Source organism: Lithobates pipiens, unplaced genomic scaffold (assembly GCF_037356315.1).
Source record: "Lithobates pipiens isolate NorthernLeopardFrog02 unplaced genomic scaffold, aLitPip1_a1.2 Scaffold_1, whole genome shotgun sequence".
Classification (NCBI taxonomy): Eukaryota; Metazoa; Chordata; class Amphibia; order Anura; family Ranidae; genus Lithobates; species Lithobates pipiens.
Window position 1 is genome coordinate 174,730,343 of NW_027507685.1, and position 135,345 is coordinate 174,865,687.

The window sequence follows — 135,345 nt, forward strand, 5'->3', positions numbered from 1 at the left end:
TACTGCCCCCCCCCCCCCTCCCAGAGTGGCCGGAGCAACAATACTCAGAAGAAGATGGAGGCTCTGGACTACAGGGGACAGCGGTGACTTCGCTGGCTCCTGTGTCAGGTAAGTGACACATAATGGGCTACTATGCGATGCATAATAGTCCATTATGCTTTTTTTTTTGCCTTTGCAGGGAGACCAAGGGGAAGTAAACTCATCAGGGTTTACTTCCTCTTTAAATGTACCCAAAAAGCGACGCTACTGAAGTGCTTTTCACTTGCTTCAGCAGCACTGCCCATACATTTCTATGCGGAGGAGTGCTGTATACATCATTCCAAAGACGCTGCTTGCGGGACTTTTTTAACATCCTGCAAGCGCACCCCTCTAGTGTGAAAACACTCGGGCTGCAGGGGAGGCGATATTTTTTAGCCCAAAAGAACCTGAAAAACGCCTCAGTGTGAGAGGGGTCTTACTGATCTGAAACAAATAGCTGGCAGCTTCAAAAAAATAATGTTCAGGTGTGGTGCAAATCCTGTTTGCATATGCATGCCGGACCTACGTGGGCATTTGCATTCCTACATGAGCACAGGGGTGTATTAACTTTTTGCTATCACATGGGATGAACAACATCATCACTTTGACAGCGAGGGGTACTCTTTATGGAGAGGTCAGAGCCCTTCATCTGCCCATCATCTGCCCTTCAAAACATCTGATCAAACAGATCAGTACAACCAGATGCTTCCCTGGTTGGTACGCAGCACTGAACCTGGAAGTGACAAAATCCTCATTGCTTCTGGCTTCATTTGTCACAGAGGAGATGGGGGAACTGATATTTCTTCATCTCCTTTGTGAGCAACCAACCCGACTGCTTGCAGCTGGCCCGGGCTCCCTGGTGGGATGGGAGAGCCTGAGAATGGCAGCAGGAGAGAGGTCCCCTTCTGAGCCCTGTACAAGTGATCGGGTGGTTATGAAGCAGCACAGATCACTTTTACCAGAATGCCAGTCTCTGGCTGTAAAAATTGATACCAAGATCATGGCTACAGTATGATCCCAATATAACAGCTTCCCATCCAGGATGTTTATATACATACACTGTACAGCAGGGCTATGCAATTAGCGGACCTCCAGCTGTTGCAAAACTAAAAAAGTCCCATCATGCCTCTGCCTCTGGGTGTCATGCTTGTGGCTGTCAGAGTCTTGCTATGCCTCATGGGAATTGTAGTTCTGCAACAGCTGGAGGTCCGCTAATTGCATATCCCTGCTGTACGGGAAGTGGGCATTCATGTGATGTGCTGGGTCTTCCTCCTGTACACCTCTATGGCTGATGCAGAGAGTGGCCCTGACAAATCGGCAGCATCGCTCACTGCTTCAATTCACTACGAGAGGCATTCCAGTCAGTTGAATGACAATGTTAGCATCATTTAACCCAAAAGACTATGGATAGCTTGTAGTGAAATTGAGGTACAACTTTGGATAAAGGGGGAGTATTACAGGCTGAGATTATTTACCAACCTAAAGCAGGTAAGGGACCATAAAGCAAGGTGTTAGTAAAATTCCAGGATAAGCCTAACTAATATTAAAGTGGAACTCTAATCAGAAAAGTCCTGATAGCTATACCTGCAAGAGGCCAACCTGAAGTGATCTATACAAAACATTAAAAAGAAGTGCCTATGCTGTTTAATCCAGTAATACACTGTACCACTCTGAAGCTGATCTGCTGACAGCCTAAAGATTTACTGCTGCTCAGGGGATCTGGGCTTCAGCAAAATAGAAGCCTCCAACAAGAAAAAACTAGAGGCAATTTACAGCACACATTAATTTTGGTAGTATAATTATTAATGTGGAATGTATGTTCCTTGCTAAAGAACATTATTTTTTTTTTTTATCAATTTATGGGTAAAGTTCCGCTGTAAACATGTTAGGTGGAGGATGCATTTGAACGATTAGTTGGGTTTATTCTGGAATTCTGCTTCACATGGGCTCTGATAGTCTGCCTTCTGAGTAAAAAATAAAAATGGGACTTTTCTCACAGATGGAATAGCCCTACAATTTTAGAATTTTCTGGAATTTAGGTTAGTTGTTGGTGGCTTCTTCCTGCGCCTGAGTGGGTTTCCTCCGAGTACTCCAAAGATATGCTGGTAGGTTAATTGGCTTCTGTGTAAATTGGCCTTAATACGTCCATATGTGAGTCAGTGACCTTTAGATTGTAAGCTCCTTGAGGGCAGGGACTGCTTTGAATGTACCATATTTATGCGAAGAGCTGCCTAAATTGACAGCACTATATAAATAAGTACCTATAATAAATAATTCTCATTCATGGTAGATCCCTTATATAGGACTGGAGTCAAATCAAGAAATGCATAGTAGATTTTTATTTGCTCTAGATTTAAACTTAATGTAAGACTTAAGTCGAGCAGTGGTAAAACACATCATATTAACATTCTAACAATGTATTTCCTGACAAGAGGCTGCATGAGATTATTCAAAAGAATTCTCTGCTTCTACAGGAGAGGTTTCTTCCCTGATTAGTTAGATTCAGAGAGAAGAGATTCCTGCCATTCTGTATCAAAGTTCACCTTTGGTGACGATTCATTTATTGGAATCGGCTTCTTAGTCACCCTTTATAGTGTCTAAGAAGCCCAATAGGTGAACCTGTTCATTATACTAAAAACAAAACAAAAACATTTGTGTCTGTATTCCTATCGCACACAATCCTGGAAACAAGGCTCATCAATGGTGGGTGCCGTAGCCATTACCAGCTGGATCCTGGAAACATCAAGAAAGCGTACATATTTGCCAGCACACAAAGGATCTTCAATTACTGTCCAAAGGTTTTCATTGGAAAGAGATCACAAAGACAAGTGCAACGTTTCGGAGTCTTGTAGGACTTCATCAGGCATCTAATGAAGGGGTTCTGCGTGACTCCGAAACATTGTTCAGGAGAGGGAGGTTGAATCTCACCTAACCACAGCAGCTTCTAAACTCTGCTAAAAGCCTATGTGTACATGGACATACAAGCTTGTATGGAGTTGAGTTTAGGAGCTGTAGTGTACATGAAGCCTAAGGGCTGCCAAACACAGCCAGATATCTCACAGAACAGTCAGACACATGGCTACCTCAACACTGATGGGGGAATCCTGCTAGCGGCAAATATAGCGGCTAGCAATAATCGCATGTAAAATCCGACAGGCTGGTTGTACATCGATCAACTTGGGTACATTCAGCCTGCCCATAGATGTTTTGAATCTTGGCCAGTCCCTAAAGAACTAGCCGAGATTCGGACCGTCTATGGCCGGCTTAAGGGTTCATTCGTACCAACTAAGGATGAGCTGAACTGCCCTGGGTATTGAACTTTTTTTCTGGGCTAATAGTCAAGGGGTTGTCTAAAAATAGTGTATGAATAGTGTAAAAATACACAAATGTTTGACAAGTGTTTTATTAAAAACATTAAAATCCCCAAAATAATTCCCTCGTCAATCATAATGCCCACTGGGGAAAAAAGAAAAAGGGAGAAAAATTACCACCGTCTCCAACCCTTTACTTATATGGCAGGAATTCCTGGTGATGTCACACCAGTTCCTGGGGACACAGCAGGTGCTATCACTCACTGCTTCCTTAGCAACCAGTGACAGCAGGAAGCTACCATATACAGAAGGAGTAGAAATACCGCTTCTACAGTGCTTACACATAAAATATCTGAAAAATGTGGCGTGCAATTGTATTAAGCCCCCTTTACTCTAATAGCCCTAACTAAAATCTGGTGAAACCAATTGTCTTCAGAAGTCACCTAATTAGTAAATAGAGTCCACCTGTGTGTAATTTAATCTCAGTATAAATACAGCTTGTCTGTGAATCCCTCAGGAGGTTTGTGAGGGAACAAACAGCATCACGAAGGCCAAGGCATACACCAGACAGGTCAGAGATAAAGTTGTGGAGAAGTTTAGAGCAGGGTTATATTATAAAAATATATATATATATATATTAAAAATATATATTATAAAAGAAAAAAAATCCCAAGCTTTGAACATCTCACGGAGCACTGTTCAATCCATCGAAAAATGGAGAGTATGGCACAACTGCAAACGTACTAAGACATGGCCATCCACCTAAACTGAAAGGCCGGGCAAGGAGAGCATTAATCAGAAAAGCAACCAAGCGGCCCACAGTAACTCTGGAGGAGCTGCAGAAATCCACAGCTCAGGTGGGAGAGTCTGTCCACAGACAACTACTAGTCGTGTACTGCACAAATTTGGCCTTTATGGAAGAGTGGCAAGAAGAAAGCCATTGTTGAAAGAAAGCCATAAGTAGTCCTGTATGCAGTTGGCGAGAAGCCATGAGGAGGACACAGCAAACATGGAAGAAGGTGCTCTGGTCAGATGAGACCAAAATTCCTTTTCTTTGGCCTAAAATCAAAACGCTATGTGTGGCGGAAGTCTAACACTGCACATCAACCTAAACACACCGTGAAACATGGTGGTGGCAGCATAATGTTGTGGGGATGCTTTTCTTCAGCAGGGACAGGGAAGCTGGTCAGAGTTGATGGGAAGTATGATGAAGCCAAATACAGGGCAATCTTAAGCCCCGTACACACGAGAGGATTTATGTCCGACAGACTTCCGAAGGAGTTCTGCCGGAGTTCCGACAGAGTTCTGACGGAATTTTCAACTGAGCGGACTTAGCCACACACAATCACACCAAACTCCAACGGATTCGAACGTGATGACGTACGACTTGACTCGAATTCATAGCCAGTAGCCAATAGCTGCCCTAGCGTCGGTTTTAGTCCGTCGGAATAGCATACACACGAGCAAATTTTTCGGAGGGACCGGGTCCGGCGGAGTTCCGGCGGAAAAATTTAGAATGTTCCATTTTCTAAAGTCCGTCAGACTTTTGCGAATCAAAAGTCCAATGCAGCCCACACACGATCGAAAAGTCCGCTCGTGTGTACGCGGCATAAGAAGAAAACCTGTTAGAGTCTTCCAGCAGGACAACGACCCCAAACATGCAGCCAGAGCTACAATGGAATGGTTTATATCAAAGCATATTCATGTGTTAGAATGGCCCAGTCAAATTCTAGACCTAAATCCAATTGAGAATCTGTGGCAAGACTTGAAAATTGCTGTTCACAGACGCTCTCCATCCAATCTGACAGAGCTTGGGCTATTTTGCAAAGAAGAATGAGCAAGAATTTCACTCTCTAGATGTGCAAAGCTGATAGAGATAAACGCAAAAAGTGAAAGGTGGTTCTACAAAAGTATTGACTCGGGGGGATAAATATAAATGCACTCCACCTTTTTCACATATTAATTTGTAAAACATTTTGAAAACCATTTATCATTTTCCTTCCATTCACAATTATGTGCCACTTTGTGTTGGTCTATCACATAAGATCCCAATAAAATACATTTAGGTTTTTGGTTGTAACATGACAAAATGTGGAAAATTTTAAAGGGGTGTGAATACTTTTTTAAGGCTCTGTACCATATACAGGAGGGGTAGAAATACTGCTTCTATATATGATGTTTGTCAGGAAACAGGGAAACAGCAAAAATTCGAACCCAACTGTTGGCTCATCCCTTCTAGCACATTTCCTTGTGAAAATGGAATGACTCCTCCAAGTGTTAAACTTGTACCAGTAATAAGCGCTCTCTAGATATCAAAAATGTAAGCTGAATTCTAGTTAAACAAATGAATACACAATTGAAATCTAAATCCTTTTACCCGTTTTTAACTACCAAATGCTTTGCGATGTTGCTCAGTCAATCCTGTGATCTAAGGATCCCCACCAGACAGCCAGGTTGGTGACCTCCTTTTCTTTTTTTACAAAGTTAATACAGTTTGGTTACCAACCTTTTAGATTATCCTGACTGGATAAATGAGCAGCAGCAAACTGATGCAGTTATCCCTCTGCTCCCTCCGCTTGTAAGTATAATTAAACCGTTGACTTAAAGTGCAGTGCAAAACAATCCTGATTGACCTAGAATGCAGCTCCTCTCTTTTGCAGTCTAAGGGGTTCTTTGTGGGGATTTGCATATTAGCAGATATTCAAGTATAAGTGTTTAGGTTTATCCAATCCTTTTAAAGTGGTTGTAATGCCTCACATATACCCGGTGAAGTGACTGGTCCTCAGGTGATACACAGAGATGAAACTTCTGCGTGAGTTGTACCTGTAGTTGCAGCAATCTCTCCTGTATATTCTTCTAAAACACACAGATCAAAGGATTTTTCTCAGCTGTAGCAGGCAGGGGGTGGGGATTTGATGTCACAATGTGTGTAACCTGATCCCTGAGTGGAAAGAATAGGCACGCCCCCTCCCTGCAGTACCTTAGGAAAACATGCACAGCTGAGGCTGTCAATCATTTGTTGTGTGCTGGATGGAGGCCATCACCTGGGATTGACTGGTGTCAATTACTGCTTTGGATTGGGGCAAGTACACACTATAGTAGGATATGCTCTGTTCATTTTTCCCCTTAGATTTTTACATGAATGTATAAATGGATAATATGGTGTTTTTACATCTCTTATGTAGTGCGCAAAACTGATACATTGCTTGAAAATACAAAGCTCTGGAGGTCCAGTGTTTATCACGAGTGTCACTTAAAGTGAGATACTGCCATCTTGCCCATTCAGGGCAAAGTAACAGTGTCTTTGGAAAGGGCTCCCCACACCCATGATACCCACCCTATATGCAGTGCTCCCTCACCACTCCAACCTTCATTGCAGGCTGCAACAATACCTGGTGCTTTCAGGTATGGGTAAACATATAACCCCTCCTCCCCTGTGACAGTGCTTGGGTCCAGCAGACAAATCAGTTAGTCCAAGCAATGTCACATGACTGAGGGAGTGACATCATCACCACAATGGATTTTAATGCCGTGAAATGGGTTGGAGGGGTGATGGAGTGCTGCTAAGGTGAGTGTCAGGGGTTCAGGAAGGGGGTCCTAAATAGGCAGAGACAATGGGGGTCAATTCACTAAGAGGTAAATAACGGGCAGTAAAATAGCTTGAGGTAAAACAGTTTTATAGCACATAGCTGGTTGCTAAGGAGCGGCCCGCTGCATGCTTAACGGATGATTTATCAGCTGACAGCTGAATGTAAAAAGAACATGCCAGCAATTAAAAATTATGGAAAACAAAACAGCATGGCACCCCCCGCCACCGCCACAGTATACCAGGCCCTTCAGGTCTGGTATGGATTTTAAGGGAAACCCCATGCCAAAATGAAAAAAAAATAAAAAATGGTGTCCCTTCCCAAAATACATACCAGACCCTTATCCAAGCATGCAGACCAGCAGGTCATAGGAAAATGTGGGGGGGAGACAAGCAAGTGCCCCCACCCTCCTAAATACTAGGCCACATGCCCTCAATATGGGGGGGTGCTTTTGGGCAGGAGGAAAGTCACTGACAGCTGACGAGTCATCTCTCCTGGCCCATTCCTTAGCAACCAGCTATGGGGGGGGGGCAGGCTGTTTCTGACAAATACCACATGTGATGCCGCCAGCAAAAAAAAAAGCCTGGTGGTAAATATTGCATGCTTTTTTACTTTCTGCTCTGCTTGTGACTTCGACTTAAAGCGGAGTTCCGCTTAAAAAAAAAAAAAAAAAGAAAAGTCAGCAGCTACAAATACTGCAACTGCTGACTTTTAATAATCAGGTACTTACCTGTCCCAGGGTCCAACGATGCGGGGGAACGAAGCCCCACTCCTCTCCCCCTCCTCTCTGCAGTGCCGGCATTGTCACTGTGGGCGCCCAGACGAACCTTCACAGCCGGGGATGCACTGCGCATGCGTGAGCCGCGTGGCGTGCTGTGACTGGCCAGGCAATCATCTGGGACCTGTGACGTGCCCCAGATGATTGCCGAGAGGGAGGGGGAGAGGTGATCTCCCTTGCGGTGCACCAGGAGGAAGTGGGAGCTGCAACCCTCTAAAAAGTGGGTATCCCCCCCAAAAAAAATTACATGCCAAATGTGGCATGGCAGGGGGTCACCTTTCCTTAAAGAGGAAGTTCCATTTTTGGGAGGAACTCCGCTTTAAGAGCTTACCACGTTTTTTTGACAATATTTACAGACATATTTTCCATTGTGCGGTAAATACTGTATAATGGTTATTTTTGTTTTGTGAATTGGACTTTATTTACAACATGCGTTCATTGATGCAAATTAGTCACGTGACCATGTTATTGCATGTGGTAAACGTTAGTGAATATCTAGATCCCAATGTCTCTTTAACCACTTGCTGACCAAATCGCCATAGGTGTACGTCTGCTCTTGAACTTGCTTTTGTGAGCCCGCGCGTGCTCCCATTGGCCAGCGGGGGGAGCCAATCAGAGGACTCCAGGTCAACCGGCCACCCGCAATTGTTCCTCATAGTGACAGAACGGGTATCTGCTTGTGGAAATAAGGCAAATATCTGTTCTGACAGGGGAAATCACAGAGTTCCTGTCTTTCTTGTGTATAGATATGTGTATAGATATAAAAAATAAATAAATACCTGTTTTTTCCCCTTTCTTATAAGTGATCATGTTCCCTCTGTTCTCAGCTGCAGAAGAGCTGGGGGAGGAGAAGCAACAGCACACTGAGCTTCCCAGTGAGAGGCAGTGCAGAGAAGGTGTCAGGGCAACTCTGATCATTGGAGGAGAACAGGCTGAGTTCCCAGAAAAGCTAGAGAACTGGCCACAGTGTGTTCTCCTGCTTAGTGCTCAGTTTTTAATAGGAAAGCCAAGGGACTGGTAGAAAAAAAAACAGGCATTTCACATAAAGGAAGCGATACGAAGAGAGCAGGATACTTTTTCATACAAGTACATGGTACAGGAGGCAAATATCAGGAATATGAAATGCTGGGGTAACAAACACTTCAACTGCCCCATCTGCACATTATAAAGCATTCCTTTTCTATTTAAGCCTGCCATAGATGGAGTGATTTGGTTGCAAGAAATAAAAAACACTAAAATTCCCCCATCAACACAGTCAGTGTCGATGGGGAAATCCCCCCCATGGATATATTGTGTTCTTCTCTCAGGGGGCATAGGGAGCAGTCCCTGCCAGCAGAAAACGCAGTGCTTATTGCTAGCTGCTATGGCTGCTGGCAGTAAATGTATAAACAAATCCAACATGCTGGTTGTACAATCAGCCCGCCCATACATGGTTTGAATGTCGGCGCGTCCTCGCTGAACCATCCCAGATTCAAACAGTCTATGGCTGCCTTTACTTTCCATTTTGCTTTTTAAGTCTTAATACACCTACAGTATGTGGATAGGTGGTTAAGCAAGAATAACATTTTACACAATTTTAATTTTGACTATAATAATTTTAAATGTAATGAATTTTAGAATTTAGTTTTGGATGTTCCTGATGATTTTTGTGTATTCCAGTTACTCCTGTGATATTCTCCATACAATAAAATAAATATAAAACTCCAACAAGGAACCTATCACAATAACTGCAGCAGGTATGCAGACCTAGGAATTTAAGCCTAGGTAGCTTATCAACACAGTCTCAAACAGATATAAGAGCCGTACACACGGGCCGAATATCGGGCAGCATCGGCTGGTTTCTATTGAACATTCGGCCCATGTGTACACCATTTGGTGTGATAGATTGTAAGCTCTAATGAGCAGGGCCCTTTGATTCTTCTTGCACCAAATTGTAATGTAACCTTAATGTCTGCCCTCATGTTGTAAAGTGCTGAGAAAACTGTTGGCGCTATATGAAACCTGTATAATAATAACAATAATAATAGAAGCTGGCCATTCAGCCGGCTTCTGTCCAAGAGGCATAACCAAAAAAGGTCTGCCAATTGGCACCCGATCAGCGCTCTCAGACAATGGCGGGGGCGTCCCCCCTGTCAGAACACAATAGCTCAGCGGAGAGATCGATGTACGAACATTGGGTGGTTAGTACAGCGGCTTCTCCTGAGCTCTTCAGTTTTTGTTTTGTTTAGCCCTTTAGGTTGAATGAAAAATAAAAAAACTGATAGTGTGTACTAGGCTGTGAGGATCAATGGTTTAAAGAGACTGTCACTGAGGGAGGAAGGTATGAACTGCACACACTTGCAGGAACCTTCTAAACCTTTCCTTCATGGCTGAACCATAGGCAGCTCTGAGAAGAAAATTCCACTAGTGCTAAAGCCAGCTGACCTCTTCCTACATCCTGCACGTTCCTATTGTCAAGTGAAACTGCTAATCATAGTGACTGGTCCATAGGAACATCAGGCAGGAACTTTGCCAACACTACGCAAAAATGTTGGAACTTTGCCCATCAGAACAGCCTGGCATTTGCCCATGGCAGGAAGGTTTGGGAGGACAGTGTTATGTAAAAGTACCTCTAGCATTCCCCTTCCCCATCCACCATGAACTCAAATATACAAATGTTTTTAGCAGACTATTCTTTTAAAAGTGCAAAATGGGCAGGGGACATAGAAAGCAAGTATCAAACAGATTCCAACCCTAGCCCGCTAGGCTGGTTGGGCTCATTGGCATGTACTTTACGCTTGTGCTTAGACAGGGTGGCATTGTCAATAAAGCACCTGTCACACTGAGGACATGGGAAGGGCTTTTCCCCCGTGTGAGCCTTTTGATGCTTCAACATGGTGGCTTTACATGTAAAGGCTTTCTCACAGTACTTGCAGACAAATGGTTTCTCCCCTGAGTGCTGCCGCTGGTGGACAACCAGGCTGGCGTATTGGCAGTAACTCTTGCCACACTCGTTGCACACGAATGGCTTCTGTTCTGCATGCATACCGGAGTGCTTGACCACGCTGGATTGCCGAGTGAAGCCTTTCCCACACACGGGACAGGAGTATGGCTTTTCACCAGTGTGGACTACCTGATGGAGGACGAGGTGCTGGTGATTGATGAACCTCCGGCCACACTGGTTACAGGAAAAGGGTCGCTCTCCAGAATGACTTCTCTTGTGAGTGTTCAAGTGGTTCCTACAGGAGAATCGTTTACCGCACTCATTGCATGGAAATGGCCGCTGTCCAGTATGTATCTGTAGGTGTCTCTCAAGAGAGGACTTGCTGCCAAATACTTTCCCACACACTTGGCAGGGAGGAGACACCTTTCCCGATTTTGACTTGTGTTTCCTGGCCCTTGTATAGTTAGCATTCAGTGGTAAATAGTCGTCGTCTTTGTACATACAACCTGCCGAAAGAAGGACAGTTCAGAATCTCCATAGTAATGTGCATTATATACTCTACATGCTTTAGAAGTCCATTCGGTCATAATTGTTAAAGGTCAACCTCAGAGAAAACAGAGATTTCAGTAATACATGGGCACCAGACAACCACTTAAAATTTATTGAAAACTTCAATGTTACCTTCTGCCTTCCCTTTCAAGGCCTTAAAGAGGAAGTAAACTCTCCCACTCTGATGCTTCTTTTCATTTAGTCCATTATAATAAGTAATTATCAAACTATAGCCACTGTAATCCAGCCCAAATCACATATTACTTACTGTTTAAAGAAACTTTAAAAAACTTGTTTCCAGGGGTAAGGCAGCGCCATCTTAAGTATTGTTTTCTGAGTCCACAGGGGAGTGTATTTCTGCCCTTATATTGAGCACTTCCTGTACTGTTAACCAAGCCTCCTTCTCAATCCAACGTTTCTATGGCAACCCTGCTTCCCTGTTCATAGCTGACTTGTTTTATTTCATAGTATTTACTTGTGCTGATTATATAGTGTTTTCCTGTGTGAGTCCAACAGCTGATAAGTCTGCAGTACTGCTGTTCCATGCCCTGGTTTACACTCCATGTGATGTCACATGGTGTGTAGAAGGAAGCTCTGAATAATTCTGCAGCCTCCTGGGATATCAGTGGTGTGCCGTAGGAAATCTTGATAACAGATAGACAAGCACATAGAGAGTGTGCCATAAATCAGGGGAGATCTGGGCATGCTCAGTGACATCATTCTAAAGAACAAAAAGGATTACAACAATACTAAGCAAGTAAGGAGATATCTACAAGCAGTGTTCATTAGGGTTTCTTATGCTTATTTACATGGGACAAAGTTTTGGGGGAGGGTTTACAACCACTTTAACCCCTTCACGCCAATGTAACGCAAATATGCGTACTTCTGCTTTGAGGGGTTGTACTGGGGTGATGCATGCAGCTACAGGCCTCACCCCAGTACCATTTTTTAGAGCATACAGTCAGCTTTCTTGTAGTAATAACCAATGTGGCTAATCAGCATCGGCCGCCTTCCGCAGCTCGCACGGGCTCTCCTGTCCCACCAAGAGGCTCGAGCCACCAGCCAACACATCTGCCAGCTGGCCGGAGACCCGGACAAAGCCAGAATTGATTTACTCAGCGTAACATCATCTTTCACATTATACAAAAAAAATTGGGCTAACTTTACTGTTTTGTTTCTTTTTTTTAATTCATGAAAGTGTAGTTTTTCCAAAAAAATTGCGTTTGAGAGACCGCTGCACAAATAAGGTGTGACATAAAATATTTCAACAACAGCCATTTTATTCTCTAGGGTCTCTGCTAAAATATATATATATATATATATATATATATATATATATATATATATATATATATATATATGTAGAAGGTTTAGAAGTTCTAAGTAATTTTCTAGCAAAAAATACTGATTTTAACAAAAAAAAGGGCTTAGTCTCCAAGAGGATAAACTGAACCTGTGCCCTGCCCACACAAGACAAAGCAACAGTTTCTCTTTGATGTGTACCTCCACAGAAGCATATACCTACCTAACTGTTGCTCGCCCACTACTCTGTTCATCCACTGGGAGTAAAAGGTAAGCTATATGGTTTGGTGGAGTCAGGGCAGGGATATGGACTCCCCTGTGACAGCACTTCGTTCTTACTCTTTACCACAGGAGTTGTGGGTGTATATTGATAGGCAAATGTACATAACGTCAACCTTCTTTTTCCTCCCATGTAGGACTACCTTTCCCGACAGTCAAAATGAGACTCGGTGGAACTGTAAGTGCTCCACAGAGGTGGGCACTTCCTACATGGTGATATTACCTGAGTACCTACACTGCGGGCAGAGGGTGGGATACTGCTAGAATATGAGCAACAATCTTGCAGAGATGTCAACCCTCTCCAGGAAGGGATGGTGGCAGGATCAACAGGTAAGATCTGCTGCAAAAATATGGAGGTGAGTGTAAAAGCCTATCTAGGCAATTTTGATGCACTACATTGCCCATTCAAATGGGCTGCCAACACATATTCTAACCACTTACTGACCACCCCATAGCAGATTTACTGCTATAGGGTGGCTCTCCTGTGCAGGATCACATATAAATAAGTGATTCTTCACTTCCACCTACAGGGGGCACGCTCGCTGCTTCTGCTGTGAATAAATCACAGCAGAAGCCGATCTGCGGGTTTCGACCACTGAATGTCAGCTAGAACCCACTGATTATTGGGCAGAAACTCAGAATGGAGAGCTGCATATATAAACAAGATCTCTCTGACAGGGGGAAGGGGGTGGATTTTCTGTCCCTGCAAAGCATCTCTTCCCCTAGTAAAAGCATTACATACAGCACACAAACACTGGCTAAGCACACAATTAACCCTGTAAAGGGTTGTAAACCCTTGTTTTTTTAAATAACAAGCATTTCATACTTACCTCCACTATGCAGTTCCTTTTGCACAGAGTGGCCCCGAACCTCCTTCTGGGGTCCCCCGCTGGCGCTGGTGGCTCCTCCTCGCAGCAAGTGTCCACTGGGTGGACAGCCGTGCAGGCGCGCTTCCGAGTCCCCCATCTGCGTCCATTCACACAGAATGCAGGACTCGGCCCCGCCCCCGGCGCCACGTCATTGGATTTGATTGATAGTAGTGGGAGCCAATGGCTGCGCTGCTATCAATCTATCCAATCGGGACACGAGACACCAGCTGGTGTCTCGTGTCCCGGACAGAGGATGACAGCGTTCAGGTAAGTAAAATGGGGGGGGGGGGGGGGGGTCTGCAACACTAAAAAAGGTTTTTCACCTTAACGCATTCTAAACAATGAGGGTTTACAACCTCTTTAACCACCCTAGATGTTTAACCCCTTCCCATTTAGTGTCATTAGTACAGTGACAGTGCATATTTTTAGCACTGTTCACTGTATTATTATACATGATTTATATAGGGCAAACAGTTACAATACAATATACGAGGACTATTTGTGTCACTGATTCCTGCAAAGTGTCAAAAGTGTTAGTGTTCAATTGTCCGCCAGAATTTTGCAGTCCAGTATAAGTAGCTGATGGCCCCCATTACTAGTATAAAAAAAAAAATTGATAGATATATATATATATATATATATATATACACACATACATACATACATACATACATACACACACACACACACACACACACACACACACTCTGTTTTCTGCAAACCAATCACTATACCCTTATTGGGATTTATTTTTACCAAACATAAGTAGAAGAATACATATTGGCCTCAATTTATGAAGAAATTTTATTTTAACTTTTTTTTTTATTGGATATGTTTTTTTAGAGCAGAAAGTAAAAAAATAAAATAAAAGAAAAGTAGTTTTTTTCCCCCCAAATTGTTGGTCTTTTTTTGTTTAAAAAAAAAAAAACTGCAAAAAAATGTAAAAATGCTGAGGTGATCAAATACCTCCAAAAGAAAGCTCTATTTGTGGGGAAAAAAGGACATAAATGTAATTTATTAACTGGGTTGCATGGCCATGCAATTGTCAGTTAAAATAATAGGATCATATCACAAAAAATGGCCTGGTCATGAACGGGGGGGGGGGGGGGGGGGGGCGGGGGGGTGTTAATCTTCCAGAAGCCAAGGGGTTAATGGACATTGCACCACAATATACAGTGCTTTACAAGCGTGCTCTGCTGCCCTCGGTAGGTGTATTGAGGTGCCATTCAAAATAAAATGTCACCACAATGTTTACTGTGTTAATGCAATGTAATGGGGTGAACAGGCTCATAGAAATGACATGAAATAAAAGATTGAGAAATGCATACATTATATTCATTAAAAACACGGTTGCCTGGACATAAAATTTAACAAAAGGTGAACTATGTGCTTACCTGGGCTGCTCCTGTCTCCAGATACTGACGCATATGAATCTTTGCTTTCCTCTGGCTCCTCCTCTATGTATTCAATACTACTGTAAACTTGTTCCCCATTAGAAGAATGAGGGAACTGGGGAGATTCTGAAGTGACATGAAAAAAAATAAAGCTTTTAAATGTATGAAGAAAAGATTTCCTCTCTTTGTAGTAAAACAAACTCAACAAGGTTTATCTGTAGGTGGGCATTTTACAGAGTTCATAAGCCACCATTCCTTCTATAGTCATACCAGTACCGGTATACCCACCTAATATACATACAGGGATTTGATGATTGGTGGAGATTAAAGGTCGACCAATATGGGTTTTTCTCTGGCCAATGCCGATATTTAGAAATCGGGCTGGCCGATATATGATGCCGATTTTTTCGGCCGATATTTTAAGCCCATTTTTATTTTTTTGGCAGGTGCCACTGGTTGCCCCAATTGGCACTGGCAGGTTTCACACTAACAGGATTTGTCAGTTTCAGTTACACTATATGTAACTCAGTGATTCTCAACCAGGGTTCCTCCAAAGGTTGCTAGGGGTTCCTTCAGCATTGCAACATTTCTGCCACTTGGATAAGTTCCTACTGTTACCATTGATCTTTTTAGCTATCTGTAAGGAGGTAATTCTTCCCAATGGCCACAAGTGTAAGGACCATTCTTCTCACTGACCATCACACTAATGTATCATGAGTTGTAGATTTCTAATTTTTAGCAGGGGTTCCCTGAGACCGGAGAACTATTTCAAGAGTTCCTCTGTGTTGAAAAGGTTGAGAAAGGCTGATGTAACTGAATGCAGAGACCAGCTGTCAGAATTCAGCATGATGTCGGGGGTGGGTGGGACCTGGTGTGGGCGGGGCCCTGCAGCTATCAAACACCAGCCAATGATTGGGCTGCTTAAGAAAGTGGGCAGGGTCACATACACATAGCGGCCCGCCCAGATCCCATGCCATTGGCTGGTGCTTGATATCTGGGTCCCGCCTACCGCGGTTCCCGCTGAATTCTGACAGCTCCTCTCTCTGCATTCAGTTGCACACACTGAGCACAGATCCGCTCAGTGGGTGAAACTGCCAGTGGAGTGTGGGGAAGGGAGGTAATCGGCCAATACCGATTTCTTAGAAAAGGCCAAATATCGGCCAGCCTCTAGTGGAGATGGGCTTCTAAGAGAACCCGACACATTTTCCTGCATGGGCAAAGGCAAGATTTACATTAAAGCCCAACTTTGGAGTCCCAGTTCCACCTCCAAATCTTCCTTCTCCCTGTGGAGTCCACCTACTTTATGCTATGTTCTACTCCAGGTTGGTGGCCATCAGTGATACAGAGAGCACTGCTGACTTGATGAGGTCAACCCTGCTCTCTGCACCATTATACAGTAAATGTAGGGTGCTGTAGTGTCAGGGGGTCCTAGATGCCCTGTACTCACAGTATGTATTTAGTCTTTCGCGTGCAGTAGTAGACAAGGACTGTTCTCCATGAATGTTCTGCTCTGTCAGGAACCTGTTCCCAAAGGCAGATTTGACAAAAGGTGAAGATATCCATTTAATATAAGTAACTGCTTACCTGCATCCACACTGTCAATGGTATCATCTGAGGACTCGCCACCAGCTTCAGGTTTAATATCACATGAGGGAATAAAGCCGTATCCAGATACACTTTGGGTTTCCATAAAAGGTAGGTGAACATTTACAGTAGATAGAGGTTTTCTTTCTGGGCTTCTAGAAATAAACTCTGAAGAAGGGCGGGCTGAGGTCCCATCTAAAAAAGAGAAAATGTACAACTCTTATTTTATGTGGAAATGGTTCACCCTTACCATAGTAACTGTATAGATCTATTGGACAAAACTGTTCTGCTCTCAATACAAATCCTAATAGACAAACATTACATGAGCGCAGTATGAGGTGGATATCTTATAAGGCTGCGGATCTGGATCACTAATCATCACCCTCCACCCAATCCAGAAGCCTGAGTGGAGACCTCACAAACAGTAAACCTGCACTCAAAGAGTAACTTTACTCATAACAATAAAGAATAATTTTCTTTAGCAAGGAACATATACACTGTATTGCCAAAAGTATTGGGACACCTGCCTATCCACGCACATGAACTTTAATGGCATCCCAGACTTAGTCCGTAGGGTTCAATAATGGTTTGGCCCATCCTTTGCAGCTATAACAGCTTCAGCTCTAATGGGAAGGATGTCCACAAGGTTTAGGAGTGTGTCTATGGGAATGTTTGACCATTCTTCCAGAAACGCATCTGTGAGGTTAGGCACTGATGTGGACAAGAATTATACTCTTATTGGGACTTTTTTTTTTTTTTTACAAAAAATATGCAGCATAATACATATTGGCCTAAATGTTTGAAGAAATTAGAATGGACCATTTTTTATTAGATATGTTTTATAGCAGAAAGGAAATAATATGGTCTTGCTTTTTTCAAATTATTTTTTTTCTTTTTTCTTTAGAAGTTTAGTTTATAGCGCTAAAAATTTTAAAACCACAGAGGTGATCAAATACCACCAAAAATACATTTCTTTTTGTGGGGAAAAAAAAGGGGCAAATTTTATCTGGGTGCAGAGTTGCAGGACTTTGCAATTGTCAGTTAAAGTAACGCAGTGCAGTATCACACAAAAATGGCCTGGTCATAAAACATCCGGAGGTCAAGTGGATAAGATGGATGTAGACAGTGTGGTTGGTAGAAAATGAAACCAGGACCCCTGTGCTTCAGAGCAAATCCAAGAAGTCACCAAATACAAAGACATGCTACTACTGATCTCTATTCATTGTAATCTACAAATTGAACACTTACCAGTGATATGAGGAGGTTCTTCTTCCGGCTCCTCCTTAATGCAGAGATTGATGGGGTAATTTTTTTCTGTACTGAGCTGCACTGGGGATGTTGGTTGGTCTGAAATGGATTAAAAGAAAACTTCACATTAAACTGTATTTTCCATAAATATCCTCCATCACTCCTGCTTATTTACTAAGCTCTGAAGCAACTACACTTGCAAAGGGCACAGTCTATTTGCCTTTAGTAAATAAACCCCTTAGTGTCTTGCTCTGCATTGTGTCTCTGTTTGGAGGAGGCGATCTTGGAAGAGGCAGGGCTTTGCTTCCTCACGTTAGATGACTAATAAACTAATGACTGGATGGTGAGAAATGGAGGAAACACAGATTCACAGAAGGAGTAAAGCTGAAAAAGGCAGATATTTGCACTGCGGGTCCTCAGGTGCAGCTTTCTCTCCAGCAAGGAGAACAGTGATCAGCACGGTAATTACATTACAAAATCTGACTCCAAATCTGGTGACATTAGCAATCAAATGGCAGCAATGCCTTACACTGCAGATATGCAGTCATGAGACTCAAGGAAGGCACAAGAGTGTCTACGCACAGGAAACACACTGCTATTTTTTCAGAAGGAAATGCCAGGGTGCTGGTTAGGCTCAATTGACATTTCCAGATCCTGGCATTAGACTGAAGATAACATATTTGTTACAGCGGTTGTCACAGTTTTTTCCTAAATTAAAACATTTTATACTTACCTGCTCTGTGCAATAGTATTGCACAGAGAAACCCTAAACGTCCTCTTCTGGGGTCCCCCGCCGGTGCTCTAGGCTCTTTCCCTCCTCCGTGTTCAACCATAGGAAGCTGTTTACTGTAGTGGCACATGTGCAAACTTGATCCCGTGTCAGGCAGTGTGCATCCATTGAGCCACACACTGCGTGGATTGGCCCATTCCCTCCTTAACGGATTTAACTGACAGCAGTAGGAGCCAATGGCTCCCACTGCTCTCAGCTAAACCCGAAAGAGAAGGGGGAGAGCATCTGCAGATGGGCATAGCCCTGGAAGGATACAGGACACAGGTAAGTATTTAGGAGGGGAAAATGGGGAAAAACAGCTGTTAAAAGGTTTTTTTACCCTGATATTAGAGTGATATTATAGTCTCATTTTTTTTGTGTGTTAAAAATAAAAAACATGTTATATTTACCTGCTCTGTTGCAGTGGTTTTGCATAGGGCAGCCCAGATCCTCCTCTTCTTGGGTCCCTCTGTGGCGCTCCTGGCCCCTCCCTCCTGTTGAGTACCCCCACACCAAGCAGCTTGCTATGAGGACACCCGAGTCGAGCCACAACTCTGCGTGTCCATTCAGACATGGAGCCACGGTCCGGCCCTGACCCCTCTCTCCTCATTGGCTAAGTTTGAATGACAGCAGAGGGAGCCAATGGCACGGCTGCTGTGTCTCAGCCAATCAGGAAGGAGAGTCCCGGATGACCGAGGCATTTGTGGACATCGCTGGATCTAGATAGGGCTCAGGTAAGTTTTAGGGGGGCTGCTGCACACAGAAGGCTTTTTATCATAATGCATTAAGATAAAAAGCCTTCGGCCTTTACAATCCTTTTAATCCACTTATGACTTTAGAACCATTTTAAGTCACACTTAGCTCTATATTTTTCTTGAGATTTTTGAAGTTATAGTTATTATTGTCCTCACCAATGGTAGAAGCGTCCTGCCTGTTCTTAGATTGCTCTCCATGTCCTTCTAGGTATTCCCATTCATCCTTAGAGAAAGAGACAGCAACATCCTCACACTTTACAAACGCCTGAAAAAAAAGGGGAGCACCAAAACATTTTATATAAAATAAGTCAACTTTGGAAGAACAAGCAGAAGGAAAAAAATGAAGTAACATCAGGAAACCTGAAGATGCAGTATTTTCCCTCCAACCATAATGCGGCCACCAAGGCATAACACATTAACATGCATGCTTGGCCAACGTAAGCAGAACTGTTTATACAGTAATCATTAACTAGAACAACCATTCAAATGTTTTAGTCTACATGTATTTATTGTAAACCTGGTATACATCTTAATGCCATCTGTAACTATACAGGTAGTAGAATTTATACAATTCACACCCTTGGTCTTTTGGAATTTCAGAGCAAAGACCCAGTAACACGCTAGTTAATTTGTAACCTAGATACATTTTATGACCACTTGTGTTTGCCATGAGATATCTAGACCATCTGTTAGGAGGTCTCAAGGTCACCTCAAAAGCAAGGACTAAACCTTGTTAAGATATAGTTACTAGCCGTTTAGCAGAGTAGTTAGAGAAAATGTTATTGGATCTCCCACCTCCCTAGTCAACAGCCGGATGATTTTGTTGGCCATTTCCACAATCATCCTTTGAGTCTTGTCCTCCATTCCCAAGAGTGTAAAGGAGAGCTCCGGATATCCTGAAGTGGAGTCACACTCATTGCGGTTGATCTCTGTGGCACGAATGCTGAATCGGGCCCCATCAGGTCTCTTCACAACAATAAAATCCTACACAAAGAGAGGAAGAGATCTACTGGGAAAGGAAAATCACCACTCAATAAAATATTCTACTCACATCTGTGCCACAGAAAAAGGTGTCTGAATGTATATTAAAGGCATGGCCAAATGGTAGGTGCAGCCACTGTCCTGGGTCCAAGCAGACTTCTATATTAACCAGAAAGACCTTGGGCATGACCCATTGTGATCACAAAAAGCAATGAATGAAGGAGCCTATTTAATGGCCTTTGCAGCATTAACATGTAAATCCAAAACTTATTTTCTTAGTTTGAAAAGAGTAGGTGTCAGCTTTTTTACTGCCATTCATGCCCTTATTGGACAGATTTGCCCTCACTTCTGACCCTACCTGCAACTTTTACCAGACAAAGTGATAGGAACCCTCCATCAACACAATATACAGAATTAAAAAAAAAAAAAAAAGTATTTTCTTAAAGGAGGAGCTCCAGGCTCCTTCAGAAAAAAAAATAAAAGTCAGCAGCTACAAATATTGTAGCTGCTGACTTTTATTATTAGGATACTTACCTGTCCAGGAATCCAGTATTTTCTTCACCCCAGCTGATTTTTCATTCTGCTCTTGGGTGCCGTCACTGCGATTTTTTATAAGGGAAACACAGCAAGCTATCTACTGCGCATGTGCTAAGTGCGCTGCGGTTTGTGAATGGCCTGGTAGCGGGGAAGGAGGAGGGGAGCCAAACTTAGATGTGACTTCGCTGCAGTGAAGTCACCCAGTAGTGGGAGCGGGTACCTGTCAAAACCAGATACCCATTCTCCCCTCCCTGCCTAAAGGTGCCAAATATGGCAGCGGAGAGGGGAGGAAGCAAACAAGGGGGAGCTTCTCCTTTTGGGTGGAGCTCCGCTTTAAGTAAAGTAGAGTAGACTGGAACTCCTGTCATATTTTATTTATGTCCTATCATACATCCCACACATTCATCTTCTACACTTGATCCCAGGTGCATTGCCCACAGACACACCCCACAAATCCATAAAGCAAAAAAATGGCCAGCATACCAAAAAGAGAATTTCAGATACTGAAATCTCCTTAAAAAACATGCAGTTTTGATGGCACATTTTTATTTCTGTATTGAACACAGTTGCAGATGTTTCCTCACTTCCTGTCTGATAAAACATTGTCAGAAGTGAGCAAATTCTCTAATGGATAGCAGTAAAAACCCAACAGGAGAAGGAAGGAGAAGAACAATAAGGGAAGAGGAAGAAGGGAGGAAGAAGAAGTAAGGAGAAGGAAGAGGAAGAAGGGAAGAGGAAGAAGGGAAGAGGAAGAAGGGAAGAGGAAGAAGGGAAGAGGAAGAAGTGAGGAAGAAGGGAAGAGGAAGAAGTGAGGAAGAAGGGAAAAGAAGGAAGAAGAAAAGGAAGAGGAAGAAGCGAGGAGAAGGAAGGAGGAGGAGACAAAGAAAGAAGGGAAGAGACAAAGAAAGAAGAAGGGAGGGATAATAAGCATCAAGGAAGGAGAGAGAAGAAGGAAGGAAAAAAGGAAGGAAGGAAGGAAGGAAGGAAGGAAGGAAGGAAGGAAGGAAGGAAGGAGAAAGCATAAAGGGGGAGTGGAAGGAAAAGGAGGAAGGAAGGAGGAAACAGAAGGCAGGAGGAAAGAAGGAAGGAAGGAAGGAAGGAAGGAAGGAAGGAAGGAAGGAAGGAGAAAAAAGGAAGGAAAGAGGAAAGAGAAAAGATAAAAAGGAAGGAAAGATAAAAAAGGAAGGAAAGAAGAAGAAAAAGAAGAGAAGAAGGGTGAAGGGAAAAGAAGAAGGGAGAAAAGAAGAAGGAAGTAATTTCAAATCCCTTGGCTGCTACACCAGCTGCATGGGCACGAACAGCTCATTAGCCATGAAGGCAAGTACAGGAGGGTATTGGGGAGGGATAGGCTGTTAGTTCACCTTTTCAGTTTTTCTGAAAAGATGAACTTGCACTTTAAATTGTGCAACAAGGGAATTCCATAGCTCTAAATAAAAGTTTGGACTCCAAGGCCTACTCAAGTGTTAGGTGAGCATATTATTTTTTCAGTATGGCAGGCCCTTTTTATGCTAAATTATAACAGGGCCTGTTGGGGAAAGCACAGATCAGCAGAGACTTTGGGGGAGATTTACTAAAACTGTTACACTTAGAATCTGGTGTAGCTGTATTACATTGCGACCAAACGGCTTCTATCTTTAGCTTGTACAACCAAGCTTTACAAGAAGCCCCATTTACACTGAATCAGACTTTTTTGCAACTTCAAAACCACATGTCAGTGCGACTTCAGGTGTGACTCGGTTGACATCTGTGCAACTTCATGCAAAGATGACTATGCAAGTCGTACCCAAAATCTCCAAAAATAGTGCAGGAACTTCTTTTTCAATTCGATGTGGCAACGCAAATTCGCCATCGCACTGATTTGAACAGTTCCGTTGTCAACAATAGGGTGAAACTTGTCTTGTGATTTGGACCTGTCAAATCACATGTCAAGTTGCACTAGTGTGAACGGGGGCTAAAACCTGGAAACCGATGGATTACTATGCACAGTTGCACCAGTTTTAGTAAATCTCCCCTTTTAAGTACATTTTCATAGGCCCATTCCTGCACAAGAAAATCCTATGTTGGGTTCTATTTGTATCCAATATATTGCACTTAAAGGGGACATCTAGTTCAGGTGCTGCTTTCCCTAAGTTACTTCTTCAGCCGACCCTCCTTACCTCCACCGTCAACAAGCAGATGATCTCCAGGGCATGATTTAATATGGCTTCTGCCAACTGCTCTCTCTCCTTCACCATATTAGTTAAGCTTAGCAAGTTTTCTCTCTGGACAGGTAAGGTGTATTTTGAAAAGCTTCATAGCACCCTAAAAAGAGGCAGAAGATAGTTATCTAGGATGTCTTTCCTTTTTTTGAGGGAGCCCTCTGTGTCCTCCAGTACAATGTAGGATTGCTGGACCTGCATTGTACAGGATGAGATCAGAGAGCTGTGACCATTCAGGCAGTGAAGAGTTTATGAGGAACCAATTGCATAAAGAGGAGGAAGCCTGCGAGAGTGAGGAATAAGGTAAGTACATAACCGCATTCATCATCCGCTAGGCAAAACAAGTAGTTAACCCTCAAGATTGTTGCATAAACCTAGTTTTACTTTTTATGCAAGTAAGAATGTTAAGAAACAAATGGAAGATGAATTACAAAAGTAAAAATATTTTGGAAAACAACAAAAAGAAATCTGTCAGTAGATGATCTGGATCTATGGTTGAAAACCCAATGGAGTGAGTTGGTTCTCCCTGTGTGGGCCTCCTCCAGGTGCATCCCACACACCAGGCACATACTGGTGGGTTAATCAATATCAGAACACCACGTGTATTTATCAAAAGAAAGCTGGCCATACACTGAGTGAATTTTAGCCAGTTCCTAATGAACTGTCCAACATTCAATCAGTGGGTGGCCCAGTCAGCACCAGCTCACCCAACATCCTTCCATTGAAAAATCAAAGAAGCCAAGACAAAAGTATTAAGTTTTGAGGCGGTTAAGAATTGCATGGATGATATAATGGTTAACGAAAAGCTGACTGCTGTCCTTTCTGACACTCGTGATAATTCCTGAAGGTATGGAGGCCATGGGTCGAATATACTAAACCCACCAGGTTTGACACCACCCTTCTTCAGATTTAATGCACTCTTGCTCCCCACTGCAAGGACCCACCCCGCCCCCTTTTCCTCTTCTTTCTCCCCCCCCCCACTTCTTTACTCCTCCCTTCTTAGCTAATCTCAATCCCTATTTCTTCTTTAACCTCCCTCTCAATACTCTTACTTCTCAGTTGCACCTAAGAATCCATCTGGTCACCGGGCATAGCCTTGGATGAGATGGTTACATGGATAGATACTCAGGACTATTTACAGTTAGGCCCTGTTGAGACAAACTCTTCAAGTATTTGTTAAAAATTGGACGTGGTCCTATGGCATTCCTGAAACCTTAGTGTGTCCAACACATTTACTAGCATACTTATTTTATTTATAAGATGCTAAATTTCATGTTATGTTCATTCATGATGCATTCTCTACACCAGCCTCTCTCAACCTTTTCAACACAGAGGAATCTTTGAAATAGTTCTCCGGTCTCGGGGAACCCCTGCTAAAAAATTTAAATCTACAATTTGTGAGGTCATTGGGAAGAATGGTCCGCACACTTGTGGTCATTGGGAAGAATGGTCCTCACACTTGTGGTCATTGGGAAGAATGGTCCGCACACTTGCGGTCATTGGGAAGAATGGTCCGCACACTTGCGGTCATTGGGAAGAATGGTCCGCACACTTGCGGTCATTGGGAAGAATGGTCCGCACACTTGTGGTCATTGGGAAGAATGGTCCTCACACTTGTGATCATTGGGAAGAATGGTCCTCACACTTGTGGTCATTGGGAAGAATGGTCCTCACACTTGCGGTCATTGGGAAGAATGGTCCTCACACTTGCGGTCATTGGGAAGAATGGTCCTCACACTTGCGGTCATTGGGAAGAATGGTCCTCACACTTGCGGTCATTGGGAAGAATGGTCCTCACACTTGCGGTCATTGGGAAGAATGGTCCTCACACTTGCAGTCATTGGGAAGAATGGTCCTCACACTTGCGGTCATTGGGAAGAATGGTCCTCACACTTGCGGTCATTGGGAAGAATGGTCCTCACACTTGCGGTCATTGAGAAGAATTGTCCGCACACTTGTGGTCATTGGGAAGAATGGTCCGCACACTTGTGGTCATTGGGAAGAATGGTCCGAACACTTGTGGTCATTGGGAAGAATGGTCCACACACTTGTGGTCATTGGGAAGAATGGTCTGCACACTTGTGGTCATTGGGAAGAATGGTCTGCACACTTGTGGTCATTGGGAAGAATGGTCTGCACACTTGTGGTCATTGGGAAGAATGGTCCGCACACTTGTGGTCATTGGGAAGGATTATCTCCTTACAGATAGCTAAAAAAAATCAATGGGATCTTGGGAACAGTGGGAACTTATCGGAGAGGCAGAAATGGCCCCATTCTGAAGGAACCCCTAGCAACCTGTGGAGGAACCCTAGGGTTCCACTGAACCCTGCTTGAGAATCACTGCTCTGTACAAACTGTGAAATTGCTATGGTTATCAATAAAACCTTCTGCAAAAGAAAAATCAAAGAAACCTGGCAGATAATTGTCAGCCAAATCGCGCCCAATCTGATTCGGCACCTTAACCATTTGCCAACCGCACTATAGTTGAATGATGGCTACGGTGAGGCTGGTCAGTTCTGGGAGAGCATCATGTGACGTCTGCCCATAATCGCACTCTGTGATTGCTGTATACTTAGGACACAGCTGGTTACAGATCAGGGTGAAAGGGCCAATGACAGTGGCCCTTTACCATGTGATCAGGTGTGTCCAATCACGATGTAAACAAAAGTCGGTTATCAGAAGGGATGGGCTCAGGCGTGCCTGGATCGTAGTCCCAACCCACCTAAGCAATCCTGTCAGGAAGCCGTCACTGCACACCACCAATCATAGGCAGTGAGGCATTTCCCAGGCCGTAGCTGCACAGACACACGCCCTGACTAGGCTGCTCATGATTGGTGGTGTGCAGCGATGGCTTTCTGGTTTAGGTGGGTTGGGACTAGGAACCCGAACACGCCTGAGCACATCCCTAGTTATAACCATTCCTCATGCTGACACCATGATTAGAGGAGAGGAGAGCCGAGCCGATAATGGGCTTGTGTGAAAGGGACATCGATATCAATGTCCTGATTATCAGCGCAGCCAATCAGTGCCTCCTCATCAGCGCAGCCAATCAGTGCCTCCTCATCAGCGCACATCAATGACAGAGAAGAATTACCTGTTTGCTAAATTTTATAACAAACTATGAAAAATATATTATTTTTTTTCAAGATTTTCGGTCTTTAGTTTATTACACAAAAAATAAAAAAAACCCAGTGGTGATTAAATGGCACCCAAAGAAAGCTCCATTTGTGTGAAAAAAAAAAAAATTATAAAAAAAGTCATATGGGTACAGCGACATATGACCACGCAATTGTCAAAGTGCGACAGTGCTGAAAGATGAAAATTGGCCTGGGCAGGAAGGGGGTAAAAGCGCCCTGTAGGCAAGCGGATAAGACCTTGTTTACACAAGCCGTTGTGGGGTGGTAAAACCACGGGGTTGAGCTGAGGGGGGTGTACTTGCGCTGTGGGTGCAATGCTTTGCAACGTGTTGGAGCAAAAATGAATGGAGGTCCACAGGGTTCAAGGGGTTAAGGCAGTCTGCCAACGCAGGCCTAGCAAATGCTCTCTGAAGAGCGATTCAAATTGTAGATCACTCTTCAGAGAGAAACACTAGTGTAAACTAACCCTTAGGATATTCTGACAGCCAGCTATTGTACTGGAGCGATTCATAAATCTGCACTCTTTAGTGAGAATAAAGGAGAGGTGCAGGGTGGGGGAGGGGCTGTGTCCTCCACTGATAGGAGATGAGGATGAGAAAAGTCTACACAAAGTAACACTTCCTATCCCCCCTACCCACCCATCCATCCATCCTTCCATCCAATGATCTGAGAAAGGAGGATCCAGGAAGAAATCTTTTCTCCCTCCATAGAAATGGATCTCCCCTCCCCCAGCACACATGGATGATCCTATACACACCAAACACACAACTTTTACCCCAACAAAGATCTTACCTGCTTCTACCATGTGAGTGGGCGGGGCTGCCGACTCTCACCTCTCATTGGCTCACCTCTGCAGCTCCCCAAAGGCATTGTGGGACTTGTAGTGCTTACAAAGCAGAAATCTCTTACTGGCTACAAGTCCAGACAGCTCAATGCCGAGTCCCAGCTCTGATTGGATGTTTGTCACCGAATGGATTGCAGGGCATGCTGGGATAGCTTGGCTTTGCAGGGAGGAGATCCTGGGACTACAACTCCCATCAGCCCCCAGAGGCTAGGGGGAGGGGCCCATTGTGTGTGCAGCAGCCAATGAGCATGGAGGGGAGGAGGAGTGGAGCAGAGTGTGCTGACACGTAAGGGGAGAGACGTCACATTGTATGTGTTCCTTCAAAAAAAAAAAAAAAAAAATAGATCAAACAATAAACAGTATCGCTGTATTTTGTCTATTTTTTAAAAAAAAAGTGCAAAGTGATCACACTCGATTATCAAGGGGAAACAACACTCAATACAGTATTTATATATAATCAATTCAGCCCCAACTTCACAATGATTAAAGTAGAACTATAGGCAAAACTTTTTTTTCCTCATTTTGGATAGAGAGTCTGTGTCCCATTGCAGAGATTGCCCTTCACTTCCTGTCCCATAACCAAACAGGAAGTGAGGGGAAATCCCTCCAAATTAAGGGAATTCCTTGGGGAATGAAGGAGAGGGGAGAGGCTGTCTCCTCCACTGATAGGCGATGAGGATGAGAAAAGTCTACACAAAGTAACACTTCCTATCCCCTCCATCCTATGATCTGAGAAAGGAGGATCCAGGAAGAAATCTTTTCTCCCCTCCATAGAAATGGATCTCCCCTCCCCGAGCACACATTGATGATCCTATACACACCAACAAACAGCTTTTACCCCCAAAAAAGATTTTACCTGCTTCTGCTGCATTGCATGAATCTATCCGTGGCCGCCACTGCCACCCCTTATTCGGGTTACAGTGGCAGGGGTGTTTTTGAAGCACCCGAATAGGTGTCAAAAAAGGTAAACAGCGAGCGCCATACTTGGCGCTCGCAGTTCACCAAGGTGTGTTAGAAAAGCACTTTCCTAACACTAAACCACCTCTCTGCTAATCAGGTGCTCAGGTCTGTTACCCATCACCTGATTGGCTGAAACAACAGGCACTGTGATTGGACACCTATCAGGCGTTTTTGTACGTTTTTGTATGCTTATATAGTGAAATACAGGATTTGAAATCCGTCTGACTCTTTTGATGTTGAATGTTCAAAGCAGTGATGTTCTGTCAGATCAGCAAACCTGTGAGATCAGCAGGCTCGCCGCTGCTTTTAAAATTCAACATCTAAACAGTCAGACGGATTTCACTATATAAGCTGAGTTTACTGGTAAAAATACGTGTGAATTGCAAAACTCCAATGGATGTAAAAAGATGTCCTCTTCCTGCCTTCTGACTGTAGGCTTACTCCCGACTAGTGCGGGTGTACCAAGATGGCTGTGAGGAAACGTCACTTCCGTTACAAAATCTGACGGGTCACCTAATCTGATGAAACACCGACATCTGAAGTAAGAGAAACAGGAGAATCCTTGTGGCTTTACAGCAGATGTTTCGTCAGACTCGGCGGTAGGGCTGAAACAACTAATCGATTATGAAATTAATCAATTAATCGGCCAGTAACATAATGGGTTAAAAAAAAAAAATTGCCCTTTATAGTACAAAAAGAGCAAATCGTTACTGTAAATATTACTTTCACTGTTCTACAGTAAAAAAAAAAAAAATGAACCCCTTCCAGTAGTGATTATCTGCTTTTTAAATGGCTAATTTTTGTTTTTTTTAACCCCATTATGTTACTAAACGTCTTAGATTTGGTTCATATCTATGCTTTTTATGGTGCTTTTTGCAGAAATGCGCTACAGTTCCTATGGGACACGTTCACATCTGAAAGGGTCAGGGAATTTTAACGCAAAATGGTGCTTTATTGGTTCAATATACTTCAATGGAGAAGCTGCAGAAAAGCATGTAATGCATTTTTGCAGCAATTTGTGTTTTTTAATCTGCCCAAAAAAATGCAAATTGCAGTAAAATCACGTGTGCAAAAATCAAAAACGCACAGCAAAAAGCACTGCAGAAACAGATCAAAAGCAAACTGCATAGGTGTGTACACCGAGCCTTATGCTAGCCACACGGATCAATTTTCAGATGAGAATATTCAGACGAAAAATCTTTGTACATTCGCTGAATGAAAGAAAACCACATACACTGTCTGAAAATTCCTTTTGACTAAGACATTTTCTATTTCCAAATTCTCCTGTGACTGTGGTTGAAAATGAATGTCAATTTGACCCACTTTTTTTTTTTTAAGGTTATTAACCGATTAATCGAAACAATAATCGGCCAACTAATCGATTATGAAAATGATCGTTAGTTGCAGCCCTACTCGGCAGCCGATCAGAATTTGTAATGGAAGTGTCGTTTCAGTGCCGCCATCATGCTACACCCCACACTCCTCCACAGTAAGGATACAGTGAGAAGGTGGCAAGCGGACATCTTATTTCACATTCATTTTAACCACTAAATGGAGCTTTTATAGTAACATCCCACCATCTTCTGGGACCTGTGATGTGTCCCAGAAGACTGGGGGGGGGGGGGGCTAAATTTTCAGCCCAGTTCACCGCTGTGATCTGAGCTGTAAGTGGGACTGGGTACCTCTCAAAACCAGGTACCCCCCCCAAAAAAGTGCCAAATGAGGGGGGAAGGGTGCAAACAGCAGATCTTTCCCTTTTGCTTACCTCCACTGTACAGCTCATTTTGCACAGAGTGGCCCCAATCCTCTTTCTGGGGTCCCCTGGCAGCTCTCGTGGCTCCTCCCCGCATCAAATAACCCCCTAGGAGAAGCGCTCACCCGGGGGAGTTACCTTGCAGGTGCGCTCCCCAGTCAAGCATTTGCATCCGCAGACATTAATGCCCCAACCACCCGGTGTCCGCATCATTGGATTTGATTGACAGCAGCGGGAGCCAATGGCTGCGCTATCAATCTATCCAATCAAGAACCGGAACACCATGGAGAGAGGGTCAGCGCCTCACCTGAAGAGATGAAGGGGCTTAGCTAAGTAAAACGGGTGACTGCCAGGTGTTTTTTCCCCTTAATGCATCCTATGCATTTAAGCTGCAAAGGCACAAATAGGGGTGTTGGCATACCACAGTCACGATGCTTGGCTTCACACTGCTTAAAAACTACTGACCACGTCGCGTTCAGTACTGTCACAGAAGGCCATCCATTCAAGCAGATGGGGAAGCAATGTATGCAGTTGCGGAGCAGCAATTATTGGGTTAAAGCAGGCAGTGAGCCTGTAAAATCCTTTTATTAATTTAGGCAGAAACAACGAATAAAGCTGCCGTGGGCCCCCCTGTTTAACGGATGGGGCCTGGGCCCGGTAAAACAGGACCGGCTGTAATACCTTATCAGCGGCCCTGCTTATGCAGATCACTTCTTAGCCCTTGTACACACGGTCGGACATCCCGACAACAAAATCCGTTGGATTTTGTCTGAAACTGGTGTTGCATACACACGGTCGGTTGTCGGTAAATCCAATCGTTCGTAATGTGATGACGTTATTTCGTTATGACTGGACTACATTCAGGCTAGTAGCCAATAGCTTTGGTCTAGGAATTTGATCTGAGCATGCGTGGCACTTTGTCCGATCGGAATTCTCTACAAATGATCGGACAAAGTCCGATCAGATCATGTTGGCGGAAAATTTTATAGCCCAGCTCTAAAATTTTGTCGGTCGGATATTCCAACAGAAACAGTCCGATAGAGCCCACACACACTCGGATTATCCGACAACATGGTCCCATCGGACATTTTCCGTCGGAATGTCTGACCGTGTGTACAAGGGCTTAGAGGTGCAGCAAACGTGCCGCTCATTGAAATACAACCTTACAGAGTTGGAGGAAGTGCTAATGTGGCAATAACCACACTCATATTCCATTAAGAAATACACATCTGTCAGCCGTGGTGGCAGACAAAACTTGTAGTTCATTCATGCACAGATATATGTGATTGAAAGATGAGGCTGTGCAGGGGCGTGGCCAACCGTTGAGTAAGATGGACGTCTGATCCCTCAGCTCCAGCACCGACCGGCTTACAATAGAAAATTGCTGCTATTCTGACAACATCCACCGCCTACCCAAACACCCACACCTCCCAGCGGAAATCCCCTGTGATATTTTGATGAGGATACAATTTTTTCATGCCTATGCCAACCTCCAACTATATGCGGATATCTCGCAACACATTCACCAACTAAGGAGACAACTGCTAAATAACCAGAAGATTCCATACCGATGGGGTTTCCCTACCAAAAGTATAGTCACCAAAAATGGACTTAAACACAAATATTTCCACAGTAGAAGAGGGCCTAAAAATGTCTATGCAATTGGGGAATCATTCCTGACCAATCTACGTCAGCACAACCAGAACTCCAATGTGAATCCCTATGCTGGTAAGCACTAAACCCTGTCAGAATAGTGGATTCATAACCGGATCCACACACCACATCTCTGGTCGGATGCTTTGTTCGTTGCAAATTGTTCCACGATCTTACATCCTGTAGATACACAGCAGTCTCAGACACAGTCGGCTGCTATCATCTGTTGTCTTGTTCCTTTTTTCTTTTTCCCTTCTCACTACCTGACCATATCTCACATCCAATTTATTGTTCTACTTTTACCCTCATTTTCTTCCCTAGGAGCATTCAAAGAGTATTCGGCGTTCCAGAGATGTTAACTATCTGATCCTACTGAGTAGACGCATTCCTTCATATAACTAAATATCTTACTTAGCACAGTATTTTAATCCACACAACAAGATGCCTAAGTTCTTGTCGCTCAACGCTAAAGGAATGAATCATCCTGCAAGGAGGGCTTCCCTCTGGTGCACAGCTCAAAAATTTAACACGGACATTCTCTTCATACAAGAGACTCACTTCAAAAATACTGCAGAACCCCAATGTACTAACAAACACTTCACCCACATCTATCAGGCATCAGGGCCCCAACAAGAAAAACGGGCTTATGATTGCAATCAAAAACACACTTGCCTTCATGCTTTACCAACAGCATAAAAGACATAGAAGGTAGATATCGGGCACTAGACAATATCAGATACACTATTGTCAATGTGTATGCACCCAATACCAGACAAATTAGACTCCTTTCTAAACAAATGAAAAAAAAAATCAACAAATTCCGTAATGGTTACCTTATGTGCGGTAACTTTAATATCGTACCAGACAATTCTCTGGACACCTTCTCGCAACACCAGACTCACTTCACCTATGGGAACTTTGATACAAAACAATGACTTGTATGATGTATGGAGATGTCACCATACCACAGAGCGTGACTATTCCTTCTTTTCCCACCGGCACAATATCTATACCCGGATTGACTTCTCCTTAATTGACAAATGGACACTAGCCAAAGTCTCCGACTCATCTATGGTCAGACCATGCTCCCGTCTCGATAACTACCAATAATTTGTCATCTCTTCCACCGTTAGAGGAATTATTATTCAACTAAGTGCTAGAGAGAAGAGACGGTGATCACAGCATCTAGACATACTCAATTCTGACCCTAAACTGAAAGAAAAATTATTACTCCTCAGACAAGAATTAAGAAATTTGTTACTAGAATCGTATGCAAAAACCCAAAAACAATTCAAAGGTAAACACTATTCTACAGGAAACAAAGCAAGGAAAGAAATGGCCCTTAGAATCAAAGGTCATTACCTTAAAACCAAAATTGCACACCTGTACCACCCTACCTCAACACAAAAGCTAGTTGATCCACAAGCTATAGCCAATGCATTTAGTCATTACTACAACGCACTATATAATCTAAAAGGTGAATCTACTATTACTCAACTTTCCATAGAAGAAATAGATCTCTTACAAGAAAGCAATCTCCCCAAATTATCCCAAGACCAGCTATCCAAACGAATTGCTCCATTTACACTACCAGAAATTTTAGATGTTATCTCAACCTTACCATCCAACAAATTCCCTGGACCAGACATTCTTCCCGGGGAGTATTACAAACAATTCCAAACAGATCTAGCACCCTTTTTGACGCAATTGTGTAATGGCGCTGCCTCCTCCTCTTCTCACCCACAGGAAATGCTAAAAGCGTTGATAAAAAAATTGACGAAGCCAGGCAAGGAACCTACTTCACCCCAAAACCTCAGACCAATTTCACGCCTCAATATAGACACAAAAATCTATGCCAAACTAATTGAAACCAGGTTAGTAAACATTATGCCCCCACTAATCCACCCAGATCAATCCGGCTTCACAAAATGGAGACAAACATTTGATGCAACCCGCAGACTCAGCAATATAATCCATAGTGCTGGGTCAACACGGACCCCTTCTCTTCTTCTTTCATTGGATGCAGAGAAGGCATTTGATAGGGTCCACTGGTCATATCTGCAAGCGACACACCACAAATTTGGATTCCAAGGTCATATCCTCTCCGCCATGCTGGCTCTTTACTCAACACCATCGGCCCAAGTATACACATCTGAGATGCTCTCTAAGCCTTTCCCAATTACTAATGGCACCCGACAAGGATGCCCTCTATCGCCAATTATCTTCAACCTACTAATGGAACCCTTGGCAGAACACATGAGAACATAAACATTACAGGTTTCAGAATTGGCACTTTAGAACATAAAATCAATTTGTTTGCGGATGATGTGATAATGAGGATTACCAATCCCCTATCTTCCCTGGCTTCATTACAATCTATATTGCAGTGATTTAGTATGATTACCTATTACAAGGTAAAATAAAATAAAACCTATATTCTCGATTTGGGAATAGAAGGTACATCCAGCAACTTACTACGTAACTGTCACGTACCTGGTTGGAGAGCCCAAGCGTGCAGGGAGCGGCGCCTCGTAAGCCTCTGGCTCGAGAGCCCCTGGAGATGGGAACAGGGATTCAGGAGTCCGGAGGACACAAGTGCCAGGCTTGATAGCTGGTAGTAGGCAAGCCGGAACAGGTGGTAGACTGGAACGGCAGGTGCAACCAGCGCTGGGTGCTGGACTGGAACTGCTGGACAGCTGGCACAGGTGAACAGGCAGGAACCGCAGAAGTAGTCAGTGCTGGACTTCAGGTAGATAGGCAGGCGTGGTCAGGGACGAGCTGGGTCGGCAACAATCGGGCAGCAGAGGTACAGAGCAGAAGGCAGAAGCGAGGTCAATCAGGCAAAGGGTCGGAGGCAGGCGGCAAACAGGCAAGGTCCAGGAACAGGCCGGGTACAGGATCAGGAGCACACACACAGGAACGGATAGCAGGAGTCTCGGGAACGCTGTAGACAGGACAGCACTGAGGAGCAGGAGCAGGTCCCTTAAATAGGCAATTGGGCGCCACGAACGGTCGCACGGTACGTTTGCGTACCCCCGCGGGTAGCCGTGCTCCCGTTCGTGACCCCGCGTACCCGCGTACGCCCGTTCGGCTCGTCGCGCACCCGCGTGCGCCCGCTCGTGTCAACGCGCACCCGCGTGCGCCTGTTGGGGACTACGTGCACTCCCTTGCGTTCGTTAGCGCCAACCCGCGTCCGAAGGCACCGACGATCCCCTTGTACGGGGAACCTGCGGGTAAGTCTTCCTTGAACGACCGGGATAGTGGAACGACCGTGACAGTAACCTTTACACATTCCCATGGGCTGACATAGGCATATCCTATCTAGAAATTATACTTACAAAATCCGCAAAAGAGCTATTTAGTAAAAACGACAGTAAACAAATGCTTATTAAGGAAACAGCAAAACTTTCAAAATATGAATTCTCATGGTCTGAAAGGCTAGCAGCCTTTAACCACTTGAGATCCGCGCTATAGTCAATTGACGGCTACAGCGCGGATCTCCTTTTCCGGGACTACGTCTATTGACGTCGTCCCGTGCGCGAGCGGCCTGCGCGCCCCCTGAGGGGAGCGCGCGGCGCGCTCTGTGATCGGCGAGTCTACGAGACTCGCCTGATCACCGATCCGTGCAAGGGGTCGATCCCGACCCCTTATCACGTGATCAGCTGTCAGCCAATGACAGCTGATCATGTGATATAACGGAGACGGTAATCGGCTATTATTCCTCCTCGCGCTGTCAGCGCGAGGAGAAAAAAAAAAAAGCCGATCACCGGCGGCTGTGATTGGGACATCAGTCCCGATCATGGCCAGCACTGCCAGTGCCCACCTGCCCCCTGCCAGTGCAACAATAAAAAAATAAGTGCCCCCGTCAGTGCCACCCAGCAGTGCCCATAGTGCCACCCAGCAGTGCCCACAGTGCCACCCAGCAGTGCCCACAGTGCCACCCAGCAGTGCCCACAATCTGCCTTAACAAAGGTGCTGCACCCGTGCCACATATCCGTGCCCATCAGTGTCATCTACCAGTGCCCAGCAGTGCCACCTATCAGAGCCACCTATCAGTGCCCATCAGTCCCATCTATCAGTGGTACCTATCAGTGCCCATCCGTGCCACCCATCTGTGCCACCCATCCGTGCCATCTTATGTGCCCATCTTTGCCCATCAGTGCCGCCTTATCTGTGCCCATCGGTGCTGCCTTATCTGTGCCTATTTGTGCCGCCTTAACTATGCCTATCAGTGCCCACCAGTGCAGCCTATCAGTGCCCACCAATGCAGCCTATTAGTGCCCACCAATGCAGCCCATCAGTGCCCACCAGTGCAGCCTATCAGTGCCGCCTCATCAGCGCACTTCAATGAAGGAGAAAAATGACCCGTTTGCAAAATTTTATAACAAACTTTTAAACATGATTTTTTTTTGCATTATTTTTTTGTTTGTTTAGCAAAAAATAAAACTCCGAGCTGTAACTAAATACCACCAAAAGAAAGCTCTATTTGTGGGGAAAAAATGATAAAAATTTCATTTGGGTACAGTGTTGTATGCCCGCGCAATTGTCATTCAAAGTGCATCAGCGCTGAAAGCTGAAAATTGCTCTGGGACTGAGGGGGGTTTAAGTGCCCAGTAAGCAAGTGGTTAAAATGCATATACCCCCTAGATTGCTATATATTTTCTGCACACTACCTATACCACTCACGAATTCCTACATCAACTCTCTCCAATCCATCATACACAAGTACATTTGGCAGGACAAAAAACCCAGAAGCAGTCATACAAAACGTTTTAAGCATAGACTATCGGGGGAATGGGTTACATTGACTTAAAAGACTATTACATAGCCACCATACTATCCCAATTGAAAGACTGGGTAACTACACACCCAGCCACACTATGGAGTAACAAACAACATACAATGCACCCAGCAATGATTATATAAATTTATATAGAATTCAACAATGGTCTTACAGCACACCCACACCTAAAAGGGGTTATACCAAACAAAATATGGAATTACTATTTCTTAACAGTACAGACTCCAAAAGGAATCTCACTAATTTAAAGCTAGCATTCCAAAAGTCTAAACCCTTTAAAGACTGAGAAGAAGACAAACACGCTTTTCTGATCAGCAATGGCAAACAGCCTTAAGCCTACACACGATCGTATTTTTCTGCAGACAAAACCGCAGACTTTTGTCCCAAGGGCATTGGCCCCAAACTTGCCTTGCATACAAACGGCACACAATTGTCAGCCAACACGAACGTAGTGACGTACTACATGCTTTTTCAGCTCTTTAGCGCCACCCTTTGAGCTCCTTCTGCTAATTTCATGTTAGTAGAAGTTTGGCGAGTGTTGATTTGTGCTTTTCAGTTTGTTTCTGAACTGCTGTTCATCAACCAGACATGTTGCAGAATCGGAGGAGATAATGTGTTATTTATTATTGGCCTTGGAGTTATTGCTTTGACCCAAGTCCAGTCCAGGAACAGGAGGAGGAGGATTTCTTGGACCAAATTGGCTGCTTTATTAATCGTGACGAATTATGTGATATGCCTTTGCTGCGGGAGCTCCAGCGGAATAATCCAGATGATTTTCGGAATTATCTCTGGATGACGGATCCCTGCTTTCACCAACTCTTGGCATTGTTGAACCCCTCTGATGGGTTTACTTTACCTTTGCAGGGAAACAAAGAGGAAGCATGATGGGCTACTATGCATCGCATAGTAGCCCATTATGTGTCACTTACCTGACACAGGAGCCAGCGATGTCACCGCTGTCCCCTCTTCCACGGAGCTTCCATCTTCTTTCCGGGTATTGTGGCTCCGGCACTGTGATTGGCTGGAGCCGCGATGACGTCACACGCGGCATATCGCCATTAGCAGCGGCATGCACAGTGTGCCTGTGCGCCGCTGTCTACGGTGCATGCGCTGTAGACAGCTGTGCCTGTCTTTTTGCAAATATCTTCTAAACCGTGTAGGTTTAGGAGATATTTCTTGGACCTACAGGTAAGCCTTAATCTAAGCTTACCTGTAGGTCAAAGTTGTCTGTAAGGGTTTACAACCACTTTAAGAAGCAGGACACACATGCATGAGGTTTTTATTGAATTTTTTGGTTGAATAATGATTTGATTTAGTATATTTTCTATATGTTTGGATGTACAGAATGCACTTTTTGGTAAGTTCTATTGGCAGATAGCATGTATAATTTTCATTTTTTAATGCACAATAAAAAAAATTGTGGAGAATAATACTTGTCTGTGTTTTAATTCAAATGACAGTTTGGGAGTAGGCTCACTAGAAAAAAAAAAAAGCCTTTGAAAACTTCTTTGCAATAACTCCATCAGTATCACCAGCAAAGCAGCTTCATTATTATCCCATTAACAACAACTAGCTATCCTAAACATAAAACGGAATTCACTTCCTACACCCTTCAGACTGAAAACCGCACATATACTCCTTGCAACAAGATTATTCATAACTAGATATTGGAAATCGCACACTACCCCAACACTAACAGAAGTAGTCACATTAGTACAATTACATTACACATATGAATCTATACTGTCACATAAAAAACCCTCATTCATATGGCTCCCCTGGGAACAATGGTATGGTAAATGGTAAAAAGACTTACCTGACAACCTTTTGAAAATACTACGGTAAATTTGGTTTGTATTGCTACCACACATGTATTTACAGTGATGCCGCCCCCCCCCCCCCCTCCCCTTTATCCAACCCTTATTCTTTTTAAATCATAATCAGAGCAGAAACTACCCAAATGACCCTGATCAAAAGTTTACATACCTCAGTTCTTAATACTGTGTTTTACCCCCTTTAACATCAATGAGAGCTTGAAGTCTTTTGTGGTATTTATGGATGAGGCTCTTTATCTTCTCAAATGGTAAAGCTGCCCATTCCTCTTGGCAAAAAGCCTCCAGTTCCTGTAAATTCTTGGGCTGTCTTGCATGAACTGCACGTTTGAGATCTCCCCAGAGGGGTTCAATGATATTGAGGTCAGGAGACTGAGATGGCCACTCCAGAACCTTCACTTTATTCTGCTGTAACCAATGACAGGTCCACTTGGCCTTGCGTTTTGGATCAGTCATGTTGGCATGTTCAAGTATGGCTGATGATTGCAAATGTTCCTCCAGTATTTTTTGATAACATACTGTATTCATCTTGCCATATTTTGACCAAATTTCCTGTGCCTTTGTAGCTCACACATCCCCCAAAACATCAGCGATCCACCTCCATGTTTCACAGTAGGAATGGTGTACCTTTCATCATAGGCCTTGTTGACTCCTCTCCAAATGTAGCATTTATGGTTGTGGCCAAAATGCTAAATTTTAGTCTCATCACTCCAAATGACTGTGCAGGAAGGTTTGAGGCTTGTCTCTGTGCTGTTTGGTGTATTGTAAGTGGGATAATTTGTGGCATTTGCGTAGTAATGGCTTTCTTCTGGCGACTGGACCATGCAGCTCATCTTTATTCAAGTGCCTCCTTATTGTGCATCTAGAAACCTCCACACCACATGTTTTCATAGAGTCCTGTATTTCACCTGAAGCTATTTGTGGGTTTTTCTTTGAATCCCGAATAATTTTCCTGGCTGTTTTGGCTGACATTTCAGTTGGTCTACCTGACTGTAGTTTGGTTTCAACAAAACCCCTAATTTTCCACTTCTTGATTAGAGTTTGAACACTGCCAATTGGCATTCTAAATTCCTTGGATATCTTTTTATATCCTTTCCTGTTTTAATGAGACGCCTTTTTATAGGCCATCATTTGCTCTGACAAGGGGCAGGATTGCTTTCTAATTACCGATAGATTTCAGCTGGTGTCTTGGCTTTCCATGTCTTTTTTGTACCTCCCTTTCTTCAAGTGTTCAATACGTTTTCCCTGTGTCATTTAATTTTATTAGTCATCACTTAATTTCTGAACTTATTTGTTTTGGTTTCTTTGCATGTATGTATTGCATAGGTGGTTACCGACATGTAGTGAGCATTTCATGTCAATAGCACCTTTAGAAATATATTTACCAAGAAAAATGGTGATGTGTCCAATACTTATTTTGCCTGCTGTATGTGAACCCTTACTTTGTAAAATAACCCAATAAGTTTAAAATATAATTGAAATGCAAAACATTTGTGTACAGATAAAAAAAGCATTACATACACCTATTTTTCTCAATTTTTGGAAGTAATCACATTCCCTCCATTAACAGCTCCATAAGGAGCTCAGAAAGGTGGAGGAGGAGAAACAGCAGTACGCTGATCTTCCCAGTAAATGGCTGTGTGGAAGGGGGGGGGGGGGGGGGGGGGTTACACGCGTATCAGCACAAATCTGATCATTGGAGGAGAGCAGGTTGAGTTCCCAGCACAGCCAGAACACTGACCACACTGTGCTCTAATGCTTAGTGTGGTCTGTTTTTAATAGGAAAGAAGAGGGACTGGCAGGAACACCAGGGATTTCACACAAAGGAAGCAATACAAGGAAAACAGGATACATTCTCATACAAGTACATGGTACAGCAGGCACATATCAGGAATGTAGTCCTTAATCTTACCTGTCAGGACAGGAGCTTGACGTTTCCTCAATGGTCCTCCATAGCAGTCCTTTGTTTATTGACCCAATTAATGGCAATAAGCATTGTAGGATTCTAAGAAAATGTTTGTGCTGACAGGACACTGCTTACTCATGACCAGCAGGGGTCAGAATTGAATCCAGCACATGCAGGTTCTACAGCAGACCTGGTGCAACATAGTGGCAGAGTAGATAGCACTTTTGCCTTGCAGCACAAGGCTCATCAGTTTGAATCCCAACCCTGACACGACACAACTTGCATGGCATTTGCAGGCTATTAATGTGTTTCCTTCTCTGTCGATTTTTTTTTTCCAGAACGATTAGGGACACCAGCTATAGTCAGCAACACCAATTATTGCATTCTGCTGGGGGGAAGAATACAGAAGCTCAGCAGGAAGGATTCTCCCATCCACATCAAATGTGTTTCATTGGTTGGCTACTTAACACTCATTTTCTGAGTTCATGTAAAGCATTCTCTCATTGGATGAGGTGGAGAGGTTGTGTGACGGTCCCTACTGTGTCTTTTAGACGGCCAGGCGTGGTCACGCCCCAAGTGGCTCTGGGTAGTATTGAACTAATGACTGTTTGTTTAGTGCTCCTGTTACCTTACCTCTGAGCCACACCTCAGTGCCTTTCAGCCTGCTTTCCAGCTTTGCACAGTTCTGAATAAAATACTAGGACCATACTCTGGATCTTGTTGTTTAGTACCTGTCATTCCTGGATCAGCTGAGGCAGGATACCTAATCAGCTGGGTATAAAACACTGCTTCACTCTGAGGGATTGGTCAGTTCATTGTCTCCTGTTTTGCCTAAGGCCCCTTTCACACATGCGGACAGTATGTCCGTATTTCATCCATCCGTTTGCAGATGCAATACGGACATACATGCATCCCTATGGGATAGCGGGTATCTGCGGATGAATATCCGCAGACACCCGCTATTGTCCGCCTCCACTACTGTCCGATTCTGCAGACGGAGGAAAATCCTATTTTTCTATCCGTCTGCAGAGCGGATCGGATGAACACGGTCCGTGCTCGTCCGATCCCCATAGAGGAGAGCTGACAGGGCGGTCCCTGCACAGTGTGCTGAGACCGCCCTGTCCGCCGCCGGCTCAGCGGGGACAACGGAGCGATCCCTGCTGAGCGAGCGGATCATCACGGGGCAGATCATTACTGATCCGCCCCGTGTGAAAGGGGCCTGAGGCTTCAGTATTCCTGTGCTCCAGTTACAGGCTTCCAAGACTCACTCCGGCTTCTGACCCTGACTCTGCTTATCGTTTATTCTGACTTCTGGAATCCCTAACAACGGCTTTACTTAGACTATCCCTTGGCTATTCCTGTCAAGCCCCCGTGCACAGATTCACAGCCCAGGTAGCTTATCTCTTTGTTACTGTGGGCTGTGTGTATTTGCACACTCCAACCTAGGCAAGCCCTCACAAGTTGGGTGATGACATCATACCATTTCATCCAAAAAATGTAAAGCTATGTATGGATGGTGCCTGTGCTGAGCAGCCACCCTCTGGTGCCCAGAATTCAGCAGGGTAGCTACTCACAGGGACCAGGAAGCTAGTAGAGATCACTGGCGTAGCCACACTATTTAAAGCGGGAGTCTGCCATTTTTTTTTTTTTAAAGCCAGCAGCTACAAATACTGCAGCTGCTGACTTTTAAAATAATGACACTTACCCACCCAGCGCGCCCGCGATGTCGGCACCCGAAGCCGATCTCTTGATCGTCTCTCGGGTGCTGCTGTCGCCATCTTGGGTATGGGAATCAGGAAGTGGAGCCTTGCGGCTTCATTTCCCGGTTCCCTACTGCGCATGCGCGAGTCGTGCTGTGCAATAAGGATGGTCCCCGCTGTCTCTGGGATCCGTGTGTTTCCCAGCAGGCAGCGGGGGACCTTCGGAAAGGGGCGTAGATTCTGCGGAAAGGGGCGTAGCTTCTGCAGAATCTACTCCACAAGTGGGTGCAGATACCTGTACTGTACAGGTACCTGCACCCCCTCCCCTCTGAAAGGTGCCAATTGTGGCGCCAGAGGGGGGGGGGGTTCCAATGAGCGGAAGCTCCACTTTAGGGTGGACCTCCGCTTTAAGTACTTTCATATGGCATTCGTCAAGTCACCCAATGTACTGAGAATTTTTGTATGAATATTTGTTTCAACTAGCGTACGGGCATCTTTAAATGTAGGCTTTAATGGAGCATGTTTATCATCCCTCAGAGCATAGAATGCTTCTGCATTTTCCATGAAATTCTTTTTTTAAAACATAAAACTTTCTAACAAATAGCTTTAGCGCTATAAATATGTTTAATTTGTTGATATTTTTAAACTTTTATTCATACTTTTATTGCACCATCTGTTATATTTTGTGTACTTACATTAAAGATACCTTTTCTATTTATTTAGGGTCTCAAGAAGGTCTGCAATGACCACCCATTATTACAGTACAGACTTTTATTTTTTTTTATGGTTTTGTTTGTTAAATTAAAGTGAGCGGTACTAACTGCTTGAAGAAAAAAGCATATATAAAGTTATTAGGATGCATTTCTGGTTTTAAAATGACAGCCGGTAATTTATTTGTTTTACACAGCAGAAGCAGCTGTCAAAATGCAACTGCTCGAGTAAAATGACACTTGCAGATTTATTGCATTTACAATTTTATTCATGTTAATTAAAAGAAAAAGCAAGTTATTCTAGTCTGTAATCCTTATCCCAATGCCTTAGCCCGATATATATATATATATATATATACACACATACATATACACACACACACACACTATATCTCACAAAAGTGAGTACACTCCTCACATTTTTGTAAAAAATTTTATATCTTTTCATGTGACAACACTGAAAAAAAATACACTTTGCTAGAATGTAAAGTAGTGAGTGCACAGCTTGTATAATGGTGTAAATTTGTTGTCCATTCAAAATAACTCAACACACAGCTGTTAATGTCTAAACCGCTGGCAACAAAAGTGAGTACTCCGCAAAGTGAAACTATCCAAATTGGGCCCAAAGTGTCAATATTTTGTGCAGCCACCATTATTTTCTAGCACTGCCTTAACCCTCTTGGGCATGGAACTCACTAGAGTCCTCTTCCACTCCTCCATGACGACATCACGGAGCTGGTGGATGTTCAAGACCTTGCACTCCCCCACCTTCCGTTTAAGAATGCCCCACAGATGCTCAATAGGGTTTAGGTCTGGGGACATGGTTGGCCAGTCCATCACCTTTACCCTCAGCTTATTTAGCAAGGCAGTGGTCAGTTTGGGGTCGTTATGTTAGAATATTGCCCTGCAGGCCAAGTCCCCGAAAGGACATGTTGGCATTCTTGGTTCCCTCAATGAACTGTAGCTCCTCAGTGCCGGCAGCACTCATGCAGCAACAGACCATGACACTCCCACCACCATGCTTGGCTGTAGGCAAGACACACTTGTCTTTGTACTCCTCACCTGGTTGCCACCATACACACTTGACACCATCTGAACCAAATAAGTTTATCTTGGTCTCATCAGACCACAGGACATGGTTCCAGTAATTCATGTCCTTAGTCTGCTTATCTGTAGCAAACTGTTTGCTGGTTTTCTTGTGCATCATCTTTAGAAGAGGCTTCCTTCTGGGACGACAGTCATGCAGACCAATTTGATGCAGTGCTCGGCATATGGTCTGAGCACTGACAGGCTGACCCCCGCCCCTTCAACCTCTGCAGCAATGCTGACAGCACTCATATGTCTATTTCCCCAAAGCCAACCTCTGGATATGATGCTGAGCATGTGCACTCAACTTCGAAGGTCGACCATGGCAAGGCCTGTTCTGAGTGGAACCTGTCCTACTAAACAGCTGTATGGTCTTGACCACTGGGCTGCAGCTCAGTTTCAGGGTCTTGGCAATCTTCTTATAGCCTAGGCCATCTTTATGTAGAGCAACATTTTTTCTTTTTTCAGATGCTCAGAGAGTTCTTGGCCATGAGGTGCCATGTTAAACTTCCAGTGACCAGTATGAGAGTGAGAGCGATGACATCAAATTTAACCCACCTGCTCCCCATTCACACCTGGGATCTTGTAACACTAAAGAGTCACATGACACCAGGGAGGGAAAATGGCTAATTGGGCCCAATGTGGACATTTTCACTTAGGGGTTGTACTCGCTTTTATTGCCAGCAGTTTATACATTAATGGCTGTGTGTTGAGTTATTTTGACGGGAAAGTGAATTTACACCACTATACAAGCTGTACACTCACTACTTTACATTGTAGTAAAGTGTCATTTATTTGGTGTTGTCACATGAAAAAAATATAAAATATTTACAAAAATGTGAGGGGTGTACTCACTTTTGTGTGTGTGTGTATGTATATTATATATATATAAATGTTTTTCTCAAAAAATATGCTACTGATATGTGTAGTTATAAAAATTAACGTGCTTAGTTCAAAAAGCAGTAATAATAATATAAAGTGCAGTAGCTGGTTTATAAATTTGACCAGCCATTAATTCTGATGAATCATTATAGTTTGGATGGTGAAGGATCACATCGGGCGTCACCTTTTAATGATTCAAACACACTTTAAAAGGATCCGTTCAGCATTAAGTTGAACTGGATTTTCTGGAATACCTGTCTCTGGAACACTTGTGGATTTTTCTGAGTGACCTAATTTACTGCACGTTGCACTTTTTTTTTCCTAGAGCACTGCACTATTTTCTGTAGCATTTTGCATTGTTTTGTTTTTTGTTCTGTTTTTTATTTTTTGCAGTATTGGCACTTTATGTTTTGTACATTGAGCTGTGATATCATTGTATTGCAGTGTTTGATGTTTTTAACAGTGATGTCACTTCTGATTTATGTGGTCATATAGATCATTGCATTTATATTATTACTACTAGTGTTTTTTGAACTTAGCACATTAAGGTTTATAATTGCACATAGAAGTAGCATATTTTTTTGACTATATATTGATCAGCCTAAAGCATTGGTATAAGGATTACAAAATAGCGCCGCTTGCTGTTTCTTTTGATTAGTGCTTTAGGTGCATCACCGAATTATTAGTGGCAGCTGTTTGATATAATCCTTTCCCTTGCATTTTCCAATAATATCTTGTGGGCTGTAAATTTTCTTGCTTTAGAATACTTGGATTAATAGTGTGACCTTTGATTTGCATATGATTTATCAAAGAAATCTTGCTAGTGTTTTTTTTTGTTTAGTTTTTTTTAAATGGAACTATACTCACCTGTTCTCCAATGCTGTGATCCCATGGAGATCTCTGTCAGCTGCTAACATCTTCAGCGCAGTGGCTTCCGGGAACTGATTCCTGGCAGTTTCCATTGGCCAAGCCGAAAAGTACAGTGTGGTCAGGCTGGTAACTTGAATGTAGAAGAGACATAGGATCTTTCTTCTGCAATAAAGATCTTGCTTGTTTGCATTTTTTTTTTTTTTTTTAAGATAAAGTTCCACTTTAAAATATGTTTCTCTTTAACCCCAATTAACTCCTTTTCCCCCTTAACAATTATTTTAATTTTTTTACCATTTACAAAAACTTGCCATGCTAAAACCTAATTTTATTGTAATTTATAATAGAACACATAGAATAAAATGTATATTTTTTTATTTACAGTATTTTCAAATCGACACAAAAACAGAAAAAAAAAAATAATATATATATATTTGTCTATAGATTCCATAGAAATTAACATTGACAAAAAAAAAGCCTGGTTTCCGTCAAAAAAAATAAAAATAAAAAAAAATCATGGTTTGGTCTTGGCCAAACTACAAATTACAAAAGTAATTTGTATTACTTTCTTTAGTAATGACAAAGTTGGTTATCGTCAACTATCTGGTCCGTAGGGGTATGCAGGTATGAAATCTGAAGTGGTTAAACTAGAACTAAAAAAGGAAAAAAAAAAAAGAAAAAAAACTTTAGTTGTTGTTTTCTTTACAGTGCAGACAGAACAGAACACATAGCAATAATAACCTGACATCTGTTTTTTCATTCAGAGAAATTAACTCCGTTTACCATTTTCACTGAGAGTGAAACAGAATCCCCAAATTTGGGTCGTCTCCACAAGAAAAATAAATGAAAATCTTCCAATAGGGACACTAGTTCTGGTGACAATCCTTTCACTTCAGAGGTTTCCTTTGACTTCCTCCAAAACAGGATTCAAAAAAATGGAAATCCCAACATAAAAAAAAAATAAATAAATAAAAAAGTTGTGCCTTCAATTTTACTTTGAAAAGACAGTCACTGAAGGGAAAAGGTACAATCTGCTGCCTGTGTGAACTACACCCCAGTTTTTGCAGGCGGTTATGAGAGGCAATGCTTCTGAAGCTAGTGGACCCTTTTCTACAAGACTAATAAATCACAGTGATTGGCCAATAGAAACATAAGGCAGGAGCTTAGCGACCATCTCCAGCTCTACCCAGAAGCGTCAGAGCGGCCTGGTATTTGGCCATGATAGGAAGGTTTGGGAGGATACTGCAGTTATGTTGCTGCTGCTGCCTTTCCATCCACTATGAACTCCAATATCAGTTTTGGGCAGACTGGGACCTGGTATTCCTAGCTAGGTATCAGATCCGCTAACAATTTAGGCTCCTTGGAATGGACTTATCGCTTGTGCTTAGACAGGGTGGAATTATCAGTTAAACTCTTAGCACATTACACCGAGGACATGGGAAGGGCTTTTACTCAGTGTGAGACTTTTCGTGCTTCAACATGGTGGCTTTACATGCAAAGGCTTTCTCACAGTACTTGCAGACAAATGGTTTCTCCCCTGAGTGCATCCGCTGGTGGACAACCAGGCTGGCATATTGGCAGTAACTCTTGCCGCACACATTGCACACGAATGGTTTCTTTTCTGCATGCATGCTGGAGTGCTTGACCACGCTGGATTGTCGAGTGAAGCCTTTCCCACACACTGGACAGGAGTATGGTTTTTCACCAGTGTGGACTACCTGATGGAGGACGAGGTGCTGGTGTTTGATGAACCTCCGGTCACACTGGTCACAGGCAAATGGTCGTTCTCCAGTATGAGTTCTCTGGTGAGTTCTTAAGTGGTTCTTACACGAAAAACTTTTCTCACACTCACTGCATGGATATGGGCGCTGTCCAGTATGTATCTGTAGGTGTTTCTCAAGAGTCGACTTGCTGCCCAATACTTTTCCACACACCTCACATGAAGGAGACGTCTTTGCTGAACTTGAATTGCATGTTGTGATCATTTTTTGGTTAGATTCTTGCGGTAAATAGTCCTCGTCTCTGTAGTCTGCTAGAGAAAAGGAGGACACTTGAGGGTCAAAGTAACGTACACTACATGCAGGCTTTAGAGGTCCATTTAAAATGGGTGGCGGGAGTTAAAATTGTTAAAAGCCAATCTCACAGAAAACATATATTTCTGTTTTATGTGGGTACCTTCAGATTACTTTACCAGCCAACTTCCTAAATCTTTCTGAGACTTCAATGGACTATTTTCTGCCTCCTCTTACAAGGCTTTACATTGAACCTATGCCTTGTCCACACAACGCAAAGCAACAGGTTCACTTTCAGGAGGTATCTATTAAGCATCTGGGACACCGCTCTTCCAACCTGACCCACATGAAGCATTATGAGAACTCATCCAGAGCTGCTCCACTAAATTTCTCTTTGGAATTATTACAGTATTCTGAATCTGAATCAGGCCCTGCTCTTATGCATTTTACCCACCCACAGGGACTTAGTCATAGAGGCACTTCAAAGTTTTCTAGGTAACAGGTTCGCTTTGATGTGTACCTCCATAGATGCATACACTTACCTAAGTGTTGCTCTCCCACAACCCTTTAACCACTAAGAGTGAATGTAGGCTATATATGAGTTGCTGAAGAAGTAGCTTACACAGGCCTATGGATCCCCCCCCCTCCCCCATCTTACATCACTTATTTTCTACTGGCTCCTCCATACTGGAAGGACACCTGTGATTAACTAGAATGCAAGCATTTCTTCAGTGCTCCCTACAGAGCAGCTCATGAACCAACATTCCTTCTATTGTTATAAAAATGCACCCTAATGTGCATAGGGGTTTGACTGAGGGTTCCAAAAAGGGAATAGGGCAGTGAAGGAGTGCAAGGACGGCACACATCAGTGGTTGGGATAGGTTTTTAAAATAACTTGTCACATTTCCATGAATAAGCAAACAGAGATGTACTGCAAAGCCCAACTCTGGGCTCCTGGTTCCCCCTTCCCCATCCTTAAGGCCATTCTTTCTCCCCTGGAGGCCCCCTGCTATAGGTTATGCTGATGTATTTATTTTTCTTCTCATCTTTTCAAAAGTCTTCTGATTGTTCATGCTCGGAATCATTACATAGTAAATATAGGGCATCGATGACACCCTGCACTCACAGTATGTCCTCAGTCTTCTGGGTGAAGCAGTGGACTACAGTATAGACCATGGCTGTTCTCCATGAATAATCTGCTCTGTGAGGAGCCTTTTCCTCACTCAAAGTCAGAAGTGACAGATGTAAAGATGTCCAATCAACTTAACTGCTTACCTGCATCCACACTGTCCTCAGTGTCATCGGAGGACTCTCCACTGGGTTCAAGCTTAATTTCAAATTCAGATGTACTTTGGGCTTCCATAAAAGGTAGGTGAATATTTACAGTAGATAGAGGTTTTCTTTCTAGGTTTCTTGAAATATACTCTGATGAGGAAGGAAGGTCTGATGTCCCATCTGAAAAGGGAGGATGTAGCCCACTCAGATTACAAGGAAATAGTTCACCCTTACCATAGTAACTGTACAGATCTTATCTGACAGAATAGTTAGGGTCTCCGTAAAGGAGACACCTACATTTAACAAAAATAATGGTTGGACATGCAGAACATTAGGATTTGTATAAAATTGGACCTGCCCATATCATTGGATCTATATAGCGTTTTGAAATGCTTACATATAGGACAGGTTTTCTTCAAAGATGTAAAATATGGAGGCTGCCATTGCTGTCTTGCATCTGAAATTGCACACTTCAAGGCTGCCATCATTATCCTGGCTTCCCTACATTGTAAATCCCCCACTCAGAATAAACATGAATATATCGGGTGTCCCGATACCAGATACGACCATGCTCGTTACAGGTTAGTGACACAGTAGCAAGCAAAGTAGGATCAAGTTGGCAGCCCCTGTACCCGCAAAAGTTAGCCATTAATAACACAGAGCCGTGATGACGTCACTCCCATGCATATGCATACATGGGAGCCGCTGGTCACGGCATGGGCCCTGAAGAAACTGCACAAGTGGGCCGGGACGTTCATTTCGCATGCGCCGATGATTTTGGCGGTAGCGTATATAATAAATATCTCCTAAACGGTGCAAGTTTAAGCTATATTTACGTTACTTACAGGTTAACCTTATTCTAGGCTTACCTGTAGGTACAATTAAAAAGGGAAGACTTTGCTTCCTCTTTAACAAAAAGAGGCAGTTTAAAGTCTTTCAGAGCAATAATATAAAAGAAACTCTTGTGCTCTGTGCAGCACAAGAAACTATTTAAATAAACCTAATGGGGCTGCTGCAGCCTATATATTCTCGACACTGGGCAAAATAGCAAATCCTCCAAAAAAAAAACTGTACGCTGTCCCCTTAAATATTAAATCTTTCACTATAATCAATACATGAAGTGCAAACAAAAACAATGTGCACATTAACAGTGATATGGACCTTAAATGTCCCACATGCAGTGTTCTGGGCAGTGATATGCAAACAATATATCCAAAAGTACAATAACAATCAGTAAATTAAATCAAATAATAGTCCAAATATGTGAAAAGTGCTTGATGTGCAGTATGCTCTCAAAGTGCTTAAGGTGCTCCTTTACAGAAAATGGTTGCTTACCAAATGATGTGGATCCCGAATTACAGGGACCATAAAGACATAATATCCATGCACTAGTTGGCAATACCCATATCAGAACCGCATCCTGGAAAATTACTCCATAAAGGATTGGATCATACAGGATCTGCTCTCAAAACATCCTTCAAATCGCTCACTAATAAAATCACATATGAGAAGCAAGCAGGGAGAGATTCAGAGGGTCAATCTCCAATCCCAGAGGACGCCAGTTTTGGGGAAACGCGCCGGGCGGTGTGTGTGTGTGTGTGTGTGTGTGTGTGTGTGTGTGTGTGTGTGATGTCACCGCGTGCCAGCGGGTTAGGAGATATTGCAACCAGAGTGTTTTTAATGTGAAGCCCGATATTCACTACTTAAATGCAAGTGGATGCAACCATTTTTAATAAACTATTTCCTGTTGTATTGCACTATGAGTCTCTCCCTGCTGGCTTCCCATATGTGATTCTATTGGTAAGCAATTCAAGGATGTTATGAGAGCAGATCCTGTATGATCCAATCCTTTATAGAGAAATTTTCCAAGATGGTTCGGATATGGATATTACCAACCAGTGGCTAGATATTATGTCTTTATGATCCCTGTAACTCGGTATTCCACATAGTTTGGTAAGTGGCCATCTTCTCTAAAGGAGCACTTTTGCGCTTTGAGAGCATACTGCACATCAAGCACTTTTCACATATATATATATGGACTATTATTTAATTTAATTTACTGATTGTTTGCATATCACTGCCCAGAACCCTGCATGTGGGACATTTACAGGGCCGGATTAACATAGGGGCTATTGGAGCTGCAGCTCCAGGCCCCTTTCTCAAGATAGGCCCATTTGCCCAAAAAAAAAAAAAAAAATCAAAAAAAAAGATCGACTTCGAGGATTGTAGCTCGGCGATCAGGAGTCACAGAGACCCCATATTTGGGGGGTATGTAGCTAAAGACCCACCCCAGCACTGGTTAAAATATGGGGCTGCTATCATCTATGGTTCCGGAGATACGGGGCTCCTTGCGCAGCCTTTCAGAAGCTACATACAGAGCGGCAGTATAAATACAAGCTGGAACACTCTGCAGCAGCAGACTGAGAGGATGACCTCACAGTGCTTATAATAATTATTTGTATATTACTTATGATAAATAACCCCTTGGCAACCAGGCCCATTCTGAGACTTCTCTCCTACATGTAAAAATCATCATTTTTTTATGCTAGAAAATTACTCAGAACCCTCAAGCATTATATATTGTTTTAGCCGACACCCTATGGAATAAAATGGTGGTATTTTCAACTTTTTATGTTGGAAAGAAACTGTTTCATTCATAAAAAAAACACTAAAATTATCACGATTTTTTGTTGTGTATTAAGCCATGCTTTAAATTTTTTTACAGGTTACATGTTTAGAGTTACAGAGGAGGTCTAGTGCTAGAATTATCGCTCTCGCTCTAACGATTGTGGCGTATGTAACCTGTGTGTATCTGGCTCTGATACTAACCAGCGCCTACCCAGGGACTGACTAGTATCTCTCCCCAGCCTGTCCCCACACACCCTCTCCCCTGCTGACCTGTGAATGGGGCGAGTTCTGCCAGTGAATACAATGATTAGTGTTGCTAACTATAGCTGGCAGCACTGATTGTTTTGGGGAAAACCTGCCAGGCTGGTTGTACTCAAGTCGGTTAATAGGTTGACTTGTGTAAAACCAGCTAGCCCATACATAGATCTACTATGGCTGGTCTCTGCTTAATTGGTGTCATTTCAATCCATGTGTGGCCCGCTTAACCACTACGCAGTCCCTAATCATCCTTCCACAAACCTTTACATTTTTCTTCCCCAGATTACTTCATCCTCCTCTCCTATACATAGTGCCCACTGTCATACTCTCCACACTTCTCTCCTATACATAGTGCCCACTGTCATACTCTCCACACTTCTCTCCTATACATAGTGCCCACTGTCATACTCTCCACACTTCTCTCCTATACATAGTGCCCACTGTCATACTCTCCACACTTCTCTCCTATACATAGTGCCCACTGTCATACTCTCCACACTTCTCTCCTATACATAGTGCCCACTGTCATACTCTCCACACTTCTCTCCTGTACATACTGCTCACTGTCATACCCTCCACACTTCTCTCCTATACATAACGCCCGCTGTCATATCCTACACACTCCTCACCCGTACATAGTGCCCGCTGTCATACACTTCTCTCCTGTACATAGTGTCCACTGTCGTACCCTTCACACTCCTCACCTATACAGTGCCCACCACCATACCCTCCATACTCCTCTCCTATACATAGTGCCCACCGCTATACCCTCCATACTCCTCTCCTGTACATACTACTCACTGTCATACCCTCCACACTCCTCTCCTATACATAGTGCCCACTGCCATACCTCCAACACTTCTCTCCTATACATAGTGCCCACTGTCATACCCTCCACACTCCTCTCCTGTACATACTACTCACTATCATACCCTCTATACTCCTCTCATATACATAGTGCCCACTGTCATACCTCCAACACTTCTCTCCTATACATAGTGCCCACTGTCATACCCTCCACTCCTGTACATACTACTAACTGTCATACCCTCCATACTCCTCTCCTATACATAGTGCCCACCGTCATACCCTCCCTCCACACTCCTCTCCTGTAATTACTGCTTACTGTCCTACTCTCCTGTACATAGTGCCCACTGTCATACCCTCCACACTCTTCTCTTATATATAGTGCCCAATGTCATACCCTCTACACTCCTCTGCTGTGCATAACCCCCACTGTCTTACCCTCCACACTCCTCTCCTGTACAAAGTGCCTTCTGCCATACCCTCTGCACTCCTCTCATGTACATAGGGCCCACTGTTAGACCCTCCACATTCCCCTCCCTCACCTGCACATACTTCCCACTTTTATACCATCCATACTCCTCCCCTATGCCTCTTACCTACAAAAATTGTTCTTTAAAATTATATGTTAAAATTATATGTTAAAATTATATGTTAAAATTATATGTTCCTCAATGTTACCAGCTCTAGAATGGGCACTTTTGTCAGTTCAACTAAAGGAAATCTCACAGTCCTCATTGTTGTTCTGCCCCATTATTAGTACTTATTTTATTTTGTAATTACTATTGTGATGTATAGAGGAACATAGGGGATGTCAGCTACTCTAAATATAGCACTTGTAAAAAAAAAGCGTCCCTGAAAATATTTTTGAAATGTTGACATCCATGTACTTAGGCACTGCCCAAGGGCCACAGGGTCAGTAGGGGCCCCATGAGAGGCTCCGGTGATAGTAAAGCGGTAGTAAACTTTTCTAACAGTACTACTTTTTAGAGGCCCTTGGGTAGGTTATGCCATAATGTACAAGTATGCCCAGCATATTAGCACATTAGGGCACACTTAAATTGTCAGACTGAGCCCTCCAGTGCTGTGCTGTGATCAATCCAGCGGGGCCTGGGCACTTCCACCTTCACCCGGACTTCCTTCTGGGTTCTGTGCCTTCCGTCATTTGCCTTGGCCAGGCTGCATTGATGTCATTCCCACACATGCTCATGTGCATCCTCTCTCTCTCATCCCCCCCTTTCTCTGTCATCCTCCCTCCCTTACCCCTCACACCTCTTTCATCCCTTTCTTTCTCTCTCTCATCCTCCTTCTCTCTCTTTAATTTAATTTGTTATAACAAAAAATAGTTAGCATTTTTATTTACTTATTGTTTATAAAAGGCCCCACCAAAATCCTCAGCACCAGGCCCACGATGTTCTTAATCTGGCCCTGGACATTTAAGGTCCATATCACTCTTAATTTACACATTGTTTGTGTTTGTGCGTCATGTATTGATTATAGTGAAAGATTTAATAATTAAAAAAGGGACAGCGCACAATTTTTTGAGGATTTAAAGTCTTTCAGACTTTAGGGGGGCTGGGCTGTGGCCAGTGGAAGAAGAAAATGCCCCAGTGTCAGTTGGAGTAAACAAGGACCCATCACTGGTATAAGTGGAATGAAATAAGTCACCCATGTTGCAGTAGGAAGAAAACTGCCCCATCATTGGTGTCAGGGAGGATTTATGTCCCATCTTTGGTTTCAATGGGTGGAATAGTGCCTCATATTAGTGGGAGAACTCATGCCCCACCAGGCACGTAGATACAAGCGAAGGGCCGCAGTCTGGAGACCAGCGTTCTGTATGATGAAAAAAATTTTGCAGACTGGGTTTAGAACTATTCTTAAGAAAATAGATTTGGGAATTGGTATAAACCATGACATGGTTTTCCTTTTTGGCTGGCTCAATGCTTCTTGTCTAGGACACAAAACAGAAAGGGAAAATGTCTTTAACAACTGGGAAATCCCCACAGATTATGGACTAGAACAGGGGCCCCTACTAGAAGATTTGCCCCTTACCCTCTGTGCTAGAAGCAGTAAAAGTTTGAATTCACCATCACTTTCTGTCTCGGTGACAGCAGGCCCCTTATTAGAAAGCATGGGGCCCTGTACAGCTCACACACACACACACACACACACACACACACACACACACACACACAGCTCAGTAGCATGTAACACAATATTCCAGAGTAAAAAAAAAAAAAAAAAACGTAAAGTGCATGGATCAGGAGTAATGCAGATTGCATTGGTAAGTAGTAAGTATTTTAGAATGCACAGTTCATGAGTAAGTACTGCACAATACAGGGGAGAGAGGAGTAAGTAGCACAGGCAGAATTGGTGGTCAAAAGTAACAGAGTGGGAAGGCCAGGAGTAAGCAAAGTTTGCAGTTTGCATTGGTCAGACACAATAGACAGAGTGTGGAGGTCAGGAGCAAGTAACACAGGCTGCGCTTTTCAGAAGTAGCGGAGACTGCGGAGGTCAGGAGTAAGTAACACAGGCTGCATTGGTCAAAAGTAGTAGAGACAGCAGAGGTCAGGAGTAAGTAACACAGGCTGCATTGGCCAGAAGTAGCGGAGACTGTGGAGGCCAGGAGTAAGTAACACAGGCTGCATTGGTCAGAAGTAGCGGAGACTATAGAGGTCAGGAGTAAGTAACACAGGCTGCATTTATCATAAGTACAGAAGAGCGCAGAGGACAGGAGTAAGTAACACAAATTGCATTGGTCAGAAATACATGAGAGCACGAAGGTTAGGTGTAAATAACACAGGCTGCCTTGGTCAGAAGTGCAAAAGTATGTGCTTTAAAACTGCTTATTTTTGGCTGCAGGATGAAAATGAAGCAGCAGATCAAGCAAATAAAAACATGGAAAGAACATACAAATGGGTGCAAGTGTGCTTGGTGAAAATTTAAACCAGGACTCCCTGCTTCAAGGCGATCCAACACATCACCGAGTACAAAGCCATGCATAATACGGATCTATGTTCTCTGTAACCATATTAAAAATACTTACCAGTGACATAATGAGGGTCTTCTTCCAGCTCCTCCTTAATGCAGAATTTGTTGGGATAACTTTGTTCTGTCTTTTGCTGCACCGGGGCTGTTGGTTGGTCTGAAATAGATTAAAAGAAAACTGCACATTTGAATTGTATTTTCCATTAACATCCTCTCTCATTTTCCCCCATAACATATTCACTGAAGTACATTGGCAGCTACTGTACAGACCACCAGAAAGCTGGGGGAATTGGTAAGCATTGGCATTTAGCACAGGCAGAGAAGACAGGAAGAAATCATCTCAAAAGATTTTGAGTCAGATCAATAGGTCATTTTTTGTACACAGACATTTTTTTTATTAAACACAACAAAACATTTCCAGAGTTCTATTTAACCACTTGCCTACTGGGCACTTTCACCCCATTACTGCCCAGGCCAATGTTTCAGCTTTCAGCACTGTCGCACTTTGAATGACAATTGTGCGGTCATGCAACACTGTACTTATATGAAACCACCACTGTTTTTTTTTTTTTGCTAAAGAAAGGAAAAAAGGCCAAAAACGTACACACACACACATATATATATATATATATATATATATAAAAAAAGGAAAAAACAAATGAAAAACACATTTTCCATAGTTTGGTCTAAAAAAAATAAATAAAAAAAAAAATAAAATGAAGTAAAGTAAACAGGTAATTTCTCTCCTTCGCCGATGAGGCTGAATTGATGGGCAGCACTGACAGTCGACACTGAGGGGGCACTGATTGGAAGCACTGGAGGGGCACTGTTGGGACTGCACTGATAACCAGTGTCAATGTCCCTTTAACCACTTGCCGACCGGCGCACGACGATGTACGTCGACAGAATGGCACGGGCAGGCATAAGGGCTTACATGTACGTCCTTGCCTGCCCACGGGTCGGGGGCCCGATCGGGCCCCCGCCCGGTGCCTGCGGCGGTCGGTATTCGTTCGGGAGCGATCCCGGACGAGGGGACGGCCATTCATTCATGGCCACCCCCTCGCGATCGCTCCCGACGAATGAAAATGCTCGGTGACATCACTTCCTCTCCTGTAATGTAAACACAGGCAGAGGAAGTGATGTATTCTCTCCTCGTGTCGGTCTTTTTCGTTCCGGCACCGAGGAGAGAGGATCGTGAGTTGCACCTAACACTACACTACCAGTAGAACACGCCAGGCACACTTTTCAACCCCCTGATCACCCCCCAATCACCCCCCAATCACCCCTGCCCCCCCCAGTCACAGTGACACCAATTGCATATTTTTTTATTTATTTTTTTATTTTATTTTTTTTGCATTGGTGTCATTTGTGACTGTAATAACTGTTAGGGCAGTTAGGGCTAGCCCCCTTTAGCTCTAGGGTGCCCCCCTAACCCCCCCAATAAAGGTTTAACCCCGTGATCACCCCCTGTTGCCAGTGTCACTAATAAGCAATCGTTTTTCTGATCGCTGTATTAGTGTCACAGGTGACGCTAGTTAGGCAGGTAGGTATTTAGGTTCGCTGCAGCTTTTTATAGCGTCAGGGACCCCCATATACTACCGCATAGCCCCCTGATTGCCCCCCAGTTAACCCTTTCACCAGTGATCACCATATAACTGTTACAGGTGACGCTGGTTGGTTAGTTATTTTTTTTTTGTTTCAGGGCACCCGCCATTTATTACCTAATAAAGGTTTAACCCCCTGATCACCCGGCGGGTGATATAAGTTTGAGGGTCAGATAAGGCCTGCGTCGCCCCAGCGTCAGGTTAGTGCCAGTACCGCTAACACCCACGCGCAAAGCATACACCTCCCTTAGTAATATAGTATCTGATCAGATCTATATTAGCGTTGCCTGCATTTTAGGTTTCCCAAAACGCATTGTTAGCGGGATCAGCCCAGATACCCGCTAGCACCTGCGTTTAGCCCCTCCGCCAAGCCCAGCCCAGCCCACCCAAGTGCAGTATCGATCGATCACTGTCACTTACAAAACACAACACACATAACTGCAGCGTTCGCAGAGTCAGGCTTGATCCCTGCGATCGCTAACAGTTTTTTTTGTAGCGTTTTGAAACAGTCGCTGACAGGCTAGGTGCTTTTTTACCTGTGAGTCTCACTAGTGTACCCCTAAATTTAGAGCCCAAAATGGCAAAGCGAAGGTACACTAGTGAAGAGGCCTACACGTTTCTGAGCATGACAGATAGTGAAGAGGACGTCACTCATCTGTCAGATTCAGGCTCAGAATACGATCCTGTAGAGGACAGCGGCTCCATGACAGATAGCTCTGACGACGGAGATGAGGCCTCTGTTAGGGACAGGTGTGCCCGATCCCGAATGTATTCTGTTGTTGAGGTGCATAAACCGCAGGCCACTCGTATGGAGCAGAGACGTACTAGAGCCGCTCATCCTTCTGGTGAACTGGCAAGCACCAGCGGCCTAGTACACCCTGGACCTACATCCAGCACTGCAGTAACACGTGGTGACGTGGCGAGTCCCATAAGTGCAGTTCAAGCTGGCGAGGTGGCAAGCACAAGTAGTGTCCCGCTGCCACCAAGAAGAAGACAAAGACAGGCCCGTCGTACCCATAGTGCCCTTCCTGCAGAATTCGCCAATCCTATTTGGGTGCCCACCACTTCTGCAGAACCCGTACTTCCCCCATTCACTGGCCAACCTGGCATTAACGTGGAAACAGTTGATTTTACGACACTTGACTTTTACTCACTGTTTTTCACCGAAGATCTCTATAGATCTATTGTGGACCAAACCAATTTGTACGCTGCTCAACACATCGCCATTATTCCCCAGTCCACCCTTGCCAGACAATGGAAACCAGTTACGGTTTCCGAATTTAAAATCTTTCTGGGCCTCTCCCTCAACATGGGCATAACCAAAAAGAGTGAGTTGCGGTCATATTGGTCCACTGACCCAATTCACCATATGCGCGTGTTCTCTGCTTCCATGTCCAGGGCACGATACGAGCAGATTTTGCGGTTCATGCACTTCAGCGACAATGAACTCTGTCGTCCTCGTGGAGACCCTGAATACGATCGGCTCTACAAAATTCGGCCCCTCATAAACCACTTCAACCAACGTTTTGCAGACTTGTTTACTCCCCATCAAGTTGTCTGCGTTGATGAGTCCCTGATTAAGTTTTCTGGTCGCTTGTCATTCAAACAATACGTCCCCAACAAGCGTTCCAGATACGGGGTCAAGATGTATAAGCTCTGTGACAGGGCCACAGGCTATACACGTAGTTTCATGGTTTATGAGGGTAAAGATAGTCACGTAGAGCCGGAGAACTGCCCTGACTACATAGGAAGCGCTGGCAAGATAGTGTGGGACATGGTGTCACCCTTATTCGGAAAGGGGTACCACTTGTACGTGGACAATTATTACACAAGCGTGCCACTGTTTAGTCACTTGTTTGATCAGCAGATTGGAGCATGTGGCACCGTGCGACCTAATCGCCGGGGCTTTCCCCAGCGGCTTGTAGAGTCCCGTCTTAGGCTGGGGGAGAGAGCCTGCTTGCGCAGTAATAATTTGCTCGCTATGAAGTGGAGGGATAATAAGAATGTTTTCGTTCTTACCTCCCTTCATGCAGACACGACGGTCCAAATTCCTACGGCGACTGGTATTGTGGAGAAACCCCTCTGTGTCCACAAATATAACCTTAACATGGGAGGGGTGGACCTCAATGACCAGTTGTTGGCGCCGTATCTAGTTGCCCGTAAGTCCAGACGCTGGTACAAAAAAGTATCTGTTTATTTATTCCAATTGGCTATACTGAATGCTTATGTACTACACAAAGCTTCAGGACGGACTGGATCCTTCCTCAAATTCCAGGAGGATATCGTCAGAGCCCTTCTGTATCCAGGCGGTGCTCCACCTCACCTTCCCCTACCAGATGCAGTAAGCCGGCTGCATGAGAGGCATTATTCTTATGTCCTCCCGAGTACCCCTACCCAACGAGCCCCCCAAAGAAAATGTCGTGTCTGCAGAAAGCGCGGATTTAGGCGTGACACCCGTTCTTATTGTCCCCGCTGTCCTGGCAATCCTGGTCTTTGTCAGGGTGAGTGTTTTGAACGCTACCATGAACTAGTTGAGTATTAGCGTAGGGTACAGCATTGCACAGGCTAGGCACACGTTCACAGGGTCTCCCAAGATGCCATCACATTTTGAGAGACCCAAACCGACACAACAGAAGTGTTAAAGTTACATAAAAAAGTGTTAAAAAAAAAAAAAAAAAAGTAAAAAAACCAAAAAAAATATAAAATAAAAAAAACAAAAATAGTTGTCGTTTTATTGTTCTCTCTCTCTCTCTATTGTTCTGCTCCTTTGTACTGTATTCTATTCTGCAATGTTTTATTGTTAACCATTTTTTGTTTTCAGGTACGCCATTCAGCTGTAGCGTGGATTTATTTATCTTGACAGCAACAGCGTTTGCTCCCACGATACGTAAAGCCACGACTCCAGCGCTGTCGGAGGTGATTTCACCACCACAGTTAAAAAAGAGCATATATGCCGAAGCATGGGGGCATAAGGGGTGGAGGAGCGATTTTGCTCCTAATGCCACGTACATACAGTCAAAATTCCGACGGAGGGCTTGCCCGTGGAAAAGTTTGAACGTATGTACGTGGCATAACTTTTTTGCAGGAGGATGCCCCCATGCTTCGGCATATATATATTTTAGGCACAGATTGTGTTAAATGTGTTATTTTTTGCTATTTTTTTTGTATTTGCTTTGCAGGTATGGTACGTCTTACTGTTATACTGTAATGTTACTTTGTTTTATTGTTAACCATCATTTGCTTAGCAGGTACGCCATTCAGTTGCAGCGTGGATTTATTTATCTTGACAGCAACAGCGTTTGCTCCCATGATACATAAAGCCGCGACTCCAGCACTGTCGGGGGTGATTTCACCACCACAGTTAAAAAAGAGCATATATGCCGAAGCATGGGGGCATAAGGGGTGGAGGAGCGATCTGCTCCTACCTTTTGCGGGAGGATGCCCCCATGCTTCGGCATATATAAATGGTGCATGTATGCCCACCATTAGAAAGTGGGTGGATGAAGGGTGGTATCTAATGGTGGGCATACCCACCGATCAATATTTTTTTTTCATTCAGCCCACAGGCTGCATGAAAAAAAAATTACAATAAGCTTCTAAATGTTGTGCATAAAATGCCAGGACAGTTCAAAACCTCCCCAAATGACCCCATTTTAGAAAGTAGACACCCCAAGCTATTTGCTGAGAGGCATGTCGAGTCCATGGAATATTTTATATTTTGACAAAAGTTGTGGAAAAAATACATTATTATTTATTTTTTATTTTTTTTGCACAAAGTTGTCATTAAATGATATATTGCTTAAACATGCCATGGTTATATGTAAAATTACACCCCAAAATACATTCTGTTGCTTCTCCTGAGTACGGGGATACCACAAGTGTGAGACCTTTTGGGAGCCTAACCGTGTACGGTACCCCAAAATCCAAGCACCACCTTCAGGATTTCTAAGGGTGTAAATTTTTGATTTCATTCCTCACTGCCTATCACAGTTTCGGAGGCCATGGAATGCCCAGATAGCACAAAATCCCCCCAAGTGACCCCATTTTGGAAAGGAGACACCCCAAGCTATTTGCCGAGAGGTATGGTTAGTATTTTGCAGACCTTCATTTTTGTCACAAAGTTTTGAAAATTGAAAAAAAGAAAAAAAATATACATTATTTTATTTTTCTTCATTTTCAAAAACAAATGAGAGCTGCAAAATACTCACCATGCCTCTTGGCAAATAGCTTGTGGTGTCTACTTTCCAAAATGGGGTCATTTTGGGGGGTTTTGTGCTATTTTGGCATTTTATGGCCTTCAAAACTGTGATAGGTAGTGAGGTGTGAAATCAAATATTTACACCCTTAGAAATCCTGAAGGCGGTTCTTGGTTTTCGGGGCCCCGTACGCGACTAGGCTCCCAAAAAGTCCCACACATGTGGTATCCCCGTACTCAGGAGAAGCAGCAGAATTTATTTTGGGGTGTCATTTCACATATGCCCCTGGCATGTGTGAGCAATATATCATTTAGTGACAACTTTGTGAAAAAAAAAAAAAAATAAATAAAAGTTTGTACTTTTCCCGCAACTTGTGGCAAAATATAAAATATTCCATGGACTCAACATGCCTCTCAGCAAATAGCTTGGGGTGTCTACTTTCTAAAATGGGGTCATTTGTGGGGGTTTTGTGCCATCTTGGCATTTTATGGCCTTCAAAACTGTAATAGGTAGTGAGGCGTGAAATCAAAAATTTACGCCCTTAGAAAGCCTGAAGGCGGTTCTTGGCTTTTGGGGCCCCGTACGCAGCTAGGCTCCCAAAAAATCCCACACATGTGGTATCCCCGTACTCAGGAGAAGCAGCAGAATTTATTTTGGGGTGTTATTTCACATAGGCCCATGGCATGTGTGAGCAATATATCATTTAGTGACAACTTTGTGAAAAAAAAAAAAAAAAGTTTGTACTTTTCCCGCAACTTGTGGCAAAATATAAAATATTCCATGGACTCAACATGCCTCTCAGCAAATAGCTTGGGGTGTCTACTTTCTAAAATGGGGTCATTTGTGGGGGTTTTGTGCCATCTTGGCATTTTATGGCCTTCAAAACTGTAATAGGTAGTGAGGCGTGAAATCAAAAATTTACGCCCTTAGAAAGCCTGAAGGCGGTTCTTGGCTTTTGGGGCCCCGTACGCGGCTAGGCTCCCAAAAAATCCCACACATGTGGTATCCCCGTACTCAGGAGAAGCAGCAGAATTTATTTTGGGGTGTAATTTCACATATGCCCATAGCATGTGTGAGCAATATATCATTTAGTGACAACTTTGTGAAAAATTTATAAAGTTTGTAATTTTCCCGCAACTTGTGGCAAAATATAAAATATTCCATGGACTCAACATGCCTCTCAGCAAATAGCTTGGGGTGTCTACTTTCTAAAATGGGGTCATTTGTGGGGGTTTTGTGCCATCTTGGCATTTTATGGCCTTCAAAACTGTGATAGGTAGTGAGGAGTAAAATGACATATGTATGCCCTTAGAAATCCTGAAGGCGGTGCTTGGCTTTCGGGGCCCCGTACGCGGCTAGGCTTCCAAAAAGTCGACCACATGTGGTATCCCCGTACTCAGAAGAAGCAGCAGAATGTATTTTGGGGTACAATTCCACATATAACCATGGCATGTGTGAGCAATATATCATTTAGTGACAACTTTGTCATTATTCAATCGCTTGCGGCAAAAAAATAAAATATTCAATGGGCTCAACATGCCTCTTATCAATTTCCTTAGGGTGTCAACTTTCCAAAATGGGGTCATTTGGGGGGGTTTTGTACTGCCCTGCCATTTTACCACCTCAAGAAATGAGATAGGCAGTCATAAACTAAAAGCTGCGTGAATTCCAGAAAATGTACCTTAGTTTGTAGATGTGACAACTTTTGCGCAAACCAATAAATATACAATTATTGACTTTTTTTTTACCAAAGACATGTGGCTGAATACATTTTGGCCTAAATGTATGACTAAAATTGAGTTTATTGGATTTTTCTAATAACAAAAAGTAGAAAATATCATTTTTTTTCAAAATTTGCGGTCTTTTTACGTTTATATCGCAAAAAATAAAAATCGCAGAGGCAATCAAATACCATCAAAAGAAAGCTCTATTTGTGGGAAGAAAAGGACGCAAATTTCGTTTGGGTACAACATTGCATGACCGCGCAATTACCAGTTAAAGCAGCGCAGTGCCAAAGTGTAAAAAGACCTCTGGTCATTTACCAGCAAAATGGTCCGGTCTGAAAGTGGTTAACACAAGCCAGTTATCAGCTCTCCGTTTCTCTCTTCACGATGTCATTGTGAAAAAAGATAAGCTGATAAAAAGCGTGTGCTTACTTCCGTGATCAACTGTCAATGGACACGGCTGAACACGTGGTAATGGCCCGCTGTGATTGGCCCTTTACCCCGACATCGGACTCAGCTGATCACAGAGTGCACCACTCACGTGCCACAAGGGGCACGCGGGAGGATGTCCAGGGACACCCTCCCGGCAAAGTAAACCGTCTTTCGGCTATAGCGCAGGCAGGAAGTGGTTAAAGCTGAACTCCTCGGGTTTGACAGTATAAGGTTTCCCTCCTGTACTGAAAATTGCTTACTCCAATTTTCCTGCACACTGTGAGCGGCTCTCAGTGTGAAATAGAAGTTGCAGCAAATCAGATCAAGCGTAGCTCATTTCCTGGCTCAAGGGTATACAACAACATCTAGCCCTTTCCTCCCCAGCTTTACAGTCTCTGACCCACCCTTTTCATCCATTGGATTTCAGTTCTTTTAATCATGGAGTCTCATCAGCACATGTGGCCATCTACATGCCAATACAGTCTGCCTAGAAACACTCACTCCTCCAGGCGGACACCCGCCTATCAAGGCATCTTGATATTTGCATTGCTTCCTTTAGGAGCCAGCCCACTGATTGCACCAGAGCTGAACACTCCCGAGAGTACTAAGGAAGGGCGTTGTGATGTTTTTAGGAAGCCAAGTCAGCATCCTCCTACCAGCCATGATCTGCCTGACTTGCATAGAGAAGAATGAATGAATGAATGAAATACATGTATAGCGCACAATGCGAACTGAATCGCCTCTAGAAGAAGAGACCAAGTGATGACATCACAGAGAAAATAAAAGTATGTGGTGAAAATGGAAAGTGTTTATTGGAATATTTATTAGCATGTTGATTAAGCTTTAAAATATTTAGTTTTTTTTATGTATTTTATATAAAATAAATTAAGTTTTTTAAACCCCCCCCCCCTCCCCCCAAAAAAAAAATTAAAGGAAGAAATACAAGCAGATTAAACTTTAGATTTAAATGAACAGTATATTTTTGGTTTGCAGGATGAAATGAAGCGAGAGCAAATATGTATATAAAAATATACAAGATGGGTGTAAGCAGTGTGCATGGTGGGAATTAAAACCTGGACCCCGTGCTTCAAGGCGACCCATCACATCTCCAAGTACAAAGCCATGCATACTACTGATCTCTAGTCTTTGTAATCTTCATATTAAATACTTACCTGGAACATACCGAGACTCTTCTTTTGGCTCCTTCTTAATGCAGAGATTGATGGGGTAACTTGGTTCAGTACTTTGCTGCATTGGGGATGTTGGTTGGTCTAAAACAGATTAATAGAAAACTTCACATTAAAAACTGTATTTTTCACTTTAGCTCCTCTGTTACTCCACCCTATACAGTTGTGCATATAAAAGTTTACATACCCTGGCAGAATTTATGATTTCTTAGCCATTTTTTTAGAGAATATGAATGATAAGTCAAAAAATTTTCTCACTCATGGTTAGTGTTTGGCTGAAGCCATTTATTATCAATCAACAGTGTTTACTCTTTAAATCATAATGACAACAGAAACTACCCAAATTACCCCATTTAAAATTTTACATACCCTGGTGATTTTGGCCTGATAACATGCACACAAGTTGACAAAGGGGTTTGAATGGCTTTTAAAGTTAACCATCCTCACCTGTGACCTGTTTGCTTGTAGTGTGTGTGTGTGTGTGTCTGTGTGTGTCTGTGTGTGTCTGTGTGTGTCATGGGGAAAGCAAAAAAATTGTCAAAGGATAGGTAGTTGAACTGTATAAAACAGGAAAGGGATATAAAAAGATATCCAAGGAATTGAGAACGCCAACAGCAGTGTTCAAACTCTAATTGAGACATGGAAAATTAGGTCAGGTAGACCAACTAAAATCTCAGCCACAACTGCCCGCAAAATTGTTCGGGATGCAAAGAAAAACCCAGAGATAACTTCAGGTGAAATACAGGACTCTCTGAAAACATGTGGTGTGGCTGTTTCAAGATGCACAATAAAGGAGGCACTTGAATAAAGATGAGCTGCATGGTCGAGTCGCAAGAAGAAAGCCATTACTATGCAAATGCCACAAAGTATCCCGCTTACAATACACCAAACAGCACAGAGACAAGCCTCAAACCTTCTGCCACAAAGTCATTTGGAGGAATGAGACCAAAGTTGAGATTTTTTTTGCCCCCAACCTTAAACACTACATTTGGAGAGGAGTCAACAAAGCCTATGATGAAAAGGTACACCATTCCTGGTGTGAAACACGGAGGTGGATCGCTGAGCTACAAAGGCACAGGAAATTTTGTCAAAATTGATGGCAAGATGAATGCAGTCAAATCAAATAATACTGGAGGAACATTTGCATTCATCAGCCAAGAAGCTACGCATGGGACCTACTTGGACATTCCAACATGACAATGATCTAAAACACAAGGCCAAGTTGACCTGTCATTGGCTACAGCAGAATAAAGTGAAGGTTCTGGAGTGGCCATCTCAGTCTCCTGACCTCAATATCATTGAGACACTCCGGGGAGATCTCAATGTGCAGTTCATGCAACACAGCCCAAGAATTTACAGGAACTGGAGGCTTTTTGCCAAGAGGAATGCGAAGATAAAGAGCTTCATTCACAAACACCACAAAAGACTTCAAGCTGTTATTGATGTTAAAGTGGGCAATACAAGTTCTTAAGGACTGGGGTATGTAAACTTTTAATCAGGGTGATTTGGATAGTTTCTGTTGCCATTACGATTTAAAAAGCGTAAACACAGTTGACTGCTAATAAATGGCTTGAGCCAAAAACTAACCAGGAGTGAAAGAAAAGTTTGTGTCATTCATATTCTCTGAAAAATGGCCAAGAAATCATAAATTCTGCCAGGGTATGTAAACTTATGAGCACCACTGTATATAGATATAAATTCTCTATATTAACATTTGTTGAACTTCTCCAGTACTCTGCCTGTGTGTGGAACAAAAGTTTACCCGACTTCAAGATATACCTAAACATTAATTTTGTCTGCTACATTATTGGTTTTTCCAACAAGAAAAGGACAAAATATTAAAAAACAAATTCATTTTCCATAATATTCTCCATCACTTTCCTAGAAAAATAAATCAATGGAATGGGTTTGCAGCTTTTGAACCCCCCTCCCCCCCTTTCCACATAACACAGAGGGGGAGGTGCACAGGAATCAATGCTAATCTAATCACTCAGCACAGGAAGTAATCCGCTCATAAGATTTCTGGCAGGATGAACAGATATTTTTCCGCACTACAGATATAACTAAATTCTTTCAAAGTTATATTTACAGCTGAACTGCAGTTTCACATTCAGTCATGTACAATTGTATAGGCTCCTCTCCTGTACTGAAAATACATCGTCTGGATTTAGGGAAAGCAAAATATAAGTAGATTACCTGCTTGCTGCCAAATCACATACATGTACATGATTGACTGCAAGTGGTTATACCGGGGTTATGGCTGCAGATGCAAATTTGCAGCGGACAATTCTCTAACAAGTAAAAGCAATCGTAGCACACAGAGGTGTCAAACTGGGGGCCCTCCAGCTGTTGTGGAACTACAAGTCCCATCATGCCTCTGCCTAGGGGAGTCATGCTTGTAACTGTCAGCTTTGCAAGGCCTCATGGAATTTATAGTTCTGCAACAGCTGGTGGGCCGCCAGTTCCTGGTGGGTCCCCCCCACCTCCAGTCTATCCGATCCAGCTGCTGTGCCAGTTTACAATAGAGGTGACTGGAGACCGGGCTGCTCCCAACACCTCTATGGTCTAGGAGACTGGTAGCGATGAGCATTTTCATCACTTTTGGTGAGGGCAGATGTAAACAGAACCATTTTTTTCCCTGGAAGGCATTAGACCAATGTTTTTTTGTTTAATCTCATGCTTTCAAAGGGTAGAGGAGAGATCTTGGGTCTTATAGACCCCAGCTGTCTCCATAAAGGAGGACCTGTCATGCTTTATTTCTATCACAAGGGATGCTCACATTTCGGAATAAAAAAGTGTTAAAAAAATAAAAAATGAAAACCCTTCCTGCCCCTGCTGTAGCCGAATGACGACTACAGCACAGGCTTACTTTGCCGGAAGTTCTCCCATGAACAGGCTTCCCCTGTGCCCTCTGCAGCACGCTCTGTGATCGCTAAGTCCTTTGGACTCAGCTGATCACAGATTGGGGTTAAGGGCCAATGACAGCAGCCCTTTGCCACGTGATCAGCTGTCAGCCAATGACAACTACTCACGGATGTCCACATAAGCCGATTATTGGCTTTTCTTTCTTTGCGCTGACAGGAAGAGAGAAAAAGAGCCAATAACCGGATTGTGTTATAGGGATATCAGCAGTCATAATCAAGGCACCGATTATCAGTGCAGTGCCAACAGTGCCGCCTATCAGAGCCCATCAGTGCAGTCTCATCGGCACCTCCTATCAGCACACTTCAGTGTAGCCTCATCAGCGCACTTCTGCAAAAGAGAGATACACATTATATATATATATATATATATATATATATATATATATATATATATATCCATCCATCCAACTATGAAAACATAATTTTATTTTTTATTTTCCAAAATTGGTCTTCTTTGGTTTGTTTAGCAAAAAAATAAAAAACCCAGTGGTGACCAAATATCACCAAAAGAAAACTCGATTCATGTGAAACTGAGACTGCGCAATTGTCATTCAAAGTGCAACAGCATTGAAAGCTGAAAATTGGCCTGGCCAGAAAGGGGGTGAAAGTGCTCAGTTGGCAAGTGGTTGAAAGGGACAGTGTAAAAATAATTTTTTTAATAAACAACATACTAATATAAAAACATTAAAGTGCCTCTGTTCCCCACCCCCATGTTCACGCGAAGAGACAAAATGTTGAAACAAGAGAAACAAGGTTGCATACGCATAAAAACTGTGTTCGCACCACACGTGATGTATCACTGCAAATGTTATAGTGAGAGGAATAATTCTAGTGCTAGACCTCTGCTTTTACTCTAAACTGGCAACCTGTAAACAAGTTATGTTAGGTATCCATTTACTCGGTGGATCATTTTTTAAATGGTCTTCAAGTGGTTACATTTCAGCTTTAGACTAACAGAATCATTTTTAGGTTGCGGGAGGAAACTAAAGCGGCAGAGCAAATCCATAAAACATGGGAAGAACATACAAGATGACAATTGATACCAGGACCCATGTGGCTCAAGGCAATCCAACACATCAGCAAGTACAAAGCTATGCATACTGCTGATCTCCATTCTTTATAACCTTTAGATTAAATACTTACCAGCAGAATGATGAGCTTCTTCTTCCAGCTCCCTCTTAATGCAGAACTTGATGGGGTAATTCTTTTCTGTGCTGAGCTGCACTGGGGCAGTTGACTGTTCTGAAATAGAGTAAAAGAAAACTCTGCATTATTCACTTTATTACCAGCCTCCTACCTTAAATTTGCTACTTCTTTTACTCTGGAATTAATTGAAGGAGTTGTAAACTCCGTTTTTTTTTTTTTTTATCAAAAAAAAAAGCCTTATGTGTGCAGCAGCCCCCCCCCCCCCAATACTTACTGAGCCCCATCTCTATCCAGCGATGTCCACGAGTGTCTCGGCCTTCAAACTGTCCTTCCTGATAGCCCGAGACACAGCAGGAGTGCCATTGGCTCCTGCTGTTGTCAAAGTCAGCTAGCAGATCAGGAAAGAGGCCGGGCCACGGCTCCATGTCTGAATGGACACACGGAGCTGTTACTCGGCTCGGGTGCCCCCAGAGCAAGCTGCTTGCTATGGGGGAACTCAATGGGGGGGCAGGAGTACAGAAGAGGGACCCAAGAAGAGGAGGATTTAGGCTGCTCTGAAAATCCACTGAAACAGAGCCGGTAAGTATAAAAACACAAGACTTTACAATCACTTTAATGATCTTTTATTCATTAAAGCGGAGGTCCAGCTGAAAAAACTTTTTTTTTTTTTTTTTAAGTCAGCAGCTACAGACAGACACTGTAGCTGCTGACTTTTAATAAGCACACTTACCTGTCCAGGGTGCCCGCGATGTCAGCCGCCTGCGGTTGATCCGTCCATCGGATCGGGTGCCAGTGCCACCATTCGAACTAAGGGAAACAGGCAGTGGAGCCTTGCAGCTTCACTGCCCGTTTCCTGCTGTGCGACGCTTTGTGAATGGCCAGCTGTGTTCGGACACACACAGTTCCCAGAACACAGTGCGCCCCGTTCCCCAGAAGACAACGCGAGGAGAAGAATGAAGATCACCACGGAGTAGGAAGTGGCAGATTAGGACGATCTGCCTAGCAACAGCCATCTCAGCCAACCAAGTGTGGGAAAAATTATATATATATATAATTTATTTTTTTCCCCCACACTTGGTGTTCTCTTTCACTCTACTTTTATTAATCCTTTATTAATTATTATTTCTAATTCACCCTTTTTTTTTTTTTTACACCAGAGCCAGTCCTATATACTCCCCCCACATTCGCCGCTGGGGGAATTTGGCGGGCCCTGTGACCTGTTGCTACTGGTTGTATTGGTGAGCCCTTCTAATTTTAATCAATGTAAAACTATGTTGCTTTTTTGTTATATATATTGCTGTTTTTCTACTATACCCTATTATATTTGTCTACCCTGTAGATCTCTCTCCTGAAGAAGCGGTTTCTGACCGCGAAACCGGTAGAGGAATTTCGCTACGCCACCCCTCAACATAAACTTTACGGGAAAACCCGATAGTTATTGTATAGCTGTGGTGTATGGTTTTTATTTCTATGTTTGACTGTATTTTTTTTTGTATAATTTTTCTCCTTGAGTATTATTAAAAAAAATTTTTTTTTATTATTTTCGATTTACTTGTGCTAATAAGTACCGAGATACTCCAGAGATGTTCTATAATCTTGTAGGTTTGGTCACATTAGTTACAGTTGCCTCATAACCTCTTGTTTCTTTTAAAAAATTATTGATTAGGATGATGGTACTTGTATACATGTCTCTTTGAACTTATGCTTAACTGAGGCTTGAAACTCATTGCATTTTTTTTTCAGATTTTTAGAAGCATTTTTATGTTTTTTTTTTTTTAGGGCGGACCTCCACTTTAAGCCTTTTTCCACTGCAAGAGGAAGCTCCGTCACTCTGCATGCAAACATTCATAAGCTGCAGAAGTTTATATATTCTGCAGCACCTAAATCTATTCTGCCGCCACCAATTCAAGTAACTGGCTGTACACAGCCGTACTCGTGTAAACAACAATCGCTTATTGGAGTCTATCAATGCATGTACAGCGTATTTCCCCAATCACAACCAGAACAGAAGCGTCTGGGCATAGGAAACACACTGCTCTTTTTTTCAGGACGACATCAAGACAAAAAGATAAATCTTTCAGGGTTCTGGTACACACATTTAACATTTCAGGATGTATGCAGCTTGCTCAATAATTGAATTCAAAGATAAGTTTATAAACACATTTAGTTCATTTTTATTGGGTTTTTCAGATATATAACAAAGTAGTACATCAACATTTTGGCTCAATAATTTCATCTTACACATATACTGTATAAGACTTATAAAAAAGTGACCAAAATACCTTACCAGTATCTATTATGATTTGTTTGCAGTACAATACAACTAATAGTGTATTACTCTTGAATAATAAATCAATCCTTGTTTACCCCAAACGGGAACATTCTGTAAACAATGGTAGGTTGCTAAACATTAGGAAAAAGAGGAAAAGAAGGAAAAAGGAGAGGAAGTTACCATTTCAGTTCAATCCCTTATGCCGTGTACACACGACCGGACTTTGACGGACTGAATTCCGTCTGACTTTGACGGACTTCCATTGAATCGGACTTGGCCACACACAATCACACCAAAGTCCGACGGATTCGACCGTGATGACGTATGACCGGACTAGAATAAGGAAGTTCATAGCCAGTAGCTGCCCTAGCGTTGGTTTTCTTCCGTCGGACTAGCATACAGGCGAACTGATTTTTTGACCGGACTCGAGTCTGTCGGAAAGATTTGAAACATGTTCTAAATCTAAAGTCCGTCTGATTTTTCAATAGCAAAGGTCCAATGAAGCCCACACACGATCAAATTGTCCGACTGATTTGTTCCGTCTGACCTTTGCTGTCGAAAAGTCCAGCCGTGTGTACACGGCATTAGTTAAATGATTTACCTGAAACACAAAATTTGTCGTTCTCGTTATATTTTAGGAAATTTGAAACTCTAGGATGTAAAGTCTATGCAAGACAAACTTTTGTAAATTTAGCTATAGCATTATTTTTATGTCCTAGCATTAGTTCAAAATGGGCTATAGAATTGAGTTTTAGTATGACATCTGATAGGTTAGGCTCTAAAGTGGATTTCCATAATCTGGTTATGGCGAGCCTCGCGGCCAATAAAATATTGGCTACTATAGTCCTATAATTGATTGGGCAAATATCTAAGTTCAGACCATTGCCGGTGTGAGTGCTATTAGATTAATGAGGAATATAAATGAGGAAATGGACTTCCAAAAACTGGACAAAGCTTTACCTCCCCATAATGTATGTAATATATTACCTATTCGGGTGTTACATCTCCAACATAGGGGGGATGAAGATGGGAACATTTTGGAAAGTCTGTATGGTGTTAAATACCAACGATTTAGTATTTTTTGGGAGTTTTCCCAGTGTTCCATGCAGGAGGATGTCAAGTTATTAATTCTTATGGCTTTGTACTATGTTTCCCATGAAAATGATTGGGAAAGGCCACTGTCCCACTTAAGCATATTAGAAGTCTTGGTATTTGGGGGAAAGGAGGAGATGAGTTTATAAAATAGTAATGTGCCTCTTTTATTATTGATTTCGCTAGAGGAGAAGAAATTCCAGATCACCTTTGGAATCTCCATGGTCCTATAAGGATTACAATTCTGAAGGTGTGGTTTGAAATTAAGCTTACCCGAGTATAAACACATTTATAAAGCTACATTTATCAGTTTTCTCACCAATGGTCCAGGTGTCCTGTTTGTTCTTATATTGTTCCCAAGGTTTTGCTATATGTTCCCATTTATCCTTCGAGAAATGGAGAGCAGCATCCGCACACGATACAGGTACCTGAAATAAAAGATGGAGCACCATAGCATTTTATATAGGATAAGACACCTTTGGAAGAACAAGCAGAAGGAGCAAAATGAAATAACGTGAGTAAACCTAAATAGCATCCAGAACCCTCTCTGTTGTTCCCCAGAGATTATGTTGCCACCAAAACTGCATTAACATACATGCTTGGCCAACATGTAATCATTCCTTACAACAGTCATTAAAACCTTCCAACCTACTGGACATGGTCTATTAAAAACGTGTTATACATTTCACAGCACTGAGCAGCAGTAAAAGTTATAAGAGATGAGCGAACTGAGCAGAAGTCAGTTCACTGGAGGTTCACCGAACCCATAGGGAAATTGCCCTTTTTCCAAGGCTAATTCGCAAGCTTTTATTAAAAAAAAAAATAAATAAAAAATAAATAAAATTGATAGCTAGAACTTGCCATGGGGAATATGTGACAATGCAAAAGAATGTTTTAAAATTAACATTAAACTGGTAGAGTTTTTTTTTTTTAATGGGCTTAAAAGGACAACATTAACCCCTTCACGCCTAAGGATAAAACAAATCTAAAAGCCTAAGCCCAATTTTGCAGCTTTGACATGTGTTAGTAAAACTGTACATATCGTCACAACTACTTAGTGTATCCATGTGACTTATACTTTGTTTTTTTCAGGTCGATTTGGGCTTTTTTGGTGGTAAATGGTAATTAATATCTTAGATTTATTTTATTTTTTTATCAAAGGAAAAGCGTTTTTCAGCATTTTTTGTGATTGGGTGAACTGCTCTTGAACATTATTTTCAGGCATTTAGACGACAGCCCATAAATTCCCCTGCTGATAAACTTAAAAAAGCGTCCATGTGTGCATGGACACATAGGATAGCATAGAGGGGAGTTTAAGGGCTGTTAAATTGACATTTTTGGGAGTTTTTTTTTTTTTTTTTTTATCAGCTTCAGTGTGCATGAGGCCTTATTCTTTGATGGTAAATTCTGATAAATAATAGCAAGAAATATACAGGTAAATATAAAAAAAAAAAAAAAATGTATCAGTGTTTTTTACATTGCAGAGCTGAATGTAAGCTGAAAAACACGCATAAATGTGTTTAAAAACCTATGTTAAAAGCAAGTTTTTCTGCCAGCAATCCGACGTCCAGAAAGACTTTTTTGAACATCCTGTGTGCATGGAACCTAACCCAAAATAAATAATTCTACTTCTGACCATTGCAGCAATACCACATATGTGAATGTTAGTTGTTGTTTGTACCCGTAGTACAGCCCAGAAACATTTTGCAATTTTTTTATCCTGCCTAAAACACACTGCTTAAAAAATAAAATAAAAATGAATAATAAATAAATATATATATATATATATATATATATATATATATATATATATATATATATATATATATTTATTATCTTTAATTCTACCCAAAAATGTGACCTTTGATACCAACCCTAAACACTAACCCTGGTCTTTTTTTTTTTTTTTATTACACACTTTGGTTTGTTTACATTTTCCTCTCTTTCAAGTAGAGGAAAATACAATGCATCTTCCTCTTTATTCATAGGAGGAAATAAACAAAGGGGCGGGCTCACAGTGACTGATCATTGTGATAGCCAATCAGAGGCTATCAAAGCGATCAGGTGACCCAGAAACAACAGTCTAGGGCTCATTAGGGTGAGACGAGTACAAAGGGAGATACGCATATATGCGGCCCCATTGAAAAAAGGCCACTTCCATGAGGCTGCACATATCTGTTATGTCAGTAAGAAAGGGGTTAAAGGGATTGTAAAGGGAATTTTTTTTTTAAATAACAAACATGTTATACTTACCTCCACTGTGCAGTTTGTTTTGCAGAGTGGTCCCGAACCTGCTCTTCTGGGGTCCCTCGGCGGCTGTCTCGGCTTCCCCCCGCAAGTACTTCTCACATTCATGCGAGCTCCCTCGCATGGTGAGAAGCACTTGCGGGCGCGCTCCCGTGATACAGCCGGCGGCTATAGCCACTTACTGTATCACTCGGCCCCCGAGAATGCATTAAGGTGAAATTCTTTTTTACCTTTACAAGCCCTTTAAAAATACACAAAAAACAACATAATTAACATACTTTGGGGCGCCTTAAACCTGCATGTGAAGTTGCACAGTAGGATGATGTGCGCCTTTAAAAATTCCATTGCTTATAAACAATGGCTGGGGATCTGTCATTTACCATTGGTAGCAGTGCTGCCGGTTTCTGATTGTAAACAAACCTGTCCTGCGTAATGTCACTGAGCAAGCAATATCACCTAGGATCCCAGGCCCGTTTGTTTACATACAGAAGATAGCCAGGGATCTGTCATTCCTGACATGAGTAGTGGCCCCACCCGCTGACTGGCTCCCCCACGAGCCGATGTACACCTACAGCGATTTGCGGGATCGAGCCACATTGTCATAGTATAACTGCGGTGGCTGGCCCTTAAGCGGTCAAAGGATTAATTTCTTAGGTAACTAAACTCAGTGACAATTGTTCTCAGTCTGGTGACACTTAGACTGTGGTCCCGCAGACTGGAAAAATCTTTGTGCAGGGTGAGGCAGAAAGTTTCTTTGATAGGAATCAGTGACCGTGTGGTGTGAGGTTGACCACTCATTTGTCACAAGTTGTCCTGCTGCTAAAACTGTAGCAAATGACAGATCCTTAGCTGGCTTCTGACTGTAAACAAATGGGTTGGGCAATTACTTCCCAATAGATGACAGGTCCTCAGCCAATTTCTTTACAAAATAAAGCTAGCCAGGGATCTGTCATTTTGTGGCAATAACAATACTGCTGTAAATTAACAGACTTACAGCTCATGTTTGTAAACTACCATCTGCAGGGGGTTCAGGTGGGCGAAGAACTAGGCAGATTGTTCACCCAGTTTTTTGTTTTGTTTTTCTCTTATGAATTTCTTTCCCACCTCCCTAGTCAACAGCCGGACAATTTTGCTGGCCAACTCCGCAATCATCTTCTGAGTCTTGTCCTCCATTCCCAGGAGAGTAAACAAGAGTTCTGGACATCCTGAAGGGGAGAAACACACATTTTGGTTGACCTCTGTGGCACGAATGCTGAATGAACATCGGGTCCCATCGGGTCTCTTCACGACAATAAAATCCTGCACAGAGAGAGCAAGAAAAGAAAAATGGACTTGTAGACAACTCAGTCATATATTCCAGTAAGACCTGGGCCAAAGAGCAGAAGTCTGGACATACAGTGCAATGCAAAAGTATTCAACCCCCCCCGTCTAGTTCAATGTTTTTTTAATCTGAATCATATGTGATGGATCAGAACACAATAGTCTAAGTTGGTGATGTAAAATGTAAAATTAGAAAAATATATACATAAAACTATTTTTCAGAAATAAAAAAATGATAATTGGCATGTGTGTATGTATTCATCCCCTTTGTTATGAAGCCCATAAAAAGCTCTGGTGCAACTTCAGAAGTCACATAATTAGTGAAATGATGTCCACTTGTGTGCAATCTAAGTGTCACATGATCTGTCATTACATACACACACCTATTTGAAAGGCCCCAGAGGCTGCAACACCTAAGCAAGAGGCACCACGGCACCACTAACCCAACACTGCCATGAAGACCAAGGAACTCTCCAAACAAGTAAGGGACAATGTTGTTGAGAAGTACAAGTCAGGGTTAGGTTAAAGTGATATTATAAGCATTTGTAACTTAAAAATACCAAACGGACAGACTGGCATGGCCTGTAGTGATGGGGTTGCGGGTTAGGGTTAGGGTCAGGGTTTCCCCTAGAAGAACAAGGTTAGGGTTAGGGTTTCCCCTAGAAGAACAAGGTTAGGACTCAGGGATTAGAATAGGGACCTCCCCCAAAGGTCAAAGGTCAGGAGGCGTGTCCCCCAGAGGTCAAAGGTCAAGTGTCGGGCTGACCCACCCCCAGCAAAGTGTTCTGCCTACCCCAACTAAGTCTGGGCATGAAAAAGTCGGGGCTCGAACAAGTCGTGGTAAGTGCTTAGCGCGCGCATTTGCGCAAATTTTTTTCAAAAAATGCAAACTGAGTCTCTACGGGGCGAGGTCGCGATAGCGACCGAGCCTAAAAAAAATGTTTTTACCCTTTTTCTGACAAACCGAGCGGGATCTGGGAAAGGTAGGGGTTTTAGGGTGGGGGAGTCATAAAGTGGAGATACACTTAGAGTTAGAGTTAAAGTTCGTATGTCAAAAGGTTATTTGGGATCATGGCTAGAGTTAAGATTTAGGGTTGCGGGTTAGGGTTTAGGGTTGCGGTTAGGGTTAGGGTTTCCCCTAGAAGAACAAGGTTAGGACTCAGGGATTAGAATAGGGACCTCCCCAGAGGTCAAAGGTCAGGAGGCGTGTCCCAGAGGTCAAAGGTCAAGTGTCGGGCTGACCCACCCCCAGCAAAGTGTTCCGCCTACCCCAACTAAGTCGGGGCATGAAAAAGTCGGGGCTTGAACAAGTCGGGGTAAGTAAATCACAAGCAAAAGTACACTGCGTGAATTCTAACCTGCTACGAATTTAAAGGGATGGGGAAAAAAAAAAAAAAAAAAAAAAAAAAAAAAACACAGAGTAGCGCTGATCCTCCTCTTATCAGGTACCCCACCAACACTTCTGGCCCCTCAGGCAGCTTGCTTGCAATGGGGGCACCCAACCAGGCTCACTCCAGAGCCGCTGTTCTGCATGTCCTTTCACACACACAGCCACGGCTCGGCAAAGCCCCCCATCTCTCTTCATTGAGGGCTGGTTCCCCATGTTACTCCTTCAGCCAACCCTCCTTACCTCCACAGTCAACAAGCAGATGATCTCCAGGGCATGATTTAATATGGCTTCTGCCAACTGCTCTCTCTCCTTCACCATATTAGATAAGCTCAGCAAGTTCTCTCTCTGGATAGATAAGGTATATTTTGAAAAGCTTCATAGCACCCTAAAAAAAAAAAAAAAATACATAAAAATAAAAATGGAAAGGAGGCAGAAGTCCATTATTTAGAATATCTTTCCTTCAAATTCCACTCACAAAATTCCATATTTATCGGCGTATAACACGCACCTTTTGTCCCCTTACCATCAGGGTAAAATTGTGGCTGCGTGTTATACATGATTTCTTTAGTTATGGTTTGCATTTGAGATATAGTAATCACTCAATATTAGTTGTTCTGATATATGTTTTGCTCTATGTTAAAAACACTGTAAACCAACATACCCATACTCTGTCAGTTTTAATCTATGTATGCCATTCTGACAATGCAACTGTATGTTAATTGACTGTTGCCAATAAAAAATACATGATTTCTGTGGTCTCTGAGGGAAGAGGAGCGAACACCGCTGATTTACACAGAGCGGTAATCTCCTGTGTACCTGGCACTCCGGCACTCACAGCCACGCCTCCTGGCCCCGCATTGGGCCACTGTTCTGTCTATCATATGAGCAGGGCCAGGAGGCATGGCTGTGAGTGACGGGTACACAGGAGATCGTGGCTCTGTGTAGTTCAGCGGTGCTCGCTCCTCCTCTTCCCTCTGATCCAACACTGGCGAGGCTGCAATGAAAGGGAAAGGCGAGGCTGCAGATGGGCACTGAACAGGCTGCATTGCTGGTCAATTTGATTGCTGCAGATGGGCACTGAACAGGGTGCATTGATGGGCAATTTAGAGGCTGCAGATGGGCAATTTAGAGGCTGCAGATGGGCACTGAGCAGGGTGCATTGATGGGCAATTTAGAGGCTGCAGATGGGCACTAAGCAGGGTGCATTGACGGGCACTGAGCAGGGTGCATTGACGGGCAATTTAGAGGCTGCAGATGGACACTGAGCAGGGTTCATCGACGCACAATTTCGAGGCTGCAGATGGGCACCGAGCAGGGTGCATTGACGGGCAATTTAGAGGCTGCAGATGGGCACTGAGCAGGGTGCATTGACGGGCAATTTAGAGGCTGCAAATGGGCACTGAGTAGGGTGCATTGATGGGCAATTTAGAGGCTGTAGATTGGCACTGAGCAGGATGCATTGATGAGCTGCGACCCTAATTTTGCTTCAAAGTTCTTTATTGAAAATGTAAGTTTTTCTTTTCCCTTCAACTTCCCACCTAAAATTGGGGTGCGTGTTATACACCGATAAATACGGTAGTCTTTGTACCCAACTGTAGACTTTTTAAAATGTAAAAACAGTTAAAAAGTTACAGAGCATACAACACATGTATGTATATCCAAATGCAGAAAGAGGCATGTTATCACATGTTCCATCATCATACAGCGAGCCTCTCTTTTCAATTACAGTATACGACTATCGAAGTCAATAATCAGAAAAACATTCTGTGGGTATTAAAGCAGTAGTAAATTGCATGGTAAAGGCATAATGTGCTAGTATGCATCTCATACTAGCACATTATGAAATAATTGCCTTAGAACAAAACCCTCCACGCTGTCACCGCTGACAGATGCTTCCATCTTCACCTGGTCTTCCATCCGGGTTTTCGTCCTCTGAAGGGATGGCACAGGTACACCAATGATGTCACCAGTTGCATGCAGTGTGAATTAGGGGGTTGACCGATTATCGGTGCGGTCGCTATTCACTTAGCGAGTGGGGACAACCCCCCCTCCCCCTCTCTGCCCGGGTCTCCTGGCACTTCCGCCGGCTGGCCGAAGACCCGAACAAAGCAGATCGGCTTTGTTCGGATCTAATATCCCAAAAGCTGTCACGACTAAAAAAAAAAAAAATAATATTCCTCAGGGCCTCTGCTAAAAAACTGACAGGGATCTACAGATGGCCATACACTGTACAATCTTCTTTTGAGTTACCAAATTAATGTAATAGGAGGACACACCTGAGCATTCAATCTGTATGAAATTACACAGGCTCTTATACTACATTTGCTGGTTGATCTAAAGGAGATTGTACAGTCTATGGCCACTAGTCTTAAAGCAATTGTAAACCGCTGATGTTCAAAAAAATCACCCTATAAGGCAATGGCACAATGTGCTAGTATGCATTGTATACTAGCACATTATGAAATACTCACCTTGGAATGAAGTCCTGGAGCGCTGTGAAGTCCCTGCTGAGAAGGCTGATGTGTTCCCCATCTGTCACTGTAACTTTACACCTACCTACCTACCACCAGGTCCAATAAAATGCCAGAAGAGGACTGCATCCTTGGCTGCTTTTTGACCAGATGGGATGTAGCCATAAATAACCAGACAGATGAGAAGGCTTACACCTGGCCACCCATAGAGCAGAGTGCAGTCTGTTATACCGATCATCCTCCAATCACAGACCCCCAGCTGATAGGAAGGGAATCCCCCTGTGTGCAAAGGCCCTAAACTCTGATAAGAAGCTTCTGCGGCTCATTTTAACCTTTTGATGGCCACAAAACGTCTCCACCATTCCTGGCTATATAGGAGGAGAGGCAGCCACTACACCAGGGATACATCACCAGCAATCAAAGGGTTACACTTCTGGTTTATTATTTATACATTTTACATTATCATTCCTACCATGATAAATCCCCATCTCCTCTCCATACCACCCCCCCCACCCCAGAGGTGATGAGTGGAGATGGAGGAGGGTGACCCCCCCCAGAGGTGATGAGTGGAGATGGAGGAGGGTGACCCCCCCCAGAGGTGATGAGTGGAGATGGAGGAGGGTGACCCCCCCCAGAGGTGATGAGTGGAGATGGAGGAGGGTGACCCCCCCCAGAGGTGATGAGTGGAGATGGAGGAGGGTGACCCCCCCCAGAGGTGATGAGTGGAGATGGAGGAGGGTGACCCCCCCAGAGGTGATGAGTGGAGATGGAGGAGGGTGACCCCCCAGAGGTGATGAGTGGAGATGGAGGAGGGTGACCCCCCCCCCAGAGGTGATGAGTGGAGATGGAGGAGGGTGACCCCCCCCAGAGGTGATGAGTGGAGATGGAGGAGGGTGACCCCCCCAGAGGTGATGAGTGGAGATGGAGGAGGGTGACCCCCCCAGAGGTGATGAGTGGAGATGGAGGAGGGTGACCCCCCCAGAGGTGATGAGTGGAGATGGAGGAGGGTGACCCCCCCAGAGGTGATGAGTGGAGATGGAGGAGGGTGACCCCCCCAGAGGTGATGAGTGGAGATGGAGGAGGGTGACCCCCCCAGAGGTGATGAGTGGAGATGGAGGAGGGTGACCCCCCCAGAGGTGATGAGTGGAGATGGAGGAGGGTGACCCCCCCAGAGGTGATGAGTGGAGATGGAGGAGGGTGACCCCCCAGAGGTGATGAGTGGAGATGGAGGAGGGTGACCCCCCCCCAGAGGTGATGAGTGGAGATGGAGGAGGGTGACCCCCCCCCCAGAGGTGATGAGTGGAGATGGAGGAGGGTGACCCCCCCCCAGAGGTGATGAGTGGAGATGGAGGAGGGTGACCCCCCCCCAGAGGTGATGAGTGGAGATGGAGGAGGGTGACCCCCCCCCCCCAGAGGTGATGAGTGGAGATGGAGGAGGGTGACCCCCAGAGGTGATGAGTGGAGATGGAGGAGGGTGACCCCCCAGAGGTGGAGTGGAGGACCAGGATCAGGGACGGACACGGCGCCTCCTATGGACAGTGACAGGAGCTGCACGATAGGTGATAGAAATGGGGATGGTGGGAGGGGCTGTGTCCTCCACTGATAGGAGATGAGGATGAGAAAAGTCTACACAAAGTAACACTTCCCATCCTTCCATCCTATGATCTGAGAAAGGAGGATCCAGGAATAAATCTTTTCTCCCCTCCATAGAAATGGATCTCCCCTCCCCCAGCACACATGGATGATCCTATACACACCAAACACACAACTTTTACCCCAACAAAGATCTTACCTGCTTCTACCATGTGAGTGGGCGGGGCTGCTGACTCTCACCTCTCATTGGCTCACCTCTGCAGCTCCCCAAAGGCATTGTGGGACTTGTAGTGCTTACAAAGCAGAAATGTCTTACTGGCTACAAGTCCAGACAGCTCAATGCCGAGTCCCAGCTCTGATTGGATGTTTGTCACCGAATGGATTGCAGGGCATGCTGGGATAGCTTGGCTTTGCAGGGAGGAGATCCTGGGACTACAACTCCCATCAGCCCCCAAAGGCTAGGGGGAGGGGCCCCTTGTGTGTGCAGCAGCCAATGAGCATGGAGGAGAGGAGGAGAGTGGGGGATGGGGGTGACATGTAAGGTGAGAGATCTGTGCGCAGGATTACATTGGAGATAGAAGAGAAGCTGTCATCAGATCACATGAGATGTCCTCATTCCTGACAATAGAAATCATTCTGCTGATGATTATCTTAGGACTCGTTCACACGTGACTACTTTTCTGACGCTCACCAAACGCTTCTATAGTGTTTATATGGCATCAGACAGGCGTCAATGATCTTTAGAATGGGGTTTTTACAAGCATTAAAAACGCTCCGTAAATGCTCTATCCATGTTTTCATAGCATTTAATGAGCATTAAAACTGCTCCTCAGTGGAAATCAACAGAAATAAATACATTTTAACGAGCCGCAACGACACCGAAAATTCCTGGCGGATCGTTTGTGGAGCGTTACCATAGACTTGAATGGGAGGTGTTGAAAGGCTTCAAATGCCTCCTGACTTACCATGAGACTTCAATTTTGGAGCAACACTAACGCTTAGTGTGAACAATGTGCTTTCTAATAGATCTCGTGCAAGGGTGTTTTTAACGCCGGTCAAACTAGAATTGCCACCTCATCCCTTTAAAGTGATTGTAAACCCTGTACAACCGCTTTATGCTACAGGTAGGCCTAGCCCTATAGTAACACTTACCTGTAGCTACACTGGATATCTCTTAAGCCTGTACGGTTTAGGAGATATCCCTGTATCTGCATGTGCCGACGTCAGGCGCACTAAGACCCCTTTCACACTGGGGCGTTTTTCAGGCACCTTAGCGTTAAAAAAAAGCACCTGTAAAGCGCTTGAAAGAAGCCTCATCTGCAATCACAATGCGAAAGCCCAAGTGCTTTAAGAGCCCTTTCACAATGTCAGCACCCGAAAAACGCTCGTAAAGCGCCACTTAAACTAGCAGCGCTTTACCAGCGTTTTTCGAGCGCTATTGGGGCTATTTTAACCCCTGCTAGTGGCCAGATAAAGGGTTAAAAGCGCCCACAAAGCACTGCTGCCAAAAGCGATTTTCAGGTGTTTTGCAGGCGCTTCCCATTGATTTCAATGGGAAGGGGCGCTTTAGGAGCGGTGTATTCATCACTCCAAAAGCGCTGCAAAGAAGCTGCTTGCGGGACTTTGACGCCCTGCCAGCGCAGCGCCTCAGTGGGAAAGCACTCAGGCTTTTACATTGGGATTGCAGTTGCGGCTTCTTTCAGGCACTTTTTTTTAAAGTTAAAGCACCTGAAAAACGCCCCAGTGTGAAAGGGATCTCAGTGTGAAAGCACTTGGGCTTTCACATTGGCATTGCAAATGAGGCTTCTTTCAAGCGATTTACAGGCGCTTTTTTTAATGCTAAAGCGCCTGAAAAACACCCCAGTGTGAAAGAGGTCTTAAGCGTGGGCACGTACGTGCCAGTGCTTTGGTTATACTGTGCCGTTACCAGCTGCTCCTGTGTGCGGGACATGGTACAAAAGATGGTCAGAGACTGCAGACATGATACAAGAGATGGTCAGAGACTGCAGACATGATACACAAGATGGTCAGAGACTGCAGACATGATAGAAGAGATGGTCAGAGACTGCAGACATGATACAAGAGATGGTCAGAGACTGCAGACATGATACAAAAGATGGTCAGAGACTGCAGACATGATACAAGAGAGAGTAAGAGACATCAGACATATTACAGGAGATTGTCAGAAACTGCAGACATGATATAAGTGATGGTCAGAGACAGTGCGGACATGAGACTGCAAACATAGTACAGAAGATGGTCAGAGGCTGCAGACATAGTACAGAAGATGGTCAGAGGCTGAAGACATAGTACAGAAGATGGTCAGAGGCTGCAGACATAGTACAATAGATGGTCAGAGATTGCAGACATAGTACAGGTGACAGTCAGAGACTGCAGACATAGTACAGGTGACAGTCAGAGACTGCAGACATAGTGCAGGAGACGGTCAGAGACTGCAGACATGATACACAAGATGGTCACAGACTGATTTGTTCCCCCATTAAGGAGATATGTCTTTATTTCCTGTCAGGACAGGAAGTGAGGGGAATTCTCTGCAGTGGGGACCCCCATGAAGTATTATTTCTAGACATGTGACTCCCGAATGGCAGATTTATAGGACAATGAAATCATTTTGGTGGTGGGGGGTGTGGCTTGGACTCCACTACTGCAGATACATTGTACCTTTTACTTGGATGTTATAAGTTGTAGTGAGTAAATATATCTGGATAAAACAAGAACTGTGTCTGCAATGCAACTAACTGGGATTATTTTAAGGGGTATGATTTTTTAATACCCTATATATGGCAGCCAGGGCCGGATTAACATAGGGGCTATTGGAGCTGCAGCTCCAGGCCCCTTTCTCAAGATAGGCCCATTTGCCCAAAAAAAAAAAAAAAAATCAAAAAAAAAGATCGACTTCGAGGATTGTAGCTCGGCGATCAGGAGTCACAGAGACCCCATATTTGGGGGGTATGTAGCTAAAGACCCACCCCAGCACTGGTTAAAATATGGGGCTGCTATCATCTATGGTTCCGGAGATACGGGGCTCCTTGCGCAGCCTTTCAGAAGCTACATACAGAGCGGCAGTATAAATACAAGCTGGAACACTCTGCAGCAGCAGACTGAGAGGATGACCTCACAGTGCTTATAATAATTATTTGTATATTACTTATGATAAATAACCCCTTGGCAACCAGGCCCATTCTGAGACTTCTCTCCTACATGTAAAAATCATCATTTTTTTATGCTAGAAAATTACTCAGAACCCTCAAGCATTATATATTGTTTTAGCCGACACCCTATGGAATAAAATGGTGGTATTTTCAACTTTTTATGTTGGAAAGAAACTGTTTCATTCATAAAAAAAACACTAAAATTATCACGATTTTTTGTTGTGTATTAAGCCATGCTTTAAATTTTTTTACAGGTTACATGTTTAGAGTTACAGAGGAGGTCTAGTGCTAGAATTATCGCTCTCGCTCTAACGATTGTGGCGTATGTAACCTGTGTGTATCTGGCTCTGATACTAACCAGCGCCTACCCAGGGACTGACTAGTATCTCTCCCCAGCCTGTCCCCACACACCCTCTCCCCTGCTGACCTGTGAATGGGGCGAGTTCTGCCAGTGAATACAATGATTAGTGTTGCTAACTATAGCTGGCAGCACTGATTGTTTTGGGGAAAACCTGCCAGGCTGGTTGTACTCAAGTCGGTTAATAGGTTGACTTGTGTAAAACCAGCTAGCCCATACATAGATCTACTATGGCTGGTCTCTGCTTAATTGGTGTAATTTCAATCCATGTGTGGCCCGCTTAACCACTACGCAGTCCCTAATCATCCTTCCACAAACCTTTACATTTTTCTTCCCCAGATTACTTCATCCTCCTCTCCTATACATAGTGCCCACTGTCATACTCTCCACACTTCTCTCCTATACATAGTGCCCACTGTCATACTCTCCACACTTCTCTCCTATACATAGTGCCCACTGTCATACTCTCCACACTTCTCTCCTATACATAGTGCCCACTGTCATACTCTCCACACTTCTCTCCTGTACATACTGCTCACTGTCATACCCTCCACACTTCTCTCCTATACATAACGCCCGCTGTCATATCCTACACACTCCTCACCCGTACATAGTGCCCGCTGTCATACACTTCTCTCCTGTACATAGTGTCCACTGTCGTACCCTTCACACTCCTCACCTATACAGTGCCCACCACCATACCCTCCATACTCCTCTCCTATACATAGTGCCCACCGCTATACCCTCCATACTCCTCTCCTGTACATACTACTCACTGTCATACCCTCCACACTCCTCTCCTATACATAGTGCCCACTGCCATACCTCCAACACTTCTCTCCTATACATAGTGCCCACTGTCATACCCTCCACACTCCTCTCCTGTACATACTACTCACTATCATACCCTCTATACTCCTCTCATATACATAGTGCCCACTGTCATACCTCCAACACTTCTCTCCTATACATAGTGCCCACTGTCATACCCTCCACTCCTGTACATACTACTAACTGTCATACCCTCCATACTCCTCTCCTATACATAGTGCCCACCGTCATACCCTCCCTCCACACTCCTCTCCTGTAATTACTGCTTACTGTCCTACTCTCCTGTACATAGTGCCCACTGTCATACCCTCCACACTCTTCTCTTATATATAGTGCCCAATGTCATACCCTCTACACTCCTCTGCTGTGCATAACCCCCACTGTCTTACCCTCCACACTCCTCTCCTGTACAAAGTGCCTTCTGCCATACCCTCTGCACTCCTCTCATGTACATAGGGCCCACTGTTAGACCCTCCACATTCCCCTCCCTCACCTGCACATACTTCCCACTTTTATACCATCCATACTCCTCCCCTATGCCTCTTACCTACAAAAATTGTTCTTTAAAATTATATGTTAAAATTATATGTTAAAATTATATGTTAAAATTATATGTTCCTCAATGTTACCAGCTCTAGAATGGGCACTTTTGTCAGTTCAACTAAAGGAAATCTCACAGTCCTCATTGTTGTTCTGCCCCATTATTAGTACTTATTTTATTTTGTAATTACTATTGTGATGTATAGAGGAACATAGGGGATGTCAGCTACTCTAAATATAGCACTTGTAAAAAAAAAGCGTCCCTGAAAATATTTTTGAAATGTTGACATCCATGTACTTAGGCACTGCCCAAGGGCCACAGGGTCAGTAGGGGCCCCATGAGAGGCTCCGGTGATAGTAAAGCGGTAGTAAACTTTTCTAACAGTACTACTTTTTAGAGGCCCTTGGGTAGGTTATGCCATAATGTACAAGTATGCCCAGCATATTAGCACATTAGGGCACACTTAAATTGTCAGACTGAGCCCTCCAGTGCTGTGCTGTGATCAATCCAGCGGGGCCTGGGCACTTCCACCTTCACCCGGACTTCCTTCTGGGTTCTGTGCCTTCCGTCATTTGCCTTGGCCAGGCTGCATTGATGTCATTCCCACACATGCTCATGTGCATCCTCTCTCTCTCATCCCCCCCTTTCTCTGTCATCCTCCCTCCCTTACCCCTCACACCTCTTTCATCCCTTTCTTTCTCTCTCTCATCCTCCTTCTCTCTCTTTAATTTAATTTGTTATAACAAAAAATAGTTAGCATTTTTATTTACTTATTGTTTATAAAAGGCCCCACCAAAATCCTCAGCACCAGGCCCACGATGTTCTTAATCTGGCCCTGATGGCAGCATAATATATATTACATTTTTTGTAATACATTTCCTACTACAGTAAACCAAATCAATAAAATCTCCTATAAGCTCTAACATGTGAATGTCACTTTTAAAGTAATTTTCAATCTATGTAAATCTGCAGCTTTCATTACTAATCTCCGGTGATCCTGATATGTTTATATTTCTTCAGGCACTTCCTGTTATAGGGTGACAACTCTTTGTCCCCATCTCCCATTTGTACACATTAAACAAGCATGGTCCACTGTTGTCACCATGAGGAAGCTCATCCTGAGAAATGCCATGTAGTCATCCCTGGAGTCAGGAGGCAGGAAGTATCAGCAAAGAGGCAGCAAGGGGTCAGCAGCACTGAGATACAACAATGAATGAAGAAAATAGGTATTAATAAAGTAAACAAACATGGCAACTGTTTAAGGCTGGGTTCACATATCTGCGAATTCACTGCGGGTTTCCCAGCATCCAAGTCGCATGTGAGTGTACCCCACTCGCAATAGAGCCAGTTCACACAGGTCCGGGGCGGCCATGGTCCGCATTCCTAAACGGTCCTGTGCGTCTTTGGGTCTGGTTCAGGTGTGAATTCAGACCTGATTCGCACCTGAACCGGTGAACAGGGACTCACCAGATCCCATGTTGGGAAGCGCGGCCGCACATATGTGAACCCAGGCCTAAGTGATTTTAAAACTGCAGTTTTTTTTGTACTTGCAGCAGTACTTTATTGGCTTCTTTATCTTGTAAACCTTGACCGCTACCCCAGGTTTCTAGTTTTAGGGTGGCACCTTTTTCCTTGCCGCATTCTATGGAGCCACCCTTGCATGCAGGGACTAGGGTTGTGTTTCTCTACACTGTGTGCACCAATAGAAACACACAGCCCCATATCCCAGGAGGAAAAAGCACTTCACTGCTCCTCCTCCAAGCTAAAAAGACTCCATGGAAACTGCACTGTCCACTGTTAACTCTTTCCTGTGAAGTTCAGGGAAGCAACTCTGAGAAAGCAGGAGCCAGCAGCATTGAAAATCGAGGTACTATTTCTCCCACTGACACCAATGATGGGGCACTATTCCTTCCACTGATGCCAATGATGGGGCACTATTCCTTCCACTGATGCCAATGATGGGGCACTATTCCTTCCACTGATGCCAACGATGGGGCTCTATTCCTCCCACTGACACCAATCATGGGGCACTATTCCTTCCACTGATACCCATGGTGGGGCACGATTCCTCCCACTCACACCCATGATGGGGCAATATTCCTCCCATTGACACCAGTAATGGGGCACTATTTCTCCTGCTGACACCAATGATGGGGTACTATTCCTCCCACTGACACCAATGATGGGGAGCTATTGCACTGACATCCGTGATGGGGCACTATTCCTTCCTACTGACACCAATGATGGGGCACTATTCCTCCCACTGGCACCAATGATGGGGAGCTATTGCACTGATATCAGTGATGGGGCACTATTCCTCCCTACTGACACCAATGATGGGGCACTATTCCTCCTACTGATAGAATTGTTGGGGCACTATTCCACTGACACCAATGATGGGGTACTATTCCACTGACACCAATGATGGGGCACTATTCCTCCTACTGATAGCAATGTTGGGGCACTATTCCACTGACACCAATGATGGGGCACTATTCTTCCTACCGACACCAACAATGTAATTTTCTTACTCCCACTGACCTTGAAGGTGGCTTCAATATTTCCTCCTATGGCCTCATTGGCTGGTAGGATCACCTTCTCATCTCTGTGCCCTGTGCCTGGCATGAAGGTGGTTCACTGAAACAGCTACATATGAGCGCTGGAACCCTAGCATTGCAGGCAATGGCATCACCTCCTGAACCCCCCCTCCAAATAAAAAAAATGGCACCACTCATTCACCAATGTTCAGATACAATTGTAGGCAGGTGGAGAACACAGAAGGGTATATGGCTGCTAACATAGTTACATAGTAGGTGAGGTTGAAAAAAGACACAAGTGCATCAAGTCCAAGTGTGATTATATGTCAGTATTACATTGTATATCCCTGTATGTTTCAGTCGTTCAGGTGCCCCCCCGCGCTGAGACCACCGCCTGTGGAGGGGAATTTCATATCCTTGCCGCTCTTACAGAACTCTCTATGTAGTTTAAAGTTAAACCTCTTTTGTTCTAATTTTAATGAGTGGCCACGCGTCTTGTTAAACTCCCTTCTGCAAAAAAGTTTTATGCCTATTGTGGGGTCACCAGTATCAGTAATATTAGTGCCCATATTACTGATGGACACTGATTCACATCTGTTTAGGGTACTAACAGGTGTTACTGATGGGCACTGATTGGCACTTTGGGCACTGACTGGCATTTTTATGGGCACTGACTGGCATCTGATTTGCAGCTGTGGTGGGCACCTCTGATGGGGGCAGTGCTGATAATCAATGTGATGATTATCAGCACAGACCCCCCCCCCCCCCGACAAGGGAGCCGCCGATCAGCTATCCCTGACGGCCCGAACTGAGGAAAGCCGTTTACCAGAACTTCCTGGTTACACGCTGTGATTGGTCACAGCTAATCACGTGGTAAAGAGCCTACATCAGTGATGGTGAACTTTGGCACCCCAGATGTTTTGGAAATACATTTCCTATGATGCTCAACTATATTGCAGAGTGCATGAATATCATGGGAAATGTAGTTCCAAAACAACTGGCCTACATCATAGGCTTTTTAGCACAATTGGAGTTGTGCTGTGTCAGAGTGATACACCACACCACCGATCGCCGCGCTGCGTGTCTACGCAGGCGCATAATCACGGCTTATCCTGCTGGATGTCATATGATGTCCAGTCAGGATAACACAACCACAGCTCAGCCCTTATTCTGCTATAGGCCAGGCGGGAAGTGGTTAAAAGACATTTCCAGGGACACTTACCATAGTGCTCTAGGCAGAGAAAAGCTGGGTAGACACTTATCAAAATCTGGCTAAACTGTATTAGGTTGTAACATGTAATCAGGGCCGCTGATAAGGCAGTACAACCAGTCCTCTGGTAGGGGGCCCTGGGCCCTTCACCCAAACATGCCATTTATCTATAGTGCAAGCTGTTTTTAATAGAAGACCTGGCCCCTAGGCATGCCGGGACATAAATTACAGCTCTGTGGACCCCAAAAGTTCAGCAGAAGGGCCACGGAAATGGGAGCAGAGAGAGGACTTTTTATAATTTGGGATCTCAGACGGATAAAGCCGGTGTCGTGTTTCCGGGAAGTTCCAGCTGGTCTCAGCTACTCCCCTGCCTGCAGAGTAACCACTGCATAGGCAAGGCCACAGGATGGGGATCGTGGTGCACAGGCAAGGTGACACAACTGCACAGTGACAGCACTTGTTTCTGGAAGAAGGTACAGGGGGATAGAGTAACTGTAGCACTGCAACAGCCATGTGCCTGACAGCCCTATTGTGATTATCATGATGATGATGATCATAAATACAATGAATTGAGTTGAAATGCTTCCCATTGGGTATCAGTTACACTTCAAACACCTCTTCAACGCCTGCTCTAATGCCAGTGTGAACTCTGCCTTCTTTCTTCTCTCTGATGATTAGACAGTGATGGGTTTTGGGTGATTTCTCCATCTATTTCTATTACAGATCTTATTTATTAGAGGAATTTATTGGACCAATCCTAAATTGATGAGCACCAGTGCTGTTCACCTAGTCACCTATTGTGATTAATTTTTTTTTTAAATAAATAAATAAATAATAATAAAAAAAAAAAAAAAAAAAATATATATATATATATATATATATATATATATATATATATATATATTGAGAAGTTATAGTGACTTCAGTGAATACTTTGCAGAAATCCACCACCACTTGAGAGGAGGCTTACCAGATGTAATGGACCCAGTTAGGTATATACCTAGTGAGTCACACGAGTTTATTGATGTAAATCCACACGAAAAAACAGCTGGCAAAACTTGTAACTTCTCATGGGTACCAGAGTAGACAGAGATATGACCCAAAAATAGATGAAATGGCTATCCACCTTTTGGGGTGACTGAGGACAGAGATTCTTCCACGTATATTATAGGCCAAAAATAAGAAAATACAGCCTCATAGTGAAATACCGTTTAAAACTTTTATTAACATTAAAAGCGTAAATGGGTACTCACATATTACAGGCAAATACAAGCATGGAAATAAAATCTGGCAACGCAGTGGCTTCAACGAGCCCTTCCCGACGCGTTTCTCCTAAACAGGCATCATCTAGGGATTCCCCAGATGATGCCTGTTGATTATATTATTTACACTGGTAAAAGATTATATAGATATTGTCATAATCTAAGCGCTGCACCTTTTTTATTATTTCACCATTTTGTTTGTTGCAGTAAGTCTGCGGTGCTGGCAGCTATTATTTATTTGTTTGTGGATAGCACGGTTTTTTCTCACTTTATATACACCCATCAGTGCCATCTTATCTGTGCCCATCTTTGCCACCTTATCTGTGCCTATCGGTGCCACCTTATCTGTGCCTATTAGTGCCGCCTTAACTGTGCCTATCAGTGCCCACCAGTGTAGCCTATCAGTGCCCACCAGTGCCGCCTCATCAGCGCATTTCAATGAAGGAGAAAAATGACCTGTTTGCAAAATTGTATAACAAACTATGAAACATGATTTTTTATTTTTTTTATTTTGCATCTTTTTTTGTTTGTTTAGTAAAAAATAAAACTCCCAGCTGTAATTAAATACCACCAAAAGAAAGCTCTATTTGTGGGAAAAAAAAATGATAAAAATTTCATTTGGGTACAGTGTTGTATGCCCGCGCAATTGTCATTCAAATTGCATCAGCGCTGAAAGCTGAAAATTGGTCTGGGCAGGAGGGGGGTTTAAGTGGCCAGTAAGCAAGTGGTTAAAGAGGAAGTAAACTTCCTTTACTGCCTTTTTACATATAGGTAAGACTAGAATAAGGCTCACCTATAGGTAGTGTAAATATCTCCTAAGCATATTTACTCTACCTGCAGCCAGTGACATCACTGAGCCGTGAATGGTGGCTCCTGCATGCATGCGCAGGAGTGACATAATTGCGGCTACAGCCAGTCACAGAGTCGGAGCCCGCGAACCCGGAAGTAAGACGGGCGAAGATGGAAGCTGCTGCATCGCTGACATTGCGGTGCTAAACAGCTTTGTTTTATGGTAAGTTTCACATAATGTGCTAATAAGCGATGCATACTAGCACATTTTTACTTTATCTTGCAGGAAAGAAAACAAAAACGTCCAGCGGTATTCAACCGCTTTAAAAATCCCCCTGTCTATAGGCAAGCGAACGCTATGGGTATTTAACCACTTCAATATCGGGCCATAGTCATATGACGTCCGCAGATGGGATCTCCCATCCTGGGCGGGCGTCATATGACGTCCTCGGTATCTCGCCGCTCCTGCGTGCCCCCCAGAGTGGCGATCGTGGATGAGGTGTGTCCCTCGGACACAGCCCATCCCTGATGCGGGTAAAGAGCCAATAACAAATGGCTCTTTACCATGTGACCGACTGTGTCCAATCACAGCCGGTCACATGCATTGCCCTTGTGCACGGCGCTCGTGCACGCTCCTAGGGCGTGCACAGAGCGGTGATCGGGGATGCGGCTTTTCACCCTGACACAGCCCAACCCCAATTGCAGTAAAGAGCCAATGAAATTGGCTCTTTACCATGTGACCGGCTGTGTCCAGTCACAGCCGGTCACAGAATGTAAACAATCTGCGGTAACGAGACGTTACCGGGTTCTCCTCCTCACACACCGATCGTGTGTGAGAAGGAGATTGCGGTAACATATTGTTACCGCTTACAGTACACACCAACCATGCTGATTCCCCCCCAATAAAGAGTACCGGTCATCACCCATCAAAGTACCCGAGCACCTGTCACAGCCCATCCAAGTACCAGAATACCTGTCGCAGCCCATCTGAGTACCCGTCACCACCCATCAAAGTACCCGAGTACCTGTCACAGCCCATCTGAGTACCCAAGTACCTGTCACAGCCCACCTGAGTACCTGTCACAGTTCATCTAAGGAACTCAAGTACCTGAGTACCTGTCACAGTCCATCTGAGTACCCGGGTACCTGTCACAGTCCATCCGAGTACTGGTCACAATTCATCCAAGTACCCAGGTACCTGTCACAGTTCGTCTGAGTACCCGAGTACCAGCCACAGTTTGTCTGAGTACCCGAGTACCTGTCACAGTTCATCTGAGTACCCGGGTACCTGTTACAGTTCATCTGAGTACCCGGGTACCTGTCACAGTTCATCTGAGTACCCGGGTACCTTTCACAGTCCATCTGAGTACCCAAGTACCCGTCACAGTTCATCTGAGTACACGAGTACCTGTCACAGCCCACCTGAGTACCAGTCACCAGCCCATCAGAGTACCCGAATACCTATCTGTAGCCCATCAGATTACCTGAGTACCTGTCACCAGGCCATTGGCGTGCCCGAGTACCTGTCACCAGGCCATTGGCGTGCCCGAATACCTGTCACCAGGCCATCAGAACACCCGAGTACCTGTCACCAGGCCATCAGAGCACCCGAGTATCTATCTCCAGCCAGAGTACCTAAGTACCTGTCACCAGCTCATCAGAGTACCAGAGTACCTACTTGCAGCCCATGCCTCATAGAATATATGTTGAGGTGTTTGCTTTCCAAAATGGGGTCATTTTGTGGGTAATTCCACTGTCCTGATGCTCCAGGACCTTCAAAATTGTGATAGGTACAATAAAAAAGATTTTACGAAAAAAAAATTGTGATAGGTAGGTATGAAATGAGATGTGTAATTTTATGCTCCTAGAAGGCCTGAAGGTACTACTTCAATGTTGGTCCCCTGTATGTGGACTGGCTGTGTAAAAGTCTCACACATGTGGTATCTCCATACTCGGGTCGAGTAGCAGAATGTGTTTTGGGGTGTCATTTTTGGTATATTCATGCCATGTGTTAGAAATATCTTATAAATTGGCAACTTTGTGTAAAAGAAAAAGATTCATTTTCTTTCCACGTTTTTCTGAAGACTTGTGTAAAAAAATGAACCGTTCAAAAGACTCATTATGCCTCATAGAATAGACGTTGAGGTGTTTGCTTTCCAAAACGGGATCATTTTGTGGGTAATTCCACTGTCCTGGTGCTCCAGGGCCTTCAAAATTGTAATAGGTCGTTAGGAAATTAGAGGTGTAATTTATGCTCCTAGAACACCTGATGTTTCCTGGATGTGTGGCCTTTGTATGTGGCCAGGCTGTGTAAAAGTCACACACATGGGGTATCCTCATACTCAGGAGGAGAAACAGAATGTATTTTGGGGTGTCATTTTTGCTATGTACATGCTTTGAGTTAGAAATATCTTATAAACTTACCACTTTGTTTAAAAAAAATAGGTTTTAATTTTATTTCTACATTTTCCGAAAACTATTGGAAAAAAATGAACCATTCAAAAGACTCATTATGCCTCATAGAAAAGATCATTGGGGTGTCTGCTTTCCAAAATGGGGTAATTTTGTGGGTAATACCACTGTCCTGGGGCTCCAGGGCCTTCACAAATGTAATAGGTGGTTAGGAAATTAGAGGTGTAATTTTATGCCCCTAGAACCCCTGATGGCGCTCCCTGCATGTTGGACCTCTCTGTGTGGCCAGGCTGTGTAAAAGTCACACACATGTGGTATCGCCATACTCAGGAGGAGTAACAGAATGTATTTTGGGGTGTCATTTGACGTATGCATGTGCTGTGTGTGAGAAATAACTTGTTATTATGAAAATTTTGTGAAAAAATAAATAAAAAATGTAATTCTTAATTTTCCCAAGAATTGTGGGAAAAAAGTACAACTTCAAAAAACTCACCATGCCTCTTGCTAAATATCTTGTACTGTCTACTTTTAAAAAAGGGGTAATTTGGGGGGTATTTGTACTTTTGCGACATTTCAGGGCCTCAAGAAATGACAAAGGCCATCAGTGTATCAGGTGTGATGAATTTTCAGTGATTTGCACCATAACTTGTAGACTCTATAACTTTCACAGAGACTAAATAATATCCAAAAACGGAAGCCCTATAGTAAGTCTATGGGTGACGTCACTTCCTAGCCATTGTCCGCTGTCTCCTGCACGGAACATCCACCGCTGAAGACTGGATCGGCTCCAGAAAAGGTATATATAGCGATTTTTCATATAGTATATGGCCAGCATTAGATGTTGGCTAAACTTCCACTTTTTCAGAAACTTGAGCTACAGTAGCTCTTCTATTGGATCAGACTAAACAGGCCAGCCTTCACTCCTCATTTGCATCAATGAGCCTCAGCTGCCTGGGACCTTGTTGCCGATTCACGATTTTTGTCTTCCTTGGACAACTTTCCATAGGTTCTGACCACTGCCAACCGGGGACATCCCACAGGAGCTGCAGTTTTGGAGTTGCTCTGACCCAGTCATTTAGCCAGTACAGTTTGGCCCGTGTTAAAGTCGATCAAATCCTTTACGATTCTATAGGACTACTTAGTGACTTTTTCTTGATTCTTCACTGTGATGAGTTTTTTTTTTGTTTTTACATACTGTCACCAGTGTAGTTCAGAGTTATAAGATAACTATTGTGGCAATGATCAGAGACAGTGACTGGTGACAGTATGTAAAAAAAAAATATATATTTTTAATTTTTTTTCCAACACACTGTGACCAGAGCAATGCACGGTTCTCTGGGGAAGTGATCTTTACACACAATTGATGAATTTCATTGGTATAAGCAACCATTTTACTGAATGAAATTGGTTCATTCAGTGTCTTTTGTTGTGATTAGCTGTGATTGGTCAAAGATAATCACATGGTACAGAAGCCATCCATTGTTTACAATTGTCATGTGATCTCCTGTGATCGGTAACACTGGCCACATGGTACTGTTATCAGTCATCGGCTGTGTCTGGCGGACACAGTGTTGACAGATTGTGCCACTGCGTGGTCCCACGAGGGACACGTTCTGGGAGGACGTCATATGATTTACTGCTGTTCAGGGGCTCTGGGCTTCCAGCAAGAAGAAACAGGAACAATGCTGGAGGCAATTTAGAGCACATACTAAGCCCTCTTTCACACGGGCTTTCTGAATAGGTCTGCCGGTCAGTTTTTCAGGCAGACCTGATCAGACACTCCATTCACTCCTATGGAGTGGCGGATGTCAGTGGTGACATGTCGTGAAATCCAGATGGATGGAGACCCTATTTTCCATCCGTCTGGCGAATCGGATGAAAACGGACAGGCGGACCATTTTCAACAGAGCTCCCATAGAGGAGAGCGGTGCTCTGAGAGGTCCGTTGCAGCACACTAACTGGAGAAGACCGGTCATCCACCTTCTCATCATCACCCTGAACCAGCAGAGCAATCGCCCCGCGGAGCAAAGCGGAGTCTGCCGGGCAGACCGTCCTTGTGAAAGGACTATAATTTTAGTGGCATAAATATTAATGTTAAATGTATGTTCCTTGCTAAACAATTTCTTTTATCAAGCTGGTATGGGTAAAGTTCTGCTTTTGGATAGAGTAAGGGATGTTATAATCTCAGTCAGATTTTTTTTTTATGCCAGCAGATCAGCCTCTACACACTCTGCAGTGCCTCAGAATGGAGCTCTGCTGAGCATATGCAGAGCAAGGTGACACAGTGTATTACTCAATTTTAAACAGTATATACACTTATTTGTAATGTTTTACCTAGCTATACCCATTGGAGAGATTTCCCCATTGGAGGATTTCTCCTTCTATTACTTTTCTGGGGACACCCCAATATCTGGGATTTTCTTTACTTTCACTTTCAATGATCATGGTAAATAGGGGTGGCCGAACTGTTCGCCCGGCAGTCGGTTTGCGGCAAATTTTGCGCGTTTGCGATTCGCCAAACCGGGGGACTATTGCCGCTGTTCGCCCGGCGGACATATGCGTTTACAGTGTGAAAGAACTTTGACCCATGATGACACATTCATCATGGGGTACAGGAAAGCCAATGGAGACATTTCAGCACATGGACAATTGGACATTCCCCCTACCTTATAAATAGACCTGATCTGGCGGCCATTTTACATTCTGTCTTATGTCAGTGTAGGGAGAGGTTGCTGTGTGGAGCAGGGACAGACTGTAGTGACACAAATCGCTAGCTATTAGGTCCACAAAAGTCCTTTTACGGACTTGTATAGGTGTAGTACAGTATATAGGGTTCAGTGCACTGCTGTGCTGGTGATTGCAGCTGTCTTTTGTCAGTGTAGGGACAGGACGCTGTGTGCAGCACGGGCAGTCAGTTTAATCACTAGCTAGCTATTACTATTAGGTCCACAAAGGTCCTTTTAAGGACTGATATAGGTGTACAATATATAGGGTGCTGGTGCATTGCTGTGCTGCAGATTACTGCTAGTTTCTGCAGCTGTCTTTTATCAGTGTAGGGACTGAGGGACAGTCTGAAAATCACTAGCTACTAGGTCCACAAAGGTCCTTTTAAGGACTGGTATAGGTGTACAATATATAGGGTGCTGGTGCAGGGCTGTGCTACAGATTACTGCTGGTTTCAGCAGCAGTCTTTTATCAGTGAAGGGACTGAGGGACAGTCTGAAAATCACTAGCTACTAGGCCCACAAAGGTCCTTGTAAAGACTGGTATAGGTGTACAATATATCACGGTGCTGGTGTCAGTGCTCTCTATCTCGGTGCTGGTGTCAGTGCTCTCTATCACGGTGCTGGTGTCAGTGCTCTCTATCACGGTGCTGGTGTCAGTGCTCTCTATCACGGTGCTGGTGTCAGTGCTCTCTATCACGGTGCTGGTGTCAGTGCTCTCTATCACGGTGCTGGTGTCAGTGCTCTCTATCACAGTGCTGGTGTCAGTGCTCTATATCACGGTGCTGGTGTCAGTCCTCTATATCTCGTGCTGGTGTCAGTGCTCTCTATCACGGTGCTGGTGTCAGTGCTCTCTATCACGGTGCTGGTGTCAGTGCTCTATATCACGGTGCTGGTGTCAGTGCTCTATATCACGGTGCTGGTGTCAGTGCTCTATATCACGGTGCTGGTGTCAGTGCTCTATATCAAAGTGTTGGTGTCAGTGCTCTCTATCACGGTGCTGGTGTCAGTACTCTCTATCACGGTGCTGGTGATCATCTCCTGCACCCTCTTCATAGCCTACCCTGACCTTTCCTCTCCTCCATTGCCTTCATGCGCTCCTGAGTCCTGAATTGTCAAAATTTCACAGATAAAAAAAGAATGCTTGTAGTTGTCGATCCCAGATTCACTTCATACATGTGTTATGTCAGTGGCCATGTGGTGGGACTATGTGTGCACCGCTAGTAAGTATTTTGTGGCTGAAAATATGACCTGTAGGTTTTTAAGGTTCGCCTGGCATTGAAGTCAATGGGTCCCGCCGCAAACTTTGTGGTTCGCAAACTTTTGGCCGCGTTCGCGAAACGTCCCGTCGGAAGTTCGTCCATCTCTAATGGTAAACAGGACATATAATGAGGGTGAATCTCCCTAATGAGGCCACAGACAGCAATAAAATCTACCAGCGGTTCTAATCCCTCTCCACTTTATCCAAAAATAAAATAAAAAACACACACAACAAATACCAGTAACAGGGCCTCTTTAAAAAGGAGGCCAGCAAACATCATCCCTTTAAATAACAGATTTCAGGATTCATGCTGTTATTAAAATTATTTTTATTGCATTAAAGTGAATCTGTACTAACCAACACAAGAGTCTCCGATAAGAATCTATGGTTTAAAGAGTCTGTCACTGAGGGGAAAAAAGACAAACTTCTTCAGGTATGAAGTGCACACACTTTTAGTAGCTTTCTAAATCTTTCCATCATGGCTGAACCTCAGGGGGTTCTAAGAGGCAACGTTACGGGACTTTCCAATAGTGCCAAATCTAGCTCCTTCCTACATCCTGCACATTCCGATCGTCTAGCAGGGCTACTAGTCATAGTAATTGACCAATAGGAATGTCAGGCAGAAGCTTAGCGATAATCTCTGGCACTAGCCACAAATGTTGGGGCTTCACCTGTTGGAACCACCTACCATATGGCCAAAGTGTAGAAAGATACGGCCGTTATGTACAACCACCTCCTTACTCCATCCCAGTCCACCATCAACTCCAATATCAGTTTTGTGCATACTTTCCTGTAAAAATGCAGGGATACAATAAGCATGTTAAGTAGCATATCTGCTGACGATTTAATATATATATTTTTTAAAAGTGATCACACAGTCACTAAAATTTGATCAGATTCCATCCCTAGCCAGCTGGCCGGTTTAGATTCCTTGGCATGTACTTTACGCTTATGCTTAGTCATGCTGGATTTATCAATGAAACGTTTATCACACTGAGGACATGCAAAGGGCTTTTCCCCCGTGTGAGCCCTTTGATGCTTCAACATGGTGTCTTTACATGGAAAAGCTTTCTCACAGTACTTGCAGACAAATGGTTTCTCCCCTGAGTGCTGCCGCTGGTGGACAACTAGGCTGGCGTATTGGCAGTAACTCTTTCCACACTCGTTGCACACAAATGGCTTCTGTTCTGCATGCATACCGGAGTGCTTAACCACGCTGGATTGCCGAGTGAAGCCTTTCCCACACACTGGACAGGAGTATGGCTTTTCACCAGTGTGGACTACCTGATGGAGGACGAGGTGCTGGTGATTGAAGAACCTCCGGTCACAATGGTTGCAGGCAAATGGTCGTTCTCCAGTATGACTTCTCTTGTGAGCATCCAGGTGGTTCTTACATGAGAAACTTTTTTCGCACTCATTGCATGGAAATGGCCGCTGTCCGGTATGTATCAGTAGGTGTTTATCAAGAGTCCACTTACTTCCTAATACTTTCCCACACACTTTGCAGGAAAAAGAGGTCTTCTCCAATCTTGGCTTGTGTGTCCTGGACCTTTTGTTGTTAGTTTTTGGTGGTAAATATTCTTCGTCTTTGTACATACATTCTGATAAAAAAAAAAAAAAACAGTGACAGATGAATATTTCCAGAGTAACGTTCACTATATACAGGCTTTGGAATAAAATTCAGTTCTAATTGTTAAAGGCCAACCTCAGAAAATTGTTATTTAACGTGGTTGTAAACACTTGCATGCTGTATACCCAGTGAAGTGAATGGCCTCAGGTGATACACAGAGATTAAACAAATCCTCCTACATAAGTTGTACATGTTTATCTACACTCTTTTCTACAGTCAATGTGCTAAAATTATAAAGCTTATTTGAGATGTCAGAAAAGGGGGTGGGAGCTGAAATTACACACTTCAGAGCACAGTAAGGAGAGCTCCAAGAGCTGATTGGAGGGAAGGGGCACACCCTCCAATTTTACAGGAACAGAGTTGAGGCTGTCAATCTACTGGAGTAGACACCTTTTTTTCACTTGGTGTCAGGAAAACTTGTCAGAAGTGACTCATGTTGATAGTGGAGGAATGAAGCAGTGGACAAAAATGACAGCGCTCTTAATTGAGACAAGTGCACACTCTAGAGGGATATTCTTTGTCTTTATGTCTGAGGTTTACAACCACTTTATATTTTATGTGGGCACGAATGGTTTAAACCACCAGCCAACTGCTCTGATCTCTGAGACTTCAGTGGCACCGATTGCTGCCTCCTCTTGCAAGGCCTTAAAGAAAACCTGTGTCTTGCCCATGCAAGGCAAAATTCAGTTTAATGCATACGGTACCTCCACAGTTACAGATTCTTAGTTTCCTTGGAGCAAAATTAAGTTATTTGAGTCGCTGGAACTGGCAAGCGTTTGGACTCCCCACGTAACAACATATACTGGCTACATGTTCCTCCATATTCCAAAGAATACACATCATCCCTAACTACTCTCCACCTCTGGGTGCTGACTCTGTACAGGTCCATCCTCACCAAAGAAAATACTTTGAAAAGATATATTCACCATGTTCAGATATCCTCTGAGGGCCATAAGGTACATCCTCCACCTAAATGTTTATTCCAAAGCAGTCACATTACCCAAGTGATCTCCTCCCTCTGACTTATTTCGCTATTGGGCTTAGCCATAGAAAGCCAGAAGTACTGAGTATTTGCTTTGGCTCCTGATGTTGAGCAGATAGTTATATGCTAGGGCGTAGTGAGGGATCAAAGTAAAGCTGACACTTTGTCCTGACCAGACAAGGCACGTTAGAGCAAAATTAAAGACTCTTCTGACGGAAAAAAGAAATAAAATTTCATGACAGTTTTGCTTAAAAGAGAAGTATGGGGTTCTTAAAAAATATATATACATACTCTCACCTAGGTGGATGTGGCATCTGTCCAAGGCTGCATCTGTCCCCCGCTGCCTCTAATGCTGAGAACTGAACAATCCAAGATAACTGATCGCTCGGTTTTTCAGTGAGCAGAGAGCTGATGACTGACAGTTAGTGGCTCCCTTCTCTGCCCATCCAGTGCTCACAAGAGCGTCAGGCTGTAGAGGTGGCAGGAATGGCTGTCTCAGGCTCTTGGAGGCTGAGCCTTGGCTCTCTGGGGACTCTCTTTCCTCACTGGCTAAGACACCCAGTGAGCCAACGAGGAGGGGGGTGTGGGCCAGGCTGAGATGGGGCTTTGTGTGTGAATGTACATGCAGAGCCACGGCTTAGGAGTGAGCCTGCTTGGGTGCCCCCATTGCAAGCTGCTTGCTTTGCAGGCAACTGGCAGGAGGGAGGGGCCAGGAGTGCCGGTGTTCTGCCTAATAGAGTCCGGCCATCAATATGTGTCCGCTCCGTACTGCGCATGCGCAGTACGGAGCAGACGAAGCTTCGGAAAATCTCCGAAGCTGAACGGCGCCTGCGCCGTGAGTGGAGGTGGTAGCCCCACCATCCAAGCGGACATAGGGTTGTGAATTTTAGAGGGCGCTTCGCTCGCCACGCTTCGGGCTCGGCCTCGCTGCGCTCGGCTCTTTTTTATTCTAACTCTATGTCCACTTGGATAGTGGGGATAGAACCTGGACTCACGGCGCAGGCGCCGTTCATCCTCGGCAATTTTCGGAATCTGTGTTCCTGTGTACTGCGCATGCGCAGTACGCAGGGGACAGCATCTGATGGAGGACCCTATTTGACAAGACACCAGCTTGGGACCTGAGCAGAGAAAGATTGGGGCTGCTCTGTGGCAAAACCAGTATTGATATATTTATTATTTAAAAAAAAATGTACTTGAATATTATTTTAAATGCATGGATCCTTGTGTGTGCTATCCATATATTACATGGACATAAGTCAAGTGAGTAGGCTTGACGTGTACTTTAACTCTAATGCCACGTACACACGACCGGACTTTTCGGCGGACTATCCGACGGACTTTGCAGCGGAGGTCCACCGGATTTTCAAATGAATGGACTTGCCCACACATGATCACTCCAAAAGTCAGATGGATTCGAACGTGATGATGTAGAATAAGGAAGTTCATAGCCAGTAGCCAATCGCTGCCCTAGCATCGGTTTTAGTCTGTTGGACTAGCACACAGACGACTGGATTTTTAGACCGGACTCAAGTCCGTCGGAAAGATTTGAAGCAAGTTTTATTTCTAGGTCCGCCGGACTTTTGGGAAGGAAGAGTCCGCTGGAGCCCACACACGATCGAATTGTCTGACGGATTCCAGTCCGCCGAAAAGTCAGATCGCGTGTACGCGCCATTACTCCTATTTTCTCTATTTTGGTTTGTTAAAAATAAAATTTTTATATAAAAATTCATCATATCTGTCCATTAAGTGCAAGAAAATTCCTGTTCATCCTGCCAGAAATCTACTTGGCTTGTAATTTCCTGTGAACGCTGCCTGTGCTGCACTGAAACTTTTTGCAGTATTCCTTCACTGGATATATTTTGTCCCAACACACGGCTCCATTCTTGGTCTCTTGCAGATGCCAGGAATGAGCCAGAGGCTTTGATGGAATTCAAACTTGCTAGGAGCAAGAAAATAGCATTCTTTACTTATTGGTTGCATGACCACTCAGCCTCCAATCTTCCTCTGTTCCACGGGAGCTGTGGCATGTACTGATGACTGTCACTTCATCTCACTTCCTCCATCCATTTCCAGGCAGATAAAATAAGACTGGGAGGAGATTTAAGCGCTCCCCAAAGGTAGGCATTGTCCACGCTTCCTACAGGGGGGCAACACCTGAGGGTCTATGCTGCAGGGAGTGGGTGACAACACTTTTGGAAACTGAGCAACAATCTTGCAGCACAATCAACTCTCTCCAGGAAGTAATAAAAGTAAAATTAGAATAGTGGCAGGATACACAGGTAAGAGACACGTACAAAACAAAAAGGATAGATCCAGTGCACCGAGGGCATATGCCCAAATTAGAGCGAGTCTCTAAAACAATCGATTAAAAAAAAAAAAAAGAGAGACAGGCTCAGTCTATAAGTCCATCGGTCTTAAACAGCTAGTGGTGGCAGCTATCCTAAGAGTGTGTCCAACTCTGGAAAATGGAAGAGAGGTGAGAGAGAAGGGAGGCGCCACCTGAGTGTAGTATTAATGTACAGGCTTTATTATTACAGAGTTAAAAACAATTACAAGACATAATTGATAAACTGTTTATCAATGGTACTCAGCCCTGGGGGGTCCTGCAGTCTCCGCCGGTGTCAGCCACGCTGCTGGAAGGAGATGGTAGGAGGCGCGGAGGTCCCTGTAGGGACTTGCATCCCTTCCACTGATGTCACTTCTGCCCGTGTGTTCTATGCTGGTCCAGCGTGAGACTTCCTGGACCTACAGGGACCTCAGTGTCTCCTACCATCTCCTTCCAGCAGCGTGGATGACACCGGCAGAGCCTCCAGGATGGCAGGACCCCCCAGGACTGAGTACCATTGATGAGCACTTTTATCAATTATGTCTTGTGAGTGTTTTTAACCCTGTGATAATAAAGCCTGTACATTAATACTACACTTGGGTGGCGCCACTTCTCTCTCTCTTCTACAAAACAGCTAAAAGTACTGCTATTATTGTAAGAGGCAAACATAAGGGCCCCTTATAGACTTTTTCAATACATTACGTTACCAATTTAAATGGGCTGCCAACACACCACACCACATCACATATATAAAGGGCATGGCACTATATCGTACAGATGGTTTCCAGGTGCTCTGTGCTGACTTTGCAGTGCATTGGGATGCCATTAAAGATTAATGGAACTACACTGTTTTGTGCATCATTGTGAAACAATAGCATAAATGCCCCATAACAATTACATCAAATGAAATACTGAACAGTGCAAAAATTATATAAAAATAAATAAATCTGTGGACATCAACAAAAAAGGTGAACAATGTGCTTACCTGGACTGACTGGGTCCTCAGATACAGACATATACAAATCTTGGCCCTCCTCTGTCTCCTCCTTGATGTGATCGCTAATATAAACATGTTCCTGATCAGGAAAAGGAACGAACTGGGGAGATTCTGGAGGGACATGAAAAAGTGCATTAAATATGTAAAAACTGAATTTTTCTCTATGTACTAAAACAATTCTATTCTAAGGGTTCATCAGTCCCTGACCCAACTCAAATCCAGTATTCCTTCTGCAGTCATACAAGCGTACCCCCTAATGTGCATACAGGGGATTGACAGAGGGCACCAACAGATGACCATGGAGGAGCACAGGGAAGATGTGCATCAGTGCTTAGGATGAGTTTTTAAGAGATCCTGTCACTTTTCCATGAATGGTAGAAAGGGGCAGATTTTCTTAAAATCCCAAATCTGGACTCTTAGCTCCTGCCCCCCAATTCTTTTCCAAAGTCATCAGGCTGGTCACGTGATGCCTTATGGTCCTCTTCACCTCTACCCCAAGCTGGGTGGTCCTCAGTGATGCAGAGAGGAGTGTTTACATGATGTCAGCCCCTCTCTCTCTGCACCACTACATGGTAAACAATAGGGTGTTTAGTGATGGAGGATCTCATGACACCCTGCACTCACAGTAAGTCCTCAGTCTTCTAGGTGTAGTAGAGGATCGCAGCATAGGTAATTGCTGTTCTCCACAAAAGTTCTGCTCTGTCAGTAGCCTTTCCCTTATGCCAAAGTCAGAAGTGACAGATTTATAGATGCCCACATAATTTAAAAGTGTATGTAAACCTCATATATACCCAGTGAAGGGAGCAGCCTCAGATGATACACAGAGATGAAACAAATCTCCCTACATAAGTTTTACATGTATATCTGCTGTCTTCAGCTTCCTACATTCTTTAGAAAATACACATTGTATTAGAAATGTTTCCTCCTGTTTCAGCAGTGGGACGGGAGTCTGGGCATACACTGTGTGTAAGCTCATTGGAGAAAAGACAACTCCCCCCCCACCCCCTTCACATAGGCAAAGGAATGAAGAAACTTGCAGAGCTGTACTGTGAATAGACCAGCTCTCTGCTTATCCATCTCTAAGTTCCCTCCCGACATAAATTTCTAGCTGCTTTTATCTCCTGTATCAGAGAGCTTGTCAGAAGTTATCATGCTGATAACAGAAGAACGGAGCAGCAGAAAGACACGGGACTTAGGGCTTTGGAGAGAGATAAGTAAACACTACAGATACAGTACAATGAAAGGAGAAACAACGCAATCTTATGCTGTCTCAACCAAACCTATTGAACCCACTGCTAAACCTGATAATAAAAAAACTGGTATGTAAACTGTGCAGCGTATAAGCAATATTAAAAATACATAATCAATGTGTCTAAAAATGAAACACCTACGTGCAACAAATTATTAAATAGATCAGGCATGTCCACAGTCCGGCCCGCGGTCCGGTTTTGAACGGCCCGCCTGGTCTTTCTCAATTTAGTGTGCCGTGGGATGAGGGCGGTCAGATCAGCCCGATCCCCGGCACTGTGAGAAGCTCCGTGAGCTTCAAAAGTGAAAGTAAAGTGCAGAGGAGTGTGCTGTGCTCTCTGCTTCCCCCTACAGTGCAGTACCCGGCTGAATGAGGAAGCTGCAAAGGTACTGTACTATGCTACAAGCTAAATTAGTGTTAAAAAGGGCTTTATTTGTGTGTGTGTGTATGCATGTATGTCTGTATGTGTGCACATGTGTCTGTATGTGTGTGTGTGTGTGTGCACATGTGTCTGTATGTGTGTGTGTGTGTGCACATGTGTCTGTATGTGTGTGTGTGTGTGTGCACATGTGTCTGTATGTGTGTGTGTGTGTGTGCACATGTGTCTGTATGTGTGTGTGTGTGTGCACATGTGTCTGTATGTGTGTGTGTGTGTGTGTGCACATGTGTCTGTATGTATGTCTGTGTGTGTATGTATGTGTATGCGTGTGTCTGTATGTATGACTGTGTGTATGTGTGTGTGCACGTGTCTGTATGTGTGTGCATGTATGTGTGTGTGTGTGTGTGTGTGTGTCTGTATGTGTCTGTATGTGTCTGTATGTGTGTGTGCACATGTGTCTGTATGTATGTGTGTGTGTGCGGCGTGCATTTGTCTGTATGTGTGTCTGCATGTGTGTATATGTGTCTGTGTATATGTTACTTTTAATCCGGACCCCCCCCCCCCCCATTCTTGTACCATCAAAACTGCTTTTGTAGGGCTTGTGTGTGATAATACCCAGTACTGCTGCTCCTCTGAAAAGCAATTCAAGCACAGATCTCTTTTCAGAGGCATTTGAATGGCGGTAAAGAGGCATTATGTTGCCTCCTCACCACCTGTTTTAAGCCCGTAAAAACAGCAGCATCACTATACCGCAACTGTGTGTACTTGAAGTGCAGGCCCATTCACCCTGGGTATACCTCCAGCTGCAGCCACAGCCTGTGTACACCCCCAGCTGCTCCCTCTGCAGCTAAAGTGGGAGAAGTTGGGGGTGGTAAAAACAGCTTGACCATGTGTTTTTAATGCCCCTCCAACCTGACATGTGAACAAGCCCTTGGTTCACATCTGTGTGGCTGCGTACTGTGTGCTGGGCAGCCCATTCATTTCAATGGACTTCCCTACTCACAAAAATGCAGGGAAAGAAGCCCCCAAGCTTTTTTTTTTTTTTTATTGCACTGCACCAAAAGCACCCTACATTTTCCAATGTGTGGGGTACCATTAAGAATTAACGGTACCCCCTAAAGTGCAGAGCATTCGTTTGTGTGTTGGGAATGAGCGCGACAAAGGCAAGAGAATTCTTGTTGGGCCGCGTATTAGCGCTCGGATGGACACACTTAGACCGAATTTTCAATGGTTCAAAGAATGTCAGGCAAAATGGTCGGCCCTCGTGCATGTTCACTTCATCAAATCTGGCCCTCTTTGAAAAAAGTTTGGACACCCCTGAAATAGATCAATAAAGTACAAATCTAAAAAGGTACATTTGAGTGCAAAAATGACAATAAAAAAGTAAATAAAGTGCAAATAATCAGTGCTGAAAAAAGTGCTCGGTATAAGTATGAGTATCTGATATGCATCCATAAAGTGCTAAACCATTAAAGCGAGGTTCCCACTTAAAAAAAATAAAAAAAATAAAAGTCAGCAGCTACAAATACTGCAGCTGCTGACTTTTAATAATTCGGACACTTACCTGTCCCAGGGTCCTGTCGCTGGGCACTTGCATCGGTTCCATGCACACGCTGCGGGCACGCACCTCCTACAGCGTCTTAAAGGGCCGACAGCGGCAGGTCGGCACGTTCCCTCAAATTGCCGAGGGGGAAGGTCGGCTCCTTTAAGAGCATTACCAGCATGGTGGGGTACCTGATGCAGGTGGCTGGTGACCGCAAAGTCCGCCGACCACCCGCTATCGTGGGAATGAGAACCAGAACGGGGATCTGTCAATGTAAACCGACGGATTCCCATTCGAACAGGGGAGTTAGAGAGAGAGATCTGCTGTTCCTAGTGATTAGGAACAGCGATCTCTCTCCTCCTCCAGTCGGCCCAGCTCCCATACAGTTAGAAACACCTACCAGGGAACACACTTAACCCTTTGATCGGCCCCTAATGTTAACCCCTTCCCTGTCGGTGACATTTATACAGTAATCAATGTCAACGGTCGCAAAAAAGTGTCAAAAGTGTCCGATCTGTCCCCTGCAATGTGGCAGTCCCGCTAAAAATCGCAGTGTACCTGCCAGTCTGTCTGCTTTCCTATTAATAACTAACCAGCTAAGCACAGGACACAACATGGTCAGTTCTTTAGCTGTGCTGAGAACTCAGCCTTATCTCCTCCAGTGATCAGTCTTGTCCTGACCCCCGCCTGCACAGTCTTTCACTGGGAAGCTCAGTGTGCTGCTGTTTATCCTCCTCTAGTTGTTATGCAGCTGAGAACAGAGGGAATGTGCTCACTTGTGAAAAAAAAAGGGGGAGAAAATGTATTTAGAACTTTATTTTAAAATCTATACACAAATGTTTGCCTTTCATTTCTATTTTAAACAGAATAGGTTGTTTTACAAGTTGAAGGTTTACAATCACTTTAAAAAGAGAGGATAACAGCGTACTTTTAGGGTGCAGGATGAATCAGAAGCAGCTGGAGCCAACCATTAAAAACACGGGAGGAACATATAAGATGGGTATAAGCAGCCGCTTGGTGTGAATTAAAACCAGAACTCAAGGAAAGGCAATCCAACGCATCACCAATCACAAAGCCATGCATACTGTTAATAAACTATAAATGAATACTTGCCAGTGACACGATGAGCTTCTACATCTGGTTCCTCTTTAATGCGACATTTGATGGGGTAAATTTGTTCTGTACTTTGCTGCACTGGGGCTGTTGGCTGTTCTGAAATTAAATTAAACAAAAACTCCACATTATACTGCATTTTGTAATTTTAAAGCACAAGAAACAGATCTTCAGTCTTAACCATGGTTATGGGCAGCTACCTTCAGGTTACTGGACACTGGCAAAAAATAAGCTACAAGGACAGTGCCACCCCCTCCCAATCAGCCTCAGATTTTACTACTTTCCTTACTGATTGATGTCTTCTCTCCAATAGGAGAAGTAAACCATTATCTTTTGGTCTATTGCTTCTTCCCAAGATTCCGCTATCAAGCTTTAGCTGCCTCAAAGCCACTGTGACCATCTCATTTCAGCTTTTTAGTTATTTCCCAGACTGAGCCTTGAGGAACTGTACCTGGAACCCATCAGAAAGAAGATGTGGGGCCAGCCTATAAAGCTTCTGCAAGTACTGGGTCCTAAACAAGGCACTCACCTTAGCACATGGTGCAATACAATAAATTAGTCGGAGGGCACTACTTTGGTCCAGGACTGTGGTCTGCCCGCCAGTGGAGCCCTAACCCTGAAGACTCCTCCTGGAGTATGCCCACCAGGATTGGTGAAAACCTGGATGGGGCTTTTTCTCAGCATCCTGACCCCTTGTTTGGGGCCATAACTACTGGCAATGTAAGTCAGGGTCATGCCCTTTAAACTGGTTCCAGGGGTGCTGTCACTCTGATTCCCTCAGGATACAGGGGAGCAAAGGGTGCAGCATTTTTTTTATGTATCACAGCCTTAAGGAGCAGACTGACACTTTAAATGCTGTGTTGCAGCCATCGAGCGAGAATGGTGTGTGGATTTCCACTTTGACAATGGAGTCAGGAAAAAATATTTTTTTCCCTAATAAACTGGGCAGTTTTCACAGAAGATGCCAGCTTCTCAGGCTGGGGAGAAGTACAGAGTAACTTCTCAGGGTACTTAATCATTGGAGGAAGCTTGGCTTCCCATCAGCATTCCATGAACTTCCTGGAACTCAGTGCAATTTGACACCTTCAGCACTGGACCTGCCATCTCCAAGCTCGCCCAACCAAAAAGTCAAACACCCTTAAAAGTGGTGTTTTTGATGCCCAGTGTGCAGGAGGCCTTAGAATTAACTGTCTATTTTTGGGTTATAGCGTACAACTCAAGCAGCACACCAAACCCATAAAACATAGGAAAAACATACAAGATGGGTGTAAGTAGTGTGCTTCATAGGTATTGAAACCAGGACCCCTTGCTTCAGGGCAATCCAACACATTACTGATTACAAAGCCATGCATAATACGGATCTCTATTTTGTAGAAACTGAATACTTACCAGCGGAATGATGAAGTTCTTCTTCCCGCTCCTCTTTAATGCAAAGATTGATGGGGCAATTTTTTTCTGTCCTTTGCTGCAATGGGGCTGTTGGTTGGTCTGAAATGGATTAAAAGAAAAGGCCACGTTCAATTGTATTTTCAATAAACATTCTCAACCACTTTCCCTCCCATAGGTGGTATACCCCTGGACGGCGTAACTCTATTACGAAACGTGTAGGGCGGAGCGACGCGCTGACGTCACCTCGTGTATGTGGTTGGAGATCTAGGAGGCACTGGTTGTCCGTGTGTGTGCCGGCCGGCGCACAGGACTTTGGGCTTCTAAACATCGTCGTTTTTGTAAGTGCAATTGAGGTTTTTTTTTTTTGCTAAATAAATTGGAGGTTTTTTACACTATTGGAGCATCTATTTCTTTCATGCTATTCATAATACCAAGGAGTTTTGGTTCATGCAGGGTGATGTGAAGAGCGCTGGGTATACCACCTATGGTTTGGGAAGTGTGCAATAAGGAGACCAGGAGGAGTATCTGAGGGCCCAGGAAATATATTATCAGTACATGCCTTCTATGACCCTCTGTAACGGGGGGTCATTAAGTTCCGGTAAGAAGTGAATCTTGACACACTGGTGGTGGATCAAACACGTCTCACAGTTGAAGATTGGATCTGTTTTCATTATTAATGGACTTTGATATATAATTTACTCTGTATAGTTTGCACGGGTGTAGGTTTTATATTTACATTCACGCACATGATAGGAAGGTGTCAGAGCACCGAGCGCATCGCAGTTGGTTGTGTATGGGGCTGCGTAGCCGCAGATCAGTCAGGGTGCCCATACTGACCCGTGTCCGCAGCTAAAAGCGCCTACATTGAGCATGTGAGTATCAGAGCTGGACCACGGAGCAATGGAAGAAGGTGGGGTGCACTATAGTTTACCCAAGTTCCACCGCAAGATAAGATAAAGCTGAGTGCTGGAAAGTCCACAACAGTTCCACAAATCAAAAAACAGCCGGCACACAAATGTAGTTTTTTTTTCAGCATATGCATATGATAAATGCATTTGTCATGTTTTTACTGCTGCATATGATAAATGCATTTGTCATGTTATTACTGCTGCATATGCTGGAATAAAGTGCATTAAGAAGAAGCATTCGTGTGTCGGCTGTTTTTTTTTTTTGATTAATGGAAGAAGGTGGCCTGGTCTGATGAAACATGTTTTCTTTTACATCATGTGAATGGGCATGTGAGTCGCTTACCGGGGCAGGAGATATAACCAGGATGCAACATGGGAAGGCAAGACACCACAGCACCACAAACAAAAGATTTCCAAGCACGTTTTCCCAGCCAGCCTGCAAAACAACCAAACTGACCCTGTCTAACAATACACGTTAAAAACAGAAGGTTTTGTTTAAACCCATTTGCAAAAAAATGTGTAAGCCACAGAGCTGTCAAGGCTCCGCTGTATACTGCGGCCTTAACGCTAGAATTTTCAGAGTGCTCCAAGTTGGAGCATTTTGTGAGCTACTCCTCCGTGTGCATCATAGTGAAAAGGTTAGTTATAGGTTGGAGTGATTGTCACTCTTTTGTATACATACCACAGCATACCTTTATAGGTCTAGTAGAGTCCATAAGTGGGTCAGGGCTGTTTTGGTGGCAAAAGAGGGACCTACTCAATAATAACAATTTGCCTTTGGGATTAATAAAGGATTCTGTATCTGTATTAGGTGGCTGGTCATAATGTTATGGCTGATCGGGGTGTATATCTTATCATAAACTGATTTTTGTATTTCAAAACACTCATATTGTCATAATCTGTTATCAAGCAACTGGCCTTCTCCATGGTTCTGACTACCAGCAACACTCCTGAGATGAGATGAGATGAGATGCTCAACAGCTCCCCATGACCAGTTCCTGGCCAAACTTCTTCTTTTTAATGAAATGCGTCAGCATATCTGTCATGCTGTATTGTTACATTGTTGTGTTTTCACAGCTATATACCTTTTTATTGTGATTTGCTACACTGAGGATCACAACTTTAGTTTACAAAGAGGACCTGCCGATCTGTGTTCTGCCACTATGAAGGAGAGAGCATGGAGAGTTCTCAAGTGTATATCAGCAATGAGGAGAGGACAGAGAATGGGTTAAGGAGTTAAAGTGGAACGTTGTTCAATTCATTTTATACTTTTAAAATCAAACGCACCAATCTGTCCATGTCTCCGTTCTTTATTTTAAGAAATCACGCTGAAAGACAGCCTCTAGCATTTCTGGCCATGGCCATCTTGAGTAAGGGCAGATGATTCATGTAGTATTTACTTCATGGAATCCATCTGCCCTTAGCTCAGGTATTCAGGCAAGAGGGTGTGCTTAGTTAGCTAAGAAAACTCATCCTCCCCACATGAAGACTCCTATTCCCACCTGAAGACTCATCCTCCCCACCTGGGCCTTATGACTATCTATTTACTAATGCTATCAAAATAAGGATTAAAAATAGTCAGTGTTGAGAGAGAGTGAAGTTCTATTTTAACCAGATGCCGACCGCCCTATGTACATTTACTGCGGCATGGCAGCCGCTCTGTGCAGAACCATGTACCTGCACATGATTTTCCAGTTTAGGGTCTGGGGTGTGCACGCCGGCGACCCACTCCTGCTGTTAGCAAGCACTCCCTAGGGACAATTTTAACCCTTTAATCACCCCTTCCCTGCCAGTGTCATTAGTACAGTGACCATGCATATTTTTTAGCACTGATCACTGTTTTAGTGTCACTGGTCCCCAAACACTGCCAAAAGTGTCAGTTAAAGAGGAAGTAAACCCTGATGAGTTTACTTCCTCTTTCATTCCCTGTAAAGGCAAAGCATTATGGACTACTATGCATCGCATAGTAGCCCATTATGTGTCACTTACCTGACACAGGAGCCAGCGAAGTCACCGCTGTCCCCTGTAGTTCCGAGCCTCCATCTTCTTGGTGGGTCTCCGTGGGTCTCGCTTCTCCGGCGCTGTGATTCGCCGGAGCAGCGATGACGTCACTCCCACGCATGAGCACGGGAGCCGAGACTCGCGGCATTGCCGTCATCGACGATGCCCCGCTCAGTGCACCTGCGTGCCGCTGTCTACGGCACATGCGCCGTAGATAGCAGTGCCCGTCTGCACTGCAAATGATCGGAAAAAGTCCGATTGGATTTTTTTTTGTCAGAAAATTTGAGATCCTGCTCTCAAATTTTTTCCGTCGGAATTCGATAGAGCCCACACACGATCAGATTTTCCGACAATATAATCTGATCGGACCTTATCCGTCGTAATTTCTGATCGTGTGTACAAGGCATTAGTCTCTGACCGCTGCCATTACTAGTAAAAAAATAAAAATAATTAAAAATTCCAAAAATATATCCCATAATTTGTAGAAGCGATAACTTTTGCGCAAACCAATTTATTTTTTTTTATTCACCAAAAATATGCAGCAGAATACACATTGAACTAAATTGATGAAGAAATTCGATTTTTTTTTTCTTTTTTTTTTATTGGATATGTTTTTTTTAGCAGAAAGTAAAAATATATATATATATATATATATATATATATATTTTTTTTTTAATTGTTGGTATGTTTTTCTTTATAGTGCTAAAAAATAAAAACACAAAAGGTGAGCAGATGTCACCAAAAAAAAGCTAAATTTGTGGGGAAAATAAAACGATATACATTTTATTAGCGTACAATGTCGCAAGACGACACAATCGTCAGGTAAAGTAACGCAGTGCCGTATCGCAACAAATGGCCTGGTTATGAAGGGGGGTAAATGTTCCAGAGCTGAAGTGGTTAAGTAGTCCCTGAACTGTGGAAACTGTGCCAAAAAAGAAAAAAAAGGGCAGATAGAGGGCAGAGGACTAGTCACCAGTACTGCCTGGGGTCTCCCTGCAGCTGATCTTTTCTCGATTAGTCATTTACCATACTTTGTTCTGAACTGTCTCTCTGCGTGGAGGTGGCCATCTTGGTAGAGGCAGTTCTTTGCTTTCTCATGTTAGAACTTCACCTGATGACTGGTGGGGTCATTATCAAGAAGCAATAGGAGAAATGGAAGAAGAAGAAGCACAGATCTATGGAATGAAGCAGAAGCAGGGAGATACTTGCACGGCAGGTGCTCACATACAGCTTCCTTTCCAGCAAGGAGAACAGTAATGGCATTTATTTATCTCACAGATTAACAGAGGCAGCAATGCCTTACAATGGTGATATGCAGCTAGGAGACTAAAGGCACCGGAGTGTCTAGGCATAGGAAGTGCCCTGAGGTTTTTGAAGTTAGATTTATCAGTTTTCTCACCAATGCTACAGGTGCCCAGGTTGTTCTTAGATTGCTCCCCATGTCCTTCAAGATATTCCTCTTCATCGTTAGAGAAATAAATTGCAACATCCTCACACTTTAAAGGCACCTGAAATAAAAGGGGAGCAGCAGACATTTTATATAGGATAAGACAACTTTGGACAAACAGGTTGAAGGAGCAAAATTATCTCTTAAAGTGTTACTAAAGCCACCACAGTAAAATCAGTCTGTATATGCAGTAAAGCATGCTTGTTCTACTCACTGCGGAACCTAAGAGGTTATTCTTCTGCATTGTGTAAAAAGTTGGTTTGATCTTGTCTTCTCTGATCCTCCCCTTCTTCCACTGTCCCCAATCCATCTGCTGCTAGCACAGAGCATTGGGGGCCAGCTTCACCTGCTCAGTTTTGTATTGCTAGAGTTTTTTTTTTTTTTTTGGAGAGTGCATGTGATCAGCACAGGGCCAATCAGCACTCTCCAGACAGAGGGTCAGGGGTCCTGCAGCCTCATAGGACAGTCAGAGGAGAATGAAAGATTTAACCAGACACTGATAGAAGTCACAAGACTGCTATATACTGCTGATGAGAAAAGGTATTTAGCGGTTTATATTTACTAAAATGATTGCATTTCCGTGTACTGTGCGAGACCAACTAACTAAAACATAATGCAAAAAGCAAATCCAGGTATAGAGAACCAGGATTAAATAGAGGTTATGGATAATAATAGAGTGTAATCTAAAAAAAAAAAAAAAATGTATTAATGTTGGCAAGATATGGCAATATGTAATATTTTAAACCAAGATGGTATCACAGCTTCACAATGACACAGGCTTCTACATCTAGACTACGATGGGTACTTAAGGTGTGAAAACCAAACAAAAACACAAAACGCGTTGACGTCACCAGCGTCACGTGACGCCACCCGCGCAAGCCCTGCTGTCACCAGGCTGGTCAGCTGAGTGAGGGAGATGGGAGGCGCTTTACGGATTTACAGATGGTGGTCCTGCTTACCCTCCGAATGGTGGGTACTTTGTGACATCGCCAAGTGTTACCTGGGTTTAGTAACACTTTAACTAGTAGTAAGGTGGGTGAGGCAAAGCCCCATGTTGTATAGATATTTACAAGTTCTCTACCAGAGTCTAGTAGAGGGGAAAAAAAAAAGTATATTCATGAATTTCCCACCTCCCTAGCCAACAGCCGGACAATTTTGTTGGCCATTTCCACAATCATCTTCTGAGTCTTGTCTCCCATTCCCAGGAGAGTAAAGGAGAGCTCCGGACATCCTGAAGGGGAGTCGCAGCCATTGCTTTCAATATCTGTGGCACAAATACTGTATGAACATCGGGTCCCATCCGGTTTCTTCACAACTTTAAAATCCTGCAGAGAGGAAGAAGTGAAAAGTAACTTCAGCTGTTTAGCAGATATCTCAATAATGTATTCTACAAACTCCTGTGCCAAAGAGAAGGCACATGGACATATACAATGTTATCAAAAGTATTGAGACGCCCTAACCCGCACATGAACTTTAATGACATCTCAGTCTTAGTCCGTAGGGTTCAATTGTGAGTTGGCCCACCCTTTGCAGCTATAACAGCTTCAACTCTCCTGGGAAGGCTGTCCACAAGGTCTACGAGTGTTTCTATGGGAATGTTTTACCATTCTTACAGAAGTGCATTTGTGAGGTCAGGCACTGATGTGGACTAGAAGGTCTGGCTCGCAGTCTCCGCTCCAATTCATCCCAAGTGTGTTCTATCAGGTTAAGGTCAGGACTGTCAGTCAGGAGGTGCAGGCCAGTCAAGTTCCTCCACTCCAAACTCGCTCATCCATGTCTTTATGGACCTTTCTTTGTGTACTGGTCCAAATCATTTGGTGGAGGGGGGATTATGGCGTGGGGTTGTTTTTCAGGGGTTGGGCTTGGCCCTTTAGTTCCAGTGAAGGGAACTCTTAAGGCGTCAGCATACCAATACATTTTGGACAATTTCATGCTCCCAACTTTTCTGGGAACAGTTTGGGGATGGCCCCTTTCTGTTCCAACATGACATGAATGAGTTTAGAGTGGAGGAACTTGACTGGCCTGCACAGAATCCTGACCTCAACCCAATAGAACACCATTGGGATGAATTAGAGGGGAGAATGCAAGCCAGGCCTTCTTGTCCAACATCAGTGCCTGACCTCACAAATGCACTTGTGGAAGAATGGTAAAAACATTCCCATAGACACACTCCTAAACCTTGTCTTCCCAGAAGAGTTAAAGCTGTTATAGCTGCAAAGGATGGGCCAACGCAATATAGAAGCCTACGGACTAAGACTGGGATGTCATTAAAGTTCATGTGCATGTAAAGGCAGGTGTCCCAATACTTTTGGTAATAAAGTTTATATTGAGACTAGACCAAATGATAGGTGCAGCTATGGACCTGGTCACAGACAGCCTTCTAGCATGTCCTATTGCCATCTCTAAATGCAATGAAGGTGCCTCTATAGTGGCCTCTGCAGCAATAATTAAAATGTAAAGCTAAAACAGTTTTTCCTAGGGTTGTCGAAGATTGGGGAAGGGTTAGAATCCCTGTAAGGTTTTTACTGCCACCTGAGTCTTCTTTAAACAGATTTCCCCTCACCTCCTGTCCTGCTGCCGTTTTATCAGACAGGAAGTGAGAGGAACTCTCCGACAGCAACACAAAAAAGACATAAAAATGCTTTTCTTTAGTAAAGTAGGGGAGGATAGAACCCGTCAGGGTTTTATTCTCATCTACATCCCTGTTCCAGATTTTTTTTCTCACTACCTATCTGGTGAAAAAAACGTTTCCAGCTGGATAGGAGGAAAAGGCAAATCTCTCTAATAGAATGCCAGATAACAATAAAAACCTGGATACATTACAAGCTTTTCTTTCTTTTAATTTTGATGATTATGGCTAGTGAAAACACAAAATTCAGTATCTCCGAAAATTTGGATATTGTGATAAAGTTCAATATTGTAGACCCCATGGTGTCACATTCTAATCAGCTCATTACTCAAAATACATGTAAGTGGTTGTAAACCCTTACAAACCACTTTGACCTACAGGTAAGCCTAGATTAAGGCTTACCTGTAGGTACAAGAAATATCTCCTAAACCTATACGGTTTAGGATATATTTACAAAAAAAGACAGCCACCGCTGTCTACGGCGCATGCGCCGTAGACAGCAGTGTGCAGGCGCACTGGGCAGGTCGCAGATCGCGGTGATATGCCGCGAGTGGCGGCTCCCGTGTGCATGCGCGGGAGTGACGTCATCGCTGCTCCGGCGAATCACAGCGCCGGAGCAGCGAGACCCGGAAGTCACTCCGGGATCCATGGCAGCGGCAGACATGAAGATGGAGGACCGATTCGGGGGCTTCGTTCTCAGGTAAGTTATTCATAATGAGCTAGTATGCTATGCATACTAGCTCATTATGCCTTTGCCTTGCAGGTTGCTTTTATTTTTTTCCCCCCATGGGTTTACAACCACTTTAAACGGTCTTGCAGTCCGGTTCAGTAGGTTACACAATCATGGGGAAGACTGCTAGCTTGACAGTTATCCAGAAGACAGTCATTGACACCCTCTACAAGGAGGGTAAGTCACAAAAGGTCATTGCTAAAGAAGCTGGCTGTTCACAGAGTGCTGTATCCAAGCATATTAACCACTTGCCCACCAGGCCAATTCTAACATTTCTCTCCTACATGTAAAAATCATAATTTTTTTTGCCAAAGGCCCCAACATTATATATTTCTTTTCATCAGAGACACTAGAGAATAAAATGGCGGTCCTTGCAACTTTTTATCTCGCATGGTATTTGTGCAGTTTCATGCATTAACCACTTCAGCCCCAGAAGATTTTACCCCTTTTACCCCAGAGCACTCTTTGCGATTAGGCACTACGTTGCTTTAACTGACAAATGTGCGGCTGTGGGACATTACACCAAAACAAAATTGACATTATTTTTTTCCCCACAAATAGAGCTTTTGGTGGTATTTGATCACCTCTGCGGTTTTAATTTTTTTGCGCTATAAACAAAAAAAAAAGAACGTCAATTTTGAAAAAAAAAAGCAATATTTTTTTACTTTTTGCTATAATAAATATCCCTCAAAAAATATATAATAAAAACAGATTTTTTTCCTCAGTTTAGGCTGATATGTATTCTTCTACATATTTTTGGGAAAAAAATGGCAATTAGCATATATAGATTGGTTTGCACAAAGGTTTTAGCATCTACAAAATAGGAGATAGTTTTATGGCCTTTTTTTATTATAAATTTTTTTTTATAAGTACAGGTGGCGATCTGCAATTTTTATCGTGACTGTGACATTATGGCAGACACTATTTTGGGACCATTGTCATTTATATAGCAATCAGTGCTATAAAAATGCACTGATTACTGTCTAAATGATACTAGCAGGAAAGTGATTAAACACTAGGGGGTGATTAAGGGGTTAAGTGTGTCCTAGGGAGTGATTCTCTAACTGTGGGGGGAGGGGGGTGGGCTACCACTGACATGACAGCGATCACTGCTCTTGATGACAGGGAGCAGTAGATCCCTGTCATGTCACTAGGCAGAACAAGGAAATGCCTTGTTTACATAGGCATCTTCCCGTTCTGCGGCTACGTGACACGATCGTGGGACACCAGCGGACACGCTGTACGCGGCGGCGTGTGCGCGCCTGCTAGTCCCACCAATTAAAGGATATGTACAGGTACGCCCATTTTCCCATAGATGTCATTTTGCCAACGTATATCAGCGTGCAGCAATTGGCAAGTGGTTTAAAAAAAAAAAAAAAAAAAAACAGTAAAGTTAGTCCAATTTTTTTTGCATAATATGAAAGATGATGTTACGCTGAATAAATAGATACCCAACATGTCATACTTCAAAACTGCAAACGCTCATGGAATGGCGCCAAACTTCGGTACTTAAAAATCCCCATAGGCGGCGTTTTAAAAATTATTACAGGTTACATGTTTTGAGTTACAGAGGAGGTCTTGGGCTAGAATTATTGCTCTCACTCTAACGTTTGTGGCCATACCTCACATGTGTGGTCTGAATGCCATTTACATATGTGGGCGCAACTTACGTATGTGTTCGCTTCTTCAAGCGAGCACACGGGGCCAGGGGGCGCTTTCATTTATTTTTTTATTGTTAATTTTACTTTTATTTTTCTAGATTGATACTTTCTTTTTACATTTTTTTTTAATCACATTAATTCCTATTACAAGGAATGTAAACATCCCTTGTAAAAGGAATATGACATGACAGGTCCTCTTTACAGTGAGATATGGGGTCAGTAAGTCCTCAGATCTCACCTCTAGGCTGGGAAGCCTAAAATAAAAAATAAAAAAAAATAAGGATGCTGGCTTCCCAGCCAAGGCGGCGGCATTTTTTCAAATGCAGAGGCCGGGCATGACATCATAGTATTGTGTCCGGCCTCCAAACGATCATAAAGACTCCGGGGACCATCTGGCCCACCAGAAATCTCTATGGCTAGCATCCGGCGCTGGTCGGTTCCTTTTCTGGTTTGCCTGATTGCAGGGGGAGCCGGAAGAAGCACTGGAGGGAGGTGGGAGGGGGGGTGGACGTCCCTTCCTGTTGCCTGTAAGAACAATCAAGCAGCTGAATAGCCGTTATGATTATTCTTATGGTGTAGGGAATGTGCACAAGCAACAGGGATAAAAGCAACATTCCTTGTGTCAAGACCAAATGAACCAGAGACAATGTCAGAAGCGTCTTACCTGGGCTAAGGAGAAAAAAGGACTGGACTGTTGCTCAGTGGTCCAAAGTTCTCTTTTTGGATAAATGTACATTCTGCATTTCATTTGGAAACCAAGGTCCTGGAGACTGAAGGAAGAGTGGAAAGGCACAGAATCCAAGTTGCATGTGGTCCAGTGTGAAGTTGCCACAGTCAGTGATGATTTGGGGAGCCATGCCATCTGCTGGTGTTGGTCCACTGGGTTTTATCAAGTCCAAATTCTGCGCAACTCTCTACCAGGAAATTCTAGAGCACTTCATGCTTCCCTCTGCTAACCAGCTTTATGGAGATGTCAATTTCATTTTCCAGCAAGACTTGGCACCTGCCCACACTGCCAAAAGTACCAATACCTGGTTTAATGATCATGGTATCACTGTGCTTGATTGGCCAGCAAACTCCCCTGACTAAACCCCATAGAGAATCTGTGCAGTATTGTCAAGAGGAAGATGAGGGACACCAGACCCAACAATGCAGATGAGCCGCTATCAAAGCAACCTGGGCTTCCATAACACCTCAGCAGTGCCCCAGGCTGATCGCCTCCATGCCACGCCGCATTGATGCAATAATTCATGCAAGAGGAGCCCCAACCAAGTAATGAGTGCATAATATACTGTACATGGATATACTTTTTTATTGGTCTTATGTAATATTCTAATTTTCTGAGATATTGAATTTTGGGTTTTCATTAGCTGTAAGCCATAATCATCAAAATGAAAAGAAAGAAATGCTTGAAAAATATCATTCTGTGTAATGAATTTATATAAAATACATGAGTTTCACTTTTTGAATTGAATTACTGAAATAAACGAACTTTTTGATGGTATTCACATTTTTTGAGATGCACCCAGTGAAGTGACTCAGAGATTAAACAAATCCTCCTACATAAGTTGCATTGGTTTATCTGCAGTCTTCTTGTCGTGGAAAAACCCACTATACGCTTTTGCGCTAATAAGCGCCCATTTTGTCTAATGGTATAATGCATCTTACCTATCACACTATTTCCCGCATATCCCCAAGTAAACAGGCATGACCACAGCAAAAATATATCTTCATAAAATTTCCACAACAATTCTCTTCTCGACATCCATTGAAAGTGCTACATTTCAATGGACGAGCTCTTGGAATTACACAATTCAGAGCTCAGTGAGGAGAGCTCTGATAGCTGATTGGACAGAGAGGGACACTCCCTTCATACAATATATATCCCTGCTAATAGAGGAGGGATATGCAATTAGCGGACCTCCAACTGTTGCTAAACTACAAGTCCCATCATAGAGGAATGAAGCAGCAGACAGAAATTACACTTAGTGCTCTGGATTGAGACAAGCACACACTATAGACAGATATGTTTTGTTCATATTTTATGTCTGAGGTTTACAACCATTTTAAGTACATTGTCTATGTCCCATTTATAAACAAGAACATTCTATGTGGTTCTAGTTGTATCTAGTATACTGTATGTTACTTAAAGGGGACGTCTATTTCAAGTGCTGGTGCCCCTATGTTACTCCTTCAGCCAACCCTCCTTACCTCCACCGTCAACAAGCAGATGATCTCCAGGGCATGATTTAATATGGCTTCTGCCAACTGCTCTCTCTCCTTCACCATATTAGATAAGCTCAGCAAGTTCTCTCTCTGGACAGGTAATGTATATTTCTCAAAGCTTCATAGCACCCTAAAAAGAGGCAGAAGACCGTTACCTAGAATGTCTTTCCTCCAAAATCTACTAAAATTGTCTCTGTAGCCAACTGTAGACTTTGACAGCTTTGGAAACACGGTGTACTAAACAAGGTGCAAGTCGTCTCTTGACAACTACTTCCATCTTCTAATGATATCTAAACCCAACAACAAAAATGTAATAGATTGCAGTTTATCCATCCTTAGATGTGGTGGCTGCATTTGTTTTCTTTTTTTCAGGCAAATTCAATTTTCTTCAATTACAGAAAAGTGACTGTTGATCCTGCCAAAATTCCAGTGTCTAACTTTCTGTGCACTGACCTGAAATCCTTTTTTTTTTTTTTCAGCCCTCTTCTGTGAATTGCAGAACAAATCCTCCCTATGTAATGGGGGTGAGATGAAGGGGAGGCATTTGTAGTATAGATCAGGACAGCAGTCTAGGGTGGCAACCCTGCTCCTCCATGGATACAGTGCAGGAAGCGAGCGGTGTCACTCAAAGACAACAATCCCATTACTGGCAGGATCACCAGGTGAAAATAACTGGGGAAAAAGCCTGAATAAGGGCAACTAATGCAGTTTTTAATAGGAAAGCAGAGGGACTGGCAGGAACACCATGGATATCACACAATGGAAGCAATACAAAGAGAACCGGATACTTTCTCATACAAGTACATGGCATAGCAGCCACATAGCAGGAATGTGAAGTGTTGGAGTAAAAAACGCTTTAAAGGAGAAGTACAGCCAAAGTTTGTTCTGCTCTCCTGTGACCTGTTTTCAGCAGACAGCGGGTTTAAGCTGTCAGCTGACATCACAGAGCCGGTCCAAGCTCGGGCAAGATCATGACAGTGAAGTCGGGATCCACCCACATGCCTGGACCGGCACCCGGCTCAGCCTCTCAGTGAGCTGCTAAGAGCCTGAGCCTGACACTCCTGCCCACTTCAAAACCCAGCACTCCAGTTAGTGCAGGGGGGGTGGGGCAGAGCAAAGAGCTGTGACTGTCAGCCACCAGCTCTCTGCTCAGGGAGTATGACTCTGCACAAAAAAAAAGAAAAAAAATCCCCAAAAACATACTTCTCTTTTAAATCATAATGTGCTACTATATTATACACTGCATACTAGCACATTAAATCCCTCCAGCGGCACTCTGTCACCGCTGTAGCTGTTCCATCTCGACCTGGTCTTCCTTCCGGGTTTGGGGGCTTCGGCCGTATAAATGGCTTAGCCGTGATGATGTCACTCCTGCACACGCGTGTGGGATTTATGGTCGCAGCAAAGCGTTCTGAATGGACGGCACAGTCTATTCAGAGCCCAGTGCGCATGCGCAGGTGACGTCACCGGCTGCTGCTAAAGTAAATATCTCCTAAACGGTGCACATTTAGGAGATATTTACTGTACTTATATGTAAGCCTTATTATAGGCTTACTTATAATTATAAAGCGAACACATGACTTTACTACCACTTTAATTTGCAGCACAGATAGTCCTAAAAGCTGGGTATTGAAATGTGCCAGTCCATCTAACATGGCTTCCTATGGTACATGTTCATATCTATGCATTTTTCAGCCGGTGCATTTTTGGAAAGGGTCAGGGACTTTTTTTCCCATTGCAGATTCTGTTTTGCATGTAATAGACTTCAATGGAGTTGCATCAGAAACGCTTGCACTGTTGTGTTTTTGATGAGTTTTTTTTCCAGGTTTAAAAACACTATATACAACTGGTTGCTATGGAGCTGACTGGGAAGCTGACTGTCATGTCCTTAACAACTGATGAGTCATCAGCTGTCAGCAGGGTTCCCTTGCTGACAGCTGAATGTAAAAAAGAAAAAAGAAAAAATTGTTGGCAAAAATCCAAAATTGAGTCTGTATGGATTTGGAAGGAAACACCACGCCAAAATAAAAATTAAAAAAAAAAAAAAAATGGTTTGGGGTCCCCTCCCTAATCCATAGCAGTCCCTTATCCGAGCATGCAGCCCGGCTGGTTAGGAAAGGAAAGGGATGAGTGGGTGGCCTGCTCCCTCCTGAACCATGCTTTGGGGCAGGGGGATCTTCCCCACAATCCTGGGCTATTGGGGTCTGTGGGCAGGGGGCTTATTAAAATCTGGAAGCCCCCTTTAACAAGGGGGTCCCCAGAGCCTGCCCCCCTATGTGAATGCGTATAGGATACATTGTACCCCTACTCTGTCGCCAAAAAAAGTGTCACATAGAAAAAAAAAAGCAAGTTTTTGATGATTCCTTTATTGGAAAATCCAAAAATAATATCCCCCAATGTAGATGCATCGTCAATCACGCCTCCCCCCGGACTTGGAAAAATAAAAAGCTCTGCACTCATCAAAGGCTAACCGCTGACTGCCTGCTCTTCTGACAGTTCTTAAAAGGATAGTTCACCTTTAAAAAAACAACTGCCTATGCAGATAAGGGATGATTGTAGATGAAAACCAACTGTGCAGCTCTGACTAAAGTTGAATAAAGCCCTTGCTATAGGTGTTGGCCATTTACATATCTTATGAAGCCTGACAGGAATACTCCCAGGACATTGCTAAGTGAGGCCTAGTCGTCACTATTCACCTCCTCGTCTATCATAGGAGTGAGCTCTTTCTCTCATTCAATCCCCCTCACATACTCTTTCTCCCTCCTGATGTAGTAGCTCTCAGCTCAGCATTTGAAAGCTCACTCCTGTGATGGTGGAGGTGATTAGTGATGACTAGGCCTCACTTGGCAACATCCTGGGAATATTCCAGTCAGGGCTTATAAGTATGGTTACCACCTCATCCCTTTAAAACCAAACACATTAATTACACAGGCTCTGTGGCTGATTAAGGTAATTAAACTCACCTGTGTAATTCTAGTGTTTGTGTTTAAGGCTGGGTTCACACCACAGCGATGCGGGAACGCCGCGAATCCGCAGCGTTTTCCCGCATCGCATGACTCCCGCCGGCAGTTCACACTGCCCTATGCGAACGGCTGGGAGTGTCAATGAAATGTTAATGACACCCCCAGATCCGTCCGCATATCGCAGTGCGATCTGCAGACTCGCACAGGAATCGGATCGCATGGTGTGAACACCCATGCGATCCGATTCTGCTGCGGACCAAAAAAAGGGTCCCGTGCGAGTTTGCTGCGGGAGCGATGCGAATTCAGCCATACTGTCTGTATGGCTGAACTCGCATCGCTACGGAGATCGGATGTGATTTGCACTGCAGTGCGGTGCGAATCACATCCGGATCTCCCCCCGCAGCAGTGTGAACCCGGCCTAAAGGGATAAGGTGGCAAACCCTACTTATAAAGGTATGCAAATGGCCAACACCTATAGCAAGGGCTTTATTCAACTTTAGTCAGAGCTGCACAGTTTGTCTTTATCTACAGACGCCCCTTATCTGTATGGGCAGTTTTATGGTAAAAGTGGACTATCCCTTTAAATAGGTAAGGGTGTCACTGAGTGGCCCTCCCCTTACCTATTTAAGAACATTTAGATGGAGACACAGGCAGTTGGTGGTTAGCATTCGAGGAGTGCGGAGCTTTCTTTATTCTGTGTTCAGCGTGATTGACAATAGATCTACGTCAGGGGACATTATTTTTGGATTTTTAATAAAGGAATTGTTGAAAAATGTTTGTGTTTTTTTTTTCTTCTATGTGACACTTTTTTGTAGAATAAGTAGGGGTACCTCATACTCATTCACATGGGGGCGGGATCTGGGCACCCCCTTGTTAAAGGGGGCTTCCAGATTCTGATAAGCCTCCACCTGCAAAACGTGCCTGGGAAAATGCATCAAGTGCAACTGCACAGATGTGAACCTAGACTAAATGCATACATGTGATGGAGCCCCCACTTCTCTGATGTGTTCCACACAGCATAGCATTGTTTACACCAGTCTCTAATCCAATCTCCTCTCCAGACCCCCCAGAGGTGATGAGTGAAGATGGAGGAGGGTGACCCGCCACAGGTGATGAGTGGAGATGGAGGAGGGTGACCCCCCCCCCCAGAGGTGATGAGTGGAGATGGAGGAGGGTGACCCCCGCCCCCCCAGAGTTGATGAGTGGAGATGGAGGAGGGTGACCCCCCCCCCCCCCCCAGAGGTGATGAGTGGAGATGGAGGAGGGTGACCCCCCCAGAGGTGATGAGCGGAGATGGAGGAGGGTGACCCCCCCAGAGGTGATGAGCGGAGGTGGAGGAGGGTGACCCCCCCAGAGGTGATGAGCGGAGATGGAGGAGGGTGACCCCCCCAGAGGTGATGAGCGGAGATGGAGGAGGGTGACCCCCCAGAGGTGATGAGCGGAGATGGAGGAGGGTGACCCCCCCAGAGGTGATGAGCGGAGATGGAGGAGGGTGACCCCCCCAGAGGTGATGAGCGGAGATGGAGGAGGGTGACCCGCCACAGGTGATGAGTGGAGATGGAGGAGGGTGACCCCCCCAGAGGTGATGAGTGGAGATGGAGGAGGGTGACCCCCGCCCCCCCAGAGTTGATGAGTGGAGATGGAGGAGGGTGACCCCCCCAGAGGTGATGAGCGGAGATGGAGGAGGGTGACCCCCCCAGAGGTGATGAGCGGAGATGGAGGAGGGTGACCCCCCCAGAGGTGATGAGCGGAGATGGAGGAGGGTGACCCCCCAGAGGTGATGAGCGGAGATGGAGGAGGGTGACCCCCCCAGAGGTGATGAGCGGAGATGGAGGAGGGTGACCCCCCCAGAGGTGATGAGCGGAGATGGAGGAGGGTGACCCCCCCAGAGGTGATGAGCGGAGATGGAGGAGGGTGACCCCCCCAGAGGTGATGAGCGGAGATGGAGGAGGGTGACCCCCCCAGAGGTGATGAGCGGAGATGGAGGAGGGTGACCCCCCCAGAGGCGATGAGTGGAGATGGAGGAGGGTGACCCTCTCAGAGGTGATGAGTGGAGATAGAGGAGGGTGACCCCCCCCCCAGTATGTCTTTGTAATGGGAGAGGAGCTCCATATAAACACCTCCACACTGTCCTGGAATCCAACACGAGCCGCTCAGCGCTGTCAGTAGAAAACCGGAAACACTGCGCGCGTTCAAGCACCGGCCTCCACCAATCACTGAGCGAGCCAGACGCACGGAAACATGGTGTGCGTTCCAGCTGTGCGCTGCACCAATCGTGGAGCAGGGAAAGGAAGCCCGGAAATAAAGCGTGCGTTCCAGCAGCAACTTTCATCAATTACGGGCCACGGCGGGTTTCACGGCTATTGGACTAATCACTGCGCGATCAGTTTACCACTGACATTGCAGCACCTCCTATGTTTTCTCTACACCAATCAGGTTCCAGGCTAATCTCTAAGCGGGAGTTAGAGCGTAGTAGCAGAATTGCATGATCTGATCATTAGATTGTATGGAGGGGAGCTGTGTCTCTGCCCTTTCCCCAGAACTTGCACATAAGAGGTAAGAGCAAACACTGCCATCCCTGGGGGGGTCAGGTACTGATATATGAATTGCATAATGTAATAAAGAACATGTAGATTATTATATAAAGTAGATGTAAACCCAATCACTACAATTTCATACAAGCTGTAAATTGTAAAAGGACTGCTGTGCAGTGGTGTCGCTGGGGGGGGGGGGTGCTTTTGGGGCTATAGCCCTGAATCTGGGGCCCATAGCCCCAAGTCCCAGGGATCCCGACCACAGGGCTGTGGCCTCTGCAGCTGAGGAGAGCCGAATGGGTGAGAAAGCAGAGAGATGACATGATCTCACATCACCCGCCCTGCATCACCACTGTTCCGCCCTCACTGTGCAGTCGCAGGTAGCAGAGAGATCACACCGTATCACACTACCCTCCCTCTCTCTAGTAACCCCGATGTAAGGAGCAGCTCTCTGGAGACCCTGGTGTAAGGGGGGGGCTATCTGGGGACCCTGATGCTAGGGGGAGTCTCTCTCGGGACTCTGATGTAAAGGAGGGCTCACTGAGGACCCTGATGTTAGGGGGAGTCTCTCTGGGGACCCTGGTGTAAGGGGGAGGCTCTCTGGGGACCCTGGTGTACGGGGGAGGCTCTCTGGGGACCCTGGTGTACGGGGGAGGCTCTCTGGGGACCCTGGTGTTAGGGGGAGGCTCTCTGGGGACCCTGGTGTAAGGGGGAGGCTCTCTGGGGACCCTGGTGTACGGGGGAGGCTCTCTGGGGACCCTGGTGTACGGGGAGGCTCTCTGGGGACCCTGGTGTTAGGGGGAGGCTCTCTGGGGACCCTGGTGTTAGGGGGAGGCTCTCTGGGGACCCTGGTGTTAGGGGGAGGCTCTCTGGGGACCCTGGTGTAAGGGGGAGGCTCTCTGGGGACCCTGGTGTAAGGGGGAGGCTCTCTGGGGACCCTGGTGTAAGGGGGAGGCTCTCTGGGGACCCTGGTGTAAGGGGGAGGCTCTCTGGGGACCCTGGTGTAAGGGGGAGGCTCTCTGGGGACCCTGGTGATCATATACATAATATATAATGCAATTATATACACACATATATGTGTATGCCCGCCCAAGCGTATGACTTTCTGTACTTCGCTGCTATGGGTTCTAGCCCTAGATCTTTTGTAGACCTAGCACTGCCCCTGCTTCTATGTATTATTTATTTCAGTGTTGACAGCACTAGGGTATAATAAAGTCATAGGAGTGTATTTATAAAATGGTACATAGCTGTGTGAAAATTCAATTGAATGTTCTCATGCTGTGTAGTCTCTGCAGGTCAAATATGATTGGGGAAAATACTGCATTATGGCTACTATATGGCGCTGGGGACTATAATCATTTTCCTATGATGGTCTACACCACCTAGTTGCCATAGTGCAGCATTTTCCCTATTAACACATTTGACTTGCAGAGGCAGGGAACATTTACATTTTTGCCCCACACAAAATGCGTGCAGTTTCCATTTTTTTTCTTCTTTACTATAAATATGCGAAGAAGGCCATCGTTCCGGCACATAAAGACTGGCCTGGTGCTGTAAGCTAAGCATGCACAGCTCAGATTACAGTCCAGAGATTGCTTTAAGCAGGCAGGTAGATATTTTTTTTTATCTTTATTGCAGAAGAGATCTTGCATGTCTCAATCAATTGCTAGTTTATTTATTTTTTATTTTATTTGCTATATTTATTTGCTTTCTGCAATTTAAAAAAAATCTCCTATCTCCCTTATCACCATCACTGGGGAACATTCTAACCCCTTCCTAGTCTATCCAAAGCTAAAACAAAAATTCCAGCTGAATTTCTAACAATCATTCCTAACAATGTTCTCTAATTTGTTTCTGCAGATCATGAACAAAAAATCGTAAGAATTAAATCCTCAATGAAAGTACCGGAGTTAATATGCTTGTGACTGTAACCCACAAGGCAAAGACAATGTTGGCGATCCATATTTCACTAATCTGTAGCCATCATCTACTTGTCCTGTCAAGCAGGAACATTAAATACGTCCCTTAGAAGTGATCTACGATATATAAAAAGTGAACAAAAAATCTGGAGGATCAAACAAATGAACATGAATTTAGACAGAAGTGTACGTTATGATCCTGAGAATGCAGAAAAAAATGTAAAGGGATTAAAAAAATCAACTCGGAGAAAGGTGGACAGTGAGTTTGACTTCAAACCCTCTAAGAATGGCAGCATTGACAGGCACGTGAATGAAGTCAAGGAGCCAACTAAGGCCGTTGAAGGCAAGAAGGAGAAACAAAGGTTTACATGTTCATTGTGCAAGAAGACCTTCAAACAAACTGGCCATTACAGAAGACACAAAGCCCTCCATGCCGGAAAGATATTCTATAAATGTGCTGAGTGCGAAAAAGGCTTCCGAGACAAGGCGGAACTGAACCGGCACTTGAGGACTCATACAGGAGAAAGGCCTTTTAAATGTTCAGAGTGCGGGAAACTGTATTCCAGCAAGGCCCACCTTACTGTCCACATAAGATCCCACACAGGGGTGAAGCCATTCACCTGTTCCAAGTGCGGGAAACAGTTTGTCAGCAAGGCTCACCTTACTGTCCATGAGATATCCCACTCTGGGTTGAAGCCTTTTGCCTGCCCCCAATGTAAACTGAGCTTTGCTTATTCATCATGTTTGAATAGACATAAAAAAATTCACGAAGGGGAGAAGCCACACAAGTGCCCTGAGTGTCTGAAAAGTTTCAGTCGAAAGACTCATCTTGATAGGCACTTAAGAATCCACACTGGGGAGAAACCCTTCAAATGTGAGAAGTGCAGGAAGACGTTTGGCAGAAAGTATAGTCTGATAATGCACTACAGAACTCACAGCCAAAAGAAACTTTCAAATGTGGAATGCAATGAATCTTCCAGTACAACGGATGACTCGGATTATTGGTGATATGAAAAGGCCGATCCAGCTGCTTGATGCTTGAAATGGTGGCACAATTGTAGTGGCGTACTGACACTTAAAGCTATATTGGCTATGGCGTGGGTCAGCAACCTGTAGATTGCTGCCAGGTGACTGGTAGATTGCGGTCTGGTCTTACTGATCCACTATCCCAGAGCATCAAACAGAGTGCAATGCAGAGGGATCACTAATGCCACGTACACACGACTGGACTTTTTGAAAGCAAAGGTCTAACGGAACAAGTCCGTAGGACAATTCAATCGTGTGTGGGCTCCATCAGACCTTTGCTTGGCAAAAATCCGGCAGACTTTAGAAATAGAACATGTTTTACATTTTCACGCCGGACCGAGAAATCCGTGCGTGTGTGCGCTAGTCCAACAGACAAAAACCAATGCTAGGGCAGCTACTGGCTATGAACTTCCTTAATCCAGTCCGGTCGTACGTCATCACATTCGAATCCGTCAGACTTTGGTGTGATTGTGTGTCGCCAAGTCCGTTCATTCGGAAAGTCAGTCGGAAAGACCGTCGGACCTAGTCCCTCAAAGTCTGGTCGTGTGTATGCAGCATTAGAGCAGTCATAGGGAGCAAAAGCTGCATAAGCTGATGCCTCCTCTGTAGTGCTGTCTCCTGTCCCATGCGGCAAGGCCCCATTTACTTGAAATAGCAGGCGTTAGCATGCACCAAAAGCAACAGGGTGCTTAATTCCTTCTGTGGTATGTGTACACCTTTTGGCTGCTGCCTCAGTAGCTTTAAACGAGCTACTAGCAGGCTTCAGTACTACTTGAAGCTTGTGGAAGCCTGCTAGCTGCTTTTTTTTTTTTTTTTTTTTTTTTTTTTTTTTTTTTTTTTTTTAAATGGCAATCAGCATTAGGGTCTGTGCCTAACATTTTTAATGTTAAAGGCTCTGAAGGTCACTTTAACCATAGGTTCACATCTCTGCGTGTTTGTGGGCCACGTTTGCGTGGGCCCGGCAGCCCATTCGTTGCAATGGGCTGTCGTGCCTGTGTCTCCGCAAAAAAAGGGGCATACACAGCCACAGGAAAATCGCATACAGTTTTTGACCATGCGATTTCCCTGTGGTTCCTGTAAACGCACTGCGATTTTACGTGTGTGTGTGTGGTGCCATTCAGAATGAATGGCAGCCCTGTGCGTTTTGGCAGAGCAGTGCACTTTCACTTAAAGTTTTAGAGAATGCCACTTGAAGCTTGCCGACAGGCCTTAAACCAAAAAAAGTTTAGACCTTTTTTAAATGATTTTACATGATCTTAAAACATTGACCATCTTGCAATAATTAGTTGAAGTGAAAACTGATGACTACCAGAGAGAACTTAGTTCTGCTTTTTATTTCTTCGGATATGCCCTGCTTGGTCAGGTACATAAAGGCTTTTTTGCTGGTCCGGGGATTTGCTAGCAAATTTAGGGCCTTAAACAGGGATGTTATGAGCACTGCTTCTGCATAAGTGATTTCATTTAGAAGAACCACTCATGATTGCAATATAGCAGTTGCCAATGCGGACTTGTTTTTGAAGGTAAAAGCTTCCCTTGTATGTACACTCTGTAATGGAAATTTGTAGGTTCTGTATATAATTGTATTCTATTTTATATGTATTGCACAATGCCCTCACTGTGCACACGGCCCTAACAATGTTTTCAGTACATGTTTTGCATTCTTTCAAGTCCTGATTAGAATTAGCCTGCCTATGTAACGCCCCTTGTTACCATAAACGTACAATTGTAATATTAATGTGATACCTACGTAATCATGTGTATAAATCCTTCACATGCGTCATAATAAAGGAGAACGTTTTTTGGAAAGATGCTGAGCGTATCTTTTGTGTCTGTTCCCTACTGCAGTAGTTATTATTTTGGAACCACTAATCAATATGAGGATAGGAGTTGCCTATCATCAAAATATCCATTTCAGGTGGCGAGCCAGCCAGGAGGGGTTATCAGGTGACCCTGAGTATCTGAAACGAGGAGTTTGAGACGATCTGGGAATTTCTGATAATCAGCCGACTGAGGTAAGCCTTTTGCTTACATTTGAGTTATCAGACTTCCTTGATCGGTAAGGCATTTTCGGGACAAAGGGTACCTATTTTACTCCCCTTAATCGAACTGTATTGATTAGTGGTTATATGTTATGTTGTCACTGTCTACTGTCCATCAGAGTGTTATAGAGAAAGGGAAGAATAGTGCTGTTCACAGGTATATGTAGTACATCTGCTAGATAAAGTAGTTTAGAGGCAAGAGGGTATAGGCACACGTAGAGAAGACTGGCCAGTCATTATGGGCATTAAATTAAGTAAGGGAATGACGGGTAAGAGACCCTCAAAAATGCCCAGCGCAAGAGAAGCGCTATATATGAACCGAAGGTGCGGTTCCGCCTATACTGAGCCCCTAGATTAATGGTTAATGTGGACAGGGATCCACAAAGGGTAACTGGGTTACCACCAAAGTCCACAGGGACAAAGAATCATGCAGAGTATACAGCTACAGAAACAGCTATTTATGTGAGCAGGATGGATCAAGAGTGACATTAACACTAGACAGAAAGGGACTTTTTGATGTTAAGTTGTGGGATGAATTTGGGGTCAGGCACTACAACTAGTAAAGTCAAGAAACAGTAATGAGAGTTAAAACAGAATGCTTTATATGTTGTCAGAGAGGGAAGATGGGACGAGCACTATAGCTACCCGTCTGATCATAGAAGGTACAGTATGTGAAGTATGGAATTACAATACATTGGATGCAAAGGATATCAGAACAAAATAAAGAAAGCAGAAGTTTAAGCAAAGAAGTATTAAAAAGCGTTAAAAGAAAGTGAGAGAATGATATGCATTTGTTGTGTACAAATGGGAATAATGTAAGCGATTTTAGAGATATATTTGAGTATGTTTGTGAATGCTGGAACCTTTAGTTCTATCGCTTGTGTCATGTACGCAGATGTGACCCCCTCCTTTGTGCTCTCCTGAAAGAATGTGGCTGACATGAGAGATTGGTGATAAGCTGCAAGGACACAATGCCAATTTCAGTTTTTTAGACAAAACATTTATAACAAAATGTGCCGGGTTTAACGAATCTAATGATAAACAATGTGATCACAATTATTTTTGAATCTGTTTTCCAAACATGGTAAAATGAAGGTTACAAATTAACCGTGTCTTACACAAATGTAATATCCTGTGATAGTGGAAACAGTGCATTAAAAAAAAAAAGAGAGAGAAATTGAGTAAAATTAAGGACATTTATCTGCGCATATATATTAGTGTGTGATATTGAAATTATCATATGAGTATTAATTTCTAATATGAGTTTAACAATTTTATTAATATAGATATATTGAAACTGGTTTAGACAACCTTTGGTTGGAAATGAAATCCAGGTTAATGGGGAAATTGGTAAAAAAAGGAATTTGTTTAGATTAAGATAACAATTTTGTAATTTTACATTTATTAAGTGGAAAGAAAAAAAAGATTAAGATGAGGTTGTTAATTTGAATACAGCTGCAATAATGTTTAACAAAGCCAAGATGAATGGGATACATAAGGAAGTTTTTCTACAGAAATGAAATCTTAAAGTCTGATAATAACTTAATGTGCAGTCCATGATGTGAGAGTAATAATAACATGTAAATATAACAGACCCATCACATCAAGTCCACATACCCTGTTAGGATAGCTGCTGCCTGCAGCCAGTTGGTTTATAGTTTTTGATGGCCAAGTGCTTTCTGGTCCGTCATACATATTGTTGGTCCTTTTGTTTTTATGTATTTTTATTTTTGAAATCCAAAGCAGAATGTGTGGATTGTGAAATTATGCGCCCCTTTTCCTTGTAAGTGCAGTGGGTATAAGTAGAAGAATATTTAGGATTTATGGACATCTCTGCATGACTGCAGGGTATTGTTATCATTTATTATAATATTGCCAGGAAAAAGTTGTCTTTTTGAAACATGAAACTGGAGTTCTTACACAAACAGCATGATAGAAAAACGCCATTGTTATATTTATGCAAGCTGGACCCAGTAATGAAGGGTTCACTCTGATATATCAGAGCTGTAGCTTTATGCAAAGTTGCTATTAGACAAAGTTACAGATATTATTTTGGTTGAATATTTAATTTTTAATAGTCCGACATTCTGCACAGCAAATATATAGCTAAGTGTTTGTCTAATGAAAGGTTCAAAATATGAATTTGTTTTGTGTGTTTATGTACAAATCTAACAATGAAAAATGTGTACATTTGAATCCAGCCACCTCATTGCCTCTATTGGAGGAGGCTGGAGACAAAGAAAAAACACATGTGTTAAATTGATGACGTAGGAATCAGCTGCTGTGAGCCCAGTGCAGGACACACTCCCAGAAGACCCGAGTATTTACTTTTTTGTGGTGTTATTCCTGGTTTTATACCGAGGATGAAGTTTATCACCCAGAAGGATTCCCTGTATTCAGAGTCATTGGATCCTTTTCCCCCAGCTCAAGAAGCAGAGCTCCATGTTTTAGCAAAGCCCGTGAGCTATAAAAAGAGTATATATTTATATAGATAGTCAAGATATAGAGAGCTTTTGGTTCCATTTGAAGGGCAAGAAGTTTGTTTTTACTTCGGCGGGTAAACCAATCAAGCATGCCAAGTTAATTTGATTGGCTGTTTTCAGCCTTCCAGGTTCTTGCTGAGGTAGCCATACTAACAGTAAAACTCACATATGGAAGCAGACCAGGCGACTCTAAGGATGGTGCATTTACAGCCCCGGACACTTGCTGGGTCTGTGCAACTCACAGATTCAACCCTAGTTCTGGCCCAGTATAGCTGGGATTAATAATTCAACTTTAAGGACCCCAGAACGAGAAGCACAAGTGGTCCACAGAGGGCAACTTCTTACGAAACAAGACTTTGGAAAAGGTGATCATTTATGTTTGCAGACACTCTTTTCCCTTCAGCTTGACACATGGACCGTGTCATCAGTCACAAGTAGTTATGGCTGCCTTAGTAAATGAGCGTGGGATAGAGCCAGGGTTCTCCACAGTTGTTTTTATAACATACCACTTCTTGTTTTACCTGTTACCAAAGGTGTTACCAAAAGCTGAACATCCCTTCCAGAGATAACAAAAAGATATATCCAGATGCCCAAGTCAGGATGTTACGAGTATGTATTTTGTTTGTATGGACATGTTTTCTGGATGTCCAGTGGCAAATGCTACTGCAAAGGCCACAGTTAGTAAAAAGGTGTTCTCAGAAGTAGTTCATAAGTAAAGAGTGCAGAATCTACAGAGAGTAACAGAGGAAATCATTTTTATAGGAGAGTCCTTACTGGAAGTTTTGAGGTTTTATTTTTACACCCCCTACTGTCTACAATGTAGCGGACAAAGTAGAGTAAGAAACTAGAAAACTTTTGTCTGAATGTTTTATTATATTTTATCAAGCCCCTAAGTGGATGTTGGACTCTCTTCCTTTGGGATTTGGGTTGGGAGTGTGTTACTCACTTGCTTATATTTTGTCTCAGCAGCTGAAGTCCTCCATTCAGATCTTACAGAGAATGGTGCTGATTTTTTAAGGTTTTTGACAAACTTATTTATGTGTTTTCTCCCCAATTCCAGATCCAAAAAGTTTGGAAGGATCTAAAACTAAAGCCAGGTGACATGTGGATTGTTAAGAGACATTTATATATAAGGAAATGTTTGGAGACTCAATACAGCATCTATTTCATGTACAGTTTTGCAAAACTTGAAGGAAAAGTCACCTGGATCCACACCAGACACTGTAATATGACTAAATGAAAGAAATCTCTGTGTTTGATTTGTTTCCCTCTTGCGATCTCAGTCTAGGGTATTTTTT

General features: G+C 43.8%; 4 protein-coding genes across 7 annotated transcripts; 1 reads left to right on the forward strand and 3 right to left on the reverse strand.

Moving 5' to 3' along the window:
* Positions 1-2,334: 2,334 nt before the first annotated feature.
* LOC143979200 (gastrula zinc finger protein XlCGF66.1-like) lies at positions 2,335-27,244 on the reverse strand. 2 transcript variants are annotated; one of them, XM_077478913.1, is made up of 8 exons: positions 27,012-27,244; positions 23,041-23,185; positions 20,162-20,350; positions 19,523-19,631; positions 17,843-17,941; positions 16,595-16,789; positions 15,011-15,136; positions 2,335-11,123 (listed from the first exon to the last, which is right to left on the reverse strand). In XM_077478913.1, exons 2-8 carry the CDS (start codon positions 23,116-23,118, stop codon positions 10,411-10,413), a joined length of 1,509 nt encoding a protein of 502 aa, XP_077335039.1. In that variant the 5' UTR covers positions 23,119-23,185; positions 27,012-27,244; the 3' UTR covers positions 2,335-10,410. The 2 variants fall into 2 exon arrangements, with proteins under 2 accessions (XP_077335039.1, XP_077335040.1); XM_077478914.1 differs by lacking the exon at positions 23,041-23,185.
* An 18,327-nt stretch (positions 27,245-45,571) lies between these two features.
* LOC143979226 (uncharacterized) lies at positions 45,572-81,197 on the reverse strand. Of its 3 annotated transcripts, none has more exons than XM_077478916.1 (9): positions 81,017-81,197; positions 76,953-77,097; positions 75,107-75,301; positions 72,075-72,183; positions 68,389-68,487; positions 64,307-64,405; positions 55,237-55,335; positions 48,501-48,680; positions 45,572-47,245 (listed from the first exon to the last, which is right to left on the reverse strand). In XM_077478916.1, exons 2-9 carry the CDS (start codon positions 77,028-77,030, stop codon positions 46,662-46,664), a joined length of 1,443 nt encoding a protein of 480 aa, XP_077335042.1. In that variant the 5' UTR covers positions 77,031-77,097; positions 81,017-81,197; the 3' UTR covers positions 45,572-46,661. The 3 variants fall into 3 exon arrangements, with proteins under 3 accessions (XP_077335042.1, XP_077335043.1, XP_077335041.1); XM_077478917.1 differs by having other exon boundaries at positions 45,572-47,242; positions 80,976-81,197; XM_077478915.1 differs by having other exon boundaries at positions 80,976-81,196.
* Positions 81,198-98,184: 16,987 nt separating this feature from the next.
* Positions 98,185-121,239, reverse strand: LOC143979395 (uncharacterized). The gene is made up of 7 exons (XM_077478931.1): positions 121,069-121,239; positions 114,968-115,162; positions 113,790-113,898; positions 109,482-109,580; positions 108,093-108,191; positions 103,797-103,919; positions 98,185-99,474 (listed from the first exon to the last, which is right to left on the reverse strand). Exons 1-7 carry the CDS (start codon positions 121,144-121,146, stop codon positions 98,744-98,746), a joined length of 1,434 nt encoding a protein of 477 aa, XP_077335057.1. The 5' UTR covers positions 121,147-121,239; the 3' UTR covers positions 98,185-98,743.
* Positions 121,240-126,288: 5,049 nt separating this feature from the next.
* Positions 126,289-130,351, forward strand: LOC143979443 (uncharacterized). The gene is made up of 2 exons (XM_077478934.1): positions 126,289-126,602; positions 128,441-130,351. Exon 2 carries the CDS (start codon positions 128,662-128,664, stop codon positions 129,505-129,507), a length of 846 nt encoding a protein of 281 aa, XP_077335060.1. The 5' UTR covers positions 126,289-126,602; positions 128,441-128,661; the 3' UTR covers positions 129,508-130,351.
* The last annotated feature ends 4,994 nt before the right edge of the window (positions 130,352-135,345 follow it).

What these genes read in the sequence shown, in the direction of transcription:
- LOC143979200 (XM_077478913.1), bottom strand. Translation starts at nt 23,118, where the DNA reads ATGGTGAAGGAGAGAGAGCAGTTGGCAGAAGCCATATTAAATCATGCC. An exon ending in TCCGGCTGTTGACTAGGGAG is followed by an intron (nt 19,632 to 20,161) that starts GTGGGAGATCCA and finishes CTTTTTTTTCAG; the next exon opens with GCGTTTGTAAAGTGTGAGGA. An exon ending in CATTGACAGTGTGGATGCAG is followed by an intron (nt 15,137 to 16,594) that starts GTAAGCAGTTAC and finishes ATGTCACTTCAG; the next exon opens with AATCTCCCCAGTTCCCTCAT.
- LOC143979226 (XM_077478916.1), bottom strand. Translation starts at nt 77,030, where the DNA reads ATGGTGAAGGAGAGAGAGCAGTTGGCAGAAGCCATATTAAATCATGCC. An exon ending in ACAGGACACCTGGACCATTG is followed by an intron (nt 68,488 to 72,074) that starts GTGAGAAAACTG and finishes ACTCTATTTCAG; the next exon opens with AACAGTCAACTGCCCCAGTG. An exon ending in AGAGTCTCGGTATGTTCCAG is followed by an intron (nt 55,336 to 64,306) that starts GTAAGTATTTAA and finishes AATCTATTTCAG; the next exon opens with ACCAACCAACAGCCCCGGTG.
- LOC143979395 (XM_077478931.1), bottom strand. Translation starts at nt 121,146, where the DNA reads ATGGTGAAGGAGAGAGAGCAGTTGGCAGAAGCCATATTAAATCATGCC. An exon ending in TCTGCTTGTTGACGGTGGAG is followed by an intron (nt 115,163 to 121,068) that starts GTAAGGAGGGTT and finishes TCCTCTCTGCAG; the next exon opens with GATTTTAAAGTTGTGAAGAA. An exon ending in AGAAGCTCATCGTGTCACTG is followed by an intron (nt 103,920 to 108,092) that starts GCAAGTATTCAT and finishes ATGTCCCTCCAG; the next exon opens with AATCTCCCCAGTTCGTTCCT.
- LOC143979443 (XM_077478934.1), top strand. Translation starts at nt 128,662, where the DNA reads ATGAACATGAATTTAGACAGAAGTGTACGTTATGATCCTGAGAATGCA.